The 144,179-nt window shown below is 39.6% G+C and overlaps 2 protein-coding genes and 1 pseudogene across 2 annotated transcripts; 2 read left to right on the top strand and 1 right to left on the bottom strand.

Annotated features, from left to right (window-relative positions):
* The first annotated feature begins 33,192 nt into the window (after positions 1–33,192).
* On the top strand, positions 33,193–122,049 carry LOC149161756 (putative beta-D-xylosidase 7). The gene is made up of 4 exons (XM_089435563.1): positions 33,193–33,501; positions 108,047–108,192; positions 108,309–108,361; positions 121,736–122,049. Exons 1-4 carry the CDS (start codon positions 33,470–33,472, stop codon positions 121,895–121,897), a joined length of 393 nt encoding a protein of 130 aa, XP_089291689.1. The 5' UTR covers positions 33,193–33,469; the 3' UTR covers positions 121,898–122,049.
* Positions 35,323–75,548, bottom strand: LOC149161757 (uncharacterized). Its single transcript, XM_089437611.1, has 3 exons — positions 74,597–75,548; positions 71,237–71,492; positions 35,323–35,615 (listed from the first exon to the last, which is right to left on the bottom strand). The coding sequence occupies exons 1-3, from the start codon at positions 75,503–75,505 to the stop codon at positions 35,323–35,325; spliced, it is 1,458 nt and encodes a 485-aa protein (XP_089293737.1). The 5' UTR covers positions 75,506–75,548.
* Positions 122,050–122,670: 621 nt separating the features above from the next.
* LOC149161755 (putative beta-D-xylosidase 7) lies at positions 122,671–137,434 on the top strand (annotated as a pseudogene).
* Positions 137,435–144,179: the final 6,745 nt, after the last annotated feature.

The following is a 144,179-nucleotide window of genomic DNA, read 5'->3' as shown; positions in this document are numbered from 1 at the left end:
AATGTCGTATATATATATAGATATATATGGGTTTAGATTATGTACCAGCCTAGGTTCATCTTAACCCTGGATCTATCAAGTGTCAAGAGGGATCAAATCTCTCGAGGTGCAAACCTCTTTTTTGAGTGCAAAACTTGAGGAAAGGTTTGCACCTCGAGAGATTTGATCCCTCTCGGTGCTTGATAGATTCAAGGTTAAGATGGATCTAGGTTGGTTTCAGTCATGTGCAACCAAACAAAATTTGTTGAACATCTAATTATTTGATCATTTTAAATATGTTAAATATGTCTAAGATTAATTTGGTCAATTTAATTTTAAATTTTCTTAGTTACCTCAGTTTGGTGAGATGAGAGACTGTTAGAGCTTACACTAAGAGAGAGTGTGTATGTTTTGGGGGTGAGAAGGAGAGACAAGGGGATATAAAGATATAGATGGGGGGGAGACGGAAGAAAAGAGAGGCAAAGACAGGGAGGGAGGAAGAGCTATAGATATGGAGAGAGAAGTGTTCGAGAAAGAGAGAAGGGGTCAAGAGAGAGGGAGGGGGAAATGGGGAGAGAAAGAGAGAGAAAGAGAGAGAGAGAGATGGATATGGAGAGAGAGAGTGTATGTTTGGGGGGTAAGATAGAGAGATAAAGAAGGAGAGACAATGGGAGATAGAGATATAGATGTCGAGGGCAGAGATGTGCTTACACTAAAATCAATGCACACTATTAATTTAATTACTTTGAAATTAATGCACATCATACATCTAGTTGCATCAAATCCGAAATCAACATCTACAGTGAAATCAATGCATCTAGCGCAAACAGTCAAATAGGATTATAAATCAACATCTACACTGAAATCAATGCATCTAGTGCAAGCAATCGAATAGGATTAGAAATCAATATGTAAAGTGAAACCAATGCATCCAGTGCAATCAATCAAATAGGAGTAGAAATCAACATCTACACTGAAATCAATGCATCGAGTGTAAGGTATTAAATAGGATTAGAAATCAACATATACACTTAAATCAATGTATCTAGTGTAAGGTATTAAATAGTATTAGAAATTGACATCTACATTGGAATCAATGCATTTAGTGAAAGCGATCAAATAGGATTAGGAATCAATATCTACATTGAAACCAATGCATCGAGTGCAAGCAATCAAATAGGAGTAAAATCAACATCTACACTAAAATCAACACATCTAGCGTAAGGTATTAAATAGGATTAGAGATTGACATCTACACTGAAATCAATGCATCTAGTGCAAGCAATCAAATAGGATTAGAAATCAATAACTACATTGAAATCAATACATCTATTTTAGTGAAAAACCAAAATATTCATGACTTTCTATATCTAACTTTTATGTATGTATTTGTCTATTTGTGTCTCTTTATTCTTCCCTCTCTCTCCACCTTCCATTCTGTGTTTATCTCCCTCCCTCTCACCCCCCCGCTCTCTCTCGCCCCCTCAATCTATATCTCTATCTCCCTCTAACTCTCCTTCTTTATCTCTCTATATCAGCCCGCAAGCATACACTCTCTCTATATATATATCTACATATCTATCTATATCTCCCTATTCCTCTCCCTATCTATCTCTTCCCCTTCTCTCTCTCTCTCTCTCTCTCTCTCTCTCTCTCTCTCTCTCTCTCTGATTAGGTGCTCAAAAAATAACTCAAAATTCAAAGTTGTCAGATCAGTGTGGAACCTGAATGACCACATAGTTCTCGTCATCCTGAATCCGGCGCAACTCATTTTGTTCGAAACAGACACCGTATGCTCCCAGAATCGTGTTCTATTCACTTCCCCAAACAGGGAAAGTTTTGCAAAATGTGATAGCCTAGTTAGCAGTCTGTACTACTGACCTGGCAAGGTTGATTAGTCAATGGGCCTTCGGAAAATCATGTGGTGCCAAGTGGCACAATTTTATTGGGTGCATTTGTCGAAATTCTATTGGATGGGTGGTGGCCAACCACAGGCTGCCACATGGCCTAGCCAAGGGGCACCATGTGGCCCAGCTAGGGGCTGCCATGTGGCCTAGCCAATGGCCACCACGTGGCAGCCCGAGGGCCACCAAAATTTTGGTTAAGGTCTGGGAAGTAGTGGCGCGGGTCAAAGCCGCAACCACCAAGCGACAAGCCAGAACTCCTACCAACACACCAACATAATAGTTCTTAACATACAAAGGATGCGACATTTATTTAAGTTTGATGTCTGCGTCATTCTGAGGAAAGGGCCAGCCCGTTGGGGGTAGCCCTTGGACACGCCACCCACATGGCATCCACGTGGCCCATATTTTGCGAATTTTAGGCGTTGGAGGACATTTAAAGCATCCAACAAATTCGCACTGAAATCGGCCAAAATGGCACCCAATTAGTGGAAATTCGAGCGAAATTGTAGGGCTATCTCAACTAGTAATGGCTATGGAAATGAAGTCTCACTGAACTAGAAGTCTTGGGTTCAAATATTGTGTTATCCCCTGATCGAGGTGAGAAATTGGACATGATTAAAAATTGTAGGATGGTGTCAATTTTGGGGAAATTGCGATGCAATTAGCATAAAGACTCGAGGAAGCCAAAAATTCTTCAATTTTTTGACCAAATCAGGAGCATAAAGAGGCTAGACAGACATTTTTGGGCATTCTGAAGCCATTAAAATAGGTTTCAAAGCTATTTGAGCATTGTAAATTGATGTATTCACACTTTTGAGCATAATAGAGAGGGCCAAGTCATTGGAAGCTGGACCAAGGAGACATAGCCCAAGCAGTGTGAACTCCTTCATCATGTGCTATTATGATAGTGTTTTGGTGATGTTCATGTCTGTTATATGTTATTCTTCATTCATTTGTTTATGTTAATTTGTACATGAAATTTACATAAAAACACCCAAAAACTCATGTTTAAACTTGCAATTAACCTCATGAATCCTTAAGCACTTTTAACATATTTTGAAAAGGAATTTAGTACAGCAAAACTAATTTTCCCATTCAAATCAAGTTTGGTATCGGAGCTCTTGGTTTTCTTTGTGCAAGAAGGATTTAACTATTTGCAAGTGAATGTCATGCTAACAAGGTTGAAGCTCAAGAGAGGAGAAGGGAAGTTGGTTGAAAGTCCTGAAGTTGGGTCAAGGAGAAGGAGTGCAAGGTTGCCACAATCTCCAGCACCAGTTCTTCCTCAAGTTGAAGTTGAGGCTTCATTGAGCATGTCATATGAGGGAGAGCCTGCAAATATGACAGAATATGAGAAGGTTTTTAGGAAATATTTCTTTGACATGACAGAGATGGTTAAATTCCTCTATGAAGAGAGGAATACCAGACTGCAAGGTGAAAGCTCCAAGCCTCCAAAAGGAGAAGGTCCTTCAAGAGGAAGATGAAATGGAAATGGAGGTAAACCTCCACCATCATCTTCATCTTCATCTTCACAGGCATCTTCACCCTCTTCCACTAATACAACCCTTACTCATACTCGTCAACATACCTCAAAAGGAACTCGTAAAACACCCCTTTTAAAACATGATGTTGCATTTGAATTGCCCGTGTATAATGGTGAAGTGAATGCAGAGAACCTTGACAATTGGGTTCATTAGTTGGAGTTCTATTGCAGAATTCAAACCTTCAAGATGATGACATAAAGATTCAACTAACTTCCTTGAGGCTGGAGGGTGTAGCACTAGCATGGTGGGAATCCAAGACACAAGAAGAGATAATAAAAAAACACAATAAGATATCAATTTCTTGGTCTTATTTCATTGCTGCAATTAAAAGATAGTTTTACCCTCTAGCATATATGCAAAAAGCCATCATGAATTGGCAAAACTTTAGACAAATTAAAGGTAAAAATGTGCAAGATTACACCCAAGAATTTAGAAGAAGGTCTCTAATGTTAGGCACAGATTTGCAATCACAAGACATGTTGCTAAAGTATATAGGGGGTTACATAGTTACCTTAGGCATACTATCCTTATGTTTAATTTCAATAATCTAGATGAGGTGTGTGTGTAAGCCACTCATCTTGAGGTAAGAGAAAAAAATACTCCAGAAGAGGGTAGTAAAAATCCATTTAAGGGTAAAGGAAAAGAAAAGGGTTTCGAAGGGAAAGGAAAGAAAAATGCATCCATTAAGAAGGAAGGAGAGAAATTAACATGCAAACATTGTTCCAAAGAGGGTCATGATGAAGCTCATTGTTGGAAGCTTCATCTCGAGATGAAACCAAAGAAATTCAACAACAAGGGAAAACAAAAGACAGTTGCAACCACTCAACAGGATTTGGGATCCGATTCGGGTGATGAAACTAAAATTACAACCATGGGTATGAAAGGAAAAGAATCCATTGCTAGCACTAATACTTCAAATTTACACAATGAAACTCCAAATGAAAAGAAGAGGATAGAACTTTTTCACATAAGGGTAATCTCAAAACATAGCAAAATTGATACTCTTTTTGATAGTGGCTCTCAAGCCAATCTCATCTCTGAAAACATTGTCAAAAGTTTAAACTTGGAAACCATTCCACATCATAAACCATATCCATTAGGATGGGTGTGTGACAATGCACAAATGAAAGTAACTGAAATTTGCCATTACTGCAAATTTCATAGATGAAGTGGAACTTGATGTTGTGCCATTAGACATATGTGGTATAGTTTTGGGCAGCCTATATCTCTAGAAAAGTTATGTTCCATAGACATGAAAACAAATACCATTTGTTCAAAGATGGAGTAGAATACATTGTAAGAGCCCATAGCAAGAAACTAAATCTTTCACTTGTTAATGTGGGGCAGATGAAAAGACTAGTGAATTCTAGCAAGAATTTTGTGCTTCTAATGATCAAACCCAAGAATGATATTGATAATGAAGCTTTTCAAGGTTGTGACTCAAGATTGAAATCTGAATTGGTTGATGTTGTTAACCAATATGATGAGATGTTTCAGGAACCAAAAGGATTGCCTCCCAAGAGAGGAATCCAACATGAGATATAGTTGTAACAAGATAGTCTTCTTCCTAACATTGGCATGTACAAGATGTTAGTGATGGAAAGTGAAGAAATTAAAAAGCAAATTCAAGAGTTGTTGGATAAAGGGATCATCACACCAAGTTCTTTGCCATGTGGGTCACCTATTGTTTTGGTGCCAAAGAAGGATGGAACATGGCACATGTGTGTGGACTTCCATGCATTGAACAAGATTACGGTAAAGAACCGTTACCCACTGCCTAGAATAAATGATTTACTTGATCAATTGAAAGATGCAAAGTATTTTACTAAGTTGGACTTAAGGAGTGGCTACCATCAAATTAGAATTGCTAAAGGAGACATTTGGAAGACGACATTCAAAACAAAACGAGGTTTGCTTGAATGGCTAGTTATGCCTTTTGGTTTATATAAGGCTCCTGCTACCTTCATGCATATGAGTTTGTTATAGTCTCTATGATGACATCTTAATTTTCAGTAAATCTCGTGATGAACATGTCATGCATGTGAGAAAAGTACTTGATGTCTTAAAGAAAGAACAATTGTATTTAAAGATGTCAAAGTGTGAGTTTGGAAAAACTTCTTTAGTTTAATTGGGTCATATTGTTGGGGGAGGTGAGTTGAAAATAGATCCCTCCAAGGTTGATGTCATTTTGAATTGGCCAAGGCCCAAGATAGTTATTGAAGTAAAAGGTTTTTTGGGAGCAAACCAATATTGGAGGAAATTAATTTCTAACTTTTCTTTTATAGCAGCTCCTTTGCATGCATTGAATAGTGTGAAAAAGGCTTTTCAATGGGGAGGCAAACATCAAAAGGCCTTTGATGCATTGAAGGAAAAGATCAATTTAGCCCCAGTACCTGCACTTCCAGACTTGAGACAGTCATTTGAGATTCAGACTGATGATAGTGACTACGCCATGGGTGCAGTCCTCATGCAACATGGTAAGCCTATCTATTTTCATTTAGAAACTTTCAATAACGTATTGATTAATTATCCTACATATGACAAGGAATTATATGCATTGGTGCAAAGTGTGAAAATGTGGAAACACTACTTGATGGGTAAGGAAACAATCATTCACATTGGTCATCAGGCATTTCAATACTTGCAATCTCAATATAAGTTGCAGCAATCAAGGCATCTCCAATGGATGGGTTTTCTTCAACAATTCCACTTGGTAATAAGGTATAAGAAAGGTATCTACAATAAAGTTGCTGATATGCTTTCTAGACCTATTATTACTGCAACTACTTTACTCCAACGTAATTTTGTTTTGCATGAAAGTTATATTGAGCAGTATGCATTAGACAATGACTTTCAGGATGTTTATGCAAGCTTGAGTCAAGATAACCAACTACAGGAATTGGATTATCATTTGCATGATAACTTGTTGTACCATCTTGGTAAGCTTTGTATTCCACAGGGAGAAAGAGTCAACATCATAAGAGAGGTGCATACTTCTCTTATTGTTGGTCATTTCGGTGTGAGTAAGATGGTGGTACATCTACAGAGGTATTGATATTGGCCTCGTATGCTTGAAAGTGTGTAATGTTTTATTAAAGGATGTTCATTATGTGCAGTCAATAAGCCTAGCAAAGCAATAGGAAGTTAGGATTGTACACACCACTTCTGGTACCTTCATGACCATGGGAGAGTGTTTTTATGGATTTTGTAGGAGGTCTTCCATTGTCAAAAAGAGGTCATGATTATTTGTATGTAGTTGTGGATATGTTCATCAAAATGTGTATTTTGATGCCATGTAAAAAGAAAATTACAGCTAAACAAACTGCTCAATTATTCTTTCAAAATGTATGGGTGCATTTTGGATTGCCCACATCCATTGTTAGTGATCGAGATTTTCACTTTGTTGGAGATTTTTTGTCAAGCTTGTGGGGATTCATGGACACCAAATTGAAAAAGAGTACAACATTTCATCTGCAAACAGATGGTCAAACCGAGATGGTGAATAGGACAGTGATACATCTTCTTCGTGGGTATTACAACAAGCATCCTAAGTTGTGGGATGAACATTCGCATTTCACCATGCATACAACCAGGCCAATCACTCTTGAACTCAAACATCGCCATTTGAAACATGTTTAGGACACTTGCCTAAGTTTTCTTTGGATTTCATTTTTGGAAAAGATGTTTCTATTGATGGTCATAGTGACATATACAAAGCAAAAAGGCTCATTGAACAAATTCAATTGGTACACCAAAGAGTTCAAGAACAGCTGGAAAAGAGCTAAGGCAAGTACAAAGCAAGGCAAGACAAGCACTGTGTAGATCACAAGTTCCATGTCGGTGATGAAATTTGGCTTCACATTAGCAAAGAGAGGCTCCAAGGAGAAGGTAAAATGTTGAAAGCAATTAGATATGGTCCATTTGGAATTTTGGAAAATATTGCTGACAATGCCTTTAGGTTGGATTTGCCTTCATATATGCAAATTTAGTTTGTTGTTAATGTTGAGAACTTAAGGTTGTATGAGCCTCCTTTGATTAAAGATCAAAGAGAAAATGTCCAAATTCCTTCCATTGAGGAATTTTCTCCTAAATACCTTGATGAACTACATCAAGACACCATTCTTGAAAGAAGATCAAGGTCTTCAAAACGAGGGAATGTGGATTACCTTCATATGGGGCTCAAGGGAAAAAATCCTTCCAAGGCCAAATGGATCGAAATTAGAAAGGTGAGGTGTACCCTCACCTGCTGGACAACTAAAAGTGATCTTTTAGGGTCCAAAAGGATTCCAGTGGGGATGAATGATCAGGTGCTCAAAAAATAACTCAAAATTCAAAGTTGTCGAAATGGTATGGAACTTAAACGATCGCGTAGTGCTCGTCATCCTGAATCTGGTGCAACTTGTTTTGCGCAAAACAGACACTGTATGCTCCCATAATCATGTTCTGTTCGCTTTACCAAACATGCGAATTTTTGCAAAATGTGATAGCCTAGTGAGCAGTCCGTATTGCTGATGTGGCTCTGACTGTGTAGGATAACGTGGCAGGGTTGACTAGTCAACAGGTCTTCAGTGAATCATGTGGTGCCAAGTGGCACAATGTTATTGGGAGCATTTGGTGAAATTCTATTGGATGGGTGGTGGCCAGCCACAGGCTACCACGTGGGCTAGCTAGGAGCCGCCATGTGGTAGCTCGAGGGCCACCAAAATTTTGGTTAAGGTCCGAGCAGTAGCGGTGGGGGTCAAACCCGTGACCACCAAGCTTGAAGCAACAAGCCAGAGCTCCCACCAACGCGCCAACATAATAGTTCTTAACATACAAAGGATGCGACACTTATTTAAGTTTGATGTTTGTGCCATTCCGGGGAAAGGGACAGCCCTTGGATGCGCCACCCACATGTCCACTAGTGGAGCGGAGCTGGGGGCCCAGTCGACGGGCACAAGTTGTTGGCCTTAGCCTCTGGCACGTGGCCCTCATGTGGCCCATAATTTGTGGATTTTAGGCATTCGAGGACATTTAAAGCGTCCAAAGAATTCACCCTAAAATCGGCGGAAATGGTGCCCGGTTAGTGGAAATCCTAGCAAAATTGTAAGATGGTACCGGATTTTGGGGAAATTGTGGTGCGATTAGCAGAAAGACTCGGGGAAGCCATAACTTCTTCAGTCTTTTGACCAAATTAGGAGCAAAAAGAGGCTAGACAGGCATTTTTGGACATTCTGGAGCCATTAGAACAGGTTTCAAAGCTATCTGAGCATTGTAAACTGACGTATTCACACTTTTGAGCACAATTGAAAGGGTCAAGCCATTGGAAGCTGGACCAAGGAGATGTAGCCCAAGCGGGGTGAACTCCTTCATCATGTGCTATTGTGATATTGTTTTGGTGATATTCATGTCTATTATATGCTGTTGTTCAATAATTTATTTATGTTAATTTGTACATGAAACTTACATAAAAACGCTCAAAAACTCATGTTTAAACTTGCAATTAACCTCATGAATCCTTAAGCACTTTTAACATACTATGAAAAAGAATTTAATACAACAAAACTAATTTTCCCATGCCAATCACTATCTCTCCCTCTCTCTCTCTCTCCATATCTATCTATCTATCTATCTCTCCCTCTTCCTCTCCCTCTCTATCTCTTCCCCTTCTCTTTCTCTCTCTCTCCATCTCCATCTATATCTCTATATCCCATTGTCTCTCTATCTAAGCCCCCAAACATACATACTCTCTCTCTCCCCCTCTGCCCCCCCTCTCTTTGCCTCTCTCTTCTGCCCTCTCTCCCCCCTCCATCTATATCTCTATGTCCCCTTGTCTCTCCTTCTCACCCCCAAAACATACACACTCTCTCTCCATATCTCTCTCTCTCCCCCCCCCTCCCTCTTCCTCTTCCTCTTCCTCTCTCTCTCTCTCTCTCTCCCCCTCCCTCTTCCTCTTCCTCTCTCTCTTCCCCTTCTCTCTCTCTCTTCCCCTTCTCTCTCTCTCTTCCCCTTGTCCCCCCCCCCCCCTCTCTCTCTCTTCCCTCTTGCTCTCCTCTCTCCCTCACCGTCTCTCCATTTCTCTCTTGTCACTCCCTCTCCCTGTTATAGACATTTTTGTGCCTTACAGCATGAAGCATGAAATGTCAATAATCTGAGGGATCCAAAGTCCCTAAACATGTTGTTCCTACCCCTAGAGGAACAAGGTCAGCAAACCACAACACTAAATATCAGTTCTCCACCTGAAAACACTCAAAAACAAGCTAATTCTGGATCATGTCAACTGCTCCACTGAGCATCTGCGCTGAATGTCAACTGATCCACTCTGTACCTGCGCTGAATGTCAAAAGCAATGAAGGCTACCTGCGCTGGGCGAGATTGGCCAAGTGGCACAGTCATTCCTCAAGGTGTCAAATGCCCAGGAAGCTTCCAAAATGACACTTGGATCAGGGAATTCGCCTTGTGATGAGTAAGAGGATCTAGATCTCCAAGTGGAAGCAAGAAACTCCAAGTGGACTCAAGAACTGAAGAATAACTGAAGTGGGAGAGGACACTAGTCAGCTTCATGCCAGCCTCAAGCTGACTCATCCTTTCTCCAAATCTCCTATATATATAGCTCTCTCATGAGGTCTAAGGGGGGCTGGAATCTTGTGAATGTAAGGAAGTGCTGTTGGTTTGAGTATAGAACTATTGGGTGATTTGCTTGAAGGAGGTGAAGAGGAGATTTCTTTCTGCTGGGAGGTGTTGCTGGATTGGGCCTCTTATGGTTGTAACACTCTCAGAACTTTACTTCTTCCATTAATAAAGCATTTGAGGTTCTTCTATATGCATGTGTCTCAATGGCGTATTGATGCTTGTATATTTGATTTATTCTAATCCTTGAATCAATTATGAATGTATGTTGCTTGTAGTTTCCCTCTCTTGTCATTTTGCAGGATTTTGGTGTAGCTGGGCCAGTGAAAGAGCAAGGAGCTGGGAACAAGCAGCAAAGAGGGAAGATTGGATCAATCATTAGCGGAAGATAACGGTTAGTGGATCTCTTTCTCCTCTCTCTTACATCTCATAAAGAAGTAATCTTGAATAGCTTTGCATTCGGTTGTTGCTGAGGTACTATCACCCTTAGAGTGGGATAGGGTCATTCCGTATTGGATACTTTTCCCAACAACAAATTGGCGACTCCGCTGGGGATCGTATCTTGTTGGTTGTTTTTGTTTTTCCTATTCATTTCATAAACAAAGGGAGTACCGAATCGAACTGCATTTGGATCTTTCAAATGCAAAGTAGAGGGTAGCTACTCTAGCTCAGTTTCTGGGCAAGTTTATGATTTGAAGAGCTGATCCACAAGGACTCTAAATAGCTCTTAGTGATAGATTTTCATCCTCCTTTTCATCCCTTAGTGTGTACTTGACTAATAGCTTCTGATTTGGCCAAAAACTGTGAATTTTTGAGCAATCTGTGACCCGGAAACCAAGAGAAACGAAAGTTTCGTTCTTCAGTGCAGGCTGTGTGAAGGTTGTCTGCATTTCAGCGCAGTTCCCGAAGGGGCTACCTGCGCTGAAGGTCAAACTGCCTGTGTACTACCTGCGCTGAACCAGTCTTGCCTTGTGCTACTGGGGTTTCCTGCTGTTTCTTGCCCTGTTTTCACTCTTGTTTTTGCAGCCTGTTACCAGTCAATGTACCTATCTGAAACCAACTTTCCTTGCCACTATTCCGCCTCGGTTGTATAAAGAAACTGTGTTTGTTCTTTGTGTATTTCTTGTATCATTTACAGTTTCCCATAACAAAAGTGAACTAGTCTTGATGTGGCCTCTTAGATCTAGACCTGTGATTAAGTGTCGTTTTGATCTTAAGAGTTAGTTTATTTGTTGTTCATAGCTGATTGAGCTTTTACTTTCGTCATATGGTTTGAGTTTATATATTTCTAGTGTCGAAACAAGTAAATCTTAAGGTGTCTTTTGATTTTGGACAAGCTTGTTTGCTTTCACTTGAAATTGAATTCAAAGTTATACAACAGCTTTCTTTTTGTATCGCACAAACATTAAGAAAGAGAAAAGAAATACCTGCATTTTGCATTTTGCATATAAGTTTGTATTTTGATTTAGGGAAAAAGTGCATTAGTGTATGCTCTTTGATCTGTGTGAAAAGATGTTGTCTTTCTTTTCCCTCAGTAGTTAAGATTTTCATAAGTCGAAAAGATTGAAAAAGCTTGCTTCTCATCTTAGACTGCATTTAGGAATTTGTATCAAAACATCTCATGGTGAACCTTGAAAGGTAAACTTTAAAAAGATCAACTTAAAATATATTGAATGAACCTAATAATGCTTTGAAACATAACGCAAACACATAGAGGTCTAAGCTAGAGACATGTTCCGGCGTCGTTAAACGTAGTGACTGTCGATCTCGACGAAGGTGGGTGATTCTTCCCAAGAGTCGGTGGCACTAATACGGACTTGTGCTCCCACGTACCGTCGCGTATATATTGGGAGACCCCTATAGGAACAAAGCCTTTATCCATAGGAAACCGTGTCGGCCGCCCTACTGATCGCAATGCAGTGAACACAGTATTCACGAAGATCGACCACTCGTACCGTAAAACGTATTCTATGGTTTTGCGAAAAGTTTGGCACACCCTCTGCCTAGAACTCCAGAGCAGTTTCTTTTGGCCTTTTTCAAACTCTATAACTGAAAAAGTCCAACCGAGCATTTGTCACTTCGGGCTCGTTAAAAAATCGAAGGAGACTAGAGTCATCTTTAGCTTTTTCTTGACTCTTTAAAAGTGAAAAAGCAAGTTGTGTCTAAGCGTCGTTAAAATTTATTTTAAATGGAATAATCATCACCATTCCCTCGTTGATCTTCGAAGTTAGCCTTTTGGCATCGTAAGTTCTTGTAGAATCGCTAAGAAATCTTTTGGATAGACTAGATATGTCTGAACAACTGTCGACATCTAAGACTGTGTCGTCCGACACAGCAACAACAGAGCCTCCTGCTGCTACTCCAACGATGTTCGATGGTATACCATCTGTCCCGGCAAATTGTCAACAACAAGCCGGAGTCCAATCAGGGATGACGACATGGTTAGTTCCTATTTCTTCATCCGGATTATCATCTGGTATTTCTTATGTTGAAACTCAACAAATTGATCCAATGTGTCTTCAAAGGCCAATTTACCCTTTAAGTACTGGATTCCCACCATATGGAGGGCAGTATGCTCTTTCATTGTTCCCTCCCAGAGAACAACCATATGGGAGTTTACAACAAACTTCAGGTCAAACTGGAATTATACCCAGCGGTTGGGTACCAATACCGCCTCAACAACCAGGGGTTGTATATTCAATGCAACCAGTACACCCTGTGTCGAATATTCCCACCACACCTGCTATGGTGAATGCGTCGCAAGTACAAGCGCTACCTGTTGTATGTCGACCCCAAGTTTCTCAAGTTGCAATACAACAGCCTCTTGTCTCAACGACTCAATCACAATCTCAGGGTAGTGCCTCCTTATCTGGAGCGACTCAGGCTCAAACAAGTACTGTGACTCCTCATCTTGGTCAATCATCCAGTATTGGTCAACAACAAATGGTCCAACAACCAGAGCTGGTTCAATCTCAACAACCGCCTTTCCAGCAATCATATCAAGGACCTGAGCAACAAGTCTTTGTAAGTAATGGGCAACCATACTATAATGGTTATGCCCATCAACCTTGTCAAAGTTGCCAGCATTATGCTGGTTTGCAAAGACCCATTGCTCAGGCGATCCCATCTTATCCTGGATATGCTTCGCCTAACCTGAATCAACAGTTTCCCTTTGTAGCAACTCTAGAATTACCAGATCTAAACCGGCTGACAAATGATCCAATTGCTTATGCCCCTTGGTGGCCAGCGATTCCACATAAACTTCCGTCAGATATTCCTAAATTTAATGGAAATCCGGGTGAAGATCCGTCAAATCATGTGATGACATTCCATCTATGGTGTTCATCGAACACCCTGAATGATGATTCGATAAGACTTCGCCTCTTTCAGAGGACGTTAACGGGTCCAGCGGCAAAATGGTACATTGAATTGCCTAGAGCTTCGTTCGACAACTTCAGTACCTTAGCCACAACTTTTTAAACCCATTTTCAATTACCGATAAGGTATGAAACGGGAACAGAACTCCTTACCAACTTCAAACAGACGACCGCTACCCACATATCTGATCATATACATGAGTGGTGACGTCGTCGTAGGATGGTAAAAACGTACGTTCCCGATCAGCTATTAGCTGAATGGTTTATCAAGTCATTACTTCCTGCCATCACGGAAGATGTGGCAAAGGGGGGAGTCGTAACGGAAGAGCAGGTTATCGCTCGTGCACAATATCTGGACTTGGTATATACTCAGTCCGGCACGCTCTACGACAAAATACCTGACGCCCCTAGACCGGAATTCTCAATTCCTACTCCTCCTAAATCAAACAATGACTCTCATGTCGGCGATGACGTGATTGGAAAACACAAAATTTCTAGTCAAAATGCAAATGAGGAACTTCTTGCCTCGGAAGTAAATGCCATGTCGACCGACAAAGGCAAACGACTGAAGCAACCAGGGGGCAAGAAGAAAAAAGGGAGGAAAAGGAAACCCCCTGCAGGGTGTCATATATGCGATGAGGATCATTGGACGAAAGATTGTCCACATATAGCTGAAGTTAAGAAACTCTTTAAGAGTACAAAAACCCCAGCAGTATTGACTGATCCGTTTCCCAATCCAGGTCAAAATCTGTTTGCTAATCAAAATGCTTCCCGATCCCAAGTGCTTATGTTGTCTGTATCAAAGCAGCAAAATGATGCTTTGACGAGGAATAAGGATTACAGGAATCCAAAGCTGTCGAACAACAAGGCTACTGAACAACCTAGTAGTTCGACAACAACTTTGACCGAAGTTGTGCCACCCATCGTCCCTAAGCCAATGATAAAGTCGCAAAAGGGAGTAGTACACAAATCGACATTTAATCCTTGTGCGAGAATAGCACAGATAGAGGACCTGGCCCAATCGCCGTCTGTTATGTCGACACTTGAGGTACCGCAAAATTGCCCCTCCCAAGAGCAAGCTTTATTATCAGCAATAGGTGGGAATGGCCCAATGGATTCCAATCTTGTGGCCTTTGATCATAAAGGATATGACCCTTAGTTACCAGCTCAACTAGCTTTCCTTATTCAAGTGAAAGCCCTCAACATAACTGTTCATCGAACAATTATTGATGAGGGGGCATCTACATGTATTATGTCGATGAGTTGCTAGAAAACTTTAGGATCTCCAACCTTGTCACAGTCTCCGACGACGTTAAAAGCATTTGACGGAAGGACATATACCCCATATGGTATCCTAAATAACTTGAAAGTTGAACTAGAAGGGAAAACAGTAGAAATAGATGTTGAAGTCATAGATGGGAATCTTGATTACAACATCCTACTAGGAAGACCATGGATATATGCCATGGCAGCTGTTGTATCGACCTATTTCAGAAAGATTGCATTTCCCTTTCAAGGAGGGATTACAATCGTCGATAAGCAAAACTTCCTCCCCAATGGTTCTCAAGTTACTGGAAGCATTCCCATGATCCATGGAAGTAATCATTACCTCCAAAATATCGGAGTAGGTCTCCTAAAAGACCCTACCTTAATGGGTACTTTTGCCCTACCAACTCCGAGTAATCTGGCGGAAGTGGCCATAGTGGAATATGAAACCTTCTATATCTAATGGATTTGGGTTCCGAGGACGGTTCTTATCTCGTGTCAACCTCGTTAAAAAATGAACAAGGAGTCATGAGGATAGTTCTTTTACTGTGTCAACCTCATTAAAAAAAAAAATGAAACAAACCCCCTTTCCAAAGGTAAACCTTCATTCCAACCACCGCGTTGAATGCAATGAAGCTTGGGGGGCATGCACCTCGATTTGCGTTATTATGCTAACAGTTGCTCCACATGGGGATGGTTTTTCTTCATGAAAGACCAAGAACAGCAGGTCAGAATGCCTTGGCTCTTTGACTTCTCTTTTAGTACAATTTGGGCTCTTTTCTTCTTTGAAACATCAAAATTGTCAACTGTCACATTTACAAAACTTGCTGAAATACAGCCCTTGCTTGCTTCTGCAAAAATCCTTGAAATTAAGTTATTTACATGCTGAAAGGAACACTACATATAGTAAATTATGTACAAGGGAGTCACTAGGCTATATTCATGGAAGGTAATCAAAATAGTGCTTCAGCATCCTGCCATTTACAGGACCTTCATCCAGATCAGTTTCATCCAGGTTCTTAAGAAAGTATGTGTTGTTTCCTTGTACTGCTTGGATGATAAATGGTCCTCTCCAAAGGGAATCAAATTTTCCATGTTTACCTTTATCTTCCCTTCTTGAATCCCATTTGAGGACCTTGTTCCCTATAAAAAAGTCTTCAGCTTTGGTTCTTCTATCAAAAGCTTTCTTCAGCTTCTCTTGAAGGATTTGAACTCTGTTATAAACTTGGTCTCTGGTTTGCTGTAAACAGATAATTTGATTGACTCTCCTTTGCATATCATTGGGTTCAGCTTGACTTTCTTGCAGTAGTTTCATGACAGGAACCCCTAGTGAGGAAGGAAATCTGGCTTCTAGTCCATAAACTAACTCATATGGGCTGACCCCAATGGACCTTTTGGTTGTTAGCCTATCTGCCCATAAGGCATTCACAAGTTTCTTATGCCAATTCTTCTTGTTTTCTTCTAACACTTTCTTTATAATGTTCACCAGGCTTTTATTTGATGATTCAGCTAGACCATTCCCTTGAGGGTAGTAAGCAGTGGAGTGGCCCAAAGTAATCTGAAATTTGTGGCAGAAGTTGACCATCTTCTTGGATCTAAAAGCAGCAGCATTGTCTGTTATTATCTTGTTGGGGCAGCCAAATCTAGACAGTATGTTGTTCTCCAAGAACTGAATAATTGTTGAATCATTTGCTTGTCTACATGGGATGGCCTCAACCCATTTGGTAAAGTAATCTGTGGCTGTGAGGATCCATCTATGTTGGCCTGAAGATGAAGGGTGAATTTCTCCAATGAAATCCAAGCCCCATTGCTGAAAAGGTCTTTCTGTTGCAATAGGCCTCAAGGGAAGTGGCAGCAGCTTTCTTTTTCCCTCAAATATTTGACACTTATGGCATGAGGTAGTAAAATTCTTAACATCAGAGAACAGAGTGGGCCAATAGTAACCAGCCCTCAGTATTTTATCCACAGTGGACTTCCAATATAAGTGCCCACCACAATCACCTGCATGGAATTCTTCCTTGATCTTGTTAGTTTCATTTTCAATCAAGCAGTTTAGTAAGATACCCTCATGATTTTTCCAAAACAAATTGCCATTCATAACACAAAATCTTGAGGCTTTCATTTTCACAAACCTACATTTAGTTCTGGACAGTCCTGGGGGAGCACACAGGTTTTGTAACACATAACAGATATCAGAATACCAAGGGGATTGTTCAAAGGCTACATTGATCTTTGGAGTCGCCAGCTCCTGTTCACTGTCCAGTTGGTTGATGTCCAGGGCTTGGAAATTTGTTTCAGACATTAATTTAGCCAAGCCCTGCCCTTTTATCAGTTTTGTAGGTTTTATTTCAATATCAAATTCCAAAATGTTAGCAATCCATTTTCCTCTTCTACCCTCTAAGTTTTCTTGAGTAAGTATGTCTTTCACAATTGGGCTTGGTACATAGGCTATGACATGGGAGTATAGGATGTATATCCTAAAGTCTTTGATAGCTTTGACCAAAGCATATGCTTGCTTTTCCATGATCTGGTATTTCAAGGGTGCATCTCTAAGAGCTTTACTAAAGAAAGCAATGGGTTTCTCATTTCCTTGGTCATCTTTCTGTAATAAAACAACAGCAATTGTGTGTTGGGAGGCAAAGGAAAATATGATGAATTCCCTATCAAATTGTGGATTTGTTAGAACTGGGGTTTGGGTAAGGGCCACCTTTATACCTTCAAATGCTTGACTTGCTTCTACTGACCATTTCACTTTTGAATCCTTTTTAAGCATGTTATTGAGTAACCTACTTAATTCGGCCAGATTTGGGATAAATCTCCTTAGGAAGTTGATTTTCCCCAAGAAGGCTTGTAATTCCTTCACATTTCTTGGATGGGGCATTTGTAGGATGGCTTGGATTCTGTCTGGATCAATTCTAATACCATCCTTTGAGATAATGTGACCCAACAGCTTACCTTCCTCCAATCCAAACAGGGATTTCTTGGGATTTAAGGAAATTCCATATTTTCTACAAGTTATGAATATTTGTCTCAGATGTTTCAAATGTTCTTGGTCAGATTTGGAAAAAGGAGTGAGGTCATCTAGATAAATGACAAGGAAGTCATGAATCTCCTTGGCAAAAGCAATATCCATTGCTCTTTGGAATGTAGCCCCTGCATTTTTCAACCCAAAAGGCATTTTAACATATTTGAAAGTTCCCCATGGAGTTGTAAATGTTGTTTTGTCCTGATCATCAGGGTGAACTAAGATCTGGTTGAAACCTGAGAATCCATCAAGTAGAGAAATTCTGGAAGCCCCCACTACTCTCTGCAAAATGTGATCCATCTTGGGTAAGGGGTAATTGTCTTTCAAGGATACTTGATTCAAGTTCCTAAGGTCAACACAGAGCCTTATTTCACCAGTCTTCTTTCTTGTAGGGACTAAGTTAGAAATCCAATCAGAGAATCTGATTGGTGCTATGATGCCAGCTTTAAACATTTTCTGTACTTCTTGCTCCATTGCTGGGAGAAGCATAGGATTGATTCTCCTAAGCTTTTGTTTGAAGGGCTTTTGATCTGGCTTGAGGGGTATGGTGTGTTGAATCACAGAGGTGTCATAGGATTTTAAATCCTCATAACTCCAAGCAAAGACATCCTGAAATTCCTTGAAAAGATCAATGTATTTAGGCTTTTGATCAGGTGGTAAGGCAGCAGACAGTTTTATGATTTTGGGCTGTTCAGCAGTCCCAATGTTGCACTCTTCTATGGCAGTGTTGAGGGGCTGCATTTTTGGTTTACTGGGAACATCATTTGAATCAAACATATCTTCCAATGGAGCTAAACCAGTGGGAAGAAAATTGTCCTTTAATTGTATCACCTCAGCTTCATCATTAGCTATCTCTTCTTCATCATCAATTTGTTGGATTTCTAGTATGTTGTCTTTGTTAAAAATTGTGGGTTTTAACATTTGTTTAGCTGTATTGGGTGATATTGCTTTGTTGTCCTTTTCACACTGTATTTGTGATTGACTTGCTCTATCATGTATTTGTGATTGACTTGCTCTATCACTGTCAATCCTTGTTCCTGAAAATTCCTGCTGCAGAGTCAAGAAGTTGTTTATTTGTATGTCATCATCAAATACCTGCCAATCCTTGACATTGTTTGGGACAGATGGTCTGTGCTTAATCTCAGCTGTGAAGCTGTGGTGGGGTTCAAAAGGTAGCTTGCATGTACTTGCAAATGTGGCCAAGCTATGAGCATGAAGGTTTTGAGTCCTAGGAATTTTAGTAATCTGAAATTCAGTGAATGATTTTAACAGCTCAGCAGCAGCAGACCTGTAGGACCTCAGTCTTTTGTCATTAGTGACAAAATTACCCTTGACTTGTTGGATAACTAGGTCTGAATCTCCTAGGATTGAAATTTTTATGGCTTGTAAGGACCTTACTAGTTTGAGACCTAGTAAAAGAGCCTCATATTCAGCCATGTTGTTAGTGCATCTGAAGTTCAATCTATAAGCTCTGCCCTCTGCATGACTGTTTTGTTTATTATGTATCCAGATTCCAGCCCCTGCCCCTAACTTGTTGACTGATCCGTCAAACTCCATAAACCATAAGATTTCTTGTTGTAGGGGAGTTTTGATAACTTGTCTATGGTCTGGGATTGAGAGTTGGAGTTCTGGTTTTTTATTTAGTTCATCTTTTAGGACAGTTTCATCACTTGTTTGGATCATCTTTACTTCTAGAGCAGCTGTTTGTTCACTACATCCCTGCTCTGGTTTTGGTGTCTTAGTTTCATCATTGTCTGTTAGACCTGAGTTGTTATTGAAGAGAATGTATGAATCTATATCAGAATGGACAACATATATGGGAAAGTTTTGAGGTTTCTCTTCACTGCTGACCATATATTTCATGAGGGATTCTCTATATAGTCTCTTGGGTTGACCAAAGACTGTGATTGTGGCATATGACATGTCTAACTGTAAGGATCCTTGGAGTTTAGCCCCCCATGATCTTGACAACAGCATTCCATATTTGGGTGGGATATCAGCAACTACAACATCCATCAGGATTGTTTTGTTTGGGTATTGGACAAGGGATACACACAAGTCTTTTATCAAACCTAAGCACTTAACTTGGCTGGAGTCAAATGAAAATAGGTCCTTATATGGTCTTGTAATGTCTAGATTCAGTCTCTCCATCACTGATTTGGGCATGAGGTTATGAGAAGCTCCTGAATCAAACATTGCATTGTGCAGTATCTTGTCATGCACATGCAAACTAACATAGAAAGGTAATATCCCTGTGACTGCTATTTTCCCATCAACCTCTGGGCCAAACAACAATTCTGGGGTGTCATCCAACACATTGACATTATCTTTACTATGAGTGAGTTGAAGGGATTTCTTGATCTGCTGTTTATAAATGTCATGTTTGGCCAATTCTGAGAGAGGAACAACCACTTTCAGTTTGCCAATTTCAGCCTCCAAATCAAAAGGCTTTTCAGTTTGCACCTTAATGTTGTGAGCAGCAACCTTGTCTTTGTTTACTGTATTTTCCTCTTGGTTCTTACCTTGATCTTGGGCCTTGTTCTTTACCCTCATGTCTTGAGGAAGGTCCCCTGGATTGGGCTGTAAAGAAGGTGCAGCCAGTGGCTGTGGTGTTGAGGACATTTGTTCAGTGATCTCTTCCACAATTGCCTCTGTTGTAGGCAAATCAGTTGTGTTAATTGGTTCAGTGACTGTGGCCTTTTTGGGCTGCAACCTGTCCTTTGGTTTCTCAGGCTGTGTTATATTTACCGTTCTGCTCCTCAATTTGTACTGTTTATGAACTTCATAAACAGCTGTGTCATAGCCTTGTTTGAAGTCAAATGACTCACCTGATTTGGTTTGGAATTGTGGAAAGTCATCCTCTTTGTGATCTTCTCGACTTAGGAAAACTTGATGCCCATCATTCAAACCCATCAAGTTGATGTGGGTATCATCTTCTTGCTCATTTGAAGTAGATGTTTCAGCAAAGTTTTCTTGAAATGGAGGTCTGATTTCTGGATCAGCATTGGCCCTGCCACTGTTTGGGTTTGGGTTTCTCCTAAAATTTGGATTCCTTATGGGGTTGTTTTGTGGTGCTTCCCATGATGCTTTTCTTTCCACTGACTCCACCCTATCACCCAATCTCTTCATGCCATTGAGTATGGCATCAAGCTTTTGATCAAAGGCTGTAGGTTCTTCTTTATATATGCTTCTCTTTTCTAACCTTGCCCTGTTTCTTTTGGCAATTAGGTTTGCTTCTACTGTAACAGCTACCTTTTGGGCTTCTTCTAGGCTTTCAGGGGCTCTTTCCTTTAGCTGAAATGCCATATCAGGGTCAAATCCATCAGGGAATTTGTATAAGGCCAAATCAGGAGGGGGTCTTAGGTTTTGTGGTATTGCATTGTATACATTGTTGAATCTAGCACAATATTCCAGCACTGTCTCTTGAGGACCTCTCTTGATTGTCTCATATTCACCCAGTATATGTAAGGGATCTTTCTTTTTCTCCCATCTTCTAGTGAATGCTTGATAGAGCTCATCAGGGGTTGTGATAGTATTTGCTGCAAGTGATCTGAACCAGGTTCTAACATCACCTGTCAAGCTTTGGACAAAGATTCTCATCCTCACACTGTCATCATCTATTTCATAGTTTTCAAAGTGATCTTGCATCCTCTTGGCATGTTGGATGGCAGAGTAAGGGCCAGTGGAGTCAAAGTAAGTGATCTTGGTTTGGTAATCCTGAGGCAAAGCTGCAGGATTGGCAGGCAACTGCAAGGGTGCATATCTTGCCATATTTACAAGGTGTAGGGGGTTAACAGGGGTGGCTAAGCTGATAGGAACAGTGGGTGTGACAGGGGTAACAGGTGAGGCTGAACCTAGAGTGTGGTTCAAGGGAATATGTGCAGTGGATGAAGATGTGGGAGGAGGGCTTTGAGATGTGGATGGTGAACTAGGGGAACTTGGAATAGACCGAAAAAGGACCTTAAATGGAGTAGAAAGGCTAGGATAATCTGTATCTGAGGTCAAATCTACAGGTTGATCTTGCCTTTGTTGCTTCCTGATGTTTCTAGGGATGGTATTTGGATTATCAACAATGATGGGTGGATTAGGGTCAGGATTTGCCCTAGTATGCCGTGGATTTTTCTTAGGAGCCAGTTTCTAACTGTTTTTTAGGATTTTACAGGAAGTTTTTATATCTGCAAGGACTGGATGAAGATTTTGGAATGTCTATATATATTTCAAAGCTAAGATGAAGATTCCCTAGAAAAGCTCCTCCCCAAAGCTGTCAATGTGATACAGAAACAGTTTAGGGGCCTCTTGACTGATTTCAGGCTTGATAGTAGCTATGGAAGATAGATAGTAATTGAAAAATCTCAAGCAGTCCCCAGTGGAGTCGCCATTTATGTTAACACCCAGGTTGTTCCCTATGACTCCCAAGGGAATACGGCCGGGGTAACCACTAACCAATCTTTGGATTACAGTGCCTAGCCACACTGCAATCAGAGAGGGCTCTCTCTTTATGATTTATCTTTGTTTTTTGAATGATCTTAGGCTAGATATGAGTTCAGTTTTGTTTTAAGGTTTTAGTTGGGTGATAATTTTAGTCCAGGTTCTTATGCAATTTCCAAAGTGTTCTAGTCCATTGGGCTATGGAGTCAGTGGTCCTTTAGATGTTTGATGTGCTGCTGTGATACTGTAGTGATGCTGCAGAGCCAGATTAGTGTCTGAGAAATAACGTTTGTAATAGTGATGGAATGGAGTGTATCCAGTTAGTGCAAGGCAATTAAGAATCTTACAGTTTAACTGTTGGAGTAAGACAGTGAGAATATTGACCCAGGAGCATTTAAGAATTTCTAGGTGATATTCATACATATAGAATTAACAGACACATGAGCAATTAAGAATTCATGTACATATTTAACCCTGAAGACAAACATTTACAGCAGCAAAAATTGAGCACAAGGTGTAATAAAACAGATCTTGTACTATTCTTTTTCTTCACTGCTAGCTTAGTGTGAGATAAGTATGATTTGATAAACATAAGAAAAACAAGAACAGAGTTTTGAAGAAAACTTGTTATTTCGTCAGACAGCACAGGAATTCTGCATCAACACATGGAGCATCCTCCAGACATCAAATAATTTCAGGAAATCACTGAGCTCATCCAGCCCTTTGTATTAGATAATTCTGAAAGTGTACAATACAAGTGTTCTCATAGAGAAAATTACCAACCCCTTATGAGTTACTCAGGGGAGTTTATATACAAAATTTACATCAAAAATATCAACGAATGAGTTAATATCTCATTTATGACATGCTAATCTCTGAAATTCAGTAGCTGAAGGAGTGAATGCAGCAGTAATTCCTTAATGCTTCAGCTGTCAAAATAGTCAGAAAATATTTGGACTTTATGGCTGTTGGAGTCGGCTGGAGATGCGCTGTCCAAACTTGGCTAGTTGTCACGTCTGTGTGATGAGTCACTTTTTTAGCTGCTTTAACTGCTGACATTTGTCATGTCATTTGTCTTGTAGTGACCTGGAGCTGGCAGTGGCCGAATGACTGAAGCTATCGTGGCAAAATCTGAAGCATGAATTGCCACCAATCCTCCTTAGGCATCTGATGTCTGCGCATCTTTATCAATGTTTCCTCGGCCTCTGTATGCTTATAAAGATTGGGAGGGGTCTCAAACAGGTGATTCACTTCATTCTCAATGAAGAACAGGCCTTCAAGTTTTTCATATATGCTCCGTCCTGTGGGAGGCCCTGCTTGTTCAGAGGAACTGCCAGATGCAATAATCTGATTTTCAATAGTGGTTGCCATTCTGTTGGCCATTTGATCTGGGGAGATCAGTTTCCCTGCACCACTTAGTAGGCTAGGCAGGCCTTTTCCTTGCAGCACTCCCATTTTGGCTTTGTATTCCTCCACATCTGCTTGCATTTCATAGTACTTCCTCTCTACTGTTTGTATATAGTTCCTGAGGGTAAGCACTTTCTTAGCAGAGAGGACAACCTCTGTTCTGTTGGGAATGCCTATGGCTGCCAATTCCTCCCTTTCTTGCCTGTTCAGGAAATCAATCATTCTGTTTGCCTGTTCTGCTCTGTTCCCTAGCACTGTCTTGGCCTTCTGAATTTCTGCATGGGCTTGGCCCATTAGATCCATCTGCTCATGCATTATTTTTATTGACCTCCATTGCTGTCTGATGGATTGGCCAATCTTGGCCCATAGGATCCTCTTTATGTCGGCCATAGCAGTATCCAGGTTCAGCTCTTTCTCTAATGCCTTGATCCTTTCTTTTTGGGCCTTGATTTCTCTGCCCTGTTCTGCTACAGTCACTTTGGATTTATCATACTTGGCATCCAGTTCTGCCAATTTCTCCTTTGCTTTCTTTATTTCGTCAGCTTGGAGCTCCATTGCCTTGACAGCCTTGGTCAATTCCTCTACACTTGGGTTGGCATCTGGAGCTGCTGTTGTTCCTGCTGCTTCTGTTGTGGGGGTCACTGCTGCCCCTGAAGTTGCTGCTGTTGTGGAAGTGGTTGGAGGAGCTTGGGAAGTGGATTCTCCCTGTTTATCTTGTAGTGCTCCTTCCAGCTCTTTCTCCAATTCTCGGATCCTCTGATCTTGCTGCATTAGGAGGTCTAGTTGGTCTTCAGCCTGTTTCTGCTTTTGAAGCTCTGCTGTTTGAGGGTGCTCTGTGGGCTGCAGCCTCAACCTCTTCTTTAATGCATTCAGGTCATCATCTTTCTTCCTCATGAGGGCCTTTACACCTGTTGGATCACTAGGATCATGTCCTAGATCAATGATGATCTCCTCAAGAGACTTTATTCTATTGTCCTTAGCCTGAGAGGACATTCTCTCAAAATCCAACTGGGTGTTGGTGTTTTTTAGGGACTCTTTCAGCTCATGGGCCATGGTGGCCTTTTCTACCAAGGTGGCATAGACCATCTCCCCAGCTTGCTTATGGAGTTCAATCTGATCCATGGGATGTAAATCTCTGGCTAGGACCTCCACCCTTGTTTTTACAAAATCTGCAGCTGTCTTAGGCTGCGGCCCTTTGGGCTTGAAATGACTGAATATCATCTTTTCTTCCTTAATGTCATAAACAGACATTAATCTCTCTTGCTGGGCTGGTGTAGCATCTATAAACTGCTTGTAGACCTCAGCCCTTAGTAGCTCATTCTGAGCCTTTATTTGTTTAAAAGAAGCCTTGGTGCTCTTGGGCTTCTTGCTTTGTTGTGAAGGAGAGGACACCTCCAAACCAAGCTGTAAAGTTTGCTCCTGCTGAAAGGAGCTTGTTCCTGTATGCTGGCTGCCCTCCCTGTCTTTACCTGCACTGTTCAAGACATCTTCAGTAATGTCTTCCACCTCTGGGGATTCTGCTCTTTGCCTTTTGGCTTCTGGCTGGTGGGAGGATCCACTGGGAGGAGTGGACTCTTCTCTTTCTCTTTTCGTCCCCCTTTCTTCATGTGCTGGGGTTTGCAAAATTGGGGCAGTCAATGGCTCAGTTTGAGGTGGTGGTGTTCGCGTTATAGGGGTTGCTGGCAGCCCAGTTTGTGGTAGGACAGTTTGTCCTTGCTGCTGTTCTGGCTGCTGCTCTGTTACAGGGGCAGACTTTTCCTTCACTGCTTCCTCCTCTGCACCCATTATACCTTTGCCTTTGTCTGTCACCGGTGCTGATGTAGAGGGTGCCTGTGGTGCAGTCCTTGTAGCCGAGGTCCCTTCTCCTACTGTATTAGGCGGTCTGAAAGGTACCTGCTGCACATAGTCCAGGTCAATAGTTTTCTCAAGCTCCTTCATATTCTTAAGCATTCTCTCTTCCTCAGTTAAACTTTCAACTAGAGTATCCAGCTGCCATTCTTGCAAGTTGGCATATTTTTCAATGTGTGGGTACTGGCAATGCTTAACACCTAGAAGTCTATACTTATTTCTCCTAGCAGTGATGAAACCTTGAGGGTCATAATGGACCCACCGAAAACTATAGGATAGCTTGTATTTATCCTTAAGGATCAGGTCTGCAGCTTCCCACCCTTCTTTCTTGTTCATGATGAAGGGGCCCAACTGATGTTTGAACTTGAGGTGGGCCTTTTTCTTGGAGCTGTGGAAATGGGTGAGGTCTGACTGAATCAATTGCCTGTAATACTCCAAGGCAAATAACCTCATGGGTACATATTTTGGGAGCCTGTATGGGCAAAGCTCACAGCCATAGATCCTAAATACAGTATGGTGTTCATATAGGTACCAGTCACCTATTTTATATTTTTTGGAGAGCTGCAGAGCTTTCTTGATCTCATTTGATATTCTGGGAGGAGGGGACTTCATCAACATGCAAGAGACTGGGTATACAAATTGGTCTACAAATTCACAGTAGGTATAGGGTGAATTTGTGACTTTGTGATAAACAGAGGTCCAGAAGATGACAGATCTTCTCTCCCCTCTATGATCCAGCCTTTTGATGTAGCATGGGAAGGCTTCAGAATGATAGAACATGAACATGTGGTAAATGTAGGCTGAGTACCTGAAGACTCCCTGTCTGTCCACTTTGCTCAACTGATCATGAATCTTGTTGGCTATGAACTTAGCAAAGTTATATTTTCGGGCAGGGGGCTGGCGTGGGCTGTAAACAGACAGCAATACTAGCATTGTTTTATCCACATGCTCACTGTTTTTGTATCCCAGCACATAGGCAATCATGTCTAGTAACAGCCTGCCTACATCATTGAAATGGACATCCAGGTAAGGAGGTGGCCCTGTAGGCTGGCACTCAGGTCTCATGAAGGTCCTGGTGACCTTTTGAAGCTCTTCACTGGTCATCTTTTCACCAGCTTCCAGCAAATAGCTCATGGAGAATGGGATCAGCAACTCTGTCTGATCAAAATGTAACATCTTGTTGATGGACTCAGCATTGATGTAAAAAAGGATCCTCCCAGATGGAGTGCTGACAGCTCTGTGCTGTACATCATAGTTTTCAGCACATAGGTGAATAATTTCAGGGAGGACATTTACAGCAGGGAGACAGTAATAAGGCAGGTTTGACTCCCATATCCCATGTGTACCATGACCATCCTTATAGTCCTCTCTTAGTTGAGTGAAGGTCTGCAAGAAGTCCCTGTTACCCTCAAAGTCTTCAATGAGATAATCCTTGTCAACAAATGCCAAGGCCTCCAACTCCTTATTTGGTTGATTTAATGGAGCAACACTGAGGGATGAGGATGCAGAGGCTGCCATGATATAATCTGAATTTGAATAGGTAGTGGCAATGGTTTAGAAAAGTGTCTTCAAGAGCTTCAGTAGCAGGTCAACTGCAGTCAATGTCTGAACTGTGTCTTATAATGAAAGAACACGCAGTCTTGCTCCTGCAGTTTTCAGCAAGTTCCTAGGGGTTGTGAACTGCTCAGGGCAGTTTGCAGAGGGTATGAGGAATTATTTAGGTGAAAGGCTGCAGCTGATGTGTACAGCCGGCAAAAGGGAACAATGCCGGGCGTTTCAAAGTAATTTAGACAGTTTTTACCCGCAAATTGATTGTATTTTATGTTGAATTAGAGGGCTGGGGCAATGTAGGTTGTCTTGGCTTACTTTAGATAACAGGTGTGGAGCTTACATGAATTTCAACAGGTAATTTAGTGGCAATTCACAGAGAATTGGTAAGCATGGGCCAAAGAGAGGAATCACGGTGAATACCTGGACAGATCGCTTAGACACCTCGCTGGCCGAACTGTGGAGGTCGACTTGATGAATTTGGACGGTTGAATTTTGAATTTGGAGGTCTGGAGTCACTTTGGCAGCTGCAACGGCTAACTCCTCTTTCACGCGAAAATAAGGTTGAAAATGACCCAAAACATGACTTTAACGATAAAATTCGGAAAAGTAGGGTAATTGGCGCCTTTCCGCCGATGACGTCAGCATGACGTCATGGCGGGGCCCGAGTACGGAGGTGACGTGGCTGCTGAGGTGTAAGCCAGGGTGGCAGGACACGGCGGCGGGTGGATGCGGTGGCAGGGCTGCGTGGAGGGCCACGGGACGCGGGGGCGGGCAGAGGCGACATGACGTCAGGATGACGTGAGGGCGACGTGGCCGGCTGGGTGGTAATGGGAAAGCGGTAAGCGGGTTCCCCGCACCGCCTTTGCTGATGAGTGGTATTGGGAGGGGGGGCTCCGAACAACCCCGGCGTTTGACACGCGTCCAGGGTACGGAGCGGGAAACCACTTTCCCCGGACGCTAAAGGTCGGCAGATCCGGGCCCAAGAATACCCGCCCACCGTTAGATCATGGGTGGCGGAAGATCAACGGCTGGCGGGCCCTCCGACGGATCGTGCAGGTTTGGGGGCCCCGCCGGCCTTAATTAAATATTCAATTAAATATTTACAGCGGAAAACTATAGGAAAGGGGGTTTTCTGCTTTTTTCGAGATTTTCTTGGGTTTTTCAAGGGTTTTATAAGGGAAAGAGGGGTTTAGGAGTGGGTTTAGCAGGGGGAAAAAGGTTTTTAGTGGCGCTCTTGAGCAGAGGGGAGGTGAAGGCTTAGGGGAAAAGGTTGTTGCTCCTAACCAGAGGTTAGAGCAGCCCCAAGACAGGGTTGACCACAGCCCCTGGTGGACTGGAGTCTCCCTAAACAACTTATTGGCTATAATGCCAAAGGGGGGATATGTATATAATGCTGGGATTTAGACACCATGGTGTTATAATAGTAGGGAAAGGGGGACATAGAGGATTTAGATAGTAGAGTTAAGGGTTAATATGGGGGAAAATGTGAATGAAGGGGAAAATCACTAAGTTTATTTTGAGACTTACTTAGTTTAAGGAGTAGATCAAAATGAAAAGATTTTTACACAAGAAATGTGGCTTTTAAAGGGACAAGAACCACCATAATACCTTAGATTTATCATCAATCTCCATGGATGAGGGGATGTTAGTAATAAAGTGGAAGGGGAAATTGGGGAGTTAGACATGCTCCTTTGCCTTGCTTTTCTTATCTTTGACCAGCAAGATTCAATCTGAAATGAATACCACTTCTGCAACCTCATCTACTTACCCAGCTACTTGGCCTAGCATTTTTATTTCTTCTTGGAGGGTGCATTTAGACTTGCAGACCCTTTGTGTGCCTTTTCTTTTCCTTTGGCTTTTTCCTTTGATCATCTATCTAAGACTGCCCTTATTCCTTCCAAGGCCCCAGATTAAGCAGTTGGGAACCTTAATTCTCTGCCAAGATTAGACTGTTTGGACAGATTTCTTTCTCTATTCTACAACAGAAAATTTAAACATGGCATGGTCCAGGTTAGGCTGTTGGACCATCCATCAAAATTTGAGTAAACATGAACCTATTCACATACCTTGCTGTCTTGACAATATGGGATCTTTGTACCATCAAAGCAGAGCATATTTGGCCCTTGAATTTGCCAATCATGAAATATGAAACCTATTGATATAGGTACCTAATAGGGGGCATGCAAATTTATCGAGTAGTTTAACAGCGGAATTTATGCTCGTTAAAAAATAGAAAAGCGAGATCCGAGCAGTTTTATACATAGTTCATGCTCGTTAAAAAATAAACATAAGATCGAGCAGTTTTATCGTGGAATTTATGCTCGTTAAAAAATAGAAAAGCGTGAGCAAGAGTTTCCTCCAGAGTTTAAGCTCATTAAAAAATGAACCTATCCCGGTAAATAACCATTGTGATCATAAATTTATTAGCCATAAAAAGCCTTGGTCGTGTTTGCACCTGCCACCTCCATTCCATTTGGCCGATCGTTCACCCCCATATGATTGTTTACCCATTTTGAGGAACAGCTGTGAAGAGTGATTTCACTTAGCCATCCTTGTGACACTGCCGTGATTGGAAAATTCCAACCTGTACCTGGAATCTGCTGCTATCCCTGTTTATCACTTGTTCCTCAAAAGACGAGTCTTCTTTGAGCTCTTTTCTCCTGACTCGTAAAATATGAAAAGTTTGCCGAGTTTTGGCCTTCCAGCTCGTTAAAGTGACCGGAAGAGCTATCCCTCCTCTAGATTTTAATCTTTTTGGACCTGAGGGATTATTACACAAAAAGGTCGAGCGCTTGTTTTATTCGGCTCGTTAAAGTTATCGAAAACTCATCCCTTCTGTATTGTTTTATACTTTTTCGGACTTAAGGGATTAGATGACGAAAAATGAATTTTGGAGTTAACTTTCTGTACCTTTTCAGAGTCTCTAAAAATGAAAAGGACCGAGTTGTCTTTGTCGCTAGACTCGTTAAAATAATTAAATAGCGACAAACTTGTCTTTAGACGAGAACGAGTTTCCCTATCGCTAGGCTCGTTAAAACATAGCGATGGGCTTGCCCGAAGGGCAGGTTATAGAACAAGCATATGTTATCCTCCTCAAGCTTGACAAAAATAAAGAGGTACTGGTCAGAAATGACTGGGGAAAAATTGGGAGAACCTCAAAGCTTTAATGGTAGCAAGTCACTCTTGAACATGACACTTTGTCCTCCGTATCACATCGGGTTGGGTTGTTTCATTCACCGGTCTCATCACCATGGTCCTCGCCAAACCATCCACATTTGGGGTAATGCTACCGATCCATCTCGCATCAGTGTCGTTATATGTTCAAGAGATGTTGTTCAGAAAGAGTCAAACGTGTCCCATCCACTGCCATACATTATCATTCATCCACCCATGATCGCCACCCTGAATCATATCTCACAGATTGTTTTCACCTCCACTAAAATCATTAGCTCCGTTCCGCGTCATTGATGTGGGATTCATTAAGGCCCTCCTTTGACGGATCGCTTCTTGTCGACTTCAGCTCATTATCCAAGAAGTTGATCTAGGAACACCCCCCTCAGTACTTTGAAGCTTGCATGCCTCAATGGCAAGTTTCTCACTTCCGGCGACAGGTATACATCAATGACCTTCGACCAGAAGATTTTGCGTGGTGTTCGACGCCAAGTCCTATATTCACACCACGTGAATTGTACTGTAGTACCTTGAGGGTCATTATCATTATCGGTGATTCCTCTCGCGCTTGTTAACGGTTTACATTATTGACCGGTAATCAAGCGATGTCTTTCCATGTTCGACTTCAGCGCAATTCTCACATGGATCGACTTGTACTTAGAGTGAAGATCGAACGAGTTTGAAGACCCTGGATTTAGTTTCATCCATCCGGACTGCGATATATATTCAGGAAATATAAAGACATTTGATATGTACATTGTTGCAGCAAATGATCATCCTACTCAAAGGATGATAATTTCAGCAGAGAATTATCAGTCTAACATCAGATGATCGTTTGTTATATGTACCGAAATGAATTTATAAAGCTGAGCATGGGAATGCCCGCCTCAGTTAGATCATGAAAGAAGAATGAAAAATAATGTATTATATTGTATTTTATTACAGGGCGCCTCTCAGCGATTGAATGAACTTCGGATCCTCCTGATAAAGCATTTCACCCGATGAACGACCTCATACTTTAGGGGGCAACTGTTATAGACATTTTTGTGCCTTACAGCATGAAGCATGAAATGTCAATAATCTGAGGGATCCAAAGTCCCTAAACATGTTGTTCCTACCCCTAGAGGAACAAGGTCAGCAAACCACAACACTAAATATCAGTTCTCCACCTGAAAACACTCAAAAACAAGCTAATTCTGGATCATGTCAACTGCTCCACTGAGCATCTGCGCTGAATGTCAACTGCTCCACTCTGTACCTGCGCTGAATGTCAAAAGCAATGAAGGCTACCTGCGCTGGGCGAGATTGGCCAAGTGGCACAGTCATTCCTCAAGGTGTCAAATGCCCAGGAAGCTTCCAAAATGACACTTGGATCAGGGAATTCGCCTTGTGATGAGTAAGAGGATCTAGATCTCCAAGTGGAAGCAAGAAACTCCAAGTGGACTCAAGAACTGAAGAATAACTGAAGTGGGAGAGGACACTAGTCAGCTTCATGCCAGCCTCAAGCTGACTCATCCTTTCTCCAAATCTCCTATATATAGAGCTCTCTCATGAGATCTAAGGGGGGCTGGAATCTTGTGAATGTAAGGAAGTGCTGTTGGTTTGAGTATAGAACTATTGGGTGATTTGCTTGAAGGAGGTGAAGAGGAGATTTCTTTCTGCTGGGAGGTGTTGCTGGATTGAGCCTCTTATGGTTGTAACACTCTCAGAACTTTACTTCTTCCATTAATAAAGCATTTGAGGTTCTTCTATATGCATGTGTCTCAATGGCGTATTGATGCTTGTATATTTGATTTATTCTAATCATTGAATCAATTATGAATGTATGTTGCTTGTAGTTTCCCTCTCTTGTCATTTTGCAGGATTTTGGTGTAGCTGGGCCAGTGAAAGAGCAAGGAGCTGGGAACAAGCAGCAAAGAGGGAAGATTGGATCAATCATTAGCGGAAGATAACGGTTAGTGGATCTCTTTCTCCTCTCTCTTACATCTCATAAAGAAGTAATCTTGAATAGCTTTGCATTCGGTTGTTGCTGAGGTACTATCACCCTTAGAGTGGGATAGGGTCATTCCGTATTGGATACTTTTCCCAACAACACTCCCTCTCCACCTTTCTCTCTTTATGTCTTTCTTCGCCTTCCAACTCCATCTCTCTCTCCTTTCTCTCACGTCCTCACTCTTTTCCTTCATCTTTCTCTCTTTCTCTCCCACCTCCCTCTGTCTCTCCCCCATATCACAGACACTCTCTCTCTCCACCCTCCAACTCTGTCACTATCTCCCTCCCTCTCTCCTTCTCACTCTTTCCCTCTCTCCCTCTACATATCTATGTCTCCATGTCTCTATCTTCCCCTTCTTTCCCTATCTCTATCTTCTCCTTTTTTCTCTCCTCCCTCGTCTCCTCTCTCCCTCATTCCATCTTCATCTCTCCCTTGTCACTCCCTTTCTCCCTCTACCTCTATCTCTCAATGTCTTTGTTCTTCCCTCCCTCTCTTTCCCCCTCCAAATCCATCTCTCCCTCCCTCTCTCGTCCTCTCTCCCCACTCCTCTCTCTTCATTCCTCTCTCTCCCTATCTCTCCCACCTCTATGTCTCTCTCCCCTACTCGATTTCCCCTCCATCTCACTCTCTCTCTTAAATATGATCCCATTGTATTGTATTTAAGAAAGTATCTAAATTAAAAAAAAATATAATCGTTGTAAAATATTAAACTTATATTTTGGATCAATCAAGTCAAAGAAAATACAATAATAAAAAACTTAAAAGAATCATGCATTAGCTTTCCTCTATCATTGTTAGTCACTTTGATTTCTCTCTTTGCTTGGATCCTTGGTTAAAATGCATCTATCTTGGTTCTTTATAATATTAGTTATATTTACACCAAAAGTGTCCTTTTGAAATTGGTCACCAGGGATTTTCTACCTTTTTCATCTCCTTTTGACCTCTGTTTGTCTATTGTTTTATCCATTAAGCGACATTTGTTCAAAATTTGATTGGAATGAGATGGGTCCCTTCCAGAATTATCCAGGTAAGCATTTTGATCTGACCCAAAATCAAGCGCAACCTTCATTACTCTGAGGCTAACTTCCATTGTTTTAGGGCATTCTGATCTCACTTTAGTGCCCCTAGGATATGGATTGGCTGTAAAATCTCATCGCAGTACGGTTCTTACAGGGACAACTCAATGCGATTCGGTGGCAAATGAGTGAGCAAAATCATTGATAATTAGTTTCCATTCTCTGCCTGATAAATTGGAGGTGTTTTGAACTTGGATTTGTCGGCATCATGTTAAGGCTATGGGCCTTTCGTCCAACGCTTTCAGTTGCATCCTACGCATCCACGGCTCGTCATTGTAGATTCATCTTATAATGTTGTCGTCTAGGATTGGGAGCACTGCCAGGTATGTGTCGTTTCAACGTGTTTACTCCTTAGGTTATGGATCACATGGTGAAGCCAATCTCGCGAACAATCTCTAACTATATATGTTAAATTAAGGGCCACTTTCTCATTAGATAAATCAAATTTAAACTGAAATGGTAATGTATATTGACTCTACATTCAATAGGTAATTTGTAAATATTAAGGCCAATTGAGGTTCACTGCAATATACATAACTTTGGCTTAGAGTAGACCAGGAAGTAGTTTAAGAATTTTACCTAAACTAATGGGAATTATTCAATTCATTCAACCCTTGTGCATCCCCAAACATATTGGGCCCAACTCTAGTAAGAGAGTAAAGTACCTGAAGAGTTGCTTAAAAATCAAAATTGGCCAGAAGTCTTGCTTTTTAGTTACTTCTGAAGGATCCAATCCAGAGCTACAGAAACATTTTATTAATTTTGGTTGCTTGGCAGAGGCAGATCACTTGGGTTTTAAAGGTTTGCACAGGTTTCCTTTACGCATAAATTTAATTTAATTTTCTTTATGAATCTATTATACTGTCTAAATAGAGAATTATGGGTACATTCATGATCATCAAAAATAGGCTCCAGGTCAAACTTTTATGGTAAGCACCATCTACAGATTTCAACAATTTTCGAAAAAATAACTTCACAGGAAAAACTGCTCCATTTTATGAATATATAACAAAGTCTGTTTCAAGATAAAACAGACTCATTGACATGTTTCTCAAGTCTTTAAACAGAAACGTCATCATGTTGATTGCACTGAGCTCATAAAACTTCATATTTGAACTATTGGATGGGCTGCATACTAGGAAACTATACTAAGTAGGATTCACTAGTTTTGTTGTGGGATTTATGGTCGCTTATTCCAGCAATTTCTCTTCCATGATAGGAGGAAAGTAGTGCTTTAGAAAATCGTCCATAAGAATTTCAAGACAACCATGAACTTTCTTCTTGAATGCTTCCTCCTTACTTTTCTTTATCAGTCATACTGCAGGTGGAATTTTCATGCAATTCGAGCAGTAGGTGTTTTATCTTATCCACTTTGTGTTCATCTCCCATCTTTCGGTTGCTTGGATGTTGGCCAAAGCCCACTAGAGTGGAATATATTTTCTCATTGGAAGCACGGTTGTGTTTTTGCTTCATCTGATTCTTTGGCTTCTTTTTCAATTCCACTTCTGAGAACTGGCTTCCTGTCCCACTTGATTCATACGATGATTAGCCATAATATTCTTGAACCAGTTCTGAGTATTGAAGGGCCTACCTTTGGTTTGTTGCCATTTGCCTACCTTGGTTTCCTGGTCCAACATTGATGAACGACCCAAGACTAAGCTTCAAAGGGAGACGAGAAGGAAGGGAGGAGTGAAGAGAGTGGATAAACCTTTCTTTCCCCTTTCTTAAGAAGAAGGGATACGTTCACTATGCAAATCGTGCAGCCACTCACATAGATTCAACTAGTACTTGGAAAATCAGTTGGTGAGTGTCCACTGTCCCCACTTCCTCTGAGCTTATCTCGATTGCTGATTCACCGAATATCGATAATTAAACAAATACAGGTGCAAAGGAATAATGGCACCTATTTCCATCTAATTAGAGATAAGGCTGCCGTCCCCACTATAGAGATAAGGCTGCCCTTCCCCACTATGGGGACTTTAATATCCAAATCAACCATCATGTTAAGCCAAGGGTGGCTTGACCCCTTTGATTAATTATTATTCCTGGGTTGGCCTTTCGATCCCCTTTCATCCAGTAAAAGAGCACCAACATAGAGAATTACATACAATTCTTCTCCCAACTGGATCTCACCCTCTATCAATCTATCCATCCATATTCACATGTAGTTGGGGATGTTCATTCTGGTATTGAAATTGATGGGTATCTTGTCTAATTTCTGCATCAAGAAACTCTCGTGCAACAGAATTCTCTTCTATAATTCTTCCAATTGATTCCTCCATTGCAGCCACCTTCTGGTGCAAGTCTTGCATGAGAAAGTTTTCAATAATTCTTTCAAGTGAGTGTTGCAATAATAGAACTGAGTTCTCTCGAATAGTCGCTCGAATAGGATTTTCTATCTCGTACTTCTTGCGTAACATATCAAGTTCAGTGGATCCTGCATGAGGAGATTTGGGTTGTGTCAAGACTTGGATGACATTGTGTTGAATGTTTTTCCCAACCTATTGGAATTGTGTCTGATCATTCTTGCGGTGCAAGACTTCCATGAGAGAATCTGTTATAATTCTTGTAATGGAGATTGATGCAGCAACATTCTTTCTCAACTTCTGATCAGCGAGGGCTCCTTATGAATAGCGACAAGCTCTTTCAAATCGAAGTTCTGGAACGCGTTCACAAGCCTCTGTAGCTATGAGATATGCCCATCTCAACTCCGCAGAAAGGCCAACTCAACTGTACAATGGTAGAAGTTTCGTTATTGAAAATTGATAGAGTAGCATATGTGTCCAGGCTGGATGGATTATTTAATTGAATTTAACAGAAATTGCAGAAATATTTAAGAATTTGATGATAATAAAGTGAACAATTCTTTGGTGATTTCAGTATTCTACTCCAAATTGGGACAAAACGCATAAAATTATGAAGTTTGACGCTTATGTCTCTAATGAGAAAACTCCACAAAGTTGTGTATAAATATTTTATGAAGTTTGTCGATGATGTCTCAAATGAGACATAACTCCACAAATTGTGTATAAATTAGAATATTTTATGAGGGTGTTAAAAACATTTTTTTATAAACTAGTTGGTACCATTTAAGAAATATTTTAATGAAAACTTGTGCACTGGGTTCAAGTCTTATTATAATATGATGTTTTATTGGGAGCCACTTGGGAGCCACTTAGGTACGGATTATGTTTATTAGGTTGGTTTTTTCCTATTTATAATAATAATAATAATAATATGGTTTTTAAAATATAATAAATGTAAATATTTAGAAATTTAATTTTTAATAGGAATGAATATTCATTTACATATATAATATTTTAAGATTTCCAAATATTTAATCTAAAAAATTCTAAATATAAATTGTTCACCAAATCACTCAAGCTAGGATTGATACTTTGACTTTTACATATAATATTAATGATTAAAAACATGTACAATTTGAATGAGTGTGTATTGGTAAGTTTAAGTTTGCAGGGTATATAGCATGTATAACTTCCTAAACATTAAGTATAATGAATTCTATGCACTAAGGCGGGTTTCTTGTCCTCCTTTGTCCCATCCTATAAATAAGGAATCTCATACACCAATTTAATGTTCTATGCACTAAGGGGGGTCTCTTGTCCTTCTTTCTCCCATCCTATAAATAAAGAATCTCATACACCAATTTAATGTCTCATTTGACCGTGACATTAAATTATTATTATTATTTAAAAATAAATGTGTTTTTATGATTAAAATATTTAAATAATATGTATAAAAGAAAGATGTATAATTATCTATTTTTGTTATGGAATTTATATGTATAAGAGATTTTCCCTCGTCCTTCTTTGTGCCATCCTATAAAAAGGGAGTCTCATACACCAATTTAATGTCTCAGTTGACCGTGACATTAAATTATATATATATATATATATATATATATATATATATATATATCTATTTTGATTAAAATATTAAAATAATATGTATAAAAGGAAGAGGTATAATTACCTATTTTCCTTATGGAATTTATATGTATAAGAGAATGTGTCTCAAAGAATTTGATAAAAGATATTTATTAATGTTTCTCCTCATTACCCAACTTGTTATAGCTTGAATATAATATGTATATAAGATTTTGACATAGTGATATGATTGGAAAAAAATGATTTAGTGGTTCGAGCAACATTTGTCACATAGGCATCAACACAAGTGTAGATTGTTGCAAGCCTGAACACATTTCCTCCCCTCCATCCTCCACCCTTTAGGTTGTTATCTTTCCTTTGTTGCAACATTTTTGCAGTAATGTCATAGACATGTAGGCATGTCCTTTAGGTTGTTATCTTTCCTTTGCTGCAACATTCATGTCCTTTAGGTTGTTATCTTTCCTTTGTTGCAACATTTTTGCAGTAACATCATAGACATGTAGGCATGTTTTATTCCTTCGGTGTATCTTTGCACCTTTATGGGCAATTGCTTGTATATAAATTTCACATATGTATATATAAAATTATTAAAACCTCAATTTAATCTCTATGGGAATATTCTTAGTAGTCTCGAGGATGGAGGGTTTAGATATACCTCAAAAGTAATTATAACCTTTTTGTTTTTAGATTTAATTAAAAAATGTTATAAAATAAAATTAAAATAAAGTACTTGTAAAATATTTTGATTCTGAAATAAGTTATGGCTTTTGGGCATGTGGTATTGATAAGCCATGGTATTGGCCCATGGTATTGTAATGTTATATACCTAGGGGGGATAATATGGGGTACCAAGGGAGGTACCCAAGGTAATAATGTAATAATGGGATGGGCCATAGTAATAAATAAGGTGGTTAGCCCATATCATGTAAGGGACCACAAGTAGTTAGTAATAATGTAATGGGCCCATGGTATTAGTTGATAGTATGAGGGAACCATGGTAATGACCCATGGTATTGTATGTATGAGGCCTATATAGAGGCTAGAGACTCCATGTCAAGGAATATTGTGAAGGGATTATTGTATGAACAGACATATGGCTTGTGGAGTGTTCTCCTTCCTTTAGGAGTGAATATATGGTGTTGCCCTACCTTAAGGGTTTTGATCAATAAAGAGAATCATTTCATATGCTTTCTGGGTTCATTTACATTATTTTATATTTTCATAACAGATCTATAGTAATTCCGAGTTAGATCTATAACAAGTGGTATCAGAGCTATAACAAGTGGTATTAGAGAACTTTCTTGGGCAAAAGTGGAGAATTTTTTTTTAATTTTTTGCAGGATTTCAGGGGCGACAAGTTTGCAGATCAGATCTGTATGTTTTGGTGCAAGATTTGCAAAATCTAATTGCAGATATGGATTCTATGTGAAAACATACCCGATTTCAAAAAAAAATTTGGCTGAATTGGAGTCCGGATGAAAGAGATATCACTGATCTAAAAATCAGTGGTGTTGCAAACAATTTTTCGGGGCAGCGAATTTGCGGCGCAGATCTGGACGTCCTGGTGCAAGATCTACAAAATCTAATTGGAGATCTGGATTCTTTGTGAAAAAATACCCAATTTCAAAAAAAAATCAGTCGAATCGGAGTCAAGATGAGGGAGATATCGCTGATTTAAAATCAGCTCTTTTTGCAGAAATTTTGGTGACGACGGGAGAGTTGCAGCGCAGATCTGAAATTCTAGTGCTTGTATCAAGATTTCTATCACATGGGTAGATGCAGAATGATTGTTCCATTTCCGAAAACAGGTCATAATACGAATTCTGAGCAATATTGACTAAACTGTGACAATTTCAAATTTTCGCCAAGTAAGTGAAATTTTTCCAAACCTTCATGGCTTCTAGCAAGGAATTTTTTACAGGGAAAGATAATGGTCCTACTATTGAAGAATACATAAAAGAACATAAATCATTATGGAAAAACAATTGGAAATGGTGGGTAGTGGAGCTATTTAGAGAGGAGGCAGCCACATGGTGGGGATTACTTAACAAAACGAAGTGTTACAACCTGCCCGATGAAGAATTTGAAAAATTACTTTTAGACAGATGGTCTCATGCCAGAAAACAAGATAAGGAGCAACATGTGGGGTTATTTCATACTGGTATATCCTTATTGCAAGTTCATGGATTGATTCAAAAGGAGAAGATCATTGTTTCTATAAATCCTAGTTGCAAGCATAATTTTATCAATGTTAATTTGGCAAAACAATTGCAAGTTCCAGCAAAACACATTGAAAACACACAGGTGGATGATGAGGGTGTTCAAGTGTATAAGGATTTGAAGATTTCTGTGGATAAGTATGTGTTACATGGTGATTTTTATACTTCAGAGATGGATAATATGGATGTTGTTTTGGGATATCCTTGGATGGAATCTGCGGGTACTATCAATATTAATGTGCAGAAGAAATTCCTGAAGCTCTGGTATAAAAAGAAGAAAATTACATTACAAGATATTTCCATCAATAAACAGATAGAGTACATGGAGGCTGAAGCAGCAGATGTTCCAGGGACTGACATATTAGATGATGAGCCTTTGATGATCAACAATTAAGCACAAATAGGGCTGAAGCAGAAAAGGTTACAGGTACATCAGATGAGGGCTTAGTGGTTGAAGTCATATTGGAAAAGAAGAAACCACAACAGGCACCACAACAGGGTGAATTAAAGAAAAAGACACCATGGGTTAAAACTTCAACATATCATCACCCACATCACCCCGCAAGAATACAACCAACAAGATGGCAACCAATTAGCCACAAGGACAACAACCCCCGTATGACAGATAGCGAGGAGCAAAGATCCACCTACTACACATCAACACAGAAGAGTTGCCATGGTCAACTTCCATCTCAAGCGAGTGAGGCACCAACGAGATCGAGGGTTCACCTTTCTCTGGGATGGCTAGATGCACGTGCATGGTACCAGTGGACTACTCTTTTGAGTAGATCTTATTATTTGTGTTCTTCCCATGTTTCGGGGACGAAACATGCTAAGGGGGGTGGAATGTTATATACCTAGGGGGCATAATATGGGGTACCAAGGGAGGTACCCAAGGTAATAATGTAATAATGGGATGGGCCATAGTAATAAATAAGGTGGTTAACGCATATCATGTAAGGGACCACAAGTAGTTAGTAATAATGTAATGGGCCCATGGTATTAGTTGATGGTATGAGGGAACCATGGTAATGACCCATGGTATTGTATGTATGAGGCCTATATAGAGGCTAGAGACTCCATGTCAAGGAATATTGTGAAGGGATTATTGTATGAACAGGCATATGGCTTGTGGAGTGTTCTCCTTCCTTAAGGAGTGAATATGTTAGCTACCTATACCAATAGGTTTCATATTTCATGATTGGCTGTGAAAAGGTCCAAATATGCTCTGCTTTGATGATTCAAAGATCACATATTTCCAAGAGAACCCAATCTATGCTTATAGCTTGGTAAGGACTCAAATTTTGATGGATGGTCCAACAGTCTAATCTGGATCATGTCATGTTTTAAATTTTCAGTTATAGAATAGAGAAAGGAGTCTGTCCAAACTGTTTAAATCTTGGCAGACAAGTAGTTTAGGTGGAGAAAAAAAGGCTCCCAACAGCTTAATCTGGGACCTTGGAAGAAATAAGGGTAGAAATAGATAGAAAAACAAAAGAAAAGCCAAAGAAAAGAAAAGGCAGGTAAGGGTCTGCAAGTCCAAGTGCACCCTCCAAGAAGAAATAAAAAATGCTAGGCAAGTAGCTAGGTAAGTAGTTGGGGTTGCAGAAAGGTTATCTTTACCATTGCAGGTGTGTTAACTTTGTTTACCAAAGCAAAGTCAATCAATTGAGAAGGTGTTCTTCTTCATCAAGTTGCAGCAAGCAGGAAGCATGTCTAACCTCCCTTCTTCCCCTTTTCATGTCATTTACTAACATTCCCTTCTGAGTTGAGATTCATGAAACTAATTGTGGTGTTATGATTGATTTCTAATCTTTAGAAGCCACATTTCCTGTGTAAAAATTCTTTTCATTTTGATCTACTCTTTAAGCTAAGTGTTTCACAAATAAGCTTAGTATTTTCTCCCTTCATTCACCCCCCTCATCCATATTAACTCTAACTCTACTATGTAAATCCCTTATATTACCTTTCCCCTAATATTATTAACACCATGGTGTATAAACCCCAAATTTTGTACAAGTATCCCCTCCCCTTGGCATTATAGCCAATAAGTTCTATATCAGGGATCAAATGACACCTGGTCATCTTGATAAACCTAACTCTAACCCTCCTCCCCCTTTTTGAATCCATTTTTAACCCATTACACCCCATTTTCAAACATAAACCCTGTAAAAAACCTTGCTTTACCCTTACCCGCTCTAAATTGCCAAATAATACACAAAAACCCATTTTTGTGATTATCCAATGGTTCGGGCGCTACATTGATTTATTTGAAAATACATGGAAAAACCATTGAAACCCTCCATACCCCAATGGTCCTCCGCCAAGCACAGATCCCGAAATAAATATTAAAATAACCCCGCCCCTTCCGTATCGGCCGATCATTTCATTGATCCGACAGCCGTCCGATTGAGAGCCTCTAATCCAACGGCTCTCATCCATGTCGGAGCGGCTCCGACGTCCGCCAATTACCCCGTACCGGTCGAGCACCTTACCCCCCCGTCAACCGTCGGATCGGGCCCATGAGATCCGACGGCCCTCATTGATATCGGAGCGGCTTCGATGGCGGACAGATACCTTCCGATATCTGTCAGAAGGTTACGTCATTCGGTCGCCACGCGTCTTCCCCACAGCGCATCGGAGGTACGCCTGACAAATACCTCGTCCGTATCATAAGCGGTGCGATATAAAACCGCTAACCGCTTCCGGTTTCGGTCATCCCGCTTGTCCAACGTCACTCCCACGTCATCCCACGTCATTGCCACCCTGCCATCGCGTCAACCGCTGCGCCCGACCTTCTGCCAATGTGTCTTGCCACTTCATCATCCCCGTGGACCACTCAGAGCCTGCCACCTCACCTGATGACGTCATGCTGACGTCACCCGGCCCTGACCCCACCGATGACGTCATGCTGACGTCACCAGAAAAGCGCGCCAAAAGTCTGAAAAATCAATATTATAGCCAAATTTCGCGTTTTTTTTGGCACTTTTCTACAAAAACGTTTGTTGCTCCTGCATGATTTTTCACGTCCAACAGTGCACCAACCTGCAGAACTCGACCAGGAGACCGCCAGCGCACCATTTTCACCTGCATTCCTCTCCATTGCTCTCTGAAAACCAGGTATTTATCCTTGAAAATCCTTCCTTCACCTAGTTTTGTCTGTAAATTGCCAAGGACGATTAAATTTGTGAAAAAACATATAATTGACCGGCATAAATACTTGCGCCTGGCCCCATTTACAATTGTGAACTCGAAAAACACTAGCTGAGCCTTGTTTGCCCGCATTTTCACTAAAAACCATACTCTGTTCGCGCATTCGCGAAAGACTCATTTAAACTGAATTTACCTGCTGAGAAAGACAGAGTGAGGCCAGGCATTGGTCTTATTTAAACTTTAAACAGTATTTCAATTGCTGTTTATTAGAACTACTCTCTGTTCCTTATAAATTCACCTCCCTGGTAAAGAGACACTCCTCTATACTGTCCTGCTCAATTGAAACCACTTTACACTTAATTCAGAATCCTCTTTTGCAATGGAGACACCTGTAGTACTAAATGTTCAGCCTCTGAATGCCCCTCAAAGGGAATTGGAATGGCAACCCTTGGCAGATATGGATTATCAGATTTCAGAAGAGATGTTGATGAGAACCAAGTTCCATATCCACCTGCTCAATGAACTTAAGGCCAAACATGAAACTGGAGCAGATGTGTTGGGTATATGGGATTCTTTTCTTCCTATTTTTAAGTTGCCTCAAGTCAATCAATTCCCTGATTTGATCCATCTTTGTGCTGAATATTATGACCCTACTCAGAGGGCTGTGTTGGATCCTTCTGGTTCTACTCTCTTTTACATCACTCCTGAAGCCATCAGGAACATGCTCTGCTTCAAAACTCAGAGAAAATTGGTCCCCTTGTCACTAGTAGACTTGATAAAACAAGGGGCTAGATTGACAGATGTCCAAATCACTAAGCTAAATCAGTTATACATTGACTCTGATTCTGTGCAATATCCTCCTCTGGATCAAGTATACCTTAACCAGTTGGGCAGGGACTTGGTAGATATGATTAGTCCGATTTTGGGCTATAGCTCAATAGAATTGGTAGACCAAACTGTACTGGTAATGATGCTGATGTTCGCTCCGGGCACACCTCCAGTTTGCTATGATTATGCCACCTACATCTTCGACAAAATGCATGAGCAGCTGATGAATTTATCCAGAGAAAAGATGTTCAGATACACCTCCTACATTTACCATTTTATCTTGTACCATCAACATGAGAAATTTCATTTTTCAATCAAAAGAGTGGATGCCCAAGGCAATCCCAGATCAGTGGTCTATTGGTCCTCTGTCTTCCACACTACACCTGATTCTCCATACACTTACTGTGAATTCATAGATCTGTTCGTCCATCCAACTATGGCAATGCTGATGAGCTCACCTCCTCCGAGACTCACTGATGACATGCAGAGAATTCTTCAGCTATCCAAATCTTACAGCATTGGGGATTGGTACTTCTACCAAAACCACACTGTCATCAGGATATATGGGTGTGATTTGCCTCCATTCAGATTACCTAAGTATGTGCCTATGAGGCTATTTGCCCTAGAGTACTTTAGGCAATTTGGCCGGGTTGATGTGCTTCACTTTTCAGGAAAAGGCAAAAAAGCACAGTTGAAGGTGAAAAGCCAACTTGGCCATTTTATCTATAACCAGAGGGAGCAAGGATGGAAGGAAGCAGATAGAATGCTTGAGTCCCTTGGCCTTCAAACCAGTTTCCTATGGAAACCTTATGACCCTAATCATTTTATAACTATGAGGAGGCTCAAATATAATTTGTCTGCCTATGATCATTATAGTATCCCTCACATTGAAAAATATGCAAACCAAGACAAATGGAGGAGAGGGACCTTAGAAGAGCCCGTATCACAAGAAGAGCTAAATCAGAGGGCAGTAAGGAATCTAAGGAAGATGGCTGACCTTGAACTTTGTTCACAGGTATTCACACTTCCGAGCACACAAGTGGGAGCAGCTGCATCCTCCTCAACTGCCAAACAACAAATTACCAAGGCCACTAAAAATATATCTAGCAAAGGCAAAGAAAAGGAAATGGAGATAGAACAATCACTCCATGGCAAGGAGCAGCCACCTCCAGTGACTCAAGAGCAGGCAGATAAAGAAATGCAGCAGTAGGCAGAGCAACAACAACAGGACTACATCAAGAAGAAGGGCCACATGAGGGACAACAACCCTTACAGCAAGAAAGAGTAGTTGATACTCCAACTTCCACTGAGCAACAGGCTCAAAACGTAGTGCCTCCTAGGCCAGAAACTACCTTCGATGCCTCGGTCCTCGAAACTCCACAGAAAGAGGACATAAACAGAAAAAGGGATAGAGGAACTCCCCTGACATCTTCTATAAACCAGGGAGAGAAAAGGCAAAGGTTGAATGAATTTTCTGAGGATGACATAGCAATAAGGCAAGTAGTGGGCATGGGCCCACCCAACAGAGAAGCTTCAGCCAGTTCCTTCCAGCAGGAACAGGACAGAACTATGGGAGGAGAGGTCAGCTCCTCCAGCCAGCAAAGAGAAGGAGAAAGGAGCATCAAGCAGCAGTTTATAGACATCAAAAGGAGGAGTGACCCTATCAAGATACAGCTGTACAACCATTTATTGAAAATGGCTCCCACCAATCAACAAAGACTGATGTCTGCATTTGATGTACAGGAAGGCAAAATGATCATGAGCCATTTTATGCCAACAGCACTGCAGCCCCAATCTACCTCAGATTACCTCAAAACCAATCTGGAGGTCCTGGCCAAGGACATACACCCAATGGATAAAATTGAACTGCACAAACAGACTGGTGAGATGGTGTATGCCGCCTTGGCAGACAAAACATTAGAAAATTACAAGCTAGAAAGCAGCCTCAATAATACAGCCTCTCAACTGGAGTTGGAGAGGGCATCATCCCAGGCAAAGGACAACAGAATAAGGTCCTTGGAAGACATAATCATTGAGATTGGGCATGATCCCAAAGACATCAAAGGAATACAAGAGATATTGAAGTTGAGGGATGCTGACATGGCTGCCTTAAGGAAAAAGATCAAACTCCCAGCTACCATTCACCCTCAAACAGATGAAGTAGCTCAGCAAAGACATGAGCAGGATGCCACAACCTTGATGATTTCCCTTTATAAGCAGCTGATTCGAGCACAAGAAAAGTTGGGAGAATCAGAGGCCGCACAAGCAGCATTGCAAACAACACTGAAACAAAGAGAAGAGGGTCAGACCTCTCAGCCTCCTCTAGTCATCAATCTTGAGGAAAATGCTCCTATCACTGCTCCTCCTCCTCAACAGACTAAACAGACAACAACATCTACTTCAGCAGCACCAACAACCATAGAGCAGGCCCAAAGCCTGGATATGCAAAAGCTGAAGAATGAAATTCAAATCCTGGAAGCTCAAATGACCGAGTTAAATGAGACCAGGGAAAAATTAGCCAAAGTCAATGACAGACATGATAAATCAAAGAGAGAAGTAGCAGAAAAGGGCAGGGAAATCAAAGCCCTTAAAGACAAGATCAAAGAGCTGGAAAATGAGCTCAAACTAGACAAAATTGTGGCTGAAATTAGAGCAATGCTATGGTCCAATATTGGCCAATCAATTACCAATCAATGGCAATATATTGAGACAATCCATGAGCAATTAGAGCTTATCCCAAAGGCACAGAAGGAGGTTCAGAGATTAAGAGCCTTATTAAGCAATATGCTTGAAGTGGCCAACAGAATGATTAATGTACTCAGCAATAGAACAAGTTCTCAGTTAGCTACCATGGGAATTACAAATAGAACTGAGACTATTCAAATGATCAAGAGGGTTATTACTCTGAGAAATCTGGTGCAGACATTGGAAAGAAGAACCCAGGATATGCAAACTGAGGTGAACAGGTTCATGGAGAGATTTCAGATATTACAAAGCAGAGGACTCCCTAGCTTACTGAACAGCGGAGGGAAATTATTCACCCATGAACAGTATGCCAAAAGAGTGAATGCTTTTGCTTCAACTCAGATCAATGAAAAGCCCAGCACTTCAGAAGATACAGGGCCAATTACAGGACAAATTTTCTACAATAAGGTAGAAAGTCTATTTTTTATAATGAATGAAATCACGCACTTGTTTGATGTGGCCCCAAATTTCTATAAGTATTCAGAAGCAGAGGAGACAATGGATGCCATTCTTAGGCATCAATTACCTACACAAGACTGGTGGACCAAGGCAATTCAAATGATTTTATAAACAACAATCCGTTCACCGAATTTTGCTTACAGCAAATTTGAAATGTCATACACAGGGCAGTTCATTTAGAGTCAGCATACATTAAAGATGAAAGCTGAGCCAACTCAGCAAAAATTTTGGCCAACAAAGCAAGAGTAGGAAACCACAGCTGGCAGAGCCAAGAAGATACAGCGCAGCAAAAAAGTAAAGACATATTTTCCAGCATTAAAGCAAAGCGGTTCAACCGACTCAATGACCTCCAAAGGTCAAATTATCCTCTGACAGACTTAAAGAGCAGTTATGCTGCATTCAAAGCTGTAATAACTTCTTTTCTACTAATCTGTACGAAGTAATGAAGATATTTTCTCTCTCAGATGACTCAATGCCTGAGATATTTTGTATAAACACTTCTATAAAGTCCCCTTCGCATGAGTTTGCAAGGGTTGTTGTTGATTTCTCCTGAAGAAGTTCTTATGCTGTAATCCTTTCAGAAGTTTAATAAAGAAAGTGATGGAATTTCTCGGATTTCTGAAGTGTTGAATGCGTTCTGGTGTCTGTTGAAAACTGCTGGATTCCTGTGTATTACACAATACAATAAGTCTCTGTAACTCTCTCTGTTATGTATTTTTGATTTGTTAAAATCCATATATGTTTCTAATTTCTGAATGTTTAGCAACAAGGAAAAAGAATAACTTTCAGGATTTATTCAAGAAATACCCTGACTTCAATCTATGTTGTTAATGAATGTTTTCTTCAGCTGTAATCTCGATAAGTGTAATTCTTAATTGCTGCACTTTCAGAATACATCTTTCACAGTGACCTTTGTCTCAGGAATTCAAGTTTGCTCCTGTGCAACGTGTTTCACTTTCATCTCACCAGCTTAATAGAAAATTCTTAATTACTTTCTGTTGGCTGACATGCTTCACCATTCAATTTAAATTTGTTTGTCTGAGATACACAATTGGCCCTGCAGTTTGAACATCACCAACCCTGCATTTCAAAACATTTCACAACTCCAGACTCCATTGCCCAATGATATATTACTCTCTAAACACTACATCTTAAGCCCTGAAAGAAATCATTCAACCAAAACATAAACCAAAACCTGAGCATAATAGCTAGCCTAAAAACACCATCATAACAGAGACAAATCATAAAGAGAGAGCCCTCTCTGATTACAGTTTGGCTAGAAACTGTGATCCAAAGATTGGTTAGTGGTTACCCCGACCGTATTCCCTTGGGAGTCATAGGGAACAACCTGGGTGTTAACATAAATGGCGACTCCACTGGGGAGTGCTTGAGATTTTTCAATTACCATCTATCTTCCATAGCTACTATCAAGCCCGAAATCAGTCAAGAGGCCTTTAAACTGTTTTTGTATCACATTGACAGCTTTAGGGAGGAGCTTTTTTAGGGAATCTTCATCTTAGCTTTGAAATATATATAGCCATTCCAAAATCCTCATCCAGTCCTTGCAGATATAAATAATTCCTAAAAAATCCTAAAAAACAGTTAGAAACTGGCTCCTAAGAAAAATCCACGGCACACTAGGGCAAATCCTGACCCTAATCCACCTATCATTGTTGATAATCCAAATACCATCCCAAGAAACATTAGGAGGCAGCAAAAGCAGGAGCAACCTGCTGATTTAACCTCAGATTCAGATCATCCCAGCCTTATCTCTACCCCATGCAAGGTCCTTTTCCGGTCTACCCCTAGTTCCCCTAGTTCACCATCCACATCTCAAAGTCCTCCTCTCACATCTTCATCCACTGCACATATCCCCTTAACCAACACTCTAGGTTCACCCCTACTTGTTACCCCTGTGATACCCACTGTTCCTATTATCCCAGCTGCCCTTGTTAATCCTCTAAATCCTGTAAATATGGCTAACAGATATGCACCCTTGCAGATACCAGCTAATGCTGCAGCTCTACCCCAAGATTACCAAACCAAAATTTCATCTTTTGACTCCAATGGCCCTCTGACAGCTGCCCAGCATGCCAAGAGGATGCAAGACCATTTTGAGACCTATGAAGTAGATGATGACAGTGTCAGAATGAGGATGTTTGTTCAAAGCCTAACTGGGGATGTTAGAACTTGGTTTAGATCCCTGAATGCAAACTCCATTACAACTCCTGATGAACTGTATCAAGCCTTTACTAGTAGGTGGGAGAAGAAGAAAGATCCTCTGCACATACTTGGGGAATATGACACTATCAAAAGAGGTCCCCAAGAGACTGTTTTGGAGTATTGTGCAAGATTTAACAATGTATATAACTCAATTCCACAAAATTTAAGGCCTCCTCCTGATTTAGCCTTGTACAAATTCCCTGATGGTTTTGACCCTGACATGGCCTATCAGTTGAAGGAAAGAGACTCTCAATCCCTTGAAGAGGCCCAAAGGGTTGCTGTCACAGTGGAAGCCAACCTAATTGCCAAAAGAAACAGGGCAAGGTTGGAAAAGAGGACTGCTTTCAAAGATGAACCCTCTGCCTTTGATCAAAAGCTTGATGCCATACTCAATGGAATGAAAAGATTAGGGGACAGAGTAGAAACGGTTGAAAGAAAATCATCATGGGAAACACCACAAAATAACCCTCCTAGGAATCCAAATTTTAGGAGAACTCAAAACCCAAATGTCGGCAAGACCAGTGCTGACCAAGACATAAGACCCCCTTTCCAAGAAAACTATGCAGAAACTTCCACATCAATAGAGCCCAATGAAGATCCTGAGATTAACTTGATGGGTCTAGATGGTGAAAGTCAAGTTTTCTTAACACAAGAAGATCATGAGGATGATGAAATCAAACTGTTCCAAACTAAATCAGGTGAATCCTTTGACTTTAAACAAGGCTATGACACTGCTATTTATGAAGTCCATAAACAATATAAGCTGAGGAGCAGAACTGTGAATGTTAACCAGCCTGAAAAGATAAAGGACAATCAGCAGCCCGAGAGAGTCATAGTCACAGAGCCTAATGACAAAACAAATTCACATGTAGAAGAAGTGATTATTGAAGAGATCACTGAACCACTGTCCTCAAAACAGCAGCCTGTGGCTACTTCATCTTCTCATCCTAATTTAAATGTTACTCCTCAAGAGATGAGTAAAAAGGATAAGTCCCAAAGTCAAGATAAAAATCAAGAAGGAGATTTAATGAACAAAGAAAGGACTGTCACCTATAACCCCAAGGCCCAATCTGAAAAACCTTTTGATCTAGAAACAGAAATTGGCAAATTAAAGATAGCAATCCCGCTTTCAGAACTAGCCAAGCATGACATCTATAAACTACAGATCAAGAAGTCCCTTCAACTCACTAGCAACAAAGATGATGTCAATGTGTTGGATGACACCCCAGAACTCTTGTTTGGCCCAGAAGTGGATGGAAAAACGGTAGTAACAGGGGTATTACCTTTCTATGTCAGTTTACATATTCACGATAAAATATTACATAATGCAATGTTTGACTCAGGTGCCTCTCACAATCTCATGCCAAAAGCAGTCATGGAAAGATTGAATCTAGACATAACAAGACCATACAAGGACCTGTTTTCCTTTGATTCCAGCCAAGTCAAGTGTCTAGGTCTCATAAAAGATTTATGTGTGTCTTTGGTTCAATACCCAAACAAGACAATCCTAATGGATGTGGTAGTTGCTGATATTCCTCCTAAGTATGGGATGCTGTTATCAAGATCTTGGGGAGCTAAACTCCAAGGTTCCCTGCAATTAGACATGTCATATGCCACTATCTCTGTTTTTGGGCAACCAAAAAGACTGTACAGAGAAACACTAATGAAATACATGGTCAGCAGTGAAGAAAAGCCTCAAAACTTTCCTATATATGCTGTCCATTCAGACATAGACTCATACATTCTCTTCAATGACACCACAACTCCCTCAAAAGGTGAGGTTGAAACCAAGATATTCATACAAGAGAAAGACTCAAATGAAAGTATCACCACCCATGAAACAACAGTCAATCAAACACTAGATACTGCTGCAGTTCTAAATATCAAACATACCCAATCAAATGATGAAACTGCCCTACAAAACAAGCTAGAGAAAAAACCACAACTTCTACTTACATTGCCATCCCATGAACAGATCATCAAATCTCCTTCCCAACTAGATATCTTATGGTTCCTTGAATTTGATGGCTCAGTCAACAAGTTAGGGGCAGGAGCTGGAGTTTGGGTACACAATAACGAAAATAGTTATGCAGAAGGCAGAGCCTATAGATTGAATTTCATATGTACTAACAACATGGCAGAATATGAAGCTCTTTTAGTAGGCCTCAAGTTAGTAAAGTTCTTGCAAGCTGCCAGGGTTTCAATCATGGGTGATTCAGATTTGGTTATCCAACAAGTGAAGGGAAACTTTGTCACCAATGACAAAAGACTAAGGACTTATAGGTCTGCTGTTGCTGAGGTACTAAACTTTTTCTCTGAATTCCAAATTACTAAAATTTCCAGAACCCACAATCTACATGCTCATAGTTTAGCCACCTTTGCAAGTACCTGCAAGTTGCCCTTTGAGCCCCATCATTGTTTTACAGCTGAGGTAAAACACAGACCCTCAATTCCAAACAATGTCAATGATTGGCAAGTATTTGAGGATGACAAGCAAATAAACCATTTTTTAACTCTGCAACAAGAATTTGCAGGACTAAATATTGACACTGATACAGCAAGTCAATCACAAATACTTGATACAGCAAGTCAATCACAAATATTTGATGGAGCAAGTCCATCACAAATACAGTTTCAACAGATTGCTCACCCAATATCACCTAGAACAGCAAAACAAATACTAAATCCAACTATTTTCAACATAGACAACATTCAGCAAATTCAATCAATCAATGGTGAGGAGGTGGCCAATGCTGAAACTGAAATCATTGAGCTGAAAGACAATTTTCTACCAACAGGCCTAACCCCACTAGAAGACATCTTTGACTCAAATGATATTCCCAGAAAACCAAAAATGCAGCCCTTAAATACAGCCATTGAAGAATGCAACATAGGTACAATGGACAAACCCAAAATAATTAAATTGTCTGCTTCCTTACCTCCTGACCAAAAGCCTAAGTACATTGACCTCTTTAAAGAGTTCCAGGATGTCTTTGCATGGAGTTATGAGGACTTAAAGTCCTATGACACCTCTGTTATCCAGCATACAATCCCCCTTAAACCTGATCAAAAGCCCTTTAAACAAAAACTGAGGAGAATCAATCCTATGCTTCTCCCAGCAATGGAACAAGAGGTATAAAAAATGTTCAAGGCAGGCATCATAGCACCAATCAGATTCTCTGAATGGATCTCTAACCTAGTCCCTACAAGAAAGAAGACTGGTGAAATTAGGCTGTGTGTGGATTTAAGGAATCTGAACCAAGTATCCCTCAAAGACAATTACCCCTTACCCAAGATGGATCACATTTTGCAGAGGGTAGTGGGGGCTTCCAGAATTTCTCTACTTGATGGATTCTCAGGTTTCAACCAGATCTTAGTTCACCCTGATGATCAGGACAAAACTGCATTTACAACCCCATGGGGAACTTTCAAATATGTAAAAATGCCTTTTGGATTGAAAAATGCAGGGGCAACATTTCAAAGAGCAATGGACATTGTTTTTGCAAAGGAGATTCATGACTTCTTAGTCATTTACCTGGATGACCTTACACCTTTCTCAAAATCAGACCAAGAACATATAAAACATTTGAGACAGATCTTCCTTAAATGCAGAAAATATGGAATTTCCTTAAATCCCAAGAAATCCCTGTTTGGTTTAGAGGAAGGTAAGCTGTTGGGCCACATCATTTCTAAAGATGGCATAAGAATTGACCCAGATAGGATACAGGCTATCCTACAAATGCCCCACCCACGGAATGTCAAAGAGTTGCAAGGATTCTTGGGAAAAATCAATTTCTTGAGAAGGTTTATCCCAAACCTAGCAGAACTAATCAGATTATTAAATAACATGCTAAAAAAGGATTCAAAAGTCAAATGGACTGTTGAAGCCAATCAAGCCTTTGAAGGTATAAAATTGGCCCTTACCCAAACCCCAGTCTTGACCAATCCTCAGTTTGACAGAGAATTTATCATTTTCTCTTTTGCCTCCCAGCATACAATTGCTGCTGTTTTATTGCAAAAAGATGACCAAGGAAATGAGAAGCCAATTGCTTTCTTTAGCAAAGCTCTCAGAGATGCACCTTTAAAGTATCAAATCATGGAAAAGCAAGCTTATGCTTTGGTTAAAGCCATTAAAGACTTTAGGATCTACATCCTTTATTCCCATGTCATAGCATATGTGCCAAGTCCTATTGTCAAAGACATTCTCACCCAAGAAAATTTAGAGGGCAGAAGAGGAAAGTGGATTGCCAACATCTTGGAATTTGACATTGAGATAAAACCTACAAAACTAATAAAAGGCCAAGGCTTGGCTAAATTAATGACAGAAGCAAATTTCCAAGCCTTAGACATCAATCAGCTGGACAGTGAACCGGAGCTGGCGACTCCAAAGATCAATGTAGCCTTTGAACAATCCCCCTGGTATTCAGATATCTGTTATGTGTTACAAAACCTGTGTGCTCCCCCAGGACTGTCCAGAACTAAGTGTAGATTCTTAAAAATGAAAACCTCAAGATTTTGTGTGATGGATGGCAATCTGCTTTGGAAAAACCATGAAGGTATATTGCTGCACTGTTTAATTGAAAATGAAACTAACAATATCATAAAAGAATTTCATGCAGGAGACTGTGGTGGACACTTGTACTGGAAGTCCACTGTGGATAAGATACTAAGGGCTGGATACTACTGGCCCACCATGTTCTCTGATGTCAAGAAATTCATCACATCATGTCATAAATGCCAAGTGTTTGAGGGCAAGAGAAAGTTATTACCACTTCCCTTGAGGCCCATTGCAATAGAGAGACCTTTTCAACAATGGGGTTTGGATTTCATTGGGGAAATTCATCCCTCATCCTCCGGACAGCATAGATGGATTCTAACAGCAACAGACTATTTCACCAAGTGGATTGAAGCTGCCCCATGTAGACAAGCAAATTATTCAATAATCATTCAGTTTTTGGAGAATAACATACTGGCTAGATTTGGCTGCCCTGACAAAATAATCACAGACAATGCTGCAGCCTTCAGATCAAAAAAGATGGTGAACTTCTGCCACAAATTTCACATTACTTTGGGCCATTCTACTGCATACTATCCCCAAGGAAATAGCCTTGCTGAATCATCAAACAAAAGCCTTGTAAACATTATAAAGAAAGTGCTGGAAGAAAATAAAAAGAATTGGCATAAGAAACTAGTCAATGCCTTATGGGTAGATAGACTGACAACAAAAAGATCAATTGGGACCAGCCCATATGAGTTGGTTTATGGACTAGAAGCCAAGTTTCCCTCATCACTAGGAGTGCCTGTAATGAAGCTTCTTCAAGAAAGCCTAGCTGAACCAAATGATATGCAAAGGAGAATCAATCAAATAATATGTTTGCAGCAAACCAGAGATCAAGTTTTCAGCAGAGTGCAAGTGCTGCAAGAAAAACTAAAGAAGGCCTTTGACAGAAGAACCAAGGCAAAAGATTTCAGTGTGGGAGACAAAGTCCTCAAGTGGGATGCAAGAAGAGAAGACAAAGGAAAACATGGAAAATTTGATTCCTTATGGAGAGGACCATTTGCTGTCCAAGCAGTGCAAGGTAACAATACTTATTTCCTGAAAAGCCTTAATGAAACTGACTTGGATGAAGGTCCTGTGAATGGCAGGATGCTCAAGCACTATTTTGAATATTACCCATGAGTGCAGTCTGGGTTCCCTTGTATATATGCAGATGTATATATTATTTTCTGTTTAGATTGTAAAAATGCAGTTTTCCTAGTTTATTGACTGTCAGCAAAAGGTAAATAGAATCAGAGGTCTACCAAGAAGAGAAGCACACAATTTTGGCACTTCAAAGCAGCAAACTACAAGATGGGCAAGAGCAACCAAGGAGCAAGGCAATCTGACCTGCTGTTCTTGGTCTTTCAAATGAAACACCATCCCCATGTGGAGCCACTATTAGCTACCTATACCAATAGGTTTCATATTTCACGATTGGCTGTGAAAAGGTCCAAATATGCTCTGCTTTGATGATTCAAAGATCACATATTTCCAAGAGAACCCAATCTATGCTTATAGCTTGGTAAGGACTCAAATTTTGATGGATGGTCCAACAGTCTAATCTGGATCATGTCATGTTTTAAATTTTTCAGTTATAGAATAGAGAAAGGAGTCTGTCCAAACTGTTTAAATCTTGGCAGACAAGTAGTTTAGGTAGAGAAAAAAAGGCTCCCAACAACTTAATCTGGGACCTTGGAAGAAATAAGGGTAGAAATAGATAGAAAAACAAAAGAAAAGCCAAAGAAAAGAAAAGGCAGGTAAGGGTCTGCAAGTCCAAGTGCACCCTCCAAGAAGAAATAAAAAATGCTAGGCAAGTAGCTGGGTAAGTAGTTGGGGTTGCAGAAAGGTTATCTTTACCATTGTAGGTGTGTTAACTTTGTTTACCAAAGCAAAGTCAATCAATTGAGAAGGTGTTCTTCTTCATCAAGTTGCAGCAAGTAGGAAGCATGTCTAACCTCCCTTCTTCCCCTTTTCATGTCATTTACTAATATTCCCTTCTGAGTTGAGATTCATGAAACTAATTGTGGTGTTATGATTGATTTCTAATCTTTAGAAGCCACATTTCCTGTGTAAAAATTATTTTCATTTTGATCTACTCTTTAAGCTAAGTGTTTCACAAATAAGCTTAGTATTTTCTCCCTTCATTCACCCCCCTCATCCATATTAACTCTAACTCTACTATGTAAATCCCTTATATTACCTTTCCCCTAATATTATTAACACCATGGTGTATAAACCCCAAATTTTGTACAAGTATCCCCTCCCCTTGGCATTATAGCCAATAAGTTCTATATCAGGGATCAAATGACACCTGGTCATCTTGATAAACCTAACTCTAACCCTCCTCCCCCTTTCTGAATCCATTTTTAACCCATTACACCCCATTTGCAAACATAAACCCTGTAAAAAACCTTGCTTTACCCTTACCCGCTCTAAATTGCCAAATAATACACAAAAACCCATTTTTGTGATTATCCAATGGTTCGGGCGCTACATTGATTTATTTGAAAATACATGGAAAAACCATTGAAACCCTCCATACCCCAATGGTCCTCCGCCAAGCACAGATCCCGAAATAAATATTAAAATAACCCCGCCCCTTCCGTATCGGCCGATCATTTCATTGATCCGACAGCCGTTCGATTGAGAGCCTCTAATCCAACGGCTCTCATCCATGTCGGAGCGGCTCCGACGTCCGCCAATTACCCCGTACCGGTCGAGCACCTTACCCCCCCGTCAACCATCGGATCGGGCCCATGAGATCCGCTGACCCTTATTGATATCGGAGCGGCTTCGATGGCGGACAGATACCTTCCGATATCTGTCAGAAGGTTACGTCATTCGGTCGCCACGCGTCTTCCCCACAGCGCATCGGAGGTACGCCTAACAAATACCTCGTCCGTATCATAAGCGGTGCGATATAAAACCGCTAACCGCTTCCGGTTTCGGTCATCCCGCTTGTCCAACGTCACTCCCACGTCATCCCACGTCATTGCCACCCTGCCATCGCGTCAACCGCTGCGCCCGACCTTCTGCCAATGTGTCTTGCCACTTCATCATCCCCGTGGACCACTCAGAGCCTGCCACCTCACCTGATGACGTCATGCTGACGTCACCCGGCCCTGACCCCACCGATGACGTCACCAGAAAAGCGCGCCAAAAGTCCGAAAAATCAATATTATAGCCAAATTTCGCGTTTTTTTTGGCACTTTTCTACAAAAACGTTTGTTGCTCCTGCATGATTTTTCACGTCCAACAGTGCACCAACCTGCAGAACTCGACCAGGAGACCGCCAGCGCACCATTTTCACCTGCATTCCTCTCCATTGCTCTCTGAAAACCAGGTATTTATCCTTGAAAATCCTTCCTTCACCTGGTTTTGTCTGTAAATTGCCAAGGACGATTAAATTTGTGAAAAAACATATAATTGGCCGGCATAAATACTTGCGCCTGGCCCCATTTACAATTGTGAACTCAAAAAACACTAGCTGAGCCTTGTTTGCCCGCATTTTCACTAAAAACCATACTCTGTTCGCGCATTCGCGAAAGACTCATTTAAACTGAATTTACCTGCTGAGAAAGACAGAGTGAGGCCAGGCCTTGGTCTTATTTAAACTTTAAATAGTATTTCAATTGCTGTTTATTAGAACTACTCTCTGTTCCTTATAAATTCACCTCCCTGGTAAAGAGACACTCCTCTATACTGTCCTGCTCAATTGAAACCACTTTACACTTAATTCAGAATCCTCTTTTGCAATGGAGACACCTGTAGTACTAAATGTTCAGCCTCTGAATGCCCCTCAAAGGGAATTGGAATGGCAACCCTTGGCAGATATGGATTATTAGATTTCAGAAGAGATGTTGATGAGAACCAAGTTCCATATCCACCTGCTCAATGAACTTAAGGCCAAACATGAAACTGGAGCAGATGTGTTGGGTATATGGGATTCTTTTCTTCCTATTTTTAAGTTGCCTCAAGTCAATCAATTCCCTGATTTGATCCATCTTTGTGCTGAATATTATGACCCTACTCAGAGGGCTGTGTTGGATCCTTCTGGTTCTGCTCTCTTTTACATCACTCCTGAAGCCATCAGGAACATGCTCTGCTTCAAAACTCAGAGAAAATTGGTCCCCTTGTCACTAGTAGACTTGATAAAACAAGGGGCTAGATTGACAGATGCCCAAATCACTAAGCTAAATCAGTTATACATTGACTCTGATTCTGTGCAATATCCTCCTCTGAATCAAGTATACCTTAACCAGTTGGGCAGGGACTTGGTAGATATGATTAGTCCGATTTTGGGCTATAGCTCAATAGAATTGGTAGACCAAACTGTACTGGTAATGATGCTGATGTTCGCTCCGGGCACACCTCCAGTTTGCTATGATTATGCCGCCTACATCTCCGACAAAATGCATGAGCAGCTGATGAATTTATCCAGAGAAAAGATGTTCAGATACACCTCCTACATTTACCATTTTATCTTGTACCATCAACATGAGAAATTTCATTTTTCAATCAAAAGAGTGGATGCCCAAGGCAATCCCAGATCAGTGGTCTATTGGTCCTCTATCTTCCACACTACACCTGATTCTCCATACACTTACTGTGAATTCATAGATCTGTTCGTCCATCCAGCTATGGCAATGATGATGAGCTCACCTCCTCCGAGACTCACTGATGACATGCAGAGAATTCTTCAGCTATCCAAATCTTACAGCATTGGGGATTGGTACTTCTACCAAAACCACACCGTCATCAGGATATATGGGTGTGATTTGCCTCCATTCAGATTACCTAAGTATGTGCCTATGAGGCTATTTGCCCTAGAGTACTTTAGGCAATTTGGCCGGGTTGATGTGCTTCACTTTTCAGGAAAAGGAAAAAAAGCACAGTTGAAGGTGAAAAGCCAACTTGGCCATTTTATCTATAACCAGAGGGAGCAAGGATGGAAGGAAGCAGATAGAATGCTTGAGTCCCTTGGCCTTCAAACCAGTTTCCTATGGAAACCCTATGACCCTAATCATTTTATAACTATGAGGAGGCTCAAATATAAGTTGTCTGCCTATGATCATTATAGTATCCCTCACATTGAAAAATATGCAAACCAAGACAAATGGAGGAGAGGGACCTTAGAAGAGCCCGTATCACAAGAAGAGCTAAATCAGAGGGCAGTAAGGAATCTAAGGAAGATGGCTGACCTTGAACTTTGTTCACAGGTATTCACACTTCCGAGCACACAAGTGGGAGCAGCTGCATCCTCCTCAACTGCCAAACAACAAATTACCAAGGCCATTGAAAATATATCTAGCAAAGGCAAAGAAAAGGAAATGGAGATAGAACAATCACTCCATGGCAAGGAGCAGCCACCTCCAGTGACTCAAGAGCAGGCAGATAAAGAAATGCAACAGCAGGCAGAGCAACAACAACAGGAACTACATCAAGAAGAAGGGCCACATGAGGGACAGCAGCCCTTACAACAGCCCTTACAGCAGCCCTTACAGCAAGAAAGAGTAGTTGATACTCCAACTTCCACTGAGCAACAGGCTCAAAACGTAGTGCCTCCTAGGCCAGAAACTACCTTCGATGCCTCAGTCCTCGAAACTCCACAGAAAGAGGACATAAACAGAAAAAGGGATAGAGAAACTCCCCTGACATCATCTATAAACCAGGGAGAGAAAAGGCAAAGGTTGAATGACTTTTCTGAGGATGACATAGCAATAAGGCAAGCGGTGGGCATGGGCCCACCCAACAGAGAAGCTTCAGCCAGTTCCTTCCAGCAGGAACATGACAGAACTATGGGAGGAGAGGTCAGCTCCTCCAGCCAGCAAAGAGAAGGAGAAAGGAGCATCAAGCAGCAGTTTATAGACATCAAAAGGAGGAGTGACCCTATCAAGATACAACTGTACAACCATTTATTGAAAATGGCTCCCACCAATCAACAAAGACTGATGTCTGCATTTGATGTACAGGTAGGCAAAATGATCATGAGCCATTTTATGCCAACAGCACTGCAGCCCCAATCTACCTTAGATTACCTCAAAACCAATCTGGAGGTCCTGGCCAAGGACATACACCCAATGGATAAAATTGAACTGCACAAACAGACTGGTGAGATGGTGTATGCCGCCTTGGCAGACAAAACATTAGAAAATTACAAGCTAGAAAGCAGCCTTAATAATACAGCCTCTCAACTGGAGTTGGAGAGGGCATCATCCCAGGCAAAGGACAACAGAATAAGGTCCTTGGAAGACATAATCATTGAGATTGGGCATGATCCCAAAGACATCAAAGGAATACAAGAGATATTGAAGTTGAGGGATGCTGACATGGCTGCCTTAAGGAAAAAGATCAAACTCCCAGCTACCATTCACCCTCAAACAGATGAAGTAGCTCAGCAAAGACATGAGCAGGATGCCACAACCTTGATGATTTCCCTTTATAAGCAGCTGATTCGAGCACAAGAAAAGTTGGGAGAATCAGAGGCCACACAAGCAGCATTGCAAACAACACTGAAACAAAGAGAAGAGGGTCAGACCTCTCAGCCTCCTCTGGTCATCAATCTTGAGGAAACTGCTCCTATCACTGCTCCTCCTCCTCAACAGACTGAACAAACAACAACATCTACTTCAGCAACACCAACAACCACAGAGCAGGCCCAAAGCCTGGATATGCAAAAGCTGAAGAATGAAATTCAAATCCTGGAAGCTCAAATGACCGAGTTAAATGAGACCAGGGAAAAATTAGCCAAAGTCAATGATAGACATGATAAATCAAAAAGAGAAGTAGCAGAAAAGGGCAGGGAAATCAAAGCCCTTAAAGACAAGATCAAAGAGCTGGAAAATGAGCTCAAACTAGACAAAATTGTGGCTGAAATTAGAGCAATGCTATGGTCCAATATTGGCCAATCAATTACCAATCAATGGCAATATATTGAGACAATCCATGAGCAATTAGAGCTTATCCCAAAGGCACAGAAGGAGGTTCAGAGATCAAGAGCCTTATTAAGCAATATGCCTGAAGTGGCCAACAGAATGATTAATGTACTCAACAATAGAACAAGTTCTCAGTTAGCTACCATGGGAATTACAAACAGAACTGAGACTATTCAAATGATCAAGAGGGTTCTTACTCTGAGAAATCTGGTGCAGACATTGGAAAGAAGAACCCAGGATATGCAAACTGAGGTGAACAGGTTCATGGAGAGATTTCAGATATTACAAAGCAGAGGACTCCCTAGCTTACTGAACAACGAAGGGAAATTATTCACCCATGAACAGTATGCCAAAAGAGTGAATGCTTTTGCTTCAACTCAGATCAATGAAAAGCCCAACACTTCAGAAGATACAGGGCCAATTACAGGACAAATTTTCTACAATAAGGTAGAAAGTATATTTTTTATAATGAATGAAATCACGCACTTGTTTGATGTGGCCCCAAATTTCTATAAGTATTCAGAAGCAGAGGAGACAATGGATGCCATTCTTAGGCATCAATTACCTACACAAGACTGGTGGACCAAGGCAATTCAAATGATTTTATAAACAGCAATCCGTTCACCGAATTTTGCTTACAGCAAATTTGAAATGTCATACACAGGGCAGTTCATTTAGAGTCAGCATACATTAAAGATGAAAGTTGAGCCAACTCAGCAAAAATTTTGGCCAACAAAGCAAGAGTAGGAAACCACAGCTGGCAGAGCCGAGAAGATACAGCGCAACAAAAAAGTAAAGACACATTTTCCAGCATTAAAGCAAAGCGGTTCAACCGACTCAATGACCTCCAAAGGTCAAATTATCCTCTGACAGACTTAAAGAGCAGTTATGCTGCATTCAAAGCTGTAATAACTTCTTTTCTACTAATCTGTACGAAGTAATGAAGATATTTTCTCTCTCAGATGACTCAATGCCTGAGATATTTTGTATAAACACTTCTATAAAGTCCCATTCGCATGAGTTTGCAAGGGTTGTTGTTGATTTCTCCTGAAGAAGTTCTTATGCTGTAATCCTTTCAGAAGTTTAATAAAGAAAGTGATGGAATTTCTCGGATTTCTGAAGTGTTGAATGCGTTCTGGTGTCTGTTGAAAACTGCTGGATTCCTGTGTATTACACAATACAATAAGTCTCTGTAACTCTCTCTGTTATGTATTTTTGATTTGTTAAAATCCATATATGTTTCTAATTTCTGAATGTTTAGCAACAAGGAAAAAGAATAACTTTCAGGATTTATTCAAGAAATACCCTGAGTTCAATCTGTGTTGTTAATGAATGTTTTCTTCAGCTGTAATCTCGATAAGTGTAATTCTTAATTGCTGCACTTTCAGAATACATCTTTCACAGTGACCTTTGTCTCAGGAATTCAAGTTTGCTCCTGTGCAACGTGTTTCACTTTCATCTCACCAGCTTAATAGAAAATTCTTAATTGCTTTCTGTTGGCTGACATGCTTCACCATTCAATTTAAATTTGTTTGTCTGAGATACACAATTGGCCCTGCAGTTTGAACATCACCAACCCTGCATTTCAAAACATTTCACAACTCCAGACTCCATTGCCCAATGATATATTACTCTCTAAACACTACATCTTAAGCCCTAAAAGAAATCCTTCAACCAAAACATAAACCAAAACCTGAGCATAATAGCTAGCCTAAAAACACCATCATAACAGAGACAAATCATAAAGAGAGAGCCCTCTCTGATTACAGTTTGGCTAGAAACTGTGATCCAAAGATTGGTTAGTGGTTACCCCGGCCGTATTCCCTTGGGAGTCATAGGGAACAACCTGGGTGTTAACAGAATATATGATGTTGCCCTACCTTAAGGGTTTTGATCAATAAAGAGAATCATTTCATATACTTTCTGGGTTCATTTGCATTATCTTATATTTTCATAACAGATCTATAGTAATTCCGGGTTAGATCTATAACAAGTGGTATCAGAGCTATAACAATAACACAATAATTAAAATCCTATATCCATAACATAATAATCAAAAGCTTAGATAGCCCATGGTATTATGATTTTCTTCCCTTCTCTCCCTCTCTCTATCTTTCCCTTCACTTTCCCTTCTGGATATTGGCACATGGTATTGTAAAACAACATATTTAGAAGTTAATAATATCCATGGTAAATATTCATGACTAAAATTTTTGTTAAATTCTAAATATTAAATTTTTATTGGCTTGTTAATTAAATTTAAAGATGGTTATAGAATCATTATTTTAATTTATATGGTAAAATGAATGTTAATTTACAAGTACTATTTATATGTTATATATTTTAATGTGATATGTATATTATATTTTCTTTTATCTAAAAAATTGTTCGTAATTTTATTAATAAAAAACAAAATTACAATATATAATTTTTTATTTTTTTTTAAATATCTCACATCTCACATCTAACATCTCACATCTAATGCTCACATAAATTTAAATATGGTTATGGAATCATTATTTTAATTTATATGGTAAAATCGATGTTAATTTATAAGTACTATTTATATGTTATATATTTTAATGTGATATATATATATATATATATATATATATATATATATATATATATATATATATATATATATCTATTTGAATTTAAAAATATATAACATTTCACATTTCACATCTCACATCTAATGCCCACATGTCTACCCTATACACATCTAACATATTACATCTAATGCCCACACATCTACACCCATATTGGGCTGTAGAGCACCTCTGGATGCATGAGATATATTGAAAATTTGGTCTCTTTTATACGCATTGAATATGATAATAATTCAACTTTGTTTTTATAATTCATCTAAGAGGGTTATATTTAATGGTGAAAATTAAGGAGTTTTTCACTTTTGGCAAGATTCAATTTCCATAAGGGCCTAACCTAAAGTCACGAGACATCTTTAGGTAGTAGTTGAACATGTCCTTGCACTAAAAAGATGATATTAAATGGTCCCCTGACTCATTCATACATAAGTGAATGAAAGTCCACTCCTTGTCTTTAATTTAAGTAACCTATCCAAGTTATTTCAATCAAATTCATAGAGACTGTGCATGAAATAAAAATTATTACAAACTTATTGCAAATGCAAAACAAACAAGTTGAAAATATTGAAGTAGAGTGTGGAAAGTTGAGGCCTCTTCCCCTTACTCAAAGAGAGAACCCTAACAATAAGCTCCAGCTACACAGAGACAAGTTATTTAGACAACATAAATTAGCATTATGAATTTGTACATCAATAAAAAATCTCATAACTGTTAAGGATCACAAATCTCCTTACTCTAATGGGATTGGAAATTCAAGACAACTATATCTCATACTATGTTTTGTTTTCTTTTTTAAATTATATTTAAATTTAATATATTATAGTTGAATAAGTGAAATATATATACAACTTGTTAACTTGGATGCATCCCTTTTAATTAATTTAAATTATATTTTAATTAAAAAATTAAACCAGTCTAGATCCATCATAAGTATGGATCTACTAAGCACAGAGAGGGATCAAACCTCTTGAGATGATAACCTCTTTTAGAGTGAAAAGAGATTTGATCCCTCTCGAGACTTAGTAGACTTAAGATTAATCTAGGCTAGTTTCATTTCCCCCTTTAAATGGGTTATATTCCACATCAATACCATGGGTTACCATAAACCTAGAACTCAAAAACCACTGGTAACTTGAAAAAGTCAATTTTACCTTAACTACCCAAAAAATATTGATCTAAAAATGGAGGAGGTCAATTTCCTCTTCCTAAAAAGAGGGATCGTTCTCCGACGCTTTACAAGGAAAAATGGGTCTTAACACAAAATAGGTTTTTCAAAAGGTCTCTTCAAGATATGATTTAGTTTTCACGTGTAAACTTAAGCATAAGCAACACAAAATCACATAACTCATATAGAAATTCATGAAGAGTAGAACAGAGGATTTATTGACAGAATTCACCCCTTTTGGACTACATCTCCAGGTCTACGAACATAGCTAGACTGCTCCATATATTCAGTGGAAAAAGAGTACATAAAAGTTTGCTGATAAAACATGTGGTTATTTCCCCTTTAAGGAAATGTTCTCTTGCAAAGAACTCTCACATAAACATCATGACAACCTACAATCAGTCATGAAATCATCAACAACACAAGGTGTCTCCTACAAAGACCCTGTACTCCATCTGAAAATGAGCATATAATCACTTCAATACCACATTGAAGGACAAATATAAAACTTTCTTCAACAACACATAGTGAGAAAAGTATAGAAGAGTTGAACCCTATAAGTAACAATTGTTGTAGTAAACTTTTGAAGGTAAGAAAACCCCTACAAAGCCTTCTCCATGCTCAAACACCTTCAAGAACTACTCCAAAACAATGATTGATCCATACACTCATGAACTTGAACTTGAAAAAATTTCCTTTAGATGTGCTCAAATCAGAAAATAGAGGTCACCATTAGATCCAAATGTCCAAAAACCCCTAGGTAGACTCTTCTTGAGCCCCAAGAGGACAAAAAGTCACAAAGATATGAGTCTACAAGCTCTCCATGTAGTTTTTGTTGTTATCCATCCTACAAATCATACTAACATTCTAATTGTCCTACAAATTCGTCATGTTTTCCACTACGGAGGTGACAATTTCACCCTCTGATGATGCAATTTGTTGGACAATTAAATTACCCAATAACTCATCTGCACCCAAAGTTCTAGCCCTGCTTGTGGTTGTATGGGCCATGTGGCCGAAGGTCTGGCTAATCGCCCACCCCCGCCACTTCGCACCTATCGTCAAGATCCATGGTCACATTAAACCCATAAGGCCGGGGGTTAGGGCTAACAACCCACCCCCGCCGGTAGCTCCAACTACATCCATTGGTAGGTTCTATGGACCCCACGGAACTTGGGACTAGGGCCTAGAGCCCTACCCCTTCGTTGTGCCTTTTGTCTGGTCATGTGGGCACACATATGGCCATGGATCAAGGCTAGGCCTGAGCCCTCCATCGTCTCTCCTGCCAGGTCATGCGGGGTGTCAATGACCCAGGGCCAGGGCTTAGTCTCGGTCCCTCCCCCCAATGCAAATTTACATAGACTTTAACATAAAGTTGACAACTATGTATATTAAGAAACATTAGCGTGACACAGTGGTAAGAATCGACAATGTTGTGAGGCAGGTAGTGGGTTCAATCCCCCTTGGGCCTTTGGCCAACCAAACAAAATTTTGTTGCACCCTTGAGGTGCCACGTGGCACATTCCCATTGGTCCACTTCAAAACCACTGAACCAATCGAATTCACCCATGTGCATGAACAACAAGAGGACAATTTTCATCACTTGATTGGCCCAATGGTACACCTAGTCTGTTAGAAAATTATATATTATGGAGCAATGGAACACATAAAATGTTGCAGAAATATAAACACAGAAAACACATAAAACAAGAGAGACACAGATATATGTGGTTCACCCAGTTTGGGCCACGTCCACGGAGAAACAACTAGTCCTTCTTTTATTATATTATCCAGCAAACTGAAGAGATACAACCTACAGCAGATCCGTTGTAACACCCTCTTCGCTCTCAATCTCCTCTTTCTTCCTCATTCAGAATACAGATCTACATAGACGCAATACAATTCCCTCATATATAGTGAGGGGTTGCCTTCTAGGGCAAAAAACCCTAAATTAAACATAACTTCTACCGTCAGATCATCCGCCTAATGAATGGCCCAGATTGACTAGAAATTACTAGACTTTTACATGGCAATTTTACATCTATTTTTAGCTTCGGGGGTGCTGCCCCTGAGCCCCCGCCGGGGGACCGCTAGCCTCCAGACCCCCCAGCCGGGGGTGAATTACCCCCCCGGACCCCCGCGGGGGCAACAAGTCCCCCCTGCGTGGAGGGGTGTACAGACTTCCTGGGGTATACATCCGGTTGAAACCATTGAATACAAAAGATAATCAGGCTCCACACCCAACACAGTCATCCTACTAACTCAACTGTACAGACTGCGCAGTCAGCAGTCCTGTCAGTGACCTGCAAAATTTTTACCTATTTAGGAAAATACCAAAACGTGATATCTTGAGCATACGAGGTTAGTTTTTAGAGATTCAAGTTATGTTGGATTCAAGATGGCGAGCTCTACATTTTCACGCTAGTTTCAAGCACTTTTGAACACTTCCATTTTTAGCACTTTACGGATCCAATGGATAAAAAATTAATAAAAATAATAATAATAATGTAGAATTTTATTTCCCCTGATTAGGGTGATCAAGCATCGGTTAATGTGGCCTCGAGCCCCCCTCCCCTCACCATGTGTTAGACATGCTTTCCTCCATAAATGGTATTAACCAGCGGTGTGTTCGGACAATGAAGCCTCTAAAGGCTTTGGGCATACTTATTGTTCACCTCATGCGAATTGGGAGTGACTTTGAAAATTGGGAGATGAATAGGGGAACTTAGGAGGGAAGACTCTGTTATAGTTTCCAAGGAGGCTCACTTAGAGAGCCAACAGAACATAGAGAAATTGTGAAAGGACATTGTGTTGGAGGTTCGTTACCAAGTCGTTCCTAGGCATTCATCTGGGACCCTAGCGCGCTGCCACCCAACCTTGGAGGTCTCCTTCTTTGTCTAATGATTAGAATGATTAGTGTTGGCATCTTCAAGCAGTGTTGGCCTCCGACCTAGGAAGAGCTCACTGAAATTCAGTTTTGCCACAAATAAGTAACTATTTGGGTACAGTAGCTGGGTAGGGAGCTTGTCGTAAGTCCATATGACCTTCACATTCCTAGGAAGAATAGTCTGAGTCTGGAAGTGAATTTCTCCAACCCTTGTATTGTTTGGGTTCATTGAGTGTTTTGGTTTGTCTCACTCTCATCTGAGCCGGTCTATTGTCGTATGTCCAAGGTTCCTCTTGTTCTAGAGTTTAGGAGTATGGTGAGATATCTTAATTTTGTAGTTGAAAGCATATTGGTCTAGGTATGGGATATTGTGTTGCATGCAAAGATGCCTTGCCTGAGGGGAAGACCCCGTAGAGGTGGTTGTGAGCGAGGGTGACACGAGGCAAGAGCCAACAGAGAAATCATGTACAATGAGGATGGCTCAATGAGCATGGATGGAGAGGATGAAATTTCCCAGGACCCGAGCCGCTCTCCTGGCTATGTCGACTAACATGTTACTTTGGAATTGATAGCTGGACAATTGAGGGGAATCCAGGCCAACCTGGATATCCTTAGAGAGCACATATATGAGGACAAGAATGAGCTAGTGGCCTACATGAATGATATTTAGTATAGAAAAATAGAGATTTTGGAACAATTGGCCAATGTGTGGAGAAGTCAATGGCAAACTAATGATTGTCTACATGAACTTGAGGCCATAATGGAGCACATTGATTTCCATATGCACGAGAGACATGGCCCAATGGTAGCTCCACCTATGTGTCCTCCTCAACTACCACTTTGATATGCAGTCCATAGGATGTCTAGTTATTTTGTTTCTTTTTTGGCATGTATGGCTATCTAGCCCTTCATAAATAAAGGCTCAATGGAAAAATATTATGCAATATATTTAAGCTCTCCTAGATAACAAATCCAGTCGGAGTGAAGTTGGGAGAGTTGTTGACTATCACCTTGTATTTTATATTTTCCTAATAATATAATATAAGCTTTCTTGTCTGACCAAAAAAGAACATAGAGTTTTATTTTTCCTTCGATGGGGGTGTTAATGAGGGTGGAGCAAGGGCCTTGGAGGCAGTGTGCACCACCCCCCAGACGTGATGTGCATTGAATATGGGTGGGACCCGACCTACCCTCAAATGCATTTGCATGCAATCCTATAGTTGGCAACTGATATTTATCTCCTGTCTCATGAAGGGTCTAGAATGTGTCTGTGGGAATTTGAGTGGAGGCAAGGGTTGATCCTCAACCTCCCATTGCATGTGTTTTTCTCTAGTCATAATAGTGGGATGCTTAAGGTCCTGGTGGGAGCCTATAATTGAGGTTGTGGGACATGAATTTTTTGGTCTGTGTGGGAATTGGATGATGCAATGGCTTTGCATGGTCGTCGAGTTCCTGGTTTCTTGGTGATGTAGTGTGGTCATCATCTGCTTATAAAAACGTGAAAGGTCAGGGTAATTTCCTTTATTTTCCAACTATTTTGTTTTTCAAAAGCTTACTATTTGTGTTTGAGTTACTAGGGTTAGTGTGTTTGTGTTTTGAATTCTAGTTTCAGTCTGTAGAAAAAGGATGGGGGGAATTAATAGTCTGCATGTAGAGTCAGCTTAAGGGCCTTCTTGTTTTGCTTTTATTTGAGCAAAATTTTATTGTCTTGATTAAAAATTTGGGGTGTCGCTATGTGAATTTCAAAAATTAGTCAATTGGGCTCCCAGGGTTGGTTGTCTTGTATGTCAACCCATTTCAAGCTATTGGACTTATGTATTTTATCTAAGTCTGTGATGTTTCATGGTGTCAGGGAGTGGGTCTTGTATTGAAGGTGTTGCAACCTTTGTTGTCTTCATAAGTAACTTTGATGATTCAGAGGCTTGTATTTTGAGTTGCAAGGATGATTTAGTTGGTTTGAGTCTATGAGGTCCCTATAATACTAGTGTAGCCCTCACATTACTATTGTTGTGCCCCATAGAAGCCCACTATTTTTATTGTTGTTCCCTTACATTATTATTGCTATGTACACCTTGATTATATTGTGACCCTTTAGACTCCTATATACCAAGGAGATCTTGTCATTAGTATTATCCAAGAATTGATCATTTATGTGATGTAGAAAGAGGTTTCCCCCTTGAAGAGGCTTATTTTCAAGTCGTTGATATATATATATATATATATATATATATATATATATATATATATATATATATATATATATATATATATATATATATATATATATATATATATATATAGATATATATATTGTGATATGGTTACATAACATTTGGTATAAGAGCTCTGGATCCTAGGGTTTCACTTCTTCAAACAAGTCATCTTGGAATTTTTGTTGTAAATTTTTTGCTGTGAGGCTTCCTAAACTAAATTTTCGACCATGTGGAGCCAAAATCTTGAGGAATATCTTGTAAAAATCTGAGGCTTGGTTTGCTGTATTTTTGGAGATACGATCCAAGGAAGTTAGAGTTTCTGCATGCTCCAAAATTCTATCTCAAACAGGTGTTCGGAGGAAAATCATCATAACTTCCTCTTTGTGCATCAGATTTGAATTTTGTAAAAAGTGACTGAAAGTGCATAGAATTTAGTTTCTCGTGTATCATTTTCAAGGCCGAAGGTTAAAAAAATGACACATGGCATCCCATACAAGTTCTCTCTACTGAACGAGTCCATAATTAGGTCATCTTGGGAAAATTGTCATAACTTTATCTTGAAGAATCCAATCTTGGTCTAATTGGTGGGGTTGGAAAGAAGACACAAAGGAATACCACAAAGAAAAAATTTAGATTTTCAAGAGCTGAAATTACAAAGATACAACAGTTTCAATATTGAGGTCCTAAAAGAAATAAAAATGTGTGTATTTTTTTAAATTTACATAATGTTTCTTTGAATAATCAGTTTGAAGTGATTCAAAGGGCATATTGAAGCATATATATCATTATTTTGTTCTAAAATGCCTCGAAACAAAAGAATGGATATACCCAATAAGCCAACATAAATCTCTATTATGACGCATGAATAAGAGGAATAAATTCAACATGATATATCAAAATTACGAGACCAAATGCAACAAATTTCACTCTCTCAAAGAGTAACCAAAAATGAATTGGAAGTGATGATGAATTTTAAGATTGATGGTATAAAAGGGGACATGGATGGTTAAAAGCATACATGGAAGTAATGATGAATGCCAAGATGGAATGGTTGAAGGAAGGTTTGTCAAAGTTGTTGCAAGAAAGGCTTCTTAGTGGTGACAAGGTAATCCATGAAACTCATTGTTGAATTAAAATTTAGACAGACTTAGACCCTGGGTTCGGGCACAGGGTGCCAACAAAAGGCCCATCGTAGCTAGCAATTTTGTTGACCTTTCCACCTCTCCTTATAGGAGGGAGATGTTTCTCATCCAAGGGGTCTCGAGACTTAATAAGATAAAGGATCACGGATAGGTATCGAGGAATAGTGCATAAAACAACCCATTACATACAATCATCTCTTAAGTTTCGCACTTGCAGATATAACATACTCGGACAAGGACAATGATTCAACATAACATAAATCACAAAGAACATTCTAAGTTAAGATTCAATTTTTTTAAAAGGGGCTGACAAACCATTATAGTTCAAACACATAGATACTTCCCTCAACTCCTTTCCATTAGTAATCATAACATTACATCATAGAAAATATCTTCATTATGAGCGAGAGCGCAAATCACTGTTGGATCAGATTACATGATTAACTTAAGAGAGAGAAATATCAAGAACAACAAGAAGTCTTCGATCAACACAACATCAATATTTTGGCATAGGCTCCGAATCTCTTTTTTTTGCTATATTCCCTTTGGCTTTTATAGATTCTCTTCCCATGATCCCATTCACTTGATCTGTTCCTTATCACCTCAGATTCCTTCAAACTCCAATGCGCTTATTCTTCTTTGGTAGCCTCTGCAAACTTCTTTGTGACTTCCCTCTTGCATGCTTATCTTTCTTTGGTGGGTTTTGCAAATTCCTTCATAACTACCTTTCCATTTCCTTTGCGTGCCTTTTCCCAATCATTCTTTGCGTCTAGCTATTTCGACCATTCATCTTCCTTTTTCCCATGATCCCTTGCACAACCATTTTCTAGCCAATAACCTAATGAAGATTTGTCAAAATTGATTACCCCAAAAACGAAGGACCCAAGAAGCCCTGACCACAGTCTATTGACTTGTCCTTGAGTCAATTTGCTACTGAGATTTATGGTTTTGCTTGCTGCTACGAAACTTTTGCTTTTGCCTCTCCTTCTTATATTGTTGGCTATGTTGTTGGCTCGCTTCTAAATGAAGTACCTAAATCAGGCACTGAATGTATAACATCATCTTTAAAACCAAAATATTCATCTATATCAGACTTCCACAAGTCCAAAAGAACAACAACCTGATCAAGAAAGTGAGTAGTTTGCTCTGCAGCAGGGTTCTCTAGTAATGCACTTATCATGGGTTTCCATTGAATATCTGCATTGGAATTGAGTTTCCACAAATGCTTCTGGGCAGGTGGTTGAAGGTCAGACAACACAACTTTGGCGGCGTGTGAGTCCTCTTCCAACTGATGAATATGTTTTTCCAATGTGTCAACGCGAGCAAATAATTCTTGTTTTTGGTTGAAGTTTTCAGTAACTATGGCTTTATTGAAAACATATTGTTCTTTTTGGTGCAACTCATATGATGGTTGATTCTTCTTTGCACGTAGTCTAGCCCAATCTTGCACCTACCAAAAGACCTCTTGTGCATCTTTACTAAGTTGACGGAGAGAGTCTGGAAGGGAAGAAACATCAACTATTTTTTGCTCAACATCAATAGTGTATTGAGTAGTAGGGTCTGGAAGCACCATGGGAGCAATTGTAACATAGTTACACAACTCTAAATTAAAAGTAACAAGTTCAGTACAAGCAGCTCCAATATGATCACAACATTCAGAAAGGGAATAATAAGAAAATTCCTCTGGTGCATTAAGAATAACATCAATGATGGTGGGCCATAACTTTTAAAACTTAACACTGATATCCTCAACTTGGCACTCCAATTTCTCTTTTTCACTGCATAACTCATCCCTTTCAACTGTAACATCAAGGATTTGTTGTTGTTGTTGTTGATATTCATAATCCAAATAGTTGTGTTGATTTTCCACATGGCGAGTGGTTACCTGGATGAAGTTTATAAATTGGGAAGAGGAACAACTTTGAATATTATCAGATGAAAAAGTAGTGGGCAAAGGGAATCAAGATTTTAAAGGTTTCCCATTGGTCACAAACTTCTCTGAATGAGTATGTGGTGAAGTCTCTACTCCACGACTCTGCTCTTGATGAAACTATGCTCAAATATGATCAATAGTTTGCAGATGTAACAAAGGAACAAGGTCACAAGTTTGTGTAATAAGGCCCAAGACTGTGACAATAGTAAGGATTTTGAGTGAGTTGTGGAAAGTTTTGGACATGGTGCCAGAAGAAATTCATTAGGGAAGCTCTAGAGGTAGGGGTCACAAGGGAAAAATGCACAATTGACACTTTAGGGGTTTTCTTGGTAATATCGTGAACAACAGAGTCGACTTCCATGTTAGTTTCTTCAGTAGTAGGGTTACACGTGTGTGGGATATTAGAGTTCGTGGTAGAGGGGGTTGTTGTATGCGACAACGATAGGGGAATTGTAACCTCCTCCTCACACATCTACTCAAGTAACCATGCCAATCAGGGTAAACATGCGACGAGAGGCTACTATGATTAGATTCAACCTCCTATGTGACCTTAAGGAAGTGGAATCAACGAAACACATAAACCAACATATCCACATCAGCAACAAAACCCTCAAGAGACATGTCAGCCACTCATACATCCTGCCGCTAGGTCCCACTGATGTTCTAGACATCTTAAGACTCAGCCGCTGTCATGCTATAGGCATGACGGCGATCAAATACCCAAAGTCACTCTCACAAGCTTGCCTGCCAGAGACCAGAGACCCAATTTTCTAGTTTTGTGCCAACGTCTCCAGGATTTGAGCCACTTTTTTAGGCCCAAAGCCCAGGTCACTACCAAGAATGGAATTGTTAAACACACATGGGCAGCAAGAACAATATGAAAGATAAAACATGCAAGTACAATTTTTATTGACAAATGATATACATTTACAGTACATTATTGTGACCGTTGGGTTTCACATCCCAAGGTCTCTTGGACTACTTTGTCTATTCGGCTTCCACACTAACCCATTGAGGATTAGGTGTCCAACATTCCCCCCCTTAATCTGAAGGGGTATGTATGAGTCCAAGAAGAGAGTTGTAATAAAAATGTGCAAAAATGCATGGCAGCGCTAGGCTGAATGTGCTCTCTGAAATGTTGGTATAAAGGGCGGTGGTTTAAGGATGATCACCAACACTGGAATGCTTAGTGCAGTTCCCAGAACTCTTCCAAAACTGGCAAGAAACTGAAGTTTTCTGCTAGAGGAAGTGCTCCTATTGTTTTGAAGAGGGAAACCTTCAACCATGAAAGGGAGGTCTCACCCCGCATAAAAGGGAGAACTTCAACTTGAAAAGGGAAGTCTCAACCTGTGATGGTTTAAGGATGACCAACAACTCTAGAATGCTTAATGCAATTCCTAGAACTCTTCCAAAACTGGCAAGAAGCTGGAGTCTTCTGCTAGAGGAAGTGTCCCCAATTTTGTTCCTGGAATTCTTCTGAAGCTAGCAAGAAGCTGAAGTCTTTTGCCAGAGGAAGTGTCCCAGATTTCCAACTGAAGGTATGTTCACCGGCATCTTTGTTTCTGGCCACAACTCTGAAACGGGTGTGGCAAGTTGTGGCTCAGGCTCGCTTGATGTGACTTTGAAGCTTGTAGATGACCATCATTTCCCCCCCTGTCAGATACAAGGTGAGATGACGGAGAAAACTCAACTGCAAGACTGTTCAATACTCGGGAACAAGTTCTGACATGTGAATGGAATATCTTCTTGGATGTTGATGCCCATTGCCAAGAAGCGATCCATCCAAGATGAATCTTTTTTCTTGCAGTACGTTTGTTTCTGAAGCATCTGTGTGAAGAATGGGTGGTTTTATGACAGTGCTTACATGGATGAAGATCAAAACAGTGATCTTTCAAATGGCCAACTCGGTCACAGTGTTGGATTTTTATAATTTGTTGTTGTTGTTGTTGCTGTGGAAGAGGAGCAGAATCTGGAACAGCTGGAGGTGAACTATCATGAGGAGCAGGTGAACTGTCATGAATGAATCCAGCACTCTGAAACTGAATGGGCTTTGAGTAGTCTGGAATATGAAAGGACAAGTCCTTGTCATATCCAAGACCAGTTCTGTGCTTGTTGTGGACAAGCTGTTCCCAAGGTCTGATGATGGGCTTGGGAAGTGCAGACTGAGTTTCTGCATCTGCATGTACAATTGCTGCTTTATTGGGCACTGGATCTGAACAAACTTGAACAATATTGACTTGCTATTTATGGGAGTCTATTTCATTGTTCTGAACATAAACATGTTCAGAATGACTCTTCTATTTTAGTTCTTCTCGCTGTAGCTGAGATTCAAGCTGCAAAAAATCGATCTTTTCCTGTGCATTTTGTAGACATGTCTGAATTTCAGAGAGAGAGCCTTCGCTGATTTGTAATGTGTCATCAACAGTAGATTGTATAAGAGTTTTCATGAACTCTAATACTTCAGTAATTGTAGTCATTTTTTCATATCCTCCCAATAATGATATGTTTTGGTTAGATTCTTCTTCAATTTCTTCGGACTTTTTTGATTGCTTTCTTGAAGAATCTATGTTTGTCGCCAATTTCTCATAGCCTCCCATAAATGATATTTTTTGGTTAGGCTCTTCTTCAATTTCCTCCTTAGGTTTGTCAGGGTATTGACATAACACTCTTAAAACAAAATCTGCGGATTTCTTAGATTTTGAAGAAATGTTACTATTTTTCTTATCATTTCCCAGATTTTCTTTTGAAACAGTAGACTCAGCGTGTATTCGCCTAAAGAGAGCAACAATGTCACCTTCAACAGATGAGTTAGATGATTTATTCATATCTGGATTGGATCCATCATTAAGAGATGACATTGGAGATCTCCTCGCATATGTAGATGATGATCTCAGAGAAAGGCGATGATCTCTTTTACTGTGGTTTACATTATCAGTTTCTCCAGTAACATTCTCTGAATCAAAATTATTCTGCACCTTTTCAGCATCATTGTTCTCCTGCTTTCTGTTCCGAATACGCCCTCCTTCCTTTTTAACTGCAGAAATTGGAATTGGGGACTGTCTATTGAAATTAGAGGGCATTCTCCTTGGGAAGGAACTGTTGCTTAATGCCATGTGTTCCACATGTGATGAGGAAAAATCAGTTGCTCTCCTCCTGTTTCCTGATGAATGAGATGCTCCAAAAGAAAACATTTGACTCCCATCTGCAAGCTCTTTAATAGTGGTGATGTCGCGCTCTGTTTTGCACATGGCTCTCGCTCCACTTAAACCTATTGGAAAATCCCCTCGAAGACCATTGTTAGCTTGACCTGGGCCCAATCTTGGGTGACCACTGCGGTAACAGGGTATGAAAATTGACAGCGTTGTCATCTTCAGTACAGAACGAGGATGAATCTGCAATCCTCAGTGATACCCAAAAATGAACATGCGGGCAACACCTTTGAAATTAAATAATGAACATAATCCGTAGTCACATTAATGAAACGGTTGATTGCAGTCGAGCGGATTCCAAGTCGTTGAGCAGATTAATGAAAAGGTTGATTATCACTGAGTGGATGCCAAGCGCAGAAGTTTTGGCAGAATGGCGCTGATATGGTAATTGAGTTGGGACAAGCTGCAAACGGTTCAATGGAGCAGAGCGGTGGAAATCATTAATGTCAGCAAATTGGCAGAGCTCAAGTGCGCAGGAGCGTTAGGTTTCCTTGGGAAGATAAAATGCCCAAGCCAGAATAGGAATTCTGAGATTTCGTTTTGAATCAAAACCAGCGTTACATATTAAAACTGCATGAGATGCCAGGCCAACGTTTTCAATGAGATGTCAGCCGGGACAACGCTGATATAACGTATATGGACAGTGTGTCAGAGACCAAAAATAGAGACCAGACACAGGCAGAGGAGGAAGGTCAGAACTAGTTTCAGATTTGACAACACTGACATGTGCAGAGTGCGCTCAATAAAATGGAATGGCTAAAGGAATCTATAATCACCATTACGCACAGAACTGAACAAGTAAATGTAGAAAACTAAATGTTGAGCTTGATTAGACCATAAAACTCATGGAAGACCACACATCATACCGGACAACGTTATATACCAGCGTAGCATTGTATATTCAGATGCAGATTGAGATGTGGGGGCCTTCATCATTTCTTTAAACTTCGAAATGATATGTTGGATCTCGTTATTCACATTTAAAGCTTAAAAAGCATGGTCTCATTATCACCGGCTCTCTCCACCATCCTCTATATAGTAGATTGTGATTGCCGGCATACTTGTCCGTGTGGAAGAGGAAGAGTTGCCTCGAGCTGCTCCAAAAGATGCCCTTGTCAGGAACCACACTACGAAGACCTCAAATGCCCAGTCATCTGATATAACACTGTCCAGAAATGCTTGTCTCCACTCCAGTCTTGGTCTAGATGTCTCGAATCAGTTCCAGAAGTAGATTTGACTGCTGTAAGGGAAAATTCAGGTGCATGGGAGAGCGTGAACCTTCTTTGGATAATTGTCTAGTGATTAAGAATGGTGGGAGGTGCTTTCTTAGCACAACCTTAGAACTGCTAAAGGAGTCCCCACAATACGCCTTTACCTAAGCTCAGAAATTGAGGTAATTGAATAGCAGCTACAGTAAACAAGAATTCGTCAAACATGTCCCATACATACGGCTGTAGGTATTTTGTGTACTTCTGATTTTTCAAGCAGTGGTTTACAACAGTTTAATAATGCCCAAAGGTTGGTGTTCCAACCACAGTATATAACAACCAGCAATTTATAAAGATGAACAACTCAAACAGATCACTTTAATGAGTAAACTTTAATCAGCACGGTGACAAACATCTCCATCACAGATAACTCCAGCGGGTTTGCTGTTCTCGTCAATCGCAACATCTGTGTTTTTATGTCCTTCTTTACTGGCAATATCTGCCTTTTCATGCGTTTTGATTTTGTTCTCCAAGCATCACCTCAAATGGTGGATACAGACGACCATCTGATTTCAAATCTATCGACCCAGGCTAGAGCAATCATTCACGAGTGTATATTCTCTTGAATGTCAATTGAATTCCCATTATAGAAACCAAAGCATCGTCTCTGAAGACAACAATTTATTTATTGTAGCTGCAGATGAACCTCAATTAACAAAGTTCAATGATGAATAAAGTGATAGGTAGGCATTCTCAAACACATTTAATGAGTAAACCTGGTGGAGCAATATATTAGCAGAGTATAGCAGCGTTCAACATACTTCAGAATTTGATAGCAGCGTTCAAGAAATTATTTAAGAACAACCTCGTTCCTGCGTGGAGGCATTAGATACGAATCCCAAACCGGTGACCAGAATCCCTGAGCAGCGTACAAATTTAGAATACCTGCGTTTCTTACAAAGCAGGAGCAGCGAACAAATCAACTGTTCAACGCAGCATGACAATATTCCACTGAAACTTCTTCAGACAATATTCCAGTGCTGAAGCCGTTCCTCTCTCAACGCTTTCTGAATTTAGGCAGGAAGACTGCGCAGTAGACAGAGAGGACAAAACAAACTCACAGAAAATGACCACAAAAATTAGTGGCTTAAATTGGAGCAAGACCAGCAATCGCCTGCTCTGATACCATGTTAAACACACATGGGCAGCAAGAACAATATGAAAGATAAAACATGCAAGTACAATTTTTATTGACAAATGATATACATTTATAGTACATTATTGACAATTGTGACCGTTAGGTTTCACATCCCAAGGTCCCTTGGACTACTTTGTCTATTCGGCTTTCACACTAACCCATTGAGGATTAGGTGTCCAACAGGAATGATAACTTAGGAGCATTAAAATAACAAGGAAATAGTGATGCAAAAGCAATAAGTTAACAAGACCTTAATCAGAACCCTACTAGCCATGACAAACATTTCGTCAAAGATGTCGCAAGCATGTAATCTACAGGTATAAACAACATAATTAAATGTATGGATCCCATACTTATATGAGAATCATTATGAGCCATTATTCCCTCATGTCATTTGTTGCATTAGCATCTATTAGACCATATATCCATTATCCATTCATTTACAAGTAAAAGGATGTTGAGAGCCATACATAACTGTTGTCACAAAACACACATATAACCAACATAATAACAACAGAAATACTCGAAAGTACAACCATATAGACCACATATAATCCATCAAAATGCTCATAGAAATACAAGGATAAATAACCTTTCATTATTGATGCAAAAACCAAACCCAGGATGGGACTTCCACGTTCCACACGACCATAGAATGGCTGATCCAATTCTCTCTTCAGCCATTCACCCCCATGCCATATTCCAAGCATGAATGTGGGACTCAAACCAAAAGAACCAACTAGGGCATATCAAGGCTAAACCACCTCACCCTCATCAATAGAAATGATGCTTTACTGTAATCCATCTCGGATCACTAGGCCAACACAATGAACACATCATAACAAGATTTACCATTATCTCCACCTGAGCACTAGGCCAAACAAGCATGGATGCCACCGAATTTCTCCACTTACACTGTGAGGAATTTTCCTGTGTCCTAGTCTCTCAAGCTTTACCGCAATCTAATCCCAGATCACTAGGCCCTAAACTAAGACCCACTCTCCAGGCTTTACCACATATCCCAACCTGGGATTACCAGGCCCAACATAGAGCAAACCACCTCTTGGCTTTACCATATATCTTGCCATTCACCAGCAATGATTGCTAGGCCCATCGAGGCAACACAATCCCAATGGATCTTGTACTTAGAGGTGTCATGGAGGATTTGTCTCTTCTGTAATTCAATTGATAAATTAGACCAAACCTGAGGGTTGATGGGGGGAACCCACTCTTTCTGATCAATCCATTCTCTCCAACTACCCCTTGCTATGCTTGGTTTCCAATAGTGACAGACCCTGCTCCTACCCCTGTTTTGCATCTCATACTTTATCAATTGATATTGATCCTTGTCGAGTTCTAGCCTTTTCTACTAGGCATCTTCCCAGAAGAGTGCTTTGTCCCCATTCCCAATCTCCCAGAAGCTATGTTTTTGTATGATAGCCCGGTTCTCCCATGCTTGATTCCAGATTACCAAACCTTTGATGCTTCCATTGAGCCTTATTATTTGCTCCTGTGAGTGGGTTTGATCATATTTTTCCTTTCATAGGATACCCTAGGGGGAATTTGGATTTGGTAACCATCTCCCCAAAGTTTTTTCTCCCAAGGCCTTCCCTAGGAGCTCAGTGTCCCTGAGTCAAAGGCCACCATATTTTTTGGGCCTACACTTTTTTTCCCATGCAACTAGAGCCCATTTCTATTTTTTCTTTGCTCCTCTCCATAAGAAGTTCCTTTGCAGATTCCTGATTGCGTTGGAGATCACTTTTGGGGCAGCCAAAGTCGAGTATAAGTAGTGCGAGATCGCCTGTGATACTGATTTTACAAGAACCAGAAGACCTACCAAATTTAGATATCGGAAGGTCCAATTTACCAACTTCTTTTCTAATTTATTTATCAATGCTTCCCAAGTGGCACGGGCCAATGGTCTTTATGTAAGGGGAACCCATAGATATTTGGAAGGGAGAGTACTTATGGGAAGATCAAGGATTATAGCAATGTTTCTTCAAATGGGCATAGAAGTGTTGAAGAAGAACAATTTAGATTTTTCTTGATTGATGGAGGTGCCAGAGGCCATAGAGAAGTTAGATAGAATGGTATTGAAGGAGGAATCTTCTTTGGCAGTCAGGAGACCCATGAGCAAGGTGTCATCCATAAATTGTTGGTGTGTGGAAGGAGCTGAAGCATGAGGCTTGAGACCTGATAGATCATTGGCAGATAAGGTCACAGTTGTGGATCGGCTGAGCCCTTCAACCATTATGACAAAGATAAAGGGAGAAATTGGGCCCCCCTGCCTAATGCCTCTTGAGGGGTAGAAAGGCTGAGAGGGGGAACCATTCAGGAGGATGGAGAAGAATGCTCCAGACACCATCACCATAATCCATTTGCTACTCTCTCTGGGGAACCCATAAGCTGCTAGAATTGCTCTCATGTAGGCCCAACTTATTTTGTTGAAGGCCTTAGACATATCTAATTGGATAATCATACCCAGTTTCTTTTGCATATTGAGAGAGTGGATTAGTTCATGTGAGAGGATGATATTATCCATTATTTTCCTTGATCTGAAAATGGGGCACTTAGGCTTCTTGTCTAATTTTCAGAACCTCTCCCACTTCCGAAGCTTCAAATATTCCCAAGTCTTGATGATTAACCAATGAGGAATTAAATATGTGCTTGAAATAAGGTGTATGCTTATGTTTATTTTTTACTGTTTATGTGTTTTTAAGTCTATTTTCTTGAACTGATATAACAACAACTAAAGCAGCAGATATAATGCAGCAATAAAACAACACACATAAGACAACAATTTAATTAGGAGTTCACCCAAAACTCTTGGGCTATGTCTCCATGAGCTCTAGTCAACTCAACTAGGCTCTCTGGGATTATGGCAAAGTCCTTTTACAAGCTCTTGGCTCAACTCCATTGTTTTACATAGAAACAATGGGTTTAGACACCATTTTATCCCTAGCTCTTGAAGCTCTCGGCTCTGGTCTGGCTCTCAACTCTGGCTCTGGCTCTTCAGCCCTGGCTTCTTTGGCTCTCTGCAGCTCTCTGGCTTTTCACTTGACCTCCAAGTGACTCCCTCAGCTGCTCTGCACAGTAGCTTTCCACTCTCTCTGCTCTCTCGACTTTGTAACTACTTTCAGTATTCAGCTCCTCCTCAATTGAGCTCTCTGGGCTCCTTTGAGGCATTTTCCCGTCTTTTCGACTTCCCCAGCCATTTCCCTACATTCAATCATTCCCCTGCAGCTCTGTGGCTTCTCTGTGCTATCTGTTCGACTAGCCATCTGGCTCTGCGGCTCTGTGGCTTTCAAAATGCCTCATCATCTGCCAAAATGCCTGCTTGTAGTGTGGAATGATGATTAGGAGCTGTTACAGAAGGAATCGGGGTTGTTTCATAGGCAAAAACCCAAAAATGGTCGTTCTCTATTTACATAGAGAATACACAGAAAACCTGTAAAAATCCACCCAAACACAGTCTATCGAACTTCAAAAATCATTAATTCTGCCTTATATCCTTTCGGATCCATCTTCGAGCGCCATCGCAAGTAATCATTGATCAACGACTATTATTGATTTCAGGTGGCTAACATGCACGAAGATTACCTGCCTAAAAAAGGTGGTTTTCTCTCTTTGGCACCTAGCCATGTGGCAGCCAGTGTATGGGCTCGTGCGGAGCTCGGTCAAAACCACTTACCGCTTACGGCCCGCTCGAAATCCCGCTCGTTTCATGGTTTCCCTTTGTTTTTTAAAAATACATTAAAACTTTGAAAATATCAAAAAAGGCTTTATGGCAGGCTTGAAATGTTATGCAGCTATATTTACAAACCCTTTCGGGTCCAGTTTCATCGTATCGGTGCATTCCCATTGCTTTTTGTTTATTTAACGAAAAAATGAAAATACATAGAAAAAAGCTGTTTAACGGAACTTAATATATATTGAATTTGGTTCATAATTCCGTCGGGTCCGGCCATCGCATCGCACATATATATATAGATATATATATATATATATATATATATAGCTATATATATATATATATATATATATATATATATATAGCTATATATATATATATATATATATATATATATATATATAGCTCCGCTCCTCTGTAATGCTTTGACGAGATATTGCGATGCAACTTGTTGCAATCGCATATTGCATAAGCCTGGGGTCTTTCCATATGGCATGGCCTATGCCAACGCCAATTGTGATCCGCCGATATCGGCGATCGCAATATCGCATCTGCCTGGGGTTCCGCCTTAGGTTATATACACACAAGCTTGCCTCCAACCCGATATGTCGGGGATCGACAATCGGGGGTGCTTCCCCTTTTCACTTAAGTCCACCTTTGACCTCCTCCGATGCGATTTTTCTTCATAAAGCCTTTTAGGCCATTTTTTTGAAGATTTGCCTCTTTTTCCAAAGAACAAAGGGCATCTTCTTTCTACCATAACTTTTGCATACTAAGTCCATTTTTTCCCATTCAAGTTGCAGTAGATTCAGAATGAAAAGATCTCTGCAATGGGGCTATGTCCAAGAACTTCCTTGGACTTTCATTTTCCTCTGTGAGGAACACTTAGACTTAGGAGTCTATCCAAAATCCATTTTGGATCATTCCTACCTTCCACATAGCCCGATTGATGATGAGAGATGAGAAGAGGTAAGATGTATTTCAGACGATTGGCCAAGGCTTTGGAGATGATTTTATAAATGAAATTGCAGAGGGCTATGGGAAGAAACTTATCCGGGGAGTCAGCTGAATCACCCTTGGGAATAAGAGTGAGAAAGGTGGCATTGAGGGATTTTAGGACAAACTTTTGGATTCTGGATTCTTCTACTAGAGCACGGACATCATTTTTTAGGATTAGCTAGCAGACTTTGTAGAAATCAACGGTAAACCCATTTGGTTTAGGATCTTTCCCATTGGGCATGCTCATCACTACATCCTCCACTTCCTGAAGTGAAAATTTTCTAAGAAGCATTTTTTTATTGTTATGAAACCAGCTCACAAATAGATAGAAAAGATAGATCAATGCCTTAGAATTCAGCCTCTTCGAGGGAGAAACCTCCTTTACATTACACAAATGAACAATTCTTGGATGATACAAATGACTAAACCTCCCTTCTATATATAGGAGTATAAGGGGTCACAATATAATCAAGTTGACATAACAGTAATAACATAAGGGCACAAAAATAACAATAGTGGGTTTCTATGGGGCACACTAATAACAATATGGGGACAATAGGGGCACAATAATAACAATAAGGGCTACAATGACAATAGTAATGGGGGAATCACTAGTATTATAGGGACCTAACATGTCCCTCTCTTTCCGAAAAGCATTGTGCTCAATGCTTGAGTAGTTATGGATGCTTCTGTATAAAATTCTCATCCTCCCATGTGGAATCTTCAGTGGATAAGTTCTTCCACTTGATGAGATACTTTAAAATTGATCGATTTTGTAACCGCCGAGTTCTTGTTTTTGTGACTGCTTCCGGTTCCAAGATGATTTTTCCTTCCTCGTGAAGTTCTAGCAATATTGTTTGAACTGGGAGCTTGTCACCTATAACTTTCTTTAAACATGAAACATGGAAAACTGGGTGCACTCGGGAAGCTGTAGGAAGCTCCAATTTGTATGCCATAGTACCAATATGTTGCAACACCTTATACAAACCATAATACTTTGGTGATAATTTATTATCCTCCTAGTTTGCTTGAGGGACATTTGTTTATATGGTTGTAGCCGTAGCAATACCCAGTGACCTACATCAAAACTTCTTTCACTATGATTGATATGCCTGTTGTTTCATCCTATTCTGCGCCAACGTGAGGTTATCATTTAAGAGTTGGAGACCTTGTTGTTGATGCACGATGTGATGTTCCACTGCTTGAACCTTAAATTTTTCTCTTAAATATGATGTGATGGATGGTGGATGATATCCATAAAGTGCCATAAATGGGGTCATTTTTGCTGCAGTATGGAAGGAAGTGTTATACCACCATTCAGCCAGAGGCAACCATTTGACCCATTGTGTCTATTTATCAAATACAAAGAAACGAATATATCCTTAAAAACATTTGTTTACTATCTCAGTTTTCCCATTAGATTGAGGATGATAAGATGAGCTACGAGCTAACTGAGTACCGAGATAAGAAAATAATTATGTCCAAAAATTTCTAGTGAAAATGGGATCTCTATCGCTACAATAATCTTTGGGTTTCCATGTAGCTTTTGAATTGTTTCCATAAATGCAGTAGAAACTATACTGGCTTTAAATGGATATGATAATGCACACAAGTGTCTTCCCATTAGGTATGGTCACCATTTCTTAAGTGCATGTAGTGTTGCCAACATTTCCTTCTCATAAATAGCTTTGTGTAAATACTTTCCTTTGATTGGACGACTTTTGAAAGCAATGGGTCTTTCATCTTGCATTAAAACAATGCCAATTCCATTTCCCGAAGCATCACATTCCACAATAAATGTTTTTGTGAAGTTCAGTGTAGCTAAGACTGGTGCTTGGTACATTGCCTCTTTAAGATGTTCAAAGGCCTTTGTTGCTTTTGGAGTCCATGAAAATGCATCTTTCTTCAACAATGTTGTTAAAGGTGCTGCTATTCTCCCATAATTCTTAACAAACTTGCGATAATACCTTGTCAACCCAAGAAATCCTCGTAGATGCTTTATGGATGTGGGGATTTTCCATTCCTTAATGGCTTTAATTTTTCTAGGGTCTACCTTAACACCTCATGACATACAATATGACCCAGATATTCCACCTCTTGTACTCCAAAGAAACATTTGGAGCTTTTTGCATATAATTGTTTCTCCTTCAATAGTTTGAGCACCCTATCAACATGTTGAACATGATCCTTCCAAGACTTGCTGTAGATTAGTATATCATCAAAAAATACTAACAAAAATTTTCTAAGGAAGGGTTTTAAAATGGAATTCATCAAACCTTGAAATGTAGAAGGTGCATTGGTAAGGCCAAAAGGCATGACCAAAAATTCATAATGACCCTCATGAGTTCTAAATGCTGTTTTCAGAATGTCTTTAGTCTTCATTCTAATTTGATGATATCCTGAACAAAGATCCAACTTGGTGAAGTAAATTGATCCATGTAATTCATCCAATAATTCATCAATGATAGGAATGGGAAATTTATCTTTAATAGTGAGCTTATTGAGCTTCCTATAATCTGGACACATGCGCCATGATCAATCCTGCTTGTGCACCAATACTACTGGAGTAGAGAAAGGACTTTGACTAGGTTGAGTTATACTAGCCTCTAGCATTTATGCGACCATACGTTCAATTTCACTCTTTTGGGCATAGGGATATTTGTACGGCCTGATGTTTGGAGGAACACTTCCTAGAATCAAATGAATAACATGATCATGATCACAGATAGGTGGGAGGCCTTTGGGAGTCTCAAATACCTTGGAATGATTGTCCAAGACTTTTTGGAGATATGGAGAAATATATGATTTCGATGTGGGAACCTCTAGCGAACATAATTGTGCAATTACACTTCATTGTTCCTTCTTTAGAAGCTTTGTCATACCGTTAGAGTTGATTATCTTTCACTGTTTCTTTGCAATACCCCTTAATTCAACTTTCTTTCCTTCCGCACAAAATTTCATGAAAAGTTCTTGAAAATTAAAAGCTATTGTACCCAAGGATTGTAGCCATTAGACTCATAGTACAACGTTAGCACCACCCATTGGAATGGAAAGCATTGAGCTATTCAATACATATTCTCCCATGGATAGCTTGATATTATGGCACTTTCCAGAGCAATTTATGGTTCCTCCACTTCTAACCATCACTTGACACTCTGGTGCTGGATATAGGAAGAAAGTCATTTCCTTGGTTATCTTACAATGAATAAAATTATGGGTACTTCCCGAATCAATCAACACTATTACCTTTTTCTTCTTGATATGTCGTTCTCTCTTAATAGTTTGAGGAGTGGTAATTCCATCCAATGCATTACAAGATATGGTTGGATTCATTTATTCTTTATCCAAGGTTTGTTCCTGGAGTATATCCTCTTCTTTTGACATTTCTTGTTCCTTTTCTTCCTCCTCTTCACAATCTATGTAGAATAATTTATTCTCAGCACACTTATGACCTTTAGTGTATTTTCTATCACAACTGTAACAAAGCCCTTTCGCTCATTTTTCTTCCAATTGTTGTGGTGTCAACCTTGTAGGTTGTGGAAGGCTAGGGGAAACAACACTTCCATCTTTATAGTTGTGAGTGGTAGGCTTCCTGGTTGCCATAATTTTGCTTTCCATTTTTCTTGCTAACTTGAATGCCTTCCCCAATGAATCAGGTTCCCAAAGGTGAACCTCATGTTGGATATTATCCTTTAAAGTACCTATGAACACATCAATCCTATGCTCTTCTGGAATATCTTTTACCCTTATGTTCAATTTTTGGAAGTCCTCAATGTGCTCCATCATCGAACTCTTTTGTTTGAGATTTATCAATTGGCTAAAAAAGGTGCTTCTATTTGTATCCTCATAATGAGCTATCATTTCTTAGGTAAAAATTGCGCAAGTGACAATTTGTTTATGAGAGAAAAGCCATCGATACCATACAAACTGATTTGGTTTCAAATATAAAGTTGCAATATGTAACTTTTGTGTGTTTTGCACATTATGGAGATCGAAAAATTGATCCATCTATAGTATCCATGTTTCAGGATCCTTGCCATCAAACTTCCTCATATCGATTTTTGGAACATGGTGGGTCTTCAATACAACATTAGAGTCTATGAAATCATGATTAACATTTCTTTTATTCTCATCATGAGTTTCTTTTACTACTCTTTCACCATTAGTAACCATTTCTTGTAGCAACTTATTCAAATTTATCTTCAATTCTTCCATCTTAGCGTCCAGGTCATTCATCTTAGCATCCATTCCATTCATCTTAGTTTCCATGTCAACCATATTAGCTTCCATGCCATCCATCTTAACTTGCATGCCATTCATATTAGCTTCCACGCCATTCATCTTGGCTTCAGTTACCTTTTGTGAGAGTGAAATTTGCTGTACTTGGTCTTGTAATTTTGATATATCATGTTGCATTTCTTCCTCTTTTTTACAAGTCATGCTAGAGCTTTCAGGTTGCTTACTAGGTGTTTCCATTTTATTTCTTTGGGACATCAGTTAATGCTAATAATTCTTCACTATTCCCTTTGAATTCCTTCAAACTAATTTTTCAAACCAACCTTATGAAAAATAAATAACAACTACACCTTTTTTTCACTTTGTAAGAGCTCGATATTTAATTTGTTGTATCTCTATAATTGTGGATCTCGAATATCTAAAATCGCCTCCTGGAGTAGCCCTTTGAGTCCTCTTTCTAACCCCACAAGTCTAATCAAGATTGGATTCTCCAAGGAAGACTTATGCCAAATCTCCCACAGTGACCTGATTAGAGAATAGTTCAGTAGAGTGAACTTGTATGAAGTGACACGTGTCATTGTTTTGACCTTAGTACCTGAAACCAATATAGAGAAAACTATAGGCTGTCCTATTTCTGAAACTTCTTACGAACTTTCAATCTGATGCTCAGAACAAGAGTTATGATGCTTTTCCCAGGTCACCTGTTTGAAATGTAATTTGGGAGTCTGCAAAAACCCTAACTTCCTTAGATCATATCTCCGAAAATATAGTGAGACAAGCTCTCAAATTTCAACCTGAAGTTCATAACGGTTTCAACTCAAATGGGTTTTGATTTAGCTTCCGAAATGTCGTAGAAATTTTTTTATAGTGAAAATGCCATGATGACCTATTTGGAGCAGCAAAACCCTAGAATCCAAAGCTCTGATACCAAATGTTATGAAACCAGCTCACACAAAGATAGAAAAGATAGATCAACGCCTTAGAATTCTGCCTCTTCGAGGGGGAAACCTCCTTTACATTACACAAATGAACAATTCTTGGATGATACAAATGATGAAACCTCCCTTATATATATAGGAGTCTAAGGGGTCACAATATAATCAAGTTGACATAACAATAATAACATAAGGGCATAACAATAACAATAGTGGGTTTCTATGGGGCACACTAATAACAATATGGGGACAATAAGGGCACAATAATAACAATAAGGGCTACAATGACAATAGTAATGAGGGAATCACTAGTATTATAGAGACCTAATAGATATTTTCCTCGGTGAGGATCTTGGGAATGTGTTTGGTTATTTTTTTATGTCCTCTGCCTAATCATTCCTTGGCTTCTAAAGGAGAGAGTTAAAATACTGAGTTAACTCTTCTTCCATATCCTCCTTTGAATGAATGAGGTGTCCCTCTCGGTTCTTTAGAGCCAAAATTCTGTTATTCCTTCTATGCCGGATCATCGATTTGTGGAAGAAAGCAGTGTTCCTTTCCCCACATTTTAGCCAGTCTATTGTAGATTTTTGCTGCCATAACTTCTCTTCTTGGGTGGCTCTTTCCTCCCAGCTTTGTTGTAATTTTTGCTCTTCTTGTTTGCTCTGGTATGTGATACATTTTTCAATGATATGTTGCTGGAGGAGCGCCATTTTGAGCTCTAAATTATTTATTTATTATTATTTTTTCGTGATGATGTTGCCGAATGTTTCTTTGTTCCATTTTTTTTATTTCCTCTTTGATGTATTTTAGTTTCTGTTGAAAGGTGTACATCTTGTTGCTAGATCTGGTTGTTGAGTTATTCCACCATTGCCTCATTGTGCCAAGGAAATTCGGGTGATCCAACCAAAAGGCCTAGAATCTAAAAGGCTTATTCTTGGGACCATTAGAGATAGGAAACTTAAGAGAGATTGACCATTGATCAGAGCCATCTTGTGGAAGAATACGAGCTTCTGTTTCCCAAGAGGTGAGATAGGCATCCTTTGAGAGGAGGAAACGATTTAGCCTAGAAGCTATTTGTCATTCTCCTCCTCTTCTATTATTCTAGGTGAAATTACCATTGCTTGTTGGGATGTTGATGAGATTAAGGCTTTCAATAGTTGATAGAAAGGCTTCTGAGTCCTTGTGTAGTTTCTGGATTCCTCCCCCTTTTGCCCCAGATTCATGATCATATTGAAGTCCCCAACAATGATTTTGTAAGGTGTGTGAATGGAATCCATCAAATTAGAGATACATTGCAACATCTTGATTTGATCAATCACCTTATGGGGGGCAGATGCTGTCATTAGAGCCTATAATTCTGAAGACCGAAGTAATAGAGTGATGGGTTTCCATAGAGGAGATGAGGTCGAACTTCGAGCTTTTCCATAAGGTCATGATTCCTCCCGTAGATCCTATGGCCAGGTTGGCTAAGTAGCTATATTGATTGAAGCAGATTTTTTGAAGGAGAGGAGAGTGAGCCGACTCAAGTTTAATTTCTTGAATAAGGAGGATATCAGGTTTATGAGACATGATTTTGTTTTTCAAGTTTCTTTTCTTTCTGGGACCATTAGATCCTCTTATATTCTAAGAAATGAAATTCATAGGTAAGGAGAGGGGGTTAGGGCTAGGGCTTTTACCTTTCCTTCGTTGATGAGCTTGGCACTTAGTTCTTGGAGGAGCTGGCTAGTAGTCTTTCTACCTCTTTTTTGGCTTGGTCCTTTTGGGTTGAACCCTCTTGTTGGAATTTTTTCCATGATGCCTTTAGATGCATCGCTGTCTGGTGAGGGTTGGACTGCACTATGTTTTAGTTCCTCTTGGAGGAGGTATGCTCCTTCTATTTTTTGAATTTGATGTCCTGGGATTACTTCTATTCCATTTATCTTCTATTCTTTTGTTATGGATGCTAGGTCTACTCTTTCCAATGCTTCTTCTATAGTACTCTCCTATGGGGTTTCATTAGTCCCTATTTGTTCCATTTTGGTATCCTCTTGTTAGTGCTCGTTTTCCCTGTTGCTATGATCTGCTTCTCTATCTTCTTGTTCCCCATTTGATCTAATATTCTCCTCTTCTCCTACTTCATCTCCTGTCGGGTAGTTCGGAGTTGATTGTTCTTGTATGTTGATCAGGGCATCAAATTGGTTTTGATTTACCGCCGTTTGCTGATCCTTCTTAGGATTATTATTTTTTTTCCTGCTATTCTTGTTCCTAGTATTGACTCTGGTGAAGCCTTCGCTGTCCTTTTTCTTGCTTGCATGTTCAACATTTTGAGGGGTTTTGTTTAGACGAAAATCTCTAAAGAAATGACCGTGTTCATGGAACTTCCTACACCTGAAGGGGATGTGTTCATAATGTATACTTTGTAGCCAAACTTCATCCCCGAAGATTAGTTTTATTACTTCTGGAGGGATCTGGAGACATCTATATACACACAAATTCTGGCATAGGATATGTAGTGTTCGTTTCTGGTGCCTTCACACATTTTTATGTACTCCCCAAGTTGGTCTCCTATGCCTTTTAGGACCGAGGGAGCCCAGTGATCCATTGGTAAAGAATATAGGCGCACCCAGATCAGGACTCTTATGAAGTCCTCCTTCTCCGGAGTGAAGTTTTCCTTCCAAAATCTCATGTATATGCTTGTTGAGTTGAAGAAGTATGGACCTCCTTCAAAAATTCTGTCTCTGTCTTCTAAGAGGTCGAATATTAGTGTGGAGAATCCTTTAGATCCCCAACCAGAGTCTGATTTCCCCCCTAGGTGTCCATTTGTTTTGTATCCACCAGTTCAGGGCTTTCTTTGTCGGCCAAATGCCCATGAATTTATAGGTGACTGCATGTTCTTGCATATATTCTCTGTAAACAGCTACTCCTGAGTCCTGGATTTCCAGCTTCATAATTTTCTTGGCTATAGGGTTGCAGTTACTCATTTTTTTTTTTCTTCTTGTTGCACCTGACCTTTTACTGTGGTTGCCTGTGTTGAAGAGGAGATGACAATGTTGGTGCCCTTTGCTAAGTGAATCTCTTTCTTTTTCCCTTTCTCCTGCTTCATTTCTATGCTTTCAGGTTTCTCTCCCGAGGATAGGAAGGCTGTGCTGGAGGTTAGCATGGTGAAGAAGGAGTCTTGGTCTGGAGGGTGACCAATTACAGTCTCTTTGAAAGAGAAAGTGATGTGGCTCAAGTTTAGCTTCGCCATGGGGTAGGGGGTGAGGGGCACCAATAGATGAGGCTAGGCACACCTAAGGCGGCCATCGTAGGAGCCGAGGAGTCTGGTTAGGTTAGGAGTTGACTGCATGAAAGCTTCATCTCCATTTAACTTTCACTTAACTGGTCATAGTTGTGTTATGAAGCATTATGTTAATTATGAGAGTCAAGGTTCAAATCCGTTGTCAATATTTAGCCCCCTAAAAAAAAAACAACAAACAAAAAATCAAAACATAATTGAAGTCCCATAGGGGCAACTCAATTTGTGGTCGAAGTAATCTAAATTTTGTGAAACTGAGAAATCCAAGGTTTAAATCCCCTCGGTTGCGACCCGGTTTATGGAGAGGAGGACAATCCTCCAAAAGTTTACCAGTAGATACATGTTAGGCAGTTTGTTGGGTTCCTCAAGGATACAAAAAAAGGCCTAGTGTAACTTATAGGCTAAATGACCTTTTTTAAGAGAATTTTAATCAAAATATGGTAGAGATATTTAAAAACTTGAGTTTAAGTTGTTTAATATAGAGAATTTGAGTGCCCAAGAGGTTTTTCAAAGTGCTTAATCCATTTATGCATTCAAAATATATTTTAAACAACAAAAAATCACAATCTTACTTTAGATTGTATGGCGAGATTATGTTGAAAAGGCCATTTCGTCTATAGATTAGACTATGCCAAAAAAAATAGAAATGAAAAATATTATTTAAAAAAAGGTTGCACTCTATGTAAATTAACAACGCTATTCCCAACATCCTCCCAAAGCTAACTTAATCTGTATTGGTCTCACCCTTGTCAAATTTGACATTCAAACACAACATTTCGTTAGTACACGTAACCTAGAATTATTTTTTTAAAGCAAATATGTTTTCGCCTTTAGGGTTTTATTGTCTTCTTACTTTTTTAATACAAACCTCTTTGATTTCCTATGATTTCATAACAAACTTGAAACAAATTTCAATTTCTGAAGGAGTTAGATTCAATAGTAAAAAGTGAGGAGTTTTCAATGTTGGGCAAGGTTCAATTTACATAAGGGCTTAACCTAAAGCCATGGGGACACCTTTAGGTAGTGGTTGAACATGTACCTAAAGAAATTATATTAGATGTGTTATGACTCGTCCATACATAAGTGGATCAAAGACCACACTCTTGTCTTTTAATTTAAGGAAATTATCCAAGTGATTTCAATCAAATTCGCAGAGATTGTACATAAAATGCAAATATTGTGAACTTATTGCACATTCAAAATGAAAGGTTGCAAAAGTCGAAGTAGAGTGTGGAAGGTTGAGGTCTCTTCTCTTGACTTAGATAATGAAAACCCTAACTCTAGACTCTAACTATATAGAGTTGAACCATTCAGTCAACATGAATTAGTTGTACATGAACAAAAAATCCCATAATTATCGAGGATGAGGAAATTTTATTTTAATTTAAAAACTAATTTAAATTAATTTTCTGAAAAGTTAATTATTTCGTAACTTGGGAGATTGTCTCACCATTTCCTCGATGGTAAAATAATAAAAACGATTTAACTTTGATGTAAAACATTATATGTGAGATATGCACATCACAACTAAGTTTAAATAGTATATGTGTTCAAAGACAAATGTGTTTGCATGAAGTTGGTGATTGTGAGCCTTTTTAAATAAATAAGTGTGCATACATGTTTATATAGACTCTCACCTTACTCACTCTCATGAAGTGAGTGTGTGGACATGTAAATATAATTAGTATAAATGTAAGAGGTTTTAAACTAGTAGTTTAATTAATAAATAAAATGTTTTGTTTAATATTTTTTTTATTATTATCAATTTTGTCCAAAATTTGGTAGAGATTTTTAAGAATCATAAACTTGAAGAGTATAATTTGCAAAGTTTAATTGTCTTAGAGGTTTTTCATGGCGTTGAATGCATTTATACATTCAAAAGTGCATTTTAAACAAGAAAAAATCATAATCTTGCTTGAAATTATATTGTTGGATTCTAAACAGAAAAGCCAATTTTAGACTTATCATTTTTGAAATATATTTAGTTTAACAATTTTGTATTAATTTATTTAAAATAATTAATTATATTTTTATATTTTAAAATTATGCTAATAGTGTGGAAATCTGAATGGTTGGAGTTATAATGATGGCACTACGGAGCTTCTGCGTGGTGGCAGTTAAGGTTCGACCCTAACCGATCACTCCCTTTCCCTCTTTCAGTGACTTTAGGTGGATTGTATGGAGTCTGACATGTCTTCTGCTTCATCCCATTTCCATGCTTAACTTCTCGTGAGTTAGATTACTGATTTTAGATATGGGAAAGGGTTCTCCTCCTCAATCTTCTACTTCACCATCCTCGTCAGTGGGAATCAAAAATTCAATTTTTAGAGTTCTTCCTCTCTCTGTGGCAGGTCCCTAACCATCCTCGTCCGCAGTGTCCATCACTGGAATTGGGGTTGTTTTCTCTCCTCCGTGGTGAATGAATCTTTTACACCCTCTGTTTTATTTTCCGGTGTTAAGGGCATCATCTCTCCTTCAAATAAGGAAGGTTCTCATCAAGCTCCCACTCAATCATTCTATGACATTGTAAATTTTGTTGCTCGTAATCACCATTCCTCTGGATTTAAAACGTTACCCGTTAGTGAGTTTCCATTGATTGAGGTTTCTTTGGGGGCTGAGGCCTTAAGCGAAGCAAAGTTTTTCTCTGAGGATGGACCGATTTGCAGGTTTAATAGTGTGTGGCCGAAGCTTGTTAACCTCTATTCTTAGATCACTGAGCACTAGAAGCCTCTCATCTCTGCATATCTGAACATCTACCCTCTCTCAATAGGTTTCTTCATTACTGTTCTCAACAAATTCAGTAATCGTGCATTGATCTCTGAGTTTGGTCCATGGTTTTGGGGAAGTGCAATGATCTCCATGCAGCCATGGTTCCCCTCTTTCGATCCTCTCCAACATCAGTATCGACCATCTGGGTTTGGGTAAGGCTCCCTAATCTTTTTTTTAATATGTAAAATCTAGCAACTTTGACTTCCATTGATAATTATTTATGTATATTTTATTGTCAAAGTGAAGAAAATAAATATTACCCGAAGCGAACTTATGCTTGCATTTGTGTGGAAATGAACTTCAACATGGGATTTCACGCTGAAATAAAGTTTTCTAACCTGGACTATTCTCAGGTTCAATCTCTAATTATAAAATCAATCTAGAGTCTACTATGAGACTGGTCACACTCTCAAATCTTGTCCCAAAGCTGGAAAGTCATCTTCTCTTGAAAACCAAGATGGTGGGAAGGTGCAAAATTTTATCATTATTCAATTTCAATGGAGGACTCCCCTCCAATTCACTGCATTGAGACTTATGCGCAAAAGGGTATTAAATTTTTAGAGCCTAAGAATGATATTCCCCAGGAACCAATAGTCTCATTCATGAATCATGCATTGGCAAGTAGTGATGTGGTAGTTTTTGACGCAGTATAGAATGCAAGTAACTCTTCTATCTCTTCGAAGGTCACACAAAGGGATAAGACTACCGTGGATGATCCCATAACTATGTATAAGGGAAAGTGCATAGCAGTAACCTCTGGGAGCACATCTCCAGCAAATACCAACAAGAAGGCTCTTTCATGGGCTAACCAGGCGAAAGTGATACACCTTTCTTTGGATATAAAGAAGGAATTTGTTAGTAGAACTTCATAAAAAAAGGGTGATTCTCTAGAATCAGCAGAAAATTTGGTTTGGACCCAGGTGAAAAAAAATGATGAAAAGTAATTCTATAGGAAAGACTAAAATCTGCGCAAAGATGTTTTTTTAAGAAACTTGGAATGTGTTGTAAATATATCTAGATTTTTTTGGGATTTTTTGGAAAGTTTTTAGTTGGAAAGGAATTAAATCTCAAGTAGAGGGGTGTCCCTGTGCAAGGTTTTGGGTTGTTCCAACATGCTCTAACCCAAAAATTCAAGGAATTTTGGAAATTCTAGTTCTCAAAAGAAATGTGTTGGTTTGGGCTGGATCCCAATTTTATTAATACAAATCTCTATCTATTTTTTTTTTTTAATTAATAGTGTGATAATTATATTAATATAAAATTTAGTAAATAAAAATATGTTATTGTAATTATGTAAAATATTTTAAAATGCATTAAAAAATAATAATTATAAGTAATATTGATTGAACATGTGGTTGCACTCACAAATATATAAAAATGGTCTCACAAAACGTATTTAAATTAGTGAATCAAAGCCCATCACAAAATGTATGCAAATTAGTGAATCAAAGCCCACGACCATGTCCTGTTCTCAAAAAACCAATTCTAAAGGGGTAGGATCTAATAGTGGGAAGCAAGGAGCTTTTCACCACTAGGAAAGGTTCAATTCCCATGAGGGTCTAGCATAGAGTGATTAAAGCACCTTGAGGTAGTGGTCAAGCATGAGTTTTCACATAGAGAGATCAAGTTAATTGGTCTCATGACTCATGAACACATAAGCGGATGAAATCCAACCCCATGTCCTCTCTTTAAAAGGCCCAAAAGGGTTGGATCTAGTTTTGAAAAGTGAGGATATTTTCACCACTGGGCAAGGTTCAATTCCTATGAGGGCCTATCTTAGTGCCATGGTGTTATAGACATTTTTGGGCACTACAACCCCAAGCATGAAATTTCCATAAACCAAGGGCTCCTAAGTCCCTAAAAGTGTTGTTCTAACCCCTAAAGGAACAAGGTCAACTGATTACAGCTTCTCCCAGAAGTTCTCCATGAGAAAATTCTCAGAATTGGTCAAAACACGATCATTTCCGCTGCTCCATAGGCAAAGTGCGTTGCATCTCACCTAAACACACTGTGTGGGTGCATTGCATTTCAAAAAGCCCTTCTATGGGGTGCGATGGGTGAGAAGTGACAAATGGCAGTGTCATTCCGCGAAGTGGAGAGGCAATGGAAGCTTCCAGAAACTTCTCCTGTGACACTTTCCTCTCTGAATTCGACCAAGGATGAGTAAGAGATCATCAATCTCCAAGTGGAAGCAAGAACTATCAGAGGGAAGACACTAATCAAATCACAAGCTGACTCATCTCCCTTACAGATATCTATATATGGATCCCTCATCCCAGAGATCCAGAGGCTAGAATTTTGCATATTGTAAGGAATTGTTGTTGGTTTCTTGAGACAAAACATCAGATTGTTGGGTGATCTAAGCTTTGTATTAGATGAAGAAGGGCTTCCTTGCTGAGAGGATGATGCTGGGTCATAACAACTGGTTGTAACTCCCCTTGGCTCTTTCTTGTTTATCAATAAAAGCTATTCAAGTTTTTCCTCCATACTCTTGTGTAATTTATGTTTGCTGCATTTGTATGGTCAATTTACATCCGATCCTAGATTATTTATGATTATAGATCCATGTTCTTGTATAGTGCTATGCTACTGTGATCTTACAGGTACTTTGTGAAGCTGGGTGTGCAAGGGAACAAGTATCGAAAGACTATCAAGAAAGAGAGGAATCGAACCAGGAGATTAGCGCAAGACATAGGTTGGTCTTCTTTGTTCTTCTCTATCTATACTTCATAAAGGAAAAACGAAAGTAGCTTTACTTTGTTTGTTTCTTAGGCAGCTATCACACCTTAGTGGGATAAGCAGTTCTGAGTAGACACTTTTCCCTGTAACAAAATGGCGACTCCGCTGGGGACGAATTAGTTAGTTTGTTTATCTTCCTTGTTGTCTATTTCATAAACTTACAGACGGAGCCTGAAGTCGTGCCAGGTAGCTTTCGAACTGCATTTGCTATGCAAATGCAAAGTAGATAAATGCCGCTTCAGTCAATCTCCGAGATCTGTTTATGATTTAAACAACTGATTCACAAACTCTCTGATTGCCCCTTGTGGTAGCTCTTAAATCCTCCTTAGATCTACCCCTGATTGTTGTATTACTGATTACCATTTGCTTGGCCAAAACCCATGAACTGAACTGCAAACTGTGACCCGGAACCCAAGCAAAGTATCGTCTCTGGCCCATCGGAGGTACTGTTCTGAGAATCTGAAATTCAGCGCACTTCCTGAGTGTAGTAGGTGCACTGCATTTCAAATTCTCTTTGTTATAGGTGCACTGATCAGACTAGGCATTGTGCAGTTTTGGTTTCTGTGATTCATTCTTTCTAGTTCTATTCATGAATTTTGCTGCCTGTGATGAGTATATCTCTGTTTGAAACCCCTTTTCCTTGCTGTTATTCTGCCTCCTTTGTACAAAAGAACTGTAAATGTTTTTGTGTGTTTGTTGAGTCATTTTTAGTTCTCCTTTGAAAAAAGTAACATAATCGCACTATCGTCCTTTGATTTGAAAGTGTCGCAAGTGTCATTTTCAATCATAGGAAAGAGTTTGATTGCTGTAGATAGTCGATTATCTTGTTACTATTGTTTTTGGTATGAATTTGTAATTTTTCTAGTGTCGAAAACAAGTATTCATTTCCAAATCGTAAGGTGTTGTGATTGTCTCCATTTTTGATTTCGAAAAGAAACTTGTTGATAACTGTCGCTTGAAAAGTAATTCAGATTTGTGCATCAACTTTCTTTTTATCATTTACATACTAAGAAAGTCGAAAACAAATACATGCATGTGCATTTGCATTTAGATAGTCTGATTGGTTTGATTTTGGAAAGTGCATTTAGAGTGTGCTCTTTGCTCTTTGTGAAAGGATTCTGTCTTTCTTACCTTAGTAGCTAGGATTTTCATTGCACAAAGAAGATAAAAAGATTGTTTATCATCTTAGATTGCATTTTAGGAATTATACTACATCTCGCGGTGAACCTGAAAGGCAAACTTCATAAACAAGATCAACTATAAAATAAATTCAATGAATCTAACAACGCTTTGGAACCTAACGCACAACATTTAGAAGTCTAGGCTAGAGACTATTCTGGCGTCGTAAAGCCTGGTAACTGTTGTTCTCACTGATGGTTGGGTGATTTCTCCACTTTGAGACGATAAGTGCCAATACAGACTTGTGCTCCTACGTATCGTCGAGTATATTTTGGGAGACCCCAATAGGCTTAATCCTTTATCCATAGGAAGCCGTGTCTGCCGCCCTATCGATTGAAATGCACTGAACACAACATTCGGGAAGATTGACTGCCGTACTGTAAAAAGTATTCTGCAGTTTTGCGATTGGTTTGGTAATCCCTCTACCTAGATTTCTAGAGCAGTCCCTTTCGTTCCTTTTCAGACTCTTTAACGGAAAAGGTCCATCTGAGCACTTGTCACTTCAGGCTCATTAAAAATTGAAGGTGACTAGAGGAATCTTTTGTTTTTTCTCGACTCTTAAAAATTGATAAACAAGCTGTGTCAAAGCGTCTAAAATTTATTTTAAACGGAATAATCATCACCTTTTCCTATGTTGATCTTAGGTTGAAGAAAATGGAGTCCACCAACCAAGGAGTTCCCCTTGGAGGAAATCCTAGTCCCTTCTCCTCTTGGGGAGATGTTGGTGCACCCCATATGGCCATATTGTCGCTTCCAGGACTGACAATTGGCTTTCCCGTATGGCTCTTCTCAACCTCTGTCGTTCAGAACACCGCAATTCCTGAACAGTCGAGTTAGCAACTAGACGAATCCAGAGTTACCCACCAACCTTCTACTTCCTCCAGTTCTTCCTCTCCTCCTTCTTCTTTGCTTGATGGGGTTGGTAAAGCCAAAAAGCAAGTACCTGAGAAGAAGAAGGAAAAGAATAAGAAAGAGAAGTAGAAGAAGGAGCCAAAAGCGAAAGGGGGCAACCAAGCGCCGTCTAGCAAAAATCCACACACTGCACCGACCAGGCCTAAATCACCATGCGTCATTTGCAAAGGAGACCACTATCATAGAGATTGTCCTTGCATCCCTCGGATCTTAAGGGACTGGTCTCCTCGTTTGCACAACCTGGTGTCATCAACCTCTGATGATCATGTTGAAAACACACCGTCGACTAGTGAAAGTGAAGCCCCAGGACAAAAAGGAAAATATAGATTTCCTTGTAAATTGTGCGAAGGCGACCATGCCGTCCACCGTTGTCCCTTCTTAGACGAGGCGAAAAGAGTTTTGGACGATCGTCCGGTTTCACCATTACGACTTCCTCCTGGATATAAAAAACTCTTGCCGAGTCCGTCACTAGTTGAAAAACCGGCTGACCCGCCCAGATGGTCGGCTGAAGCATCTATCATTGAAGACAAACCATCTGAACCCATACTAGACGAAAGTCAAAAGGTCGAGGCGGCAGTTGACCCAGTCTTGCCTTCAGAGGTTCCATCTTTAGATGATACAATCACCGAAGAGAACAAGGATGACACCATCCAAATTCTTTTCGTAAGCACAGACTCCGATGAACATGGGGGAAATTTACCCGTTCCTTTACCACAGGAAGGAAGTTCGTCAGAGTCATACCCGGTTGTCTATTCGGTCCAACCTCCAAGCAACCTAGTTGTCTCCTTCGATTGGAACCAACTAGGCAAACCCCGTTTACCGGCTAGTGTACCATTCCGCATCATTGTTCAAATATATAGGATGGTTATGGCCGGTACCATCATAGATGAAGGGGCTTCTGTGAGTATCCTTTCCTCGACTGCTTGGAAAGCGCTTGGTTCACCATCGCTTTTTCCTGAGATGAGAAATCTAACATGCTTTGACAAACGAACCAGTCGACCGTTAGGGATCCTTCCCAATGTGCCCATAACATTGAGAGGGAAAACCATTCAAATGAACGTAATGGTAGTTCAAGGACCCCTGGATTATAATCTACTCCTTGGACGAGATTATATTTATTGCATGGGAGTGATTGTCTCCTCACTCTTTAGAGTAATGTGTTTTCCGCACGAAGGAAGAGTGGTCAAGCTCATGGACCAGCTTTCATTTCCCGGATCACACAGAGCAAATAGTCATATACCATCCCTGAATGGTCTTTTCACGCAAGGAATGTCTCATCAATCTCCATTCCGTCCGCCTGATGAGCGTGAGTGATTCGGGGGACATGACTGAAACCCAGGGGGCATGCACCCTGGTCTGCTTCAGCAGGAAAACTTCGGGTATAGGGTAGGTTTCCGCAAGAGAATATGACTAGTTTGTACTCCCGTCCGTGATTGGAAGAGGGGGTTATTCTGGAATAAGATTCTCCTATCAAAGTTATGTGGGTTGGCAGGCATTGCCACTCACCTTTGTTTATTTCGATAAACATCGCCGAAGAAGTGTTTTGTTTACGCCGTGAATAGAACAATCTGTGGTAACCTGTAAGAGGTAGACCTCTCTCTGTGAAACAAATGTTTTAACGGAAAGAAGAAGGGGTAACCTTGAAATTCTGTTTTATACCTGGGGGCATGCAAACCTTTTGGCGTGCAAGCGAAGAGAGACTATTTATTTTTTAAATTTGTAGGTCCTCTAACCCTTTAAACTCGTAGGATTGGTCGTTTCCTAACTTGCATAAAGGAAGGATGTGGGGCAAAACTCTAAAAATTGTTGTTTTTATATATGAGACATTCTTATTATATGACTGGATTAATCGAGCAGTTTTAAGACATAGTTCAAGCTCGTTAAAAAATAAACATAATTCATGAGCAAATGTTCCCCCCCAGTGTTTAAGCTCAAAAAAAAAATGAACCGATTTCCCGGTAAATAACCATCGTGAATGTAGTATTTTAGCCTTTAAAAGCCTTGGTCGTGTTCTCATCATCACCTCCACTCTGTATTGGCCAATCATTCACCTCCATTTGATTGTTTACCCCTTTTTGAGGAACAGCTGCGAAGAGTGATCTCACTAGCCATCCTTGTAACGCTGCCGTGATTGGAAAATTCCAAACCTTACCTGGAATCAGCTGCTACCCATTTTATCACTCGTTCCTCAATAGACGAGTCTCCTGTAAGCTCTTTTCAATTGACTCGTAAAATATGAAAAGATTGCCGAGCCATTGGCCTCTCGAGCTCGTTAAAGGGACCGGAAGTGCTATCCCTCCTCTAAATTTTAATCCTTTTGGACCTGAGGAATTATTACACAAAAAGATCGAGCGCTTGTTTTGTTCGGCTCGTTAAAAGTATCGAAAATTCATCTCTTCTGTATCGTTTTATACTTTTTCGGACTTAAGGGATTAGATGACAAAAAAGGAATTTTGGAGTTTCCTTTACGTTCCTTTTCAAACTCTCTAAAATTGAAAAGGACCGAGTTATCTTTGTCGTTAAGCTCGTTAAAATTTTAATAGTGACAAACTTGTCTATAGACGAGAACGAGTTTCACTATCGCTAGGCTCATTAAAACATAGCGATGGGTTTGCTCGAAGGGAAAATTATAGAACAAGCATATGTTATCCTCCTCAAGCTTGAAAAAAATAAAGAGGTACTGGTCAGCAATGGCTGGGGAAAAATTGGGAAGAAAACTTGAAGAAACTTTGTTGATAGCAAGTCGCTCTTGAACATGACACTTTCACTCCGCATCCAAGTCGGGTTGGGTTGTTTCATTCACCGGTCACATCACCATGGTCCCATCACACCATCCACATTTGGGGTTAATGCTACCAATCCATCATGTTAGTGTTGCCGATATGTTCAAGAGAAGTCATTCAGAGAATTCACCTGTGTCTCACCCGCTAAAATACATTTACACTCCATTCTTTCATGACCGCCACCCTGAACCTTATATCACCAGATCGTTTTCACCTCCATTAAAATCATTTGCTCCGTTCCGTGTCATTGATGTGGGATTTATTAAGGCCCTCCTATGACGGATCGCTTCTTGTCGACATCAGCTCATTATCCAAGAAGTTGATCTAGGAACACCCCATTCAGTACTTTGAAGCTTGCATGCCTCAATGGCAAGTTTCTCACTTCCGGCGACAGGTTTACATCAATGACCTTCGACCGAAATATTTTGCGTGGTGTTCAATGCCAAGTCCTTTATTCACACCACGTGAATTGTACTGCAATACCTTGAGGGTCATTATCATTATCGGTGATTCCTCTCGCGCCTGTTAACAGCTTAAATCATTGGCTGGTAATTAGGCGATGTCTTTCCATGTTCGACTCCAGAACATCTCTCACATGGATCGACTTGTACTTCGAGTGAAGATCGAACGAAATTGAAGACCCCGGATCTAGTTTCATCCATCCGGGCTGCGATATATATTTAGGGAAATAAAGACATCAAATGTACATCATTGCTGCACAGATAATCATCCAATCAAAGGGATGATGGCTCTACCAGAATCATCAGTCTACACTCAGACGATTGTCTGTCCTATGTACATGAAAATGAATTTATAAAGCTGAGCATGGGAATGCCCGCCTCAGCTAGATCATGAAAATATTATGAAGATAATGTATTGTATTGTATCTTATTACAGGTCTCCTCCCAGCTTGAAAGAACTTCGGATCCTCATAATAAAGCATTTCACTTGACATCAAAAGATTAACGACCTCATGCTTTAGGGGGCAACTGTTATAGAAATTTTTGGGTACTACAACCCCAAGCATGAAATGCCCATAAACCAAGGGCTCCTAAGTCCCTAAAAGTGTTGTTCTAATCCCTAAGGGAACAAGGTCAACTGATTACAGCTTCTCCCAGAAGTTCTCCATGAAAAACTGCTCATAATTGGTCAAAACAGGATCATTTCAGCTGCTCCATAGGCAAAGTGCGTTGCATCTCACCTAAACACATTGTGTGGGTGCGTTGCATTTCAAAAATCCCTTCTATGGGGTGGGATGGGAGAGAAGTGACAAATGGCAGTGTCATTCCGCGAAGTGGAGAGGCAATGGAAGCTTCCAGAAACTTCTCCTATGACACTTGCCTCTCTGAATTCGACCAAGGATAAGTAAGAGATCATCAATCTCCAAGTGGAAGCAAGAACTATAAGAGGGAAGACACTAATCAAATCACAAGCTGACTCATCTCCCTTACATATATCTATATATGGATCCCTCATCCCAGAGATCCAGAGGCTGGAATTTTGCATATTGTAAGGAATTGTTGTTGGTTTCTTGAGACAAAACATCAGATTGTTGGGTGATCTAAGCTTTTTATGAGGTGAAGAGGGGATTCCTTGCTGAGAGGATGATGCTGGGTCAGAACAACTAGTTGTAACTCCCCTTGGCTCTTTCTTGTTTATCAATAAAAGCTATTCAAGTTTTCCTCCATACTCTTGTGTAATTTATGTTTGCTGCATTTGTATGGTCAATTTACATCTGATCCTAGATTGTTTATGATTATAAATCCATGTTCTTGTATAGTGCTATGCTACTGTGATCTTACAGGTACTTTGTGAAGCTAGGCGTGCAAGGGAACAAGTAGCGAAAGACTATCAAGAAAGAGAGGAATCGAACCAGGAGATTAGCGCAAGACAGAGGTTGGTCTTCTTTGTTCTTCTCTATCTATACTTCATAAAGGAAAAACGAAAGTAGCTTTACTTTGTTTGTTTCTAAGGCAGCTATCACACCTTAGTGGGATAAGCAGTTCTGAGTAGACACTTTTCCCTGTAACACATGGGGACACTTGGAGGTAGTGATCAAACATGTTGCAACAACGTAAACCTTGAAATGGGGACTATAAAATTAAAACGAGAACTCTAACAAAAAAACCCCCAAAAAATATAAAGAATAGCCTAAAAACGAAAAACGTTGATGCTGGAATAATGAAATGCTGGAAAAACATAAAAAATAGCTTAAAAACGAAAAATTTTGATGCTGGAACACTGAAATGCTGGAAAACCTTACAATTTTGACAATTTTTCAATCATGACATTATGGAAAAATTTTATGACTAGAAAAACTTAAAAAATGGAGACATGAATGAAAGGGTCATTATATCAAGAGTAGTTTCTTTTTTAAATGTTAAAAATATGACGAATTTAAAATCTTAGCCTAAGACAACTTAACACATTGCAAAAAAAATAAAAGTCAACCATCAAATTTACATAGTGTAGGCAAATTCGACCCACTGTAATGAAAACTTAAATAACAAAAACTTTAAAAGCAACAATCAAATTAACACAGAATGAGATTGGGTCGCTAGTCGAGGATTGACATGGACCCTGTAGGAAAAATAAAATAAAACAATATAATAAATAAATAAAAATGAAAAATACAAAAGAAAACAAAAATTAAAACATTGAAAAAAATTAGAAAAAATAACATAAAAAGTTAAAAAAATAATAATAAGTAAATAAAAATATATATCTTAAAACATAAAAAAATATAAACATGACAAAAAAGAAAACAAAAATAAAACATTGAGAAACATAAAAATAAAAACATAAATTTAAAAATAATAATAATAAGTAAATAACAATATATATTACAACGAAAAAAAATAAAAAACATGGAAAAAAAGTATAAAAAACATGGGAAAAAAACACAAATATAAAAAACATATATAAAAAAGACAAAAAATAAATCAATCATAAAAAAAATGTCTCCATTTTTTTAATAAAAACAAAAAAAATTGAAAAAAAACAAAATATTAAAAAAACTATAAAAAATACAAAAGAATATTTTAAAACAAACCTAATTTTAAAAAAATAGAATATTAACAAAAAAACAATAAAATAAATTTTAAATAAGTAGTGAAATCATCATAAATTTCCCTAGGAGTGCCAATCTTGTCCACGGTAATCTGCTGAAGCTTCTCATCCACATTGGATGTTATAGAACGATGGTATCTATTGCTCTTCAACTCCAAAAATGCGCTATTGTTCAATGTTTATAGTTAGATTGATGTCAGACCCTATAGTACAATAAGTTCCTGATTATTTTGTGTGGTCCCAATGTTTGGCCAAAATGTTTGATTGGTCTCCAATTCATATGTTGTTTGAGATGACAATCCTATAAGTAAATCACAATGGAGGAGCATATATGAAGAATTTGTTGTAGAGATGCTAGAAATTTTCTACATTGAATAACTAGTGGATGGTTATTATAGTGGTGAAAGATGAATTGAAGCAATATTCTTTTACGCTGAGTGTTAATGGTAGATATTTCTTGGTTGGAATTATGAGTTTTCAACATGGACGACATAATGATGTTGTAAACATAATAGAGAGTTTTTGGAATTTCATCCAAAAGCATGGTAATGATATTCCTTGTGGTAGCAATGGAGATTGGTTGGAGATGGATAAACAAGGTACACCTTTTATTATATTGAATCAAAACCAATACCATGTGGAAATATGAATCACATCTTATATTTGGAGGAAGTCTAACATGTTGTGTGTAGATCATGTATATTGTTCATTGATGTTTTTGAGCTTGATATTAGCTAGAGTTGGTACTTAGGAGGAGTACTGTAATAACATGCGACATTATAAAAGCTTGTACTTATTGCCTACATGATATGGAGAATGTAAATTATATGTAACCATATCTATCTATGTATTATGTAAATGGCATATCATTGTATGACTCTTGTAATAAGGTATACCCATTATCCATGTGTCCCTAATGATCGAGATAACTTGTTTAATATAGTGCAAAACCTCCGATAGAGTATAGGCCATGTGTCAATTGAATTCTCTATGAGTGGATTATGCTGGTTATAAATTCTATGTGGTGTGACAGGTCTAAAAACTTGAAGTTTCCTATACATTTAGGTGGATTTCATTGAGAATATGAATGAACCATGTATTCGAAGGAGTTCTTAGAGGGTTAGAAGTTGTAATAGTTATGTACCCATGTATTTTGGTGGATTGCCACTCCCACCAAGCATTGTGGTCCTGTAAAATGTCTGGAAAGCACTGTATTTTAATTTTGAAGCATTGTATTTATTTACTCCCCAAGAGTATGATTGTACCACACAAGCTTGCATTAATGTGGGATGGAAATAAGATAATAATGAGAATAGTTAGAGGATGTAGGAGCAAAGGTACCCACTCGCTCGTATCTCCAAACACATACCTCTAAACTATTTCTATTCATTTCTTGTATGATTTATCTTATCAGTAAAGTTAGAAAGTACTTCCTGAACAGAACGCCTACTACATATACTAATATGAGATATTTTCATTTTATTCTTCAATTTTTATTCATGGCAGTCAATTTGGTGGCAGAGAAGTTTTGGGGCAATTAAATTCTGTCCATTTTCAACGTCGTGACAACTGACACATCTCCATGGGTTGTTTAATAGATTGGAATGAGAAGAAATTCATAAGCACGATTGTTGAGAGTTAGATTATGAGAAACCATAATAAGTAACTGAGGTGTATTCATAAATAAGCATGATATGACCTTGAAAGTTCTCTCTATGCTGTCATCACAAGATGGATGTGTATGCGCGTTTTCACACAATCTTGCAAGAACGATTCTTGGCTTTATCTACAAGCTTCATTATGTTTTCAATCAGTGTTGGGGTTCTCTCATTTCCCATTATCTAGGTTGGTTTCTGCTTCCTTGGATGCAATTTAAATATTTTTTTCATTGCTTCCACTTTTAGAAAATGTGAGGGCTGAGTGAAGTTCAAAATTCGCTAAAACTGTTATCCCCACCTAACTATGTCTTATTGCTAATTGCGTCTTCAAACTAGTGGCAGTCTGACCTCAAACTTATTGATGTTCTGCTTTGTGCTTTAGTAACAAACAATTTGCAATAATATTCATTTTACAAGTTATACATTGTTGTATATGACAAGAGGTTAAGTATATTCAAAAGTGCAATGTTAATGTAAGTCTTCAATGTTGTCAACAATGGATCTTGTAAGATAAGTGGTGGGGTTGGTGATATTTTCCCACCGAGGTTGGAATCCCCTCACACATATTTTACCTTCGTAGATTGCATCGTTGTGGTAGTGGGTCCTCTTAAGAGTTTGTAGACATAGGTGTAAATCCTTGGTAACTTTGGAAGAAGTGATACCCTCATTCAAGGTTGACCGTTTAGTAGTCACCAATATTGGTCATGATTTAGTTGTATAAATAAGAGGGGAAACAATGTTTAAATTGATAGGTGATATTGTCTCTGCAGCAATGTGGGTCACACTGTTCTCCATATATGATGTTGGTTTTATCCATACTTATTTATCACCAATTTCGCTTTCAGGCTATTGTATTAGAATTCATAAACATATAAACACATAATATGAATTTATAAGGACATTTTTATGGTCAAAGGAAATTCCAGACTGCTGCAGTAAGTTTTCAGCGTGATATTCTCCTCTCTCCCATGGTTCGAATCCCCTAAGGACATATTTCACCCCTTGTGGGTTGCCTCATTGTCTCGTTTGTGGTGGAGGCCATCTCAAGACATTAGGGACATGTGCAAGCCTTGGGTTACTTTGGTTGAGTCAATAGCTCCATCCATTCCTGAAATTTAGTGGGTACCCTAGCTTTACCTGGTCAAATACATGAGTGATTTGTCCACAGTTCTTTTAAATGGTGTTCTTATCATGTCACTTATTTTATTGTGTGACATTTTCTTATTTGCCACAAGCCAATTTTAAGGATAGGGTAATTTCTATGGTGGTTAATATTGACTTAATGCTACATTAATGTCATTTATAGGTGATTATTTAGTTTAATATGTTGGTGGTTATTGTTAGTGCTATGAAAATTTCCAGCCCTAGGTGATTAATGTCATTATGATCTCAAGAAAACACATATGTTAACTTAGGAAAAAATAAGGCACTCTCATAAAAATATTAATGAATAAAATTTTAAATGAAAAAATAGTTGAAAGAAAGTTTCCACATTAGAGGAGGTTAGAAAAGGTTGACACTTACCAATTTATGTAAAACGTATAACAAAGGGCATGAAAAATCAAAAACTTTGTCAAATAAAGAGAGGGAAGTATAATGAAGAGCATGAAAAATAAACAACTTCATGAAATAAAGAGAGGGAAGTATAATGAAGAACATGAAAAATAAAAAACTTCATCAATTTTTCATTTGATGGGCATAGGGAATTTCCTAGTGGGGTCGCGCCATTCAATTCAATGGTCCCATTCATACAACTACCAATTTTCCTCAAGTCATACTAACTGTTGCGTCCTTTGATGTCAAACTATGGTATCACATTGCCTAGGTTTGAATCTTGCCATTTTATTTCTATAATGTAATGAGTGCCTATATCTCATCTCAGTTGCTTTGAATCTTGCCATTTTATTTCTATAATGTAATGGGTGCCTATATCTCATTTCAGTTACCAGTAGAGGAAGGAAACCTTGCCATTGCCATTGTATTCTGTAATGCTATGAATACCTATAACTCATCTCACTTAAAGAAGGAAATATGGTATGTGGTTGTGCAGGCGATTGGCATTGAAGCTAGAGCGATATACAATGCAGGGCAGGCGTCAGGGCTTACATTCTAGGCACCCAATATCAATATATTCAACAATCCTTGATGGGTTCGAGGTCAAGAAACTTTGGGAGAAGATCCACTTCTATCTAACAGGTACTTTGTTGCCTACGTTAATGGATTACATGGTGATCCCCTTTCTTCCTCTTCTAAGACAAATGCCCGCTCTTCTAATCATCTGAGAGCTTCTGCTTGCTACAATCATTTCACAGCTTACGACATGGATAACTGGGAGGGACATACTCGGTTCTATTTCAATGCTCTGGTAAAAATCTATTACCAACTCTGCATTTCCATATTTTCTCTATTTTTTCATGTGAGGAGGTAGTAGCCTTTAGGGTGAGGATAGATATACTCTCCGATGGCCTCCACGCTGTAGGGTTTTATGTCGATCAGTACACCTGGTGTGCACCATTACCCACTTAGGCCAGTTGTACAATGATCATCCATTACAGTCCTCCACACGTAGGCATACATTTCTCTCACTGTGGACTGCATCTCCATTGTTTACATGTCTGCATGTTCAGTGGTATGGAGGACTATATTTATCCTCCTTAAACTTTTACCGACATAATGGTTTATTTGTTATAGTTTTCAAATTTAGTGCATTCACTGGGAAACACCAACGTCGTTCCCTCTAAATTTAGCATCTATTAAGGAGCTGATGACCTTGTTTGTTGGCCTTGTACCTACAACTATCGAAACCGTTTATAGTATCCTTACTAGATCATTTTATACAATCCAATGGAATTGTTTTTACCACTGTAACATCCTCCTATTAAGTGACAGTGGGGATTAAAATATGTTGAAAAGTGTGAAACAAGAAATGCTTGTTGAGAATGCAACAAGATGATGGAGCTTAGTGGAAAGGAGTCGCCTTCACTAAGTGGGCCCGCAGGAAAATTATGGCGTAAAGTCTATTTTTGGATCACAGCAGGAGTGATCAAAGTCTATTTTTAGACTGCTAGTCAAAAATAGAAAAGTCAAATATTATTGTCTCATAATAATATTTAGACTATAAACTTTATCTTATCCTCTTAAAGCACTTTAGTTTGAGCTACAAATGTGGCACATGCAACTGTTAGAAGGAAATATGCTTTCTTTGTGAGTCGATTGAGCTATTGCATGCAGGACATTAGTTAGAACTCATGTGGTTGAGTTTTGTGGAGTTGGATGAGCAATTAATGGAGTTGTGTTCAGTTTGACTTAGTTGAACTAGTTGTATTTAGTCTAACTGATCAATAGACTAAGTGATGAGTTGTGTGAATTAGTTATTAATTAATTTACTAATTATTAACTCATAATGCAACTGAAGAATACATCAGTTAACTCAGTGCATGTACAGTTCAGTGGAGACAGGTGTTAGAGGTTGAGATTGCTATCAGTTGTGCATGAGATTGTGTACATGCATGGGATTGAGTTATGCCAATGATCTCTGCGTAGTGTGGGCCAATACCAAGTGAAATATAGCTTGTGCTCACGTGATTTACAATGTGGGTGATTTTCACAAGGTAAATAGGAGTTTGGATCAACCATTCTTATTCATTCTCAGCAGGTATTGTGCAGTGGAGGCAAGAAAGCAACGGAGGAGATTTGGAGATCAGATCTGAGCTGTATTGTGTGTAACAAGTGGAGATAGTACTGAGTACTTGTGAGGAGTATTGTACTATGTTTGTTACATGTTCTCAATCAATATAATATACAGATAGTTGGGGTTTTTAGCGAGATGCTTTCCCCGGGAAAATACTATGTTGATATGTGTGATTGATGCTTCTATGTGCGCATGTTATTGTTTCTGCTTCTGTAAATTGATGATCAACCTAGAGGAGGTTATGTATTATGCATTTTTTCTGCAATAGTGTATAATCGTGATAATATATGTTGAATAAGTGTAATATTATTCAAAATTTCTACATGGTATCAGAGCTGGTTGATTTGTAGAAAAAGTTCTACAGGATATCAAAGCGAGGATTGATCATCAGATCTATTATTAAGAAAGTGTTTACATTTTATTTCTTCAGGCGGAGTCTATGATCGGGCTAGGTGGCCTCTAGATTCATCCTTCTTTTGGAAGGTAAGATATCCGGTGAATGCCCATACAGTCGATCTCTGTACGAGAAATACTTTGTTCTGACGAATTTTAGATCAGAAGCAGTTGAGTTTTTTTGAGCTGGTGGAATTCGAATTTGCAACAGTGTTTTCTTCGTGTCAAAGTTGAAATGTCTTTCAACGGATTGCGATTGGAATATGTCCTTGAGGGCAGCTCGAACTATATTTCATAGAAGGACAGGATGGAGGCGATGTTAGATGATAATGGGTTGAAGGAGTTCATAGATGCGGATGTCCCAAAACCTACTGATGCTGCCCAAGTCGGGGATTGGCAAAAGAAGACGGCAAAGTGTCGAAGGATTCTGTTGGAGGGCGTGAGGGATCACATTGTGTTCAGCCTCCATGGAAAGGCTTCTCCATGTTTGATGTGGAAAACATTGATAGAATTATTCCAAAGCAAGAGCGACCAGAGGAAGTTGGCGCTCAAGGATAAACTCAGAAACATTAGGTGTGAGAATGGAGACAGTATGCCCTAGTATCTCACGAAGTTCACCCAATGCTAGGATGAGCTGGGAAGTGTGGGGGTAACTGTTGAGGATGAGGATATGGTGAGTCTAGCACTCCTTGGCCTTCCTAAGAGTTGGCATAGCTACCAGGACTCGGTGAATGGAAGGGAGAAGTTGCCAGGATGGGAGAGACTTTGGTCGGATCTTGTGCAAGAGGAGATTAGACAATGCACCAAAGATAGTTCTTCATCTATGCATGATGAGGAGAATTGTGCCTTAGCGAGTAAGGCGAAGAAGGGGAAGGCGAAGGTTTCTCTTTCCGAATCCAGTTCTTACAATGATGGGAAGAAGGTTGACAAGTCAAAGGTGCGATGCTTTCGTTGTCATGAGTTGGGCCATTATGCTACTAATTGCCCAAAGAAGAAGTCCAAGAAGGGATCCGGGGAAGGATCTGAAGGTGAGGCAACCTCACTTGCTTCATAGTTTGAGTTGGACTTCACACTCTTCGCATGCATGGTTTCATCCATGGTGGGAAGTGGTTGGTTTCTTGACAGTGGAGCTTCTTTCCACATGATCAGTGAAAAAAGTTTTTTCAGTACTTTGGAGGAGAAAGATCTCCAGATACTCATAGGGATGGGTAATGATGAGAAGTATAGTGTCTCAGGTGTAGGCACGGTTATTTTTCAGAGGGAGCATGGAGCTCGCCTTACCTTGACTGATGCCAAGTATGTACCAGGACTGAGGAGAAACTTGGTGTCGATCGCGATGCTGGAAGACAGAGGCTATGATGTAGTCTTCAGTGAGGGAAAGGTTTTCCTTAGACACATCCTCACTAGACAGGTGAAGCATATTGGTTCACGGGTTAAGAACCTGTATGCTCTTGAGGTTCAAGATGCATGCAAAGCCTTGAGCAGCGAGGCAACTGATGGAGACTTGGTGGTTGAGAGGGAGCGTATATTACCTCTCTACATGCAGAGCCAGAAGAAGTCTCAGACGATTGTGGAGGAGCCATGATTGGTGCAGCAGCTTCAGGAGGTTGTGGAGCAGCCACAACAACGGAAGCTGAGAGGAGATCGAGTAGAGACATCTACTCATGCAGAGACCTCTAGTAGGGGGAAACTTCGATCCAAGTGGGCAGAGGGATCGCATGCAACCATACCTCCAGTTAGGAGGTGGGGTGATGTGGATTGATTATCCCAAGGAGGAGGGGCAGGATCCTTGAGGTACCCAACCTCTTGGATGAGACCTTGCTACGGGAGCCTGTTGGGGGGAAAAGTATCTAATGCAGAATGCCTCTATCCCACTCTGAAGGTGATAGTACTCCAGAAACAACTGAATGCAAAGCTATTCAAAGTTTCTTCTTTATGAGATGAGAGAGGGAAGAAAAGGATGATCTACTAACCGTTATCTTGCGCTCATAGTCGATCCAGTCTTCACTCCTTGCCGCTTGCTCCTAGCTCTTGTCCTTTCACCGGCCCAGCTACACACAGATCCTGTAAAAGCACAAGAAAAGGAAACTACAAGAAGCATACATCCATAATCGATTATAGGATTAGCATAAATCAAATATACAAGCATCTATTCATCATAAAGACACATGCATATAGAAGAACCTCAAATACTTTATTGATAATAGAAGTAAAGTTCTGAGAGAGTTACAACCACAATGGGCCCAATCCAGCAACACCTCCCAGCTGAAAGAAATCTCCTCTTCACCTCCTTCAAGCAAACACCCAATAGCTCTAATCACAAACCAACAACACTTCCTTACTTGCACAAAAATTCCAGCCTCCTTAGACCTCATGAGAGAGCTCTATATATAGATTTTTGGAGAAAGGATGAGTCATCTTGAGACTGGCCTGAAGCTGACTTGTGTCCTCTCCTACTTTAGTTAATCTTCAGTTCTTGAGTCCACTTGGAGAATCTTGCTTCCACTTGGAGATCAAGACCCTCTTACTCATCACTAGGTGAATTCCTTGACCCAAGTGTCAGTTTGGAAGCTTCCTGGGCAGTTGACACCTTGCAGAATGACTGTGCCACTTGGCCGATCTCGCCCAACGCAGGTAGCCTTCATTAGTTTTGACCTTCAGCGCAGGTACAAGGAGGAGCAGTTGACATTTAGCGCAGATGCTCAGTGGAGCAGCTGACATGATCCAGAAATAGCCTGTTTTTGAGTGTTTTCAGGTGGAGAACTGATTTTCAGTGCTGTGGTTTGCAGACCTCGTTCCTCTAAGGGTAAGAACAACATGTTTAGGGACTTTGGATCCCTCAGATTATTGACATTTCATGCTCCATGCTGTTAGGCATAAAAATGTCTATAACAGTTGCCCCCTAAAGTATGAGGTCGTTTATCGGGTGAAATGCTTTATTAGGAGGATCCGAAGTTCATTCAATCGGTTGAGAGGTGCCCTGCAAGAAAATACAATACAATACATTATTTTTCATTCTGCTTTCATGATCTAGCTGAGGCGGGCATTCCCATGCTCAGATTTATAAATTCATTTTGGTACATATAACAGACGACCGTCTGATGATAGACTGATAATTCTCTGCTGAAATTATCATCCTTTGAGTAGGATGATCATCTGCTGCAATGATGTACATATCAAATGTCTTTATATCCTGAATATATATCGCAGCCCGGATGGATGAAACTAGATCCGGGGTCTTCAATCTCGTTCGATCTTCACTCTAAGTACAAGTCGATCCATGTGAGAATTGCGTTGAAGTCGAACATGGAAAGACATCGCTTGATTACCGGTCAATACTGTAAACCGTTAACAAGCGCGAGAGGAGTCACCAATAATGACAATGACCCTCAAGGTACTGCAATACAATTCACGTGGTGTGAATAAAGGACTTGGCATCGAACACCACGCAAAATCTTCTGGTCGAAGGTCATTGATGTATACCTGTCGCCGGAAGTGAGAAACTTGCCATTGAGGCATGCAAGCTTCAAAGTACTGGGGGGGTTGTTCCTAGACCAACTTCTTGGATAATGAGCTGAAGTCGACAAGAAGCAATCCGTCAAAGGAGGGCCTTAATGAATCCCACATCAGTGACACGGAACGGAGCTAATGACTTTAGTGGAGGTGAAAACAAACTGTGAGATATGATTCAGGGTGGCGATCATGGGTGGATGAAGGATAATGTATGGTAGTGGATGGGACACGGTTGACTCTTTCTGAACACATCTCTTGAACATATAACGACACTAATGTGATGGATCGGTAGCATTACCCCAAATACGGATGGTTTGGCTAGGACCATGGTGATGAGACCGGTGAATGAAACAACCCAACCCGATGTGGTACGGAGGACAAAGTGTCATGTTCAAGAGCGACTTGCTACCATCAAAGCTTCGAGGTTCTCCCAATTTTTCCCCAGTCATTTCTGACCAGTACCTCTTTATTTTTGTCAAGCTTGAGGAGGATAACATATGCTTGTTCTATAACCTGCCCTTCGGGCAAGCCCATCGCTATGTTTTAACGAGCCTAGCGATAGGGAAACTCGTTCTCGTCTAAAGACAAGTTTGTCACTATTCAATCATTTTAACGAGTCTAGCGACAAAGACAACTCGGTCCTTTTCATTTTTAGAGAGTCTGAAAAGGTACAGAAAGTTAACTCCAAAATTCCTTTTTCGTCATCTAATCCCTTAAGTCCGAAAAAGTATAAAACAATACAGAAGGGATGAATTTTTGATAACTTTAATGAGCCGAATAAAACAAGTGCTCGACCTTTTTGTGCAATAATCCCTCAGGTCCAAAAAGATTAAAATCTAGAAGAGGGATAGCTCTTCCGGTCCTTTTAACGAGCTGGAAGGCCAAAACTCGGCAAACTTTTCATATTTTATGAGTCAGATGAAAAGAGCTCAAAGAAGACTCGTCTTTTGAGGAACGAGTGATAAATAGGGATAGCAGCAGATTCCAGGTACAGGTTGGAATTTTCCAATCACGGTAGTGTCACAAGGATGGCTAAGTGAAATCACTCTTCACAGCTGTTCCTCAAAATGGGTAAACAATCATATGGAGGTGAACGATAGGCCAAATGGAATGGAGGTGGCAGGTGCAAACACAACCAAGGCTTTTACGGCTAATTAAATTTACGATCACAATGGTTATTTACCGGCATAGGTTCTTTTTTTAGATAAAAATGAGCTTAAACTCTGGGGGAAACATTGCTCACTGCTTTTATTTATTTTTTAACGAGCATGAAGACCGCGTTAAAACTGCTCGGATCTTGCGTTTATTTTTTAACGAGCATGAACTTTATGCTAAAACTGCTCGAAATACCAGTCATAGGATAAGAAATGTCTTCCTGCAAGATTCCAATTTTTATAGAGCTTGCACCTCACATAAGCTATGCTCTAAATTTGGCAATTTTTGACCTTTGCCCCTCATCCTTTCTTTATGTAAGTTAGGAAACGATCAATGACCGCTCTTAGCTTACACTCCAAAAGGTTTGCATGCCCCCAGGTATAAGGTACAATTTCAAGGCTGCCCCTACTTATCCGATAAAACATTTGTTTTAAAGGGTGAGGCTTGCCTCTTTCTGGTTACCCAAAGAATGGTTTTATTTGCTGCCGCAAATGAAACTCTTTCTTCGGCGATGTCTATCATTAGGTTACTCAAAGATGGTTACTACTTGTTGCAGTAAATGAATCCCCTTCTTTGGAGGCTGCCCCTACTTATCCTCTAAAACATTAGTTTTAATGGGTGAGGCTTGCCTTTTATCCAAAGATGGTTTCCACTTGCTGCCGCAATAGAATCTCTTTCCTTGGTAGCCTACTTGTTTAGACAGAGCTGAATGACCTTTGTCAGACAAGTAACCTTATCAAAAGAATCCTATTCTAGAACAACCCCTCTTCCATCCACGGACGGGGTACGGACTAGTCATATTCTTTCGCGGAAATTCTACTTTATACCCAAGGTTTCCTCTGCCCGAAGCAGACCAGGATGCATGCCCCCTGGGTTCCAGTTCTATCTTTCCGAATCACTCGCATTCATCGGGAAGGAGGACTGGGGGTGGAGACCTTTCTTGGGTGAATAGACCATTGAGGATTGGTATTTGACTATTTGCGATGCGTGATCCCGGAAATGAAAGTTGGTCTACGAGTTTGACCACCCTTCCTTCGTGTGGAAAACACATTACTCTAAAGAGTGAGGAGACTATAGCTCCCATGCAATATATATAGTCGCGTCCAAGGAGTAGGTTATAATCCAAGGGTCCTTGAACGACCATCACGTTCATATTAACGGTCTTCCCTTTCAATGTAACAGGCACATTGGGGAGGATCCCTAATGGTCGACTCGTTCCTTTATCAAAGCCCGAGAGATTTCTTATCTCAGGCAAAAGCGCCGGGGAACCCAGTGCTTTCCAAGCAACAGAGGAAAGGATACTCACAGATGCCCCTTCATCAATGATAGTTCCAGCCATCACCATTCTATAAATTTGGACTATGATTCTGAATGGTATACTGGCTGGTAACCGGGGTCTGCCCAGTTGGTTCCAATCAAAGGACACAACCAGGTTGCTTGGTGGTGGGACCGAATACATGGCCGGATATGATCCTGACGATGTTCCTTCCTGCGATAAAGGAATGGGCGCATTGCCCTGATGCTCATCAAAATCTGTGTTGATGAAAAGAATCTGGATGGTGTCATCCTTATTCTCTCCAGTGAGGGTGTCATTTGAAGATGAATCTTCAGTGACGGTGTCATTTGAGGATGAAACCTCTCAAGGAAGAACCGGGTCAACTGCCGTATCGACCTTTAGACTTTCGTCTGGTCTAGATTCAGTAGGTTCATTTTCAATGACTGACGCTTCAGCTAACCACTTGAGCGGGCCAACTGTGTTTTCAACCAACGAAGGACTTGGCACGAGTTTTTTGTATCCAGGAGGAAGTATTACCGGAGAAGCCGGACGATCTTCCAAAACTCTCTTCGCTTCGTCTAAGAAGGGACAATGGTGGATGGCGTGACCGCCTTCACACAGTTTGCAGGGGGATCTCGCTCCCCCTCTTTGTCTTGAACCTTCACTTTCGCTGGTTGACGGTAAGCAATCAACATGGCTATCAGAGGTTGATGCTCCCGAATTGTGCAGACGAGGGGACCAGTCCCTTAGTATCCGGGGAATACAGGGACAATCGCGATGGAATTGGTCTCCTCTACATATGACACATGGTGATTTAGGCCCGGTCTGTGTTGTGTGTGGGCTTTTGTTAGATGTCTTTTGCTTGCCCCCAGTCGCCTTAGGCTCCTTCTTCTTCTTTTCTTTCTTCTTCTTTTCCTTCTTCTCCGTGGGAGCTTGGCTTTTTCCAGCTTTACCTTTTGAAGATGAAGGATCGGAGGAAGGGTTAGAGGAAGTAGAAGGCTGGTGGGATGCTCTAGACTCATCTAACTGTTGACTCGACTGCTCAGGAACCATGGTGTTCTGAACTACACTAGTTGAGAATAGCCAAACAGGCAGGCCAATTGTCAGTCCTGGAAGCGACAATGTGGCCATGTGGGGCGCACCAACTTCTCCCCAAGAGGAGAATGGACTAGGACTTCCATCATGTGGAGTTCCTTGGTTGGGGCATTCCATGTTCTCAACTTAAAGATCAACGCGGGAATAGGAGGTGATTATGTTCTGTTTAAAATAAATTTTATAACGACGCTTAGACACAACTTTCTTTTTCACTTTTTAAGAGTCGAGAAAAAGCTAAAGATGACTCTAGTCTCCTTCGATATTTTAACGAGCCCGAAGTGACAAATGCTCGGATGGACTTTTTCAGTTATAGAGTTTGAAAAAGGCCAAAAGAAACTGCTCTGGAGTTCTAGGCAGAGGGTGTGCCAAACCTTTCACAAAACCACAGAATACGTTTTACGGTACGAGTGGTCGATCTTCGTGAATGCTGTGTTCACTGCATTGCGATCAGTAGGGCGGCCGACACGGTTTCCTATGGATAAAGGCTTTGATCCTATAGGGGTCTCCCAATATATACGCTACGGTACGTGGGAGCACAAGTCCGTATTGATACTTATCGCTTCACCGTGGAGGAATCACCCAACCACTCAACGCTAAGATATCACTTTTAACGACGCCGGAACACGTCTCTAGCTTAGACCTCTAGATGTTTGCGTTATGTTTCAATGCGTTGTTATGTAAATTCAATTTATTTTAAGGTTGATCTTGTTTAGCAGTTTGCCTTTATGGATCACCACGAGATGTATAGAAACACTCCTGAATGCAATCTAAGATGATAAGAAAGCTTTTCAATCTTTCAACTTTGAAAACCTTAACTACTGAGGGAGAAGGAAGATAACACCTTTTCACACAGATCATAGAGCACACACTAATGCACTTTCCTAAATCAACATGCAAACTGTCATAATGTACATGCACAATGCAAGTATTTCTTTTCTCTTTCTTAATGTTGATGAAATACAAAAAAAAAGCTGTTGTATAACTTTGAATTCAATTTCAAGCGACAGCAAACAAGTTTGTCCAAAAATCGAAAAACACCTTACGATTCACTTGTTTCGACACTTAGAAATATATAAATTCAAACCATATAACGAAAGCGACAAACTCAATCAGCTATGAACAGTAAATAAACTAACTCTTAAGATCAGAACGACACTTAATCACAGGTCTAGATCTAAGAGGTCAATGCAAGACTGGTTCACTTTCGTTATGGGAAACTGTAAATGACACAAGAAATACAAAAGAACAAATACAATTTCTTTATACAACTTTGGCGGAATAATGACAAAGGAAGATGGTTTCAGATAGGCCTACTGACTGGCAGCAAACAGCAAAAACAAGAGTGAAAACAAATCAAGACACAGCAGGAAACCCCAAGAACTCAAGCCAAGACTGGTCCAGCGCAGGTGTAACACTGCCTGTTTGACCTTCAGCGCAGGTAGCCCCTTCGGGAACTGCGCTGAAATGCAGACTGCCTTTGTACAGTCTGCAATGAAGAACGAGACTTTCGTCCGTCTTGGTTTCCGGGTCACAGATTGCTAAAAAATTCACAGTTTTTGCTCAAATCAGAAGCTATCAGTCAAGGACACACTAAGGGATGTAAAGGAGGATGAAAAGCTATCACTAAGAGCTTATTAGAGTCCTTGTGGATCAGCTCTTCAAATCATAAACTTGCTCAGAAACTGAGCCAGAGTAGCTGCCCTCTACTTTGTGTTTGATAGATTCAAACACAGTTCGATTCGATACTCTCCTTGTTTATTAAATGAATAGCAAGAAACACAACAAACTAACAAGATACGGTCCCCAGCGGAGTCTCCATTTTGTTGGGGGAAAAGTATCTAATGCAGAATGCCTCTATCCCACTCTGAAGGTGATAGTACTCCAGCAACAACTGAATGCAAAGCTATTCAAAGTTTCTTCTTTATGAGATGAGAGAGGGAAGAAAAGGATGATCTACTAACCGTTATCTTGTGCTAATAGTCGATCCAGTCTTCACTCCTTGCCGCTTGCTCCTAGCTCCTTGTCCTTTCACCGGCCCAGCTACACACAGATCCTGTAAAAGCACAAGAAAAGGAAACTACAAGAAGCATACATCCATAATCGATTATAGGATTAGCATAAATCAAATATACAAGCATCTATTCATCATAAAGACACATGCATATAGAAGAACCTCAAATACTTTATTGATAATAGAAGTAAAGTTCTGAGAGAGTTACAACCACAATGGGCCCAATCCAGCAACACCTCCCAGCTGAAAGAAATCTCCTCTTCACCTCCTTCAAGCAAACACCCAATAGCTCTAATCACAAACCAACAGCACTTCCTTACTTGCACAAAAATTCCAGCCTCCTTAGACCTCATGAGAGAGCTCTATATATAGGTTTTTGGAGAAAGGATGAGTCATCTTGAGACTGGCCTGAAGCTGACTTGTGTCCTCTCCTACTTTAGCTAATCTTCAGTTCTTGAGTCCACTTGGAGAATCTTGCTTCCACTTGGAGATCAAGACCCTCTTACTCATCACTAGGCGAATTCCTTGACCTAAGTGTCAGTTTGGAAGCTTCCTGGGTAGTTGACACCTTGCAAAATGACTGTGCCACTTGGTCGATTTCGCCCAGCGCAGGTAGCCTTCATTAGTTTTGACCTTCAGCGCAGGTACAAGGAGGAGCAGTTGACATTCAGCGCAGATGCTCAGTGGAGCAACTGACATGATCCAGAAATAACCTGTTTTTGAGTGTTTTCAGGTGGAGAACTGATTTTCAGTGCTGTGGTTTGCAGACCTCGTTCCTCTAAGGGTAAGAACAACATGTTTAGGGACTTTGGATCCCTCAGATTATTGACATTTCATGCTCCATGCTGTTAGGCACAAAAATGTCTATAACAGAGCCCCGATGTGGAGTAGCAGGAACTGATTGATTGGGTAGAGACAGATGCGGATGGAGTGGCAGAGAGATCGACAGTGTAGGGAATCCCAGGACAGCGCATAGCATGTAGGCTGCAGCAATGCAAGAGGCACAAGTGTTTTGCATAGTGCTAGGTGGCACAGAGAGGTGTGCAATGGTCCGAGATGCATGAAGATGTTGCAGTAGCGCAGATGTCAGAGAGGGAGCACTTGTCAGCAGTAGGTAGAGCTTCAGCATCAAAGTATGTTCTTAGCCCAACAGAGTGGTCAGTTGGGAGTGTTTTTGTTCCAAGTGTTGTTGGAGCAAAGTGGACCGGGCAGATGTGTTGCATGCATAACATTCCAGAGTTACAGGATTGGGTTTGAGAGGAAGCCTTTCTTGTGGAGAGGTAGTGTTGAAAAGTGTGCAACAAGAAATGCTTGTTGAGAATGCAACAAGATGATGGAGCTTAGTGGAAAGGAGTCGCCTTCACTAAGTGGGCCCGCAGGAAAATTATGGTGCAAAATCTATTTTTGGATCACAGCAGGAGTGATCAAAGTCTATTTTTAGACTGCTAGTCAAAAATAGAAAAGTCAAATATTATTGTCTCATAATAATATTTAGACTATAAACTTTATCTTATCCTCTTGGAGCACTTCAGTTTGATCTACAGATGTGGCACATGCAGCTGTCAGAAGGAAATACGCTTTCTTTGTGAGTCAGTTGAGCTATTGCATGCAGGACATCAGTTGGAACTCATGTGGTTGAGTTTTGTGGAGTTGGATGAGCAGTTAATAGAGTTGTGTTCAGTTTGACTTAGTTGAACTAGTTGTATTTAGTCTAACTGATCAATAGACTAAGTGATGAGTTGTGTGAATTAGTTATTAATTAATTCACTAATTATTAACTCATAACAACTGAAGAATACATCAGTTAACTCAGTGCATGTACAGTTTAGTGGAGACAGGTGTTAGAGGTTGATATTTCTATCAGTTGTGCATGAGATTATGCACATGCATGGGATTGAGTTATGCCAATGATCTCTGCGTAGTGTGGGCCAATAACAAGTGAAATATAGCTTGTACTCACGTGATTTACAGTGTGGGTGATTTTCACAAGGTAAATAGGAGTTTGGATCAACCATTCTTATTCATTCTCAGCAGGTATTGTGCAGTGGAGGCAAGCAAGCAGCGGAGGATATTTGGAGATCAGATCTGAGCTGTATTGTGTGTAACAGGTGGAGATAGTACTGAGTACTTGTGAGGAGTATTTTACTATGTTTTTTACATGTTCTCAATCAATATAATATATAGATAGTTGGGGTTTTTAGTGAGATGCTTTCCCCGAGAAAATATTGTGTTGATATGTGTGATTGATGCTTCTATGTGCGCATGTTATTGTTTCTGCTTCTGTAAATTGATGATCAACCTATAGGAGGTAATGTAGTATGAATTTTTTCTGCAATAGTGTATAATCGGGATAATCTCTGTTGAATAAGTGTCATATTATTCAAAATTTCTACAAAATACAGATTGCAAGCTACAATTTTTAGCTTTACCCAATGTTGAAAATCTCCCCAAATACTTGCTTCTCTATATGCAACCAGGTTTAATGGTAAAGTTCCATTATGCATATCTGGGTTCACACAAATTGCTAAGGTTAGCAACTGGAAGTTGGATTTGAATGGGTTTGTGATAATTCAAGAGAGTTTTTTAATTTAATGTCTTTGAGCAGGTGAGCAAACAAGCCTTGTTGGATACATATCAACCGTCGTTCAAGAGCTGTGTGGAGCAAGGGCCTGCCAGTGTTATCATGTGCTCTTTCAACAACCTTAATGGAGTCCCAATGTGTGGTGATTCCAACCTTCTCACCATCACTCCGAGACTACCCATATAAACGTTGAAGCATACAAATTCATATAAACTAACATACTTGTTTCTATTCTAAAAGTAGGCAAATACATACAAGTTATTTAATAGACACCCATCTTATATTCTGAAAGCAAGCAAATACATACAAGTTATTTTAATAGACACCCATCTTATATTCTGAAAGCAGGCAAATACATACAAGTTAGTTTAATAAACACCCATCTTATATTATGAAAGCATCAGGACAGATATATCTTAACTCAGGAGTTAGATTTCATATACACTTGGAGATTCTGAAGTTAGAGGTTGAATATTGTCAATCCCAATCTACGACCACTTTGTTTTAAAGAGCTGTTTGTGTAACTCAAGGTATGCACCCTTGAGCTTCACAACCTCCAACAATATACATAAAATTACAGAAAATAGGTAAGTGCATATACATCAGGATAGACCCATTTTAACTCAGGTTTGATATACACTTTGAGGTTGTGAAGCTAAAGCTTGCATATATACAACCCCATGGGCCACACTGATTTAATAAGCTTTTTCTGTCAACTCAAGATACGCATCTTCGAGCTTCCAAACCTCATGCTGCATATCACACTTGGGTCTATGTCGTGGCTATATTTCAATACACCCAATAAACATTTAAAACAATGCACCTTTATAAGACCAAAATGCAATCGTAAAGAACCTATCTCTAGTTGCAATCATCCATCAATTTTATTTTAGAAAGTCTTGTCTTCAGTTGATTTGTTTTCTCTATACTAGGAGTACCATGCGGTTATTGATAAGACGATGACTGCTTCTGCTTCTGATAGTAGTATTACCACATGTTTTTTGTCAGGAATGGATGTCGACTGTGGAAGTTATTTGCGAAAATACACAATGTTAGCAATAACAAAAGGAAAAGTGAATGAATCAGATATCGACAAAGCCCTTCGCAATTTGTTCTCTGTGCGCATGTGTCTTGGGCTTTTTGATGGTGATCTCAACCATCAACTGGAGGGAAAACTTAAAATGCAGGTTGTGTGCGCTACTGAACATCAAATATTGGCATTGCAAGCTACAAGACATGGTATTGTGCTTCTCAAGAACAACATAAAACATATGCCCTTGTCGAAAATGCAGACCAAGTAATTGGTTGTCATTGGGCCTAATGCCAACAATGCAACTACTCTCTTAGGAAACTACTATGGTCAGTCTTCCTAGACAAAAAATCGTTCATAAATACCTGTTTCATTCTGCAATCTACACGTGAATCATTCATAAATAGCTATTTCATTCTGCAATCTACACACATGTGACCATATGTATAGGTAGTGAAAAGTACTTATCCTCTCTCCTACTGCTTGTGAATGTCCAGGTCTTCCATGTCACACCATAACACCGCTTCAAGGCCTGCAGAGATATGTTAGGGACACTTTGTATTACTCCGGGTGTGAGGACCTAGCATGCATTTCTAACAATTTGTTCGGTGAAGTTGTAGAGATTGCAAAGAAAGTGGATGAAGTGGTTGTAGTTGTTGGCTTAGACCAAACCCAAGAAAAGGAGGAACAAGACTGAATAAAATTGACTCTACCAGGCCAACAAGAGAAATTAGTGTATCAAGTTTTCCGTGCTGCCAAAAGACATGTGGTGCTTTTCATCGTCTTTGACACGCCAGTAGATGTGTTGTTCGTAGTAAATTATCTTCAAATATCTAGCATTATTTTGGCATGCTACCCTAGTTAGGCACTTGCAGAGATTAGTTTTTGTTAATTTTAGGTATGTTCTATGCTTAGAGAAATTTATTTCAATTTTCACAGTTTTCTCAATATCTTTTCTAGATTAGCAATCACATTAGCATAATAGTAAATTGCAGATAAAACATAAACATAAATCGCAGAAGACAAGCCAAGACAAGAGGACACAAGATGTGGTGCTAGCTAGGGACAAACCCCAATGTGGGGAAACTCTTGATCAATTATTCTTATATGTTCTTCAATAGTTCAACAAAGAGAGAGAGAGAGAGAGAGAGAGAGAGAGAGAGAGATAGTACATATACAATAAAAGTCAACACTTTGACTTATCTAAATAAGAGAATAGATCATCTCTAAGAAGATGATACATGAGGTAGCTGAACTTAGTTGAAGACATGCTGCTTCAACTGATTCTCCAAGGTGACTACAATGCCTCGTTGCACCTATCATTGTGCTACTCCTCATCATCATGCTGCACTTCACTGTGCTTCACCCATCATCACTATGCTGCATCTCATCATTCTTCACCAATCATGACTGTAATTGTCACTGTGGTCAATGTATACTACAAAGTATCATCACGTTGCACCATTTTCATTAGGCTGCTCTTCATCATGAGCTCCCATCACTGGGCTGCACCTTCTACTGCACTACACTGCTGTCTCTAACACTATGCTGCATCTAACTGTTGCATCTAGATATGTAGCTACATCCATAGGTTGCATCTAAACTTGTAGCATAAACCATGTTGTATCCAACCATAATGCTGCATCTCCTAGAATATTGTCCACCTCCTACTGAGGGACACTACTTCTGTCATGCTACCACACAACCTTAACTACTGGCTATGGCCTATGGCCTAGCCCAATAGTAAGGTAAGCTATGACCCCATAGTCTATCATCAACATGTGGCCCATTGTAATACAAATTTTTGATAACAACTTCTTGTGACAATATATAGAATCTCCTCATAAAACATCTGAAGAGACCTCTCCTATCAAACTGATCCAAACCCAACACAAGTCACTAAGGGAGAAGAATACATACTTATGTACTTCTATTCATGGGAAGTGTTTTGGTCACTGGTTAGGGCTCCCACTGTAACCTACAACAACCCAACAATCATGCCCAAAACACACCTTAAATTATGTGACCTCATCTCCTCTTCAAGTTAAGTGACCTCACTGTTTGAGGAGGCACCTACAACTCCTTGTATAGGTATGTTTGATCCTCAAAATAGTACCTATAGGGCTGTGGCCTAACCACAACAAGACATTCCCTTACTTAGCCTGTTTAAGGAGGAATCCCTGTGTTTTGTAGCCCAGAACAATCCCTTACTATTGCAGCCCTCCAACATGGTACTTCGGTCCTCCTTCCAGCACTCGGTCACCTAAAGTTGGCCTCCAAACATCCTTTCAAACCCTCACTGTCCTGTCTTCCTTAACTGTGTCTACGACATGTTCCTTGACTGCGGCTAGGGACAACATATGAGTCTTCCATAGACAGCCTATAGAAGGCTTCTCCTTGCAGCGTAGATAAACCCTCCTTGATTGCGGCTAGGGACATCATATGAGTCTTCCTTAGACAACCTATAGAAGGATTCTCCTTGCAGCGTAGATAAACCCTCCTTGATTGTGGCTAGGTGTCTTCTTCCTCTGTTGATATATGACCCCTTTAGGACAACATTAAGGTCTCTCCTCCATTACTGCATTGAGAGATAGGGCATCTCCTAGGATTGCATTTAGGGCATCCGCCTCTTACACTTCTCTTCCACTAAAACCCAAAAAAAGTGGAGAGAAATCAAGATTGAAGTGTGTGTGTAAATGACTCTCAAGTCACCTCATTTTCTACTAAAACGTTGAGCACATGTGGGGGTTATTTGGTTGCTGGCCGACCTTGACGAATTGTCCCATAACACAAATAAATTCATATCTCCATGAATACTTATCAGAATGGGATGATATTTAGATCAATCCTACACCTCTCGATGAGAGGGATCTAAGAAAAATACCAACTACCATAAATAAGATGACCCACATGGATTTTGGCCCTAGTTTCCAATTTTAACACTCCCTCTCAACTAGGGAGAACTCCATTCGCTGATCTGTCTACCAGACTGTACTATCTCTACCATCAGTGCCCTACACTGTTCTACTCTGCTGAACCATGAAGAAGAAGAATTGATATAGAATGTCTCATACCATTCTCTACTAACCCAAAGTTAGTCCCATATGAAGAGAGTGTGTCATACCACTCTTACTGATCTCAGATCAGTTCCAAAAGAGAGTGAGTTATGTAACTCTTACTAAACTGAAGTTAGTTTCATTGATCCTAGATCAATATCACAAGAGAGTGTCTCAAACCACTCATACTGATCCTAGATCAGTTCCAAGAGAGAGTGAGTTATATCATTCTTACTGACCCAAAGTCAGTTCCAATTGATCCGAGATCAATGTAGGTCATCCTAGCATAGGGAGTATGGTAGATACAACGATGCGTCCATCGATAGTACTATTATGGTCCCTAACCCTATTTCCCTACTCATTGGCCAAATGTGAGGTACTTCCCATGAGTCCCAGACTGCATGGGTAGGATGCCTCGACAGGAGAACAACTCATCTAGTCCATAGGTCACCACGGGGTATCACAGGGGAAGGATGAACCATTTACCCTGCAAACAACACACCATTAGGGGAGGGTGAGTCGCCCTATGATCGCTTGTTTCTCCAAGAAGTACCCATAGCCCCCTAGATCTCCCAGAGCTCGATGCATGCATCATCTAGGACCCTCATAAGAGGGTCTCTCAACGACCCAAGTCGTTCTGGAAAGTCACAAATTTGACCTTTCCCTGGGGCTTTGATAGAATGTCTCTGACTTGCACATCAGTCCCAATGTGATGGAGCCTTCTTTCTCATCGATGTACCATGTCCCAGATAAAGTGGTACCTGATGTCTATATGCTTGGAGCGATCATAACACACGAGACTCCTCAACAGTCGAATCCCCCTCTGGTTGTCACAGAAGATCACTGTGGTATCATCATGTGTTAAACAACTCACTAAAGATATTCATCAACCAAGAACCTTCACATGAGGTCATACTTGTAGCTATGTATTCGGTATCAGCAGTGCTCAAAGAAACCATCTTCTGCTTCCTGCTCATCCAGAATATCGAAGCAGAACTCAAAGAGAACCAACACTCAGAAGTTCTCTTGTGATCCTCCACACTGCCTACCCAGTCAGCATTCAAATAATCATGCAACTTCATATTTTCGACAGTGTATCTCAATCCATGAGAGATTGTGCCTCGAAGATATCTAAGAAGATTCTTGGCACCAATCTAGAGAGGCTCAACCATATATGAGCCAAACATGCTAACTGCAAAACATATATCCGGACAAAATTTCACCAAGAACATCAATGCTAATGCGTTTATGAAACTCAGAGGCATTTCCCAAATCTGGTTCGATATTACTACCACATAACTTCTAAAAGTTAAGCTCCATCGAGGTAGCACAGGCTTGCAGTTCACCATTCCAAATTTGGAATCCAACTCCCTCTTACTTTTGCAAATGAGAGGGTCCGCACCTGTCAGAAAGAGGTCATCCTCAGAAGGTGCCAATATGAGAGGTCTATCATCCACAACCTTCAAGCAATGGTTTGTATCGACTTCACTCCTAGTGAATGTCAGCTTCATCAGATAGCTATCAATCCTCTCATATTAAGCTCGAGGTGTTTTGCTTCAAGCCATAGAGGGATTTCTTCCACCTGCATACATGAGATTCCCGATCATGAATCTCAAATTCCTCGAGTTGTTCCAAACTTGTGGACCTGCTACATGAGTGGAATGGTATCCTTGTAAGATTTTCCTTTAGTACATCTCGGACATGTACCTTTATGATCTTCTTGAATTCAGGCATCCCAGTCACCATCTGACTCACATCAGGTGGGGCCCCATAATAAGAAAACCTTTGGTGCTATAGATGAGATGTGTCAACTGACATGGTCCCCAATGGATCATCCTGCAACTTGATAGAAATTGCCAATACTGAACCCATGAGTAAAAGCATCTTTGAAAATTCTATTTTCAAACACATACCTTTCCATCGATGAACGCTACCCTGAAACCTTTGACTTCCATTGCCCACTAGGTTCTTCTTGCGATCAGGTACATAAAAGAGATTCTTGTAAATGTGTTATCACTGAAATTTTGTTGCCAAAATTGCTCAGACTAGCTTAAGGATAAAGTGTTTCTGCAACGCATATATCCTTTTAGCAGTTTCGCAGCGCAACATGTTTAGGCGATTTCGTAGCGCATGATTCATAATTTTGCACTGGCTGCGCTACGAAATTGGGGATTTGCTGATCTGAGACATCTTCGCTGGCGGGCTCGATCTTAGCTTCTTCTTCTTGATGTTTTTGTTGATTTTGTGATGGTTGCTTTAGTTCTTGCCCCCGTTGTAAAGATATACTCTCTTCTTCATGATATACTATCTCCCGAGGCACAGTTAACATTGTGCAGCTATTTCCAGGCTGCTGCTAGCAAGAGATCGAAAAGACACATGGCAGAGATAGGTGAGTTTGTGACAAATAGAAATGAAGGTGTTTTAATGGATGCATTAACTGTTTTCAACAGCGTATTTGAAAATGAAGGCATTGTGCATGAGTATTGGTAATGAACTGCGCAATGATATTGAGATCCACAATCAACATATACTCCCAAGCTCTCTAGATCTTCCAAATATTTGTGCTTCCATATACAGTGTGGGTTTTTGCAATTGACTACAGACACACAATTTCTCGGCTGTCAGCGGAGGATATGTTACCTTGGGGGCGTTGTTGAGTATATTTTACCATCAGTTTCTGTCTTGTTTGGAAAAGCTCAGAGACTAGAAGAATTTTCTATGCAACTACCAGAGATAATAATCACCACTGTGGACGGGAAGAGATGAATTATCAGTCCAGTTTAGGTAATTTTTATTATAAGCCCCTCATCCACGGCATGTAGCAAAATTATTTAATAGGTGTAAAGATTCGTGTAACCAAAGGCAAAACTTAAATTAGTGCTTTAATGGAATCCATCGAAGGACAGGGGACATCAAACAGGCTCGTATTGATGGCCATAGAATCATTCTAATTCATGCTCAGCGCCCTCCAAATCCCTTTCTCGCAGCTCGAAGACCTGGTTTCATGGTGCCAGCAGATGTATTGAATAAATTCAAAAACGATGTCAAGAAGTCTAGAAAGAAGATTTTGGCGGAAGCCACAGAAGTATGCAAAGTCAAAGTTTTAACTGTGGAGACGGAGGCCAACACTGGAGATACCAGGGAAGTCATATGCAACGCGGCATTTCTTGTTGCATGCCCACCTTCAGGCCTTTCTCCGCTTGTGACAGATCTTGTTATTGCAACAACGGATTTTTAGAGAGATCTAGATAACTGGAACATCTGTCCTGTAAAAGGAGGGGTTAATGACAGGAGTTGTTTCACTTATACATAATCCTGTGGATTCAGGGCAAACGGCTTGCTTGATTCCTGTAAGCTCGATAAGGTCCGTTGGACAGGTGTCACAACACAGCATTTAACAACACCATTTGTCGAGAAGGTGTATGAACACATTAAAGAGACTTTAATGCGAATATGCAATCATTGTTTGCCGCTGGCCCGAGTATAAGACTGCAATATCTGAAGATAAAGAAGGATGGCGCAATTCCTACGAAAGATACTGTCAATTCAGGGTTTCTTGATCTGAACACTCCAAACAATCTTTGTTTGGCACTAATTTTTCAAATGATCTTCATGACCAAATGTCGATGACAGAGAGCAAAAGTTGCTGCCGCAGAGACAAGGAGGCAAATGGCAGAGCTCGAAATAGACAAATTTCCTCAGTTAAGGTGGACTGTATTAGTTTGATGTTTTCTTCTACAAACGTTGTAACCGTGCTGGTTACATGCTCTAGCTATTGGCTTAGAGAATGAGGATTGTCATATAATTTCTGGTGCTCACTTAAAAGCCACGATTCCAGAAAATAGCATTAGCAGAAGATGTAAACGCTGTTCCGCTTCATCCTTCTTCGACACCCACTTGTCTCCTTTCTATAGAATAGAACAGCTTAGCTTGGCCATTATTTCTTTTTCAGAAGACAATCCAGCTCCAAGTATGGTGGTAGAGAAGGTTTGATAGATACTGCTGTGAAGACATTACGAATGAGGTTTTGGTTGATGGTTGGTTTCACACAGGTGACATTGGGAAGCTCGAAATCTATCAGGTGTTTTGTCACCTTACCAATTTAACCGAAGAGTCCTAGGCCTTGATGATATTTCATTAAAGATAACTCATTGTGGAGTTTGTTACGCCGATGTTGTATGGACCCGGAATGAACATGGTGATTCAAAGTATCCATTGGTGCCAGGGCATGAAATTGTTGGAATTGTGAAAGATACCGGCATCAATGTAGTCCATTTTAAGGTTGGCGATCATGTTGGAGTGGGTACATATGTCAACTCTTGTAAGCGGTGTGAATATTGTAATGAAAGAATGGAAGTCAATTGTGCAAAAGGGTCTATTTTCACCTTTAATGGTATCGATGTAGATGGCACAGTGACGAAAGGAAGATATTCTAGTCACATTGTTGTTCACCAAAGGTACTGCTTTAAGATACCAGACAATCTACCACTGGCTTCAGCTGCACCTTTGCTCTGTGCAGGAATTACTGTTTGCAGCCCTATGATTCGTCATCACATGAATCATGCAGGCAAGTCTCTTGGAGTAATTGCTAGGAGGTATTGGTCATATAGCAGTAAAATTTGGAAAGGCTTTTGGATTGAATGTAACAATTTTGAGCACATCTGCATCAAAGAAGGATGAAGCATTGAGCATTCTTGGAGTAGATAAATTTTTATTGTCATCTGATAAACAGCAGACAGAGGCCATTAATTTGGAGCGCCTAAGAATAGACATTGAAGATTTGAAATTGGAAGCTGTGGAATCTTTGAAGGACTTTTACTATGCTGCAGTAGGGTAACATCCAATATTCCACCATCAGACTCAGAGATCAGTATGCTCGAAGGTAGCAGTTGCAAATTATGGTATCATGGCTTATATTTCGCAATCCATCAAAAGGGTATCTTACAAAAGGTTTTATAAATAGCTATTTGTGTGTAGATATGTCTCATGAATTTAGGGCCTTGATAACCGCAGAAGACCAATCTCTTGCATTATTGCAACAAGGTGAAATTGTTTGGAGCAAATTCAAGACACAACACTCATTCCAATACTGAAGTTATCTCAGCTCTCAGGTTCCTCAAAAATAGTTCAGATAACTGATTATGCCCCTAGTGGTATTGAGCTGACAAGATCTTGATGCTGATTGCTTTCATTTCCAGATCATATATATCTCTTATCAAATAAGAGAAGTAGATGAGGACCAGAGACCATTTAAAATACAGTAGAATTTATTATGCATATTACAAGACTGTGTTTTTGAAATTACACAGCAGTTTCGTAGCGCGCTACGAAACTGCTGTAGGTGGTGATTTTAAACGCAGAGCTGCATACGAAAAGTTTTGGTTGGCACACCTGTCTACCAAGGAAGCCTCCAGCATATCAGGAGCATGGTGTTACCCTATTCTCTTGGGTTATTAAAGAATTAAAGTATCCACTGCTGTATACTCGGTGATGGGGGACCAGAACCGAAAATTTAGGGATATTTTCAGCCAATACAGAACAGATCAAAGCCTTCGGTATTCAAAGCTAGCATGGGACATTAATTGCCCATCTTATGCCATCTCATGCCATCTCAGCTGAATGAAGAGAAAGCCAGGTGTCAAAGCTGCAAGGAGGAATAAATTTATGAAGAAGATAGAGTTAGAATTGTAGTTGGTTTAGGACTCTTAAACACTACAGTTAGTTCCTTATTATATTTATGAGTTTGTTAAAAGCAGATAGGTGTCATTAGTGGCAGTCATCGAGCTCCCCTCATGCTGGAGGAGGAAGCTCCAAGTAGTTAAAGTCATATTTCTATATATAGCTAAATCACTTATGTAACAAGGGTTGGATGTTTTGATAAAGAAGAAGACTATTTTGGTTTATGTATAGCAGAGCTCAGTAATACAAATAACTGTTATTTCTTCTCAGGATTCACAATAGATCTTATTGTTCAAATGTGTGATGATTATTCTCTTTAGTGTTCTTTTACAGTCTTGTTATTGCATAATCACTCAGAACTCATGTTTCATGCTCTAACTTCCTGTATGCTTGGCAAACTGTGTTTCATATAGGATATGTTTGAACATTAGATGTAAAGTGCCCTGATTTCTATGAAAGGATAGTGCCATTGTTTACTGAGATTTTAGTGACTCCATAAGCCCAATGGGAACTAATTTGATATTTGTCCAGCCAACATATTTTCTTCATGTGTCTTATAAGAGTTAGCCATCTTTCCTTGTCATTAGTCAATATTCATAGTCTGTGAGAGAGCCCTCTCTGACTAAGGAGTCTAAGCCTTAGTCTAAAGCCTGGTTTGAAACAGTTACACAGAGTCTTGCTGATTGGCAGCCTTCAGTGTGTGATTTTGTGATAACAAAATGAATGGAGTTAACCTCATTCAATTGAGGGGTAACATTCCCTACACCCTTTCCGGGATAGGTGGCATTGACTCCAAGTATAATCCCACAATTATTTCCATCTCTACCAAATTAGAGAGAGAACCCTTCTATCCGATGAAGTTCCTTGAAGCACTACAATCAATAAGCCAGATTCCCAAAGAGTCTGAAGGAGAGGTCTGATATAAGATAACGCTTCTTTATCTTATCAGAAACAACATTTGATTCTTTATACTTGGGTTTCCTTGCTTTCTTTGAAGAGTCGACTATTTCCTTGATGACCTGCATTCCTTCAATCATTGAATATGTCCCTTGAATGATTGTTATCATCATCAAGTGATGTGTCCCTACCATTCAGACACTCCTTTGCATAATGGTCAAACTTATTGCAAGCAGGGCATCTGCCTTTCCTTCCACCCTTAGATCCAGAATTCCTATTGAAGTGATCTTTAGGTAAGCCATCAGATGCTTCCGCGGTGCCAGTCAAATAATATTCTCTGCTTCGACTTCACCCTTTATGAATTTGAAGAGGGATGAGGAACCCATTGAGCCTTTTGTCCTTTCCTAACCATCTTCAGTGCTTGCTCTTTCACTCTTGCTTGGGCTTTGTCTTCACATCACCTCTGATACCATGTTGATTTTAGGTATGTTCTATCCTTATATCAATTTATTTCAATTTTCACAGTTAGCTCAATATGTTTTCCAAATTAGCAATCACATTAGCATAATAGTAAATTGCAGATAGAACATAAACATAAATCACAAAATACAAGACAATACAAGAGGACACAAGATGTGGTGCTAGCCAGGGACAAACCCCAATGTGGGGAAACCCTTGATCAATTCTTATTATATGTTCTTCAATAGTTCAACAAAGAGAGAGAGAGAGAGATAGTACATATACAACAGAAGTCAACACTTTTACTTATCTAAATAAGAGCATATATCATCTCTAAGAAGATGATACATGAGGTAGATGAACTCAGTTGAAGACATGTTGCTTCAACTGACTCTTTAAGGTGACTCCATCGCCTTGCTGCACCTATCATTGTGTTGCTCCTCATCCTCATGCTTCACTTCACTATGCTGCACCCATCATCACTATGCTTCATCTCATCATGATTCACCAATCATGACAGTACCCATCACTGTGCTCAATGTATACTGCAAAGTATCATCACGTTGCACCACTGTCATTAGGCCACTCTTCATCACAAGCTACCATCACCAGGCTGCATATTATGCTTCACTACACTACTATCTCTAACACTATGCTTCATCCAACTGTTGCATCTAGATATGTAGCTGCATCCATAGGTTGTATCTAAACTTGTAGCATCAACCATGTTGTATCCAATCGTAATGCTGCATCTCCTAGAATATTGTCCACCTCCTGCTGAGGGACACTACTTTTGTCATGCTACAACACAACCTTAGTTGCTGGCTATGCCCTCTGGCCTAGCCCAGTAGCAAGGTAAGCTATGATCCCACAGTCTGTCATCAACATGTGGCCCACTGTAATACAAACTGTTGATAAGAGCTTCTTGTGACAGTATATAGAATCTCCTCATAAAAAATCTAAAGAGACCTCTCCTATCAAACTGATCCAAAACCCAACACAAGTCACTAAGGGAGAAGAATACATACTTATGTACTTCTATTCATGGGAAATGTTTTGGTCACTGGTTAGGGCTCCCACTGTAACCTACAACAACCCAAAAATTATGCCCAAAACACACCTCAAATTATGTAGCCTCCTCTCCTCTTCAAGTTAACTGACCTCGCTGTTTGAGGAGGCACCTACAACTACTTGTATAGGTATGTTTGAACCTAAAAACAATACTTACAGGTCTGCGACATAATCACAACAAGATAGTCCCTTACTTGGCATGTTTCAGGAGGAATCCCTGCATTTTCTAGCCCAAAACAATCCCTTACTATTGCGGCCCTCCAACATGGTACTTCAACCCTCCTTCCAGCGCTTGGTCACTTGAAGTTGGCCTCCATACGTCCCTTCAAACCCTCTCTGGCCTGTATTCCTTAACTATGTCTAGGGATGTTAGTAACCCTCCTTGACACGGCTAGGGACAACATATGATTCTTCCTTAACCAGACTATAGAAGGCTTCTCCTTACAGGGTAGATAAACCCTCCTTGACTGCGGCGAGGTGTCTTCTTCCTTTGCTGTTATATGACCCTTTCAGGATAGCATTAAGGTCTCTCCTCCATAACTGCGTTGAGAGCTAGGGCATCTCCTAGGATTGCGTTTAGGGCATCCTCCACTTAGACTTCTCTTCCACTAAAACCCAAAACAAGTGGAGAGAAATCAAGAGTGAAGTGTGTGTGTAAATGACTCTCGAGTCACCTCCTTTTATACTAAAACGTTGAGTACATGTGGGGGTTATTTGGTTGCTAGACGACCTTGACGAATTATCCCATAACACAAATAAATTCATATCTCCATGAATACTTATCGGAATCGGATCAATACTACACCTCTTGATGAGAGGGATCCAAGAAAAATATTAGTTGCCATAAATAAGATGACCCACAGGGAGTTTGGCCCTAGTTTCCAATTTTAACATTTTTGGTGACTACAATCCAGGTGTTTTATCATCCCATCCATTTATTGTTTTTTCAAAACATACTATTGGCATTTTATACTTCAAGGATATTTCTTTCCCCATCATTCACATGGTTTGATTATTATTTTCTGTTATATCTTTGGTTTGATAAGTGAAATTTGTTATGAGAGACATCATCATACATAAACAGAGAAGGCCATGGTAGCAATGAAAGCATTTGTTTTTCATTTCTATCATAAAGGTAGCTCTCCGAAGGGTCTCTAAGTTCTTAAATTCAATCCCCCCCATTTGTTGCAGTTTTAATTAGAGTGGTTTGCTTATTTTTGTGCTAAGGGATGCTATTTTTACAAAACAATGCTACACATACTCACAGGATCCTGCCAGTGGAAATTAGGGTTCTCTTAAAAATAGGGGAAACATATTATTTTTGTAAACCCATCTATTCACACACAATATTCCAATTTTCTAAATAGTAGCCATCCCCTTTACCACAAGAAATCTAGGTTTTCCATAAAATTTGATGAGACTATAACCTTCTGTTAAATTGTCTAAATTTCTTGGCAAGAAGAGTCGATAAACTTTAAAAACATAGATTTAGGCCCTCATGGGCTTTGTTACAGTAGCCATTATACTATTTTTTCCTATGGTCTTATTGGACAACTTATTTTTTCTGAAATTTAAGCAAAAAGAGAACCAAAATGCTAGTGACATCCTGCCATGGTTAACAATTGCAATAAAAAATTATGATCCAATATCCTACAATTGGCATCAAAGAAGAGTAAAGTAACAAAAAATTCTAACCCAATATCCTACAATTGGTATTTCAATTTGCTTGATCATGGATTGCTTCTTCTTGTGCTTGGTGCTCTTCTTCAATAGGACCAAGGCCTGACCGTATCTTCCAACAAAAAGACTAAGCTATTGGTTCCATTTGACCTCCACATTGGCGATGGCTGCACTGTTTCTGAAGATGCCATTCAGAGTGATTATGAGTTGTTCCTTAATTTTGGAAAACATCATTCCGGAATCCATCAAATCTTTTGGGAGTTAACCAACGATTCTGTTGTGGCCTTTTGGCCATCCAGAGATTGATGCTAGAATTGGAAGGCTCTCGAAGGCTAGAATTTCATCCCTTCTCTCCTTGTCCTTGATCAACCTTTCTCCTTGTGGATTTCCCCTTTTAATTTCTCCAGTTATAACTCGGCTTGGAATGTCTCTAAGGTAGGTCGTTTCATGTAGGATTTTCGTTCTTGACATGTTGTTTTCTGCTATTTAGTAGTGCTTATCCAATTTTGTTTTAAAATTCTAGTGTGATTTATTTTACTTAGTTTACATGGAATGTAAATGATTATATTTCGTTTATAGGGAATTTTAGTGATTTTTTTGCTTAGTTTATATGCAATGCTAGTGATTTTTTTAATGACTTTAAGAATTGTTTAGTTCATGTAAGTAGCAATTATTGACTATATTAGAATTTGTTTGGTTTCCTTCTGAATACAATATATGGAGAAGGTGGACTACTCAAACATTTAAAGCGATTAATTCGATATTAATTCTAAATTCAGAGTCAAATGCATCTTTTACAACAAAATTATGAGTTGTTGCAACAATTGAAAGAAGTTTATACTAGGATCTTTTAGTGTTATTGCAACAATCTGTAAGAAAATATCTAGAAAAATTGTTTGAATAATAACTATTTTCTATATCTCTAATGTCCTTGAAATCCAGGGACACCTCATGACTGGACATCTCCTTGTTGGCATGTTGATTTTTTTAATCAATTTATTTTGTGTATTTCTTTTTAGTTCCAAAGCCGAGTAAAGAAAAAATTGGTGTAAAATGAAATATACTACCAATGGTAATATGGAACAAAGCATCAGAATTCTCTTGTCCCTTTGGCACTGGCCTATATTTTTGTTGTTATCTTTTTGTGAATTTGGGATTTGTATACTGTCACTTTCTTTTGATGAAAGGAAAAACATATTGCAGAAAAATTGAAGTACTTGGATGAGATGTGTATGTTTGTACTGTTTAGGTGGGAGATTTCCTGTGACATGGTACCCTCAAGACTTCGTGAAGATACCAATGATAGACATGAACATGCATCCAAATCATCATACAGGATATCCAGGCCGTACATACAGAATTTACACAGGGAAGAAAGTGTTTGGCTTCGGTCAGGGACTGAGTTACTCAACATACTCATATGAGTTCTCTTCCATAACCATCAAGAATATTTATCTAGATGTGACAATGGAGCATGTTGAAGCCCTTGGTGACATAGTAAAATATCATGTTAGAGTGGAGAACACCCCTTGCAGTAAGTTAAAATTCAGATCCTCCATACTTGTGTGGAACCATGATAATATGGATGGGAGGCATGTAGTGTTTTTGTATTCCAAGTCCCCTGCAACCCACAAACGAGCCCCACAAAAGCAGCTAATTGGATTTCATAGTGTTCATGTCCTAGGGAAATAGAAAGCCAAAATTACATTTGTGGTTAAACCTTATGATCACTTCAGTACTGTTGAAGAGAATGGGCAAATACTTTTGGCCATTGGTTCCCATTCCCTAATTGTTGGTGATACCCAGTATCTAGTTTCACTTGTTACCAAACATTTCAACATAAATCCATAGTACTACCACCTATAATGATAATCTGGTTGGCTTAAGGAAAATAATCGCATTGCCTTCCATCTCTGGGAAGTAAAATGGCTTCATGAAAATATTTGCATTGTCTTGTGGGAAGTAAAATAATAGTGGCGTTTATGGTTTTGAGTAGGCTGGATCCTTGTGTAATATTGAGACATCTGCAGGCTGTGTAACTGCCATTTTTGTACAATGTGATCCACTGTTGGGACTTGTGCACCCTTCCCATAAATGTTATAAATAGGTAACCGACAATCCTTGACCACACTAATTGACATTCCCTCCAGTCTGTACGTGCCTAATATTCAAAGAAAGGCATTGAATCTGGTAGTCTTTCCATGATCTCATTCTTGAACATATAAAATTGGTAAACAACTGATACCCAATGCTTGTTTATTTCATCAAACTTATTGATGAAGTGTCCTATATTATCATCATCACTATTCTCCTTAGCTAGTATTCATTCCATAAGCATATCTCAGTTACTTTTTTTTCCATGATTTTTTTTTTTTTTTTTTTTTTAATTTATTTATTTATTTATTTATTTTTTTTTATGAAAAGGTTTGAAGGATCTAGGCTGAACCACACCCCAAATTTATATGGGCAATGAGTAGAGTATACTAGAGAGAGCACTTATTTCAAGAGGAAATCAAAATAGACATTGTCATAGCCTTTTGGCCAAAATAGGTGCTGAACCTGTCTACAAACTGCCCTAGAAGATACCTTTTACAGTCTTCCATAAGGATTTATCTGGGAATTTCATTCAGATCATCAAAAACGTATCTTGGAATCTTGGACATACAGGTCCCTAAGTATCATGGTTGTCTTATTCAAGAACTAAACAAGAATTTTATCATCTTTTTGAAAAATTAAAAAAGGATTTTTCTAATTCTGAGACAAGAGTTCCTTCTCTAAACTGTTGCTCTATCAGGACTCCCTCCTGCAAAAACAAAGCATCTTTTGAGAGTTGGTTTTCCTTTGTATCACTCCCTGTAAATGTTGGTAAACAAAATTACTTGAAAATTTATTTTTATCTATAAAACTCTGATCATGACTATATTTAGTACCAGATTTGTTATCATCTTATGTCCATTGGCCCAATCAATCAACAATTTTGGATCCCCCAGAATTTGCACTGTTCCATCACCTCTTTATACAACTACTCTCAGTAATAGCCACAATGCATACAACTCAGTTCTGTGGTCAGTCCCTTGCCCAACTCCAAATTTTATAGAAAAATAATGAGTTATTTAAAAACAAAAGACATCCAGAGCCACACTTACCTGGGGGTTTCTTGACATGCACCATCAAAGTAACCCCAGACTATAGAATGATCTATGTTGGATCTTTCAGAACTCTCTGAGCTTTTGGAGATTTTGGCTTCCAACATCCCCCATAGCCAATTCTTATTTAATGAGCCACCAATCTTGGATGAGGTTCTTTACCTTGAAATAATGCATTGTTTCTAGCTAACCACAATCCCCAACAAAACAAAGCATGGCAAATATCTATGAATGGAAATATGTTTATCAAGATGCCAATGCTCAAAACAACTCACTAAAGAGTCTTTGTCCCACTTGTTCTTGCCATTTGTTATTTGCAAAATTTCTTTCCACACCAGCTTTGAGAAAGGACAAACAAGTGATTCATTGATTCACTTTCTGCCTTATATAAAACATACCATCTGGTCCATTCCAATTTTTTCCCCTATTGTCCCATGTAATAATTTTGTTTTCCAATGCTAAATAAAGAAATTTTCTTGTTTTAAGTGGATTTTCAAGTTTCCAAACTGCCTTCCACCACTTTGGTCTTCAAGCATTCTTGCCTCATTTCCAAATTTTAATGTGTAAAACAAATGATTTATTTTCTGACCACTTAAGCCCATCTTCCTGATCTGACAGAGTTATGGTGTTGTGATTTAGACTGTTGACAAACTGATTCCATTCAACAACCTTTTCCCCTATATGTGCAGCTCCTCTTCTGTCTTCCACCTTTGAAACCATCCTTCTGCCAAATTTGAAGCTATATCCCTAATCTTAAATACCCTTAAGTCATGAAGATCTGATAGCAAAGGGTTTGACAACCTGAAATCACCATTGCACCCTTTCCATGGATCCTGCCCAACTCTTACTTTATTTCCTTTGCCTATTTTTCATGCAATCCATCTTTCATCTTAAGGGAAATATTTAACTAATGTTTTGCAAACAATTAATGCTTTATAACATATTTTTTGTGTACCCTTATTCATTCTTCAGTGGACCCTTCCTTCGTGTATATCCACTTCATGACTTTGCCTCCCAGTCCTTCATTAGAGAACAACCTCCAAAGGCTCTTTGCTACCAAGGCTTGGCTAAAAACATATATTTCTTGAGACCCCATCCCTCTTTGTTCTTTTAAGTTAGCTATCTTTGACCACTTCATCAGGGGAGTGCCTTCAGTTTCCTTCTTTTCAGTCCACTGAAAGCTAAAACATCTTTTCTTGATCTTGTCTAGATGAGAATAAAAGATTGGTTCAGCAGAAAGAATGGTGTAATTTCAATGATAACTTAGCCATATGCATAGGTCAGAGAAGCTCAGGTCAGACAGATCTCGAGAAGTGAAGTTGTTGATGATGTTGCTTCTGAAACAAATCCAAATCAACAAAGAAGAAAAGACAAACAATGGGTATATTATGCATTATTTGTTGTAACTGATGAGAAGAAGATCACATGGAGGGTGAAGATGAAGTTGTTACATGATATGGTGCTTCCTTAGAGAAGCAAACACAAAATTATGTTGTGTTGTATAGGAAAGATATGGAGGAAATGAGTTTAGTGAACAAGCCAAGTCCTATGTGCATGGTAGAAAGGATAAATTTTCAGCTAACAATGGCTCTTATATGGCTAGTGAGTCAGTGGTAAGACAAAGGGATGGTGATGTGATGTGTACTTCATCAACTTTGTTGGATACAATGCAGTTCCAATTGTTGTTTGAAGAGATTATTTTGGAGTGTATTGAAAACATCTAACTTGTCTAAAGGTTTGATTTTTTCAGTGTTTGAACAAACATGTAACATGACCATTATGGTAGCGCTATTTATAACAGTCATAATTAGAAATTATACTTTGTAATTAGAACTTGGACCTAATAAAGGCTTCTTGAGAAGCAAGGTCATCACCATCAAATAGTGCTAAACCAGCAGAACTTGACTTTGTTATAGAGTCAATATTTTCATCAAATACTTCATCATGGGTTTGATCTAGCGTGCCTCCTTGACCAACTTCAAAGCTCCCTTCTTGATCTGGAATATCAATGCAGTCATATTTAGATATTTGTTCCTTGCCCTCTTCTGGGAAAGCATGCACATCATCATAGTTTGGAAGAACCTCAAGGTTCTCTTTCAAATTTGGCATACTGTTATCTTCAAGATGGGCCAAAACTTCTGAAAATGCATCATCTTCTTTAGTGGCAGCTTCATCATCTTCTAAAAGGCCTTGAAAACCTTCCTCTTGCAAGGTTGTTAATAGGTCTTCATAAGTGTCTTCAAAACTCTGAAATATTAGACCCCAACGGTTGATAAATTCTGGAATGAAAACCTTGAGAGAGAATATGTTGGCATTATGATGCATGTGTTGTAATTGATGGCAACCCACTCATAGAAGAACATCTCACTTATTTATAACTAGATGAATCTTCAAAAGAGATATCAGATGTGACTGAATGCATGGGATGTAGGACAGCTCAAAGGAATCAGATGATAGTTCTAAGTGTGACAAGTTAGCTTTGCCATCAAGTCCAAAGGGGGAGATTGTTGGCATTATGAGACAAGTGTTGTCCTTGATGGCAAATCACACAGATGACAGATCATAGTACAACAAGTCAGCAACAAGGATTTGATGATCAGACTACAAGAATGAAGAGAAAATATATATACGCGGGTTCATCGTGACAGAGACGCGTATACACGCGGGATCATCGATCAAAAGGCACGTATGCATATACACGCACTTTCATGCCAGAGAAGGCGCGTACATTGGGTTTTGGTCCATGGTAGTTAGTCCTTGGTATTTGAACCTATGGTTTTGGACCATAGTATCTCGTCAGATGTGTTGATCCCAAGTATTGGGTCCATGGTATTGGTTTGTTATGGTTTTGGACCATGGTATTGAGCAAGGCCTAAGACTATAAAAGGAGAAGAAGATCATTAGGCAAGTGCATCAAAAAGTCTTGAATATCTAATGAAGTATGACATCCAGTATGCAGGTTATGGGTTGATGATCCATTGCTTGATCTGAGCTAAGGAGGGATCTCACCGGGTGATGGAGAACAAGATCTAAGGATAGATCGGGATCAAATGGTTTGAAATGAACTATCTCTATATGGTTGATTATGTTTATTCTAGATCTGTATACTGACACATGTAATGATCTGAACTGGGTATAACTTAAGTTTGAAATCGCTGCAAGTCATGATTGAATATTTATAGATATGTACGTGGGTTGGCTTTGGTGAAAGCGCGTATGTACACGGGTTTGGTTCATTGTAGTAGCGTATACATTTTGAGCTATGATGTTTGAAGTTACAGGTGATTCTGGTTGTTGATGAGTTCTGATGACTGTTTACTGGTGTCAGTATTCTGCATATTCAGATTGGTTGATTATGTTTAGCTTCAGTATTGATGGATGAGATCTATAATGGATCAGGATCAGAATGACTTATCCTTATGTGATCTGATGAACTAGATCTGGTTGCTAACACACGTATTACCTTTGTATATGCAATAAGTCAGGAAGTGCAGCGAAGTTATGAATAAGTAATTAATGACATATACGCTGGTTCACCTTGTTGAAGTTGCGTATACATGCTGGTTCAACACTTCCAAGTAGTGTATGCACTCTGATGCATGATTCTGATGATACAGTTAGTTCTGAATATTTTTGTAGAGTTCAATGTTCTACTTTGTGTTCTGGTGACTGTGTTGTTGACAGGGTTTCGGTGTTTCAGTGATTCAGAAATTGATGATGCTAGTATTGATTGTTTTATGCTTCAATGATATTTATGGGTCCAGTATGAAAATTTGATGAAACGTGGCCTTCAGATTATAGTGTTGTGCTTCAGGAGTATCCTGTCTGAAAATGTATGAAATGTGGTCCCTGGAGGATGAAAGGAGATTGTAGGCCGGCGCCTACGTACTAGTACATCAGCTAGTACAAGAGAAAAGGGAGTAGTAGCTCCCTTCCAGTAGCAGCTAGAGAACAAGTGAAGATTGGAGCATTCAGTAGGCAGGCAACTACGTACTAGTAAATGGATCAGCTAGTACAAGAGCTAAGGGGGTTGTAGCTCCCATCCAGAAGAGTCTGGAGAACGAGAGAAGGTTGTAGCCTTCTGCAGGTAGAAGCCTGTGTAATGGTATATGACTGCACCAGTACAGAAATATTGTAAAATAAAGTTTCTTATTAAAAGAAGATAGAGATGACTTGCAGCAGGTGGTTTTCACCCACATTGGGTTTCCACCTTATATTGTGGTGTTCATGTGTGTCATGATCTGTTCTGTTTTAATGCACCTGCTTACTGTTCATATGGTTAATGAAGTTCTGATGCACTAACTAAAGATCAACATTTAATGGATTAACTGAATCATAAGTATTTTGGATATACGCTAGTTGCATTAGACACAGTTGCGTATACACGCGGGTTCCATTAACGGAAGTAGCGTATATGTATCTAAGTATGGAAATGAAAAAGTTTTATTGATTTGATAATACTAATTCAACCCCCCCTCTCAGTATTATTTCCAATAGGATATTCATTTTGGATTGCAGGATTACTTGACCCAATCCATTTTATTTTTCCCCGAAGAGTATCAAAAAAATATTAGTAAAAGATCCTCATGTATTTCACTAAATGTGATAACCTGGTTACTTTTTACCCTGAGTAAAATATTCTGAAAAAAAAGAAGAAAAGAAATATTTTACCCCATTATGGTAACTACATAGGAGAGTTGAGTAACCTAGTAACCACCTCCAATTAGATAAGGGGATGTGTTATAGATGAATTCAACTCATTCACAACCCTTTCTATATCTTGCTTGAATGCATTGCTCTGCAAATGATGACACATTACATTTCTGTCAATGAAGAAGGCCAGGTACAGTTTGTGGGCATAATCATCTAATCTCTCGAGATAGTTGAACAGAAGAGTTCAAGTGGCACAATATGAAAGTGGGCGCCTGCTAGATTGTCTCTAAAAGTAGTCGGACATACCATGTGAGTCTTGATTTCTTCTCCTCATCATGCATGATATGTTTGCAACTGGGAAATAATTCCCTTTATTACATGGATATGGATTGTTTTCATGATCTCCAGGAAAGTGTTCCCTTAATTGACAAAATAATCCATAACATCATCCTTTCCTTTCCTATCTGGTACATAAATACATAAAATCTTAGTTAAATTGAAATATTTTTTCTGTAGTTGTTTTGGTATATACATAAGCTTCCAAGGAACAAGTTCAATGTAGGCATTGTTATGTTCTAGAAGGTGATTATGTCCTTAATAATGTAAGAATGTATTGTTCTCATTGTCTTTGTTTTTGAGGCTATAGAATGTATTGGGGCAAAGAAATGGAAAATGTTTCTCCCCAAAAGGTCTGATTATGAATATTTACTATCATGTTTTAGAATTATCAGGTTTTGGGTGTTCCTTCTTGGCCCCACACTACTATTACACTCGAACTTGTGCTCTCTCAAAGGCTA

Source organism: Pinus tabuliformis, chromosome 5_2 (assembly GCF_031772625.1).
Source record: "Pinus tabuliformis cultivar Carrire ecotype Pingquan chromosome 5_2, CPIR1, whole genome shotgun sequence".
Lineage (NCBI taxonomy): Eukaryota > Viridiplantae > Streptophyta > Pinopsida > Pinales > Pinaceae > Pinus > Pinus tabuliformis.
Note: the sequence above shows the minus strand (reverse complement) of the source record. Positions and strands in the feature narration are given on the sequence as shown.

Bases quoted from the DNA above. Each gene is read 5' to 3' on its own strand.
- LOC149161756 (XM_089435563.1), top strand. From the start codon at position 33,470: ATGTTGTCGTCTAGGATTGGGAGCACTGCCAG. The intron at 108,193-108,308 runs GTACTTTGTTGC...ATCATTTCACAG, and splicing joins GATCCACTTCTATCTAACAG to CTTACGACATGGATAACTGG. The intron at 108,362-121,735 runs GTAAAAATCTAT...GTCTTTGAGCAG, and splicing joins GGTTCTATTTCAATGCTCTG to GTGAGCAAACAAGCCTTGTT.
- LOC149161757 (XM_089437611.1), bottom strand. From the start codon at position 75,505: ATGACAACGCTGTCAATTTTCATACCCTGTTACCGCAGTGGTCACCCA. The intron at 71,493-74,596 runs GTATTAGAGTTC...CATATTCATCAG, and splicing joins AAATGACTACAATTACTGAA to TTGGAAGAGGACTCACACGC. The intron at 35,616-71,236 runs GTACTTCATTTA...CTCCTCATGCAG, and splicing joins ACATTCAGTGCCTGATTTAG to GATCCACTGAACTTGATATG.